At 42.6% G+C, this 135,892-nt stretch overlaps 1 protein-coding gene across 9 annotated transcripts; it reads right to left on the bottom strand.

Annotated features, from left to right (window-relative positions):
* Positions 1 to 19,459: 19,459 nt before the first annotated feature.
* On the bottom strand, positions 19,460 to 132,649 carry LOC145357510 (septin-5-like). Of its 9 annotated transcripts, none has more exons than XM_080210923.1 (14): positions 132,492 to 132,649; positions 104,717 to 104,767; positions 87,521 to 87,679; positions 83,680 to 84,006; positions 78,885 to 78,981; positions 78,074 to 78,160; positions 76,666 to 76,789; positions 75,582 to 75,716; positions 60,322 to 60,439; positions 55,025 to 55,126; positions 50,648 to 50,744; positions 46,281 to 46,443; positions 22,443 to 22,542; positions 19,460 to 21,121 (listed from the first exon to the last, which is right to left on the bottom strand). In XM_080210923.1, exons 2-14 carry the CDS (start codon positions 104,750 to 104,752, stop codon positions 21,050 to 21,052), a joined length of 1,617 nt encoding a protein of 538 aa, XP_080067049.1. In that variant the 5' UTR covers positions 104,753 to 104,767; positions 132,492 to 132,649; the 3' UTR covers positions 19,460 to 21,049. The 9 variants fall into 9 exon arrangements, with proteins under 9 accessions (XP_080067049.1, XP_080067048.1, XP_080067052.1 ...); XM_080210922.1 differs by lacking the exon at positions 104,717 to 104,767 and adding an exon at positions 94,697 to 94,903 and having other exon boundaries at positions 87,521 to 87,672; XM_080210926.1 differs by lacking the exon at positions 104,717 to 104,767.
* Between the last annotated feature and the right edge of the window lie 3,243 nt (positions 132,650 to 135,892).

Genomic DNA, 135,892 nt, shown 5'->3' with positions numbered 1-135,892 from the left:
CAGATAGAATAGACAGTGAGAAACTGTTCCCAGTGGTAGACTTGAGAACAAAGATATCAGGTGAACAGCAAAAGAAGCTGCAGCAACCTACAGAAAAGCATTGCTGTGTAGCGAGTTGTTAGGATCTTGAATGCGCTGCTGATGGAGGCAGACTCACTCATCGTGTTCAATAAATAATTGGATCAACACCTGAAGAGAAAAGAATTGGAGGGTGACAGGGAAAGGACTAGCAGCGAGTCTAGTTGTTTAGATCTTATGGAGACCAGCATGGATACAGTGAAACAAATGGTCTCCTTCTGTGCAGTCACTTTTCTTTAACGAAACCTGGGGATTTGTCTTAGGTTGAGACACTTTGCATCTGTGAAAAATTGAAAAGAGAATTCCTCCAGAAATGTAAATAAATTAAGGTGAGGTATGAGTAAATTCTTTAGATCAGTTAATTGTTTTTACAATTTCCCACGAATTTCTCATTTTATTCTCAGGAAAGTGAACAGCAAATTGTTTGATTTCCAACACGTGAATGAAATTATTTTCAGAGCTTGTTTGCAATATTTCCTTGAAGTCTCTGTAGATTGCAGTTTATATGAGCAAAAAATGAAAAAAATTCCAACATATTCAAATTTGATATATGATATGCTCCTGGGGTTTACTTTTAAATTAGTTTTGATTTATGGAGGAACTCTTAAATATTCAATTTGCCTTTGAACTTTTTAAACTTTTTAAAAAGGGAACATTATTTACAGAGTGATTGTATGAGGAAATATCATCTTGTTTGACAGCCCCCCAGATGTTAGATGGAGATTCCCTTCTAGCCAATAGGAAAGTCAGATTTTCTCACTCATGTTGTATGATGCTGAGACTGGGAGTTTGTGCAGTTACACAAAGCTTGCTGAACAATTTGCATCAATGTATGGCAGGCTTTTCCCCATAGGTTCTAAACTCTTCCTGCAGACTCAAATGTGCTGCAGAGTGCAGGTAACAGTCACCTAGTGTTATTTTGCTCTGGGGCTGCCAGTTAATGGCCAGAGGGTGAGTTTGTGGTCCAAATAATTGGCCTCCCAGCTTAAAAGTAGCACCAGGATATCAGGATAGGTCAGGGAAGGAGAATTCAAAAGGTACAAACTCACTGACATTTAAAAATTTAAAATAAAAGGTGGCCTTTGCATCAAGGCCACCATTGTAGGATGATTGGGTGGAGTGGTGGGGGGGCAGTGGTCAGGAGGATAGGGTGGGGGCGTGGAATTTTGGAAGGTGGGTTGGTTGAGGAGTCCCTCTACAGGGCAGCCTGTGGTGACATCCAGGCTTCCCTAGAGTAATGGTTCCCTGCTTTGCCATCAGGTGCTTGTCTCCAATCAGAGAAACTGTTCCCTGCAACCTCTGGGAAACTGGAGGCTGACTGAAAAATCCCAGTCGGCCTCCACCGATAGGCCCTAATAAACTTAATCGATTTAATCCGATGGCCACCATTTGCAGGTGGGTAGCTGCCACTCCCCATCCAGCTTCCTGGAAAATGGTCCAGGAACAGGATAGAACTGGGGAACTAGCACACAGGACACAGCAACTTTCATTATGCCTCTGCCCCCCACCACTGACTAACCCCCAACATCCCCTCCTGACTCCACTTATGGCCCCACCCAGGACTGAAAGCTATTCTCCATCATTCACAGTGTGATGTTGCAAGGTGCTTCACTCTTCAAATCAAGGGAAGTTGCCTGGAGTCGGTGAGGGAAAAAGACAAGTTTTAAAAGGGTTCAGGAAGGTGTGGAGTGATGCAGCACCAAGAACTCACATTTCTACAGCACTTTTACATCCCAAAGTGCTTTGCAGGAAAGGAATCGGATGAGATTACTTGGGTGGCACAGTGGTTAGAACTGCTCCCTCACAGTGCCAGGAACCTGGGTTTGATTTCAGGGTATGGTAACTGTCCTTGCAGAGTTTGCATGATCTTCCTGTGTCTGCTTGGGTTTCATCCAGGTGCTCCGGTTTTCTCCCACACTCCAAAGATGTGCAGGTTAGGTGGATTGACCATGTGTTCCAAGATGTGTAGGTTAGTGGAATTAACAGTTAATGTGTGGAGATATGAGGATGAGCTTGGGTAGGATGGTCCTTCGGAGAGTCGGTGCAGATGCAATGGGTGGAAAAGCCTTCTCGCACTGTAAATCATACGAAGAGTTCTCAGGTCAGGTGACCAGATGCTTGCTCGAAGACTGGGTACAAAGGAGTTAGACAGGTGTTGAGATTTAGAGAGGGAATTTCAGAACATAGTATTTAGTCAGCTGAAGACACAACTACCAAGTATGGAGCAAAGGAAGAGGCTATTTAGAAGAGAACAGAATTTGCAGATGGCTGTAGAGCTGGAGGAGTTAACAGATATAATCTGTTATTAATAATAGAATCATAGAATCCCTACGGTATAGAAGGAGACTATTTGGCCCGTTGAGTCTTTACCAACCACAATCCCACGCAGGCCCTATTCCTGTAATGCTACACATTTGCCCTAGCTAATCCCCTGACACTAAGGGGAAATTTAACATGGTGAATCCACCTAACCCGCACATCTCTGAACTGTGGGAGGAAACCGGAGCATTCAGAGGAAACCCACGCAGACACAGGGAGAACATGTTGTTTCGTTAATGAAGAATGGACTGGATTTCTGTTGCTCCTGTCAAGATATTTGGAAGGCTGAGCATGGTTCTTATAACTTGGATCTTTTAATCTTAATTAAGACCCTTATTGTGAATGCACAGTTATGTCTGAGGGGATTTCTCAACCAAGCTGTCACCCTGCAAGGAGTGTGCTTAGTAAGTGACGTGCAGACTAAGGGAAAGCCAAGGGCTAAAGACTGCATTCCTGCCTTGTACGTGGAGGGAGACGATTCAATGGGAATTACCATTGATTGCTCAATTGTACACATTCACGGATACAAGGAGGAGTGGAGAATACAGCTGTAGGAAATGCTGCCTTTTTGATAGCTTTGATTAGAATGAGGAGAAGAAGGGCTCATTGCCAATTGGCACAGCTCAGCTAAGACCATTGCCCTGAGGAACAAGAGCAGATGCAATCCCAGGAAGAGACAGATGCCAATGAACAGGGGCCAAATCCACCAAGATGTTTGGCATGACCAAGGGTCTGCAGAAGCTTACATGAATGTCTGTGCCACAGCTGCCTTTACTTGTCTCTGGATGTGCTAGCTCACATTTTCCGTCTTCTCCCTGAGGAACCCATGTTGCAGAGACTTGGAGGGCATCCAGTACTGGTTGCTCTGAATGTGGCCACAGCACTGAAATTGTTTGTCTGTGGATTCTCCATCTGGGAACCTTTGTAGAATCTCACAATGTGTGGCAAACAAATGCATAAGGAAGGTGGCAGATGATTTTTTGAGTAAAGCTCACCCATATGTGCAGTTCTGCTTGTATGAAGCAAACCAGGCTGCTAGAACAATGAAATTTGTGTTGATCTCAGGCTATCCACAAGTGCAATGCACCATTGACTGCAAACAGGTGGCCTTGAGATCTCCCTGGTAGCACCCTGTGAGATACATTAATGAGAGAGGATTTCACTCTCTGAATGACCAACTAATTTGTGATCAAAGAAAGCAGATTGTGTGCATTTGTGCCAGGCACTCAGGGAGCTCATAAGACTTGCACATTTTGAGTCAGACTCCCAGGTACAGGAGACATTTGAAGGAATTGGGACTTTGAGGGTTGGCTTCTCAGTGGTAAGGGTTACTCCCTGGAAGACATGGCTAATGACACCTGTTAATTGTCCACAGATTACATCCAAAGAGATCCAGTACAGCACATTCAGCCATAAAGTCCTTAATAAAGCAGACTATCGGCTTCTGAAAGATGTGTTTCAGATGTTTGAATCGATCCAATACTCATGATAGACAGTATCCCACATCATCATTGTTTGCTGCACCCTGCACAACCTAGGGCTGTAAATAAAGGAGGACATGTGTTGCCACAGGGAGACATGGCAGAACTAGATGTCTCCTCGGATGAGGAGGACGTTGAAGGGGTGAATTTGAAGGGGGTGAGGATTCAGACATGAAGAAGTTATTACATGGACTTGATGTAGCATACATGTCCGTGACAAACTCAAAGTTACAAGATTCCAGGAAGAATAAGGTGAAGACAAGTTGTTATGAGTGCAGTTCTTTTCACACTTGGATACAAGGGAGGACAACAACACTTTATTGTCATCTTCAGTATACCACGAAAGGTCGTTATGTCACAGAAGCGTCAATCTGAACCCTAATGATGGGCTCACCGTCAGAAGACACAGTACCTAGGGAGAATGTGGCCACTGTGAAATGGAAAAAGTACACCACTATCGCACATCCTTTAGCAACTATACATAGTGCAGTCCTTTCAAGCAGTGGCCATGACATCCTTCAAGAGGCTGAAACACTATTGTACACATGGGTGCACTTGTGCCAGTGTGACAACAGTTTATCAAGATAGCTCTAACAGGAAAAGCCTGTGTCAATGCTTATCACTTGACAGCCTGAAGATGGTGTTACATCTGGATAGCACTATCTCTCCAAATATCAACTATCATATATGATTAACACAGAGGTCACATCTTAACACTGAGCCCCAAGATGCAATCAGACATCAGGATGCAGTGGTCTGATACAAGACAGCATACTGTTATGTTAACATTGTCCTCACAGAGTTGTTCAGCAAGAACATTAAAGGTGTGATTAATGACAAACACGCATAACCCTGCGTTTTCCAGAAGTTTACCAAGTTTATATGCTGCATTGCTTTGTCTTTGGGAGTTATGTGGCCCAGTCAGGTGTCATTATTTATAATTTATTCCCCTCATGGATGCTACTTAACACCCAGAAGGTGTGTTAAAGCATTGCTTACAAACCATTACATCCTCAACATTGTCCCAAAGGATGGTCCCCTTTCTATGAACCCTCAATCAATGTGCACAGTCATGCAATTAATTCCATATCGATTTGTCTCCTCTGACTTCATAGACACTACTGGACAGCTGTTCAGGAGCAAAGTGAAATTCTCACAAAAGGAGACAGATTCATCAGGATGAGCAGAACCCACTGACAACACACACTCATTCCTGCCTAGCAGAAATTTCAGATGAGTGGAATCAACTTCCATCGGTTAGTGTCATGCAGGTGGAGAATGGAAACAAATAAAGAAATATTGGTCAACTTTAAACATGGAGACAAAGTAACACTGCAGGGGGCCCTGAAATGCTACGGTGTTCCATGATGAATAATACTTTTGCCAAAGTATCCCAGTTACTAAATAAATGCCATTGCAAAGTGCAGTTGGGTGAAAAGACTCCGACATTGGCGGTGACAAAGACTTATAAATCACAAACTACAGACTGAATCAGGATAAGCACTAAGCTGAATGGATAATTCATAACGTGGTGGAAGTGTATTGTCCAGCTGTGATTTTCATACAGGAAGTTCATTTCACTGATATGGGACTAAAGGCTAATCACTGTGATGAGGTTGGGTGACACTAAATGGAACTGAGGGACAAGATGGGCGATACTTGTGGGTGGGGCTCCGGGGGGGAGGGGAGCAAGGGTGCAGGGGTTGTGTCATTTTGGACTCTTGAATGAATGTGGGATTTTGTGTCACATCGATTAGCCATTGAATACCTGAGACTTGGAGAAGGATGTGAAATATATTTACAATAGTGCAGATTAAATATAGTGCATGCAAAACTTCTTAATTTTCCTAACTCCTACATCTACATGTGACTCACATCCACAGTAAAAGTGATGCAGCCTGCTGACTGCCATGTCCTGGTGTCAGGGATCACTTTGGAAGCCCAGGATGGCCCCACCTTGCTAAGGGTCTCCCTCTCTGGGACGGGTGCACCCTCCTCGGCCTGATTTGCTGGAGTCACAGCCAGAGGGGATTTGGAAGCACATGGCACACTTGGAATGCCCTGTTGGGTGCGCTGAGGGTATGTGGCAGTGATCCCTCCTGCTTTGAGTGCCCCAGAGTCCGTCCTGGTCTTTGGAGGAAGAGGGTACCATCCCCCTCCTCGCCACTGCTGGGACGTACGAGAGCGATCGTGTATGGGTCTAAGCACAGATCCGGCAGAAACTGCAGGACCAAAAGAGACCGCCACCCTTTCCTTGGAGACATGTAGGAGCCACAACAGCAGCCAGAAGATGGATGGACTCCCATCTCCTCTGGTTCAGTGTTGGTGACAGCTCTGCCTGATGTTCCCCTTGCCTCTCCAACATTCCTCACAGGGCTGATTGCAGAGGCTGACCATCAGAGTTGGACTCTGCAGGAACCTGGTGTCCAGCAGTCACAGACCTCGGCTATCACTGCCTCTGCCTCCCATGGACACCAGATAGTGACCCCGAGTCAACTCTACCACCATGACCCACTGAGCAGCACTGGTGGAGGCTGCAGGTGAATGCAGTGATGGAGCTTCTGTCTCCTCTGCAGTGCTTTTGGAGGCTGGGCTTCCCTGGTATCTTTCTCCACCCTTTCTTGCTGGTGGCTGCAATAGAGAGAGACAGCAGCTAATTTGTGATTGATTAGGCAGCATCCTTCACAATAGGCCACTGACATTCATTGCCCCCATTTAGGCAATGCACACTGGATAGACCCTCACTAGCTTGTTGGGGAAGGCTGATCTTGCCTTGGATACAGGGTGATCCCTGTCCTCACCAGAAACCTCAGCCACATGCTCCTCATTGGAGGAGAGTGTCTGAAGCTCAGGTGTACTGCCTCTGGCCTTCGCGCACTCTTGTTGATTGTGGGAGCACTTGTCCTGAATACAAAGAACAATACAGCACAGGAATAGGCCCTTCGGCCCTCCAAGCCTGCACCAATCATGTGTTCCTAACCAGACCATCCGTTTGTATCCCTCTATTCCCAGTCTGTTCATGGGGCTATCTAAATTAGTCTTAAATGATCCTAACGTGTCTGCCTCAACCACCTTGCATTCCAGGCCCCCACCACCCTCTGTGTAAAACATGTCCCCCACATATCTGTATTGAACATGGCACCTCCCCCCCCCCCTCACCTTGAACATGTGTTTGTCATTTCTGACCTGGGAAAAAGCTTCCAACTGTTCACCCTATCTATGCCCTTCATAATTTTATAAACCTCTATTAGGTCGCCCTCTGTCTTTCCAGGGAGAACAACCCTAGTTTACTCAATCTCACCTCATAGCTAATACCTTCCATACCACGTAACATCCTGGTAAACCTTTTCTGCACTCTCTCCAAAGCCTCCACATCCTTCTGGTAGTATGGCAACCAGAACTGGACACAGAATTCCAAATGTGCCTAACCAACATTTTATATAACTGCAACATCATATGCCAACTTTTATACTCTATGCCCTGTCCAATAAAGGCAAGCATGCCATATGCCTTCTTCACCACTTTTTCCATCTGTGCTGCCACCCAGATCCCTCTGTGTGTCTAAACTTCTGATGGTTCAGCCATTTATTGTATAGCTCCCCCTGCATTAGATCTACCAAAATGCTTCACTTTGCATTTATCTGGATTAAATTCCATCTGCCATTGCTCCGCCCAATTTTCCAGCCTATCTATATCCTGCTGTAATTTCTGACAATGTTCATCACTATCCGCAACTCCAGCAATCTTTGTGTTGTCCACAAACTTACTAATCAGACCAGCTCCATTTTCTTCCAAATCATTTATATATATCACAGACAGCAGAGGTCCCAGTGCACAGCCCTGTGAAACACCACTAGTCACAGACCTCCAATCAGAAAAAGACCTGCTACCCTCTGTTCTATGGCCAAGCCAGTTCTGTACCCATCTAGCCAGTTCACCTTTGATCCAGGGAGATTTAACCCTTTGCACCAGCCTGCCATGAGGGACCTTGTCAAACGCTTTACTAACATCCATATACATGACATCCATGGCCCTTCCCTCATCAACCATTTTTGTTACCTCCTCAAAAAACTCAACCAAATTTGTGAGGCATGACCTCCCTCGTACAAAACCATCTTGTCTACCGGTAATGAGACTATTCAGTTCTAAATGTGTATAGATCCTATCTCTAAGAATCTTCTCCAACAATTTCCCTACCATGGACGTCAAACTCACTGGCCTATAATTACTTGGGTTAGCTTTGCTACCCTTCTTAAATAACAGGACCACCTTTGCTATCCTCCAATCCTCTGGAAGCTCACTTGTGTCCAATGAAGAAACAAAGATTTCTGTTAGACGCCCAACACCTTCATCTCTTGTCTCTCTCTCAGTAATCTAGGACAGATGCCATCTAGTCCTTGGGATTTGTCTACCTTAATGCTTCCTAAAACACCTAACACTTCCTCCCTTGTAATTGCGATTTGTTTTAACGGGTCTACACATCCCTCTGAGACACTACCAATCAACGTATCCCTCTCCTTTGTGAATACAGATACAAAGTATTCATTTAGGACCTCACCTACTTCCTTGGGTTCTGAGTGTAATTCCTCTCCTTTGTTCTTGAGAGGTCCGACTCTTTCTCTGATAATCCTCTTGTTCCTAATGTATGTATAAAATGCCTTGGGATTTTCCTTAATCCTGTCTGCCAAGGACATTCCGTGACCCCTTTTTGCCCCTCTAACTCCCTGTTTGAGTTCTTTTCTACTTTCTCTGTATTCCTCCAGTGCTTCATCTGTTATTAGCTGCCTGGACCTTATGTATGTCCCTTTTTTCTTTTTGATTAGACCCCCAATTTCTCTGGTTATCCATGGCTCTCGAATCCTACCTTTCCTGGGCTTCCTTTTCACAGGCACATGCCTGTCCTGCACCCCTTTCAGCTGCTCCTTAAAAGACTCCCACATGCCAGATGTGGATTTACCCTCAAACAGCTTCTCCCAATCAACAGCCACCAAATCCTGCCTAATCCGGCTGTAGTTAGCCTTTCTCCAATTCAGCACCTTACCCAAAGGACAACACTCATCCTGTATCATGACTATCTGAAAGTTTACAGAATTGTGGTCACTGCTTGTCACATGTTTCCCCACTGTAACTTTGACGACCTGACCAGGCTCATTCCCCAGTCTAGTCCCAGTATAGACAGATGGATTGACTGTGAGCATGATGGATGAACACATGCAGGATCTTACGTGAAATGGTGATTTTGAAGTGGCTGACAATCCTTCAGTGCTGTTGTCCCATCCACTGGTCAGATTCTAATGCTTAGACTGCCTGATGCCTTTACAAGAGTGTAAGTTTGGAGTGAGTCGAAGTTTCATTTAACCAGGCAGATCAAGTGGATCAGGTCCGGCATTAGTTTGGTCTTTTTAATGTATTCCACGGATGCTAACTCCCTGCGACCTCCCAGCAGGCCGTATGGTCAGATGGGAGGATCTCTTACTACCCCCCCCCTGCTGAGGAAAGAGCCTTTCCTGAATGGTCAGGAGGAGAATCCACAGGGATGGCTCGGTGAACTGTGGAGCCCAGTGTTTGGTTGCTATGGTGATGCAGACATTCCCAGCGTCTCTTTGTGAGTAAATCTCTGTGTGGGTGCCATTTTAAAATGTTGCCAGGACCTTTGACCTCATGAGGTAACGGTGGGTCTGGTGAATCCCTGACCACCCCATCATGAGATTCAGTGAGCTCCTAGTTGATGCATAATGAATAAGCTGAAAATCTGCCTCACTGCCCAACGTGAACCACACCTGATTTCCTGCCTACTACCAGAATGGAAAATTCCGGAACTTAGCAGGTTTGGCAACATGTATAGAGAGAGAAACAGAGTTCTGGATAGCTGCCATTCCCTGTTAGATAGCTGTCTGTCACCCAACCCCACTCTTACATAACTGCATGTCACCCCCTATTAGATAGCTGCCTATCCCTTCCTGTTAGATAGTTTCAGTCCTAGAGTTGGGGCAATACATTGAGATAGTGTTATTTTTTCACTGCAAACGAATGGCTTACATTCTGCTGCTGGTAAAATGCAGCTGAGAATTCTGAGTAGAAAATAAAATGATGTGGAGATGCTGGCATTGGACTGGGGTAAACACAGTAAGAAGTCTCACAACACCAGGTTAAAGTCCAACCAATTTATTCTCTAGTAAACCCACAAGTTTTTGGAAACGCTGTTCCTTCACACACCTGACGAAGGAGCAGCATTTCCAAAAGCTTGTGGGTTTACTAGAGAATAAAATGTCATTATTACACTCAGCCACCAGAGAGCAGTGTTGCACTGTATAAGACTGTGCAGTACTCCGTGTAATCAAGAAAAGGCAATATTAATGAACCGTCTAAGCTCATCTTCAAACTGTCTCAAAATATTTCACATCCAATGAATTATATTTTAAAGCGAAACTATTAATCTTTCTCGTGTATGTCTGAAGATGTGTTTGGGTTTAATTTTTAAAAATTCCTTCATGGGATGTGGGCATCGCTGGCAAAGCCAGCAATTGCTGCGCATCGCAATTGCCCTTGAACTGGTGGCATCATCAGGGCTGTAACTCAGCAGTTGGGGTCAGAGCATTGTTGGGAGTGGACCTATGTCGTTGTACTGTTTAAAGCCTGGGTTGGAAATATTTCTTTGTATGGAATAAGTCTTCAAGTTTGTTAATTGCCACATTGAGTCACCTGGAGTTATTATTGTAAACCAGTTAGTTTTGTGCTTTCTGTGCCTCCCATCTCCCATCTCTACCAGTTAAAATCTTCTCGGGAGTTAAAATTTACCTCTTGGTTTCTCCATATGCCTGTCTATGTTTTAAAGTGGATAATCTGTAGCTACACTTCACACCGTAAAAACCATAAAAAATACCCCTCTACTTGAACAGAACGAGTTGAGATGATGATCAAGACCAATGTTCTAACTTGGCAAATGGCTAGGCCATTTCAGGGGGGCAGTTAAGAGCCAAGCACTTTTGCTGCAGCTCTGGAGGCAGATGTAGGCCAGACTGGGTAAGGGTGGCAGCTTTCCTTCCCTAAAGGGTATTAATGAACCAGATGGGTTTTACAACAATTGGCAATGGTTTCATGGTCACCATTACTGAGGCTAGCTTTCAATTCCAGATTTTATTATAAAAGTAAAATACTACAGATGCTGGAAATCTGAAATAAAAAGAGAACAAAAAACAAAGAAAATTACAGCACAGGAACAGACCCTTCAGCCCTCCAAGCCTGCAGCGACCATGCTGCCCGACTGAACTAAAACCCTTATCCTTCTGGGGACCATATCCCTCTATTCTCATTCTGTTTATCTATTTGTCAAGATGCCCCTAAAAAGTCACTATCATATCTGCTTCCACTACCTCCCTCAGCAGCGAGTTCCAGGCACCTAGCACCCTCTGTGTAAAAAAACTTACCTCACACATCTCCTTTAAACCTTGTCCCTCATATCTTAAACCTGTGCCCCCTAGTAATGGACTCTTCCACCCTGGGAAAAATCTTGTGACTATCCACTCTGTCCATGCCCCTCATAATCTTGTAGACGTCTATCAGGTTGCCTCTCAACCTCCGTTGTTCCAGTGAGAACAAACCAAGTTTCTCCAACCTTTCCTCATAGCTAATGCCATCCATGTCAGGCAACATCCTGGTAAAGCTTTCGTACCTTCTCCAAAGCCTCCATATCCTTCTGGTAGTGTGACGACTAGAATTGAAGACTATATTTCAAGTGCAGCCTAGGGTTCTATAAAGCTGCAACATGACTTGTCAATTTTTAAACTCAATGTCCTGGCCAATGAAGGCAAGCATGCCTTATGCCTTCTTGACTATCTTCTTCACTTGTGTTGCTGCTTTCAGTGACCCGTGTACCTGTACACCCAGATCCCTTTGGCTATCGATACTCTTAAGGGTTCTGCTATTTACTGTAGATTTCCTTTCTGTATTAGACCTTCCAAAATGCATTACCTCAAATTTGTGTGGGATAAACTCCATCTGCCATCTCTCCACCCAAGTCTCCAACCTATCTGTATCCTGCTGTATCCTCTGATGGTCCTCCTCACTATCATCAAATCCACCAATCTTTGTGTCATCCACAAACTTACTAATCAAACCAGTTACATTTTCCTCCAAATCATTTACATAGATATATGTATTACAAACAGAAAAGGTCCCAGCACTGATCCCTGAGGAATGCCACTTGTCACAGCCCTCCATTCAGAAACACAGCCTTCCACTGCTACCTTCTGTCTTCTACAACCGAGCCAGTTCTGTATCCACCTTGTCAGCTCACCTCTGATCCTATGTGACTTCACCTTCTGCACCAGTCTGCCATGAGGAACCTTGTCAAAGGCCTTACTGAAGTCCATGTAGACAACATCCGCTGCCCTACCCTCATCAATAATCTTTGTCACTTCCTCAAAAAACTCGACCAAGTTAGTGAGACACGATTTCCCCTTCACCAAACCATGTTGCCCCTCGCTGATATGTCCACTTATTTCCAAGTGGGAGTAAATCCTGTCTTGAAGAATCCTCTCCAATAATTTCCCTACCACTGATGTAAGGCCTGTAATTGCCTGGATTATTCTTGCTACTTTCTTAAACAAAGGAACAACATTGGCTATTCCCCAATCCTCTGGGACCTCCCCTGTAGCCAGTGAGGATACAAAGATTCCTCTCAAGGCTCCAACAATTTCTTCCCTTGCCTCTCTCAGTATTCTGCGGTATATCCCATCAGGTCCTGGAAACTTGTCTATCTTAATGTTTCTCAAGAACCCCAATACCTCCTCCATTTTGATTTCAACATGACTCAAACTATCTACACACCCTTTCCCAGACTCATCATCCAATAAGTCCTTCTCTTTGATGAATACTGAAGCAAAATACTCATTTAATACCTCACCCACTTCCTATGACTCCATGCGTAAATTCCCTCCCCTATCCTTGAGTGGGCCAACCCTCTTCCTGGCTACCCTTTTGCTCTTCATATTTTTATAGAAAACCATGGGATTTTCCTTAGTCCTGCTGGCCAATGACATTTCATGGCCCCTTTTAGCCCTCCTTACTCTTTGCTTAAGTTTCTTTCTCACTTTCCTTATATTCCACAGTTGCTTCGTGTGTTCCCAGCCTCCTAGCTTTGACAAACGCTTCCCTTTTCTCTTTGACTGGGCTCACAATATTCCTCGTTATCCAAGGTTCCCAAAACTTGCCATACTTATCCTTCACCTTTACAGGCATGTGCTGGTCCTGAATCCCTATCAACTTACACTTGAAAACCTCCCAAATGCCAGGTGTTGATTTGCCCTCAAACATCTGCCCCAATCTACATTCTTCAGTTCCTTCCTAATATTGTTGTAATTAACCTTCCCCCAGTTTAGAACCTTAACTTGAGGACTACACTTATCTTTACGCATCAGTATCATAAAGCTACCTGAATTGTGGTCACTGTTCCTGACATGCTCCCCTATGGAAACATTGACCACCTGGCCAGGCTCATTCCCCAGTACCAGATCCAGTACGGCCCCTTCCCTAGTTGGACTATCTACGTATTGTTTCAGGAAGCCCTCCTGGATGCTCCTTACAAAATCTACCCGTCCACGCCCCTAGCACTGAATAAGTCCCAGTCAATAAAGGGGAAGTTAAAATCTCTCACCATAACAACCATGTTACTTTTACACCTTGCCAAGATCTGTCTACATATTTGTTCCTTGATCTCCGCTGGTTGTTGGCCACCTATAGTAAACCCCCAACATTATGATTACTCCCTTCCTATCCCTGGGCTCTACCCATATTGCCTCGCTGTGTGAGCCCTCTGAGGTGTCCTCCCACAGTACAGCTGTGACATACTCTTAGACAGTAGTGCACTTCCCCACCCCTTTTACATCCCCCTCTATCCCACCTGAAACACTGTATCTTGGAACATTAAACTGCCAATCCTGTCCTTCACTTAACCAAGTCTGTATAATGGCAACAACATCATAGTTCCAAGTACTAATCCAAGCTCTCAGTTCATCTGCCTTACCTGTTACACTTTTCGCATTGAAACAAATGCACTTCAGTCCACCAGGCCCTCTTTGATCAGCAACCATATCCTACCTGCTCTTTCTGAGTTCTCACTGGCCCAACTCTCTGGTTCCCCTTCAGTTAATTCACCTTTGCTTTGGTTCCCACCCCTCTGCCAAATTAGTTTAAATCCTTCCATGTGAGCTAGCAAACCTCCCGGCCAGAATATTTATGCCCTGTCAGTTTAGATGAAACCTGTTCTCTTTGAACAAGTTCCACCTGCCCTGAAAGAGATTCCAATGGTCCAGATATCAGAAACCCTCCCTCCTAAACCAGCTGTTTAGTCATGTGTTGAGCTGCACTATCTCCCTATTTCTCGCCTCACTGACACATGGCACAGGGAGCAATCCTGAGATCACAACCCTGTTTTTTTAACTTGCTACCTAACTGCCTAAACTGCTGCTGTAGGACCTCCTCACTCTTCCTACCTATGTCGATAGTACCAATATGTACCACAATCTCTATCTGCTCATCCTCTCCCTTCAGAATGCTTTCTTCCTGTTCAGAGACATCGTGGACCCTGGCATCAGGGATGCAACATAATATCCTGGAGTCTCTTTCACATCTACAGAAGCCCCTAACTATAGAGTCCCTTATAACTTTTGCTCTCGTGTTCTTTGTCCTTCCTTGCTTAACAACAGAGCCAACCTTGGTGCCACTGCTCTGGCTGCAGCTGTTGTTATCCTTTGATAGGCCATCTCCCCCAATAGTATCCAAAAAGGTATACTTGTTAGAGTGACAACCACAGGGGATTCCTGCACTGTCTACCTACCCCTCCTAGTGGTCATCCATCTATCTGCCTGTGTGACCACATCTCTAAAGCTCCTGTCTATGCTGTTTTCCATCTCCTTCATGCTCCTAAATGCATCTGACTGCTCCTCCAACCTATCCATGCAATCTGTAAGGAGCTGCAATTAGGTGCATTTCTTGCAGATGTCGTCGTCCAAGATGCTGGCAGTATCACGGGTCTCCCACATCTCACAAGTGCAGCACTTAACCCCACTGACTGACATTTCGAGCACCAATTAAATTATTTAAGAAAATGTATAAAAACCCTTACCTTCACTTTTACCTTCTCACAGTGGCCCTTTTTAATGCTTGAAAACCCCAGTAGGTCTGGCATCAGAAGAACAGTTAACTAAACCTCAAAGATTAACTTTGTTTTCCTCTCTGCACAGGCTCCTTAACACACTGAGTTTTTTCCAACATTTTCTCTTTCAAATCCACATGTTATTGATTGAATTTAAATTCCACCTGCTGCCATGGTGAGATTTGAACCCATTTCCTGAAGGTATTAATCTGGGTCTCTGGATTACCGGGCCAGTGGCAGTACCATTACATAACCATCTCCCCCATGTTATGGCAGGAGTATTCCAGCCCTTCACCCCCGCGGAATCTTCCTGTCCCACTGATGTGAACGGAGATTTCATGGCTCATTGGCTCCATCATGGGGGTGGGTGGGGGGGAGGGGGCTGGAAAATTCTGATCTAGGTATGTATTCGAGATATAAACAAATATATTTGTATATATGAATATTAGTATGTACATATGTATTTAAGTATGTATCTGTACATGATGTATACGTTCACATGCCTATTGAAGTATAGGCATGAACATATTTCTCGTGCATTTGTTTTTATATACAGTGAAAACACCAAAGGGATTTATAGCCTTCTTTCTTCTGCAGGCGTTCTTGTTGACAGGTTGGTCATTCCATGAACCATAAAATATACCCCTCTACTTGAATAGAACTGGTTGAGATTATGATTAAGACCTATGTTCTAACTTAGCAAATGCCCTTGACAGGCCTCACACTTATTGATGATGATTTTGATGTCATTGTTCATAGTTGGCCAATAGGCTGTCTGTCTTTTGGCCTTCTCTTCTGATCCAAGTCCATGAGAGAGTGATGAAGTTGTGGTTCAGCTTGCAAAGATTCTGCTACAATAACCTGCCTGCCTTTAAAAATGACTCCCTGGGAGATGCCAAGCTCATCCTGATCAGGCCAAAATGATCTCATGTGCTTGTGGACATGTTGAATTGAATCAGATCATCCTTTGATGGTTTCCACAGTTTCTGTAGTGTAGGATCTTCCATTATTGATCCAGCCCATTCCCTGGGCACTCGCCTTTCCCGACTGAGTAAACCTGACTCTATTTGGAAATCATTTAAAATTAAGATAAGAATTGGAAGGGAGAATTAGGAAATAAAAATTTAGTTGGAAAAATGTGTAAGTCAACAGAATAGTTGCAGATGCCATTTCAGGAGCAGAACTTTATATAGTTCTCCTGGAATAGTGTTAGAATAGCTTAATGCGAAGTTAAAAAATACTTTGTTTTAGATCCAAAACTCCAGGCTGAAAAATAACCAACTGTGGAAGTTAGGTTACAACAATTATGAAAATTAGAGTTCCATAATCATAAAAAAAACTGCTGTCAAGTAATGCAAAATGATAATTAGCTAAACATGGCCTTCAGTAAGGTCAATACTGACGTACACAAGATAAGCGAGTATGTCTAAAACCTTGTTCCATAAACACTGCATTCCAGATTAGGACAGCAGGATGAAAACAAAGAACAAATCACCATGGCGATTACCAAATAGCAAGATATGGGGACATATTATGCTAATAAAGGATTGGTTTTCTATTGGATAAGAAAGAGCAAAACACTATGATTGGTGGATATGTATGTCAGTGAAAGATGTGAAAAATCTCTTGCTCCTGATTTGCTGTAATTGACTGTAACTGCTAAACTGCTTCTCAGAACTGCTCCGGTCATCCTGTGTTGGCCGTGGAGAGTTCTCCTTGTGCACAAGTAATTAAAGACCTTGTATTGGATGCATGTGTCCAGTGCTGTTTGTAAAGAGTCGACAGAGGGCCTTTAGGTTGCTGTTACTCAAGAGAACTCAAACAGTTTGTGGAAGATCCACCGAGATTGCAAACCCTCGGAGTGTCTACATGGGAAGGAAGCGTGGTGCCTCACTGACCAAGGGCTCGGGACTGTGGTGCCTGATTTTTGGGCATTGAGCCAACTTGACCAGGGGAATACACACACTATCCTGTGCGGACATGACCAGGGGAAGCAGATCAGAGGCAAGGGTTCAAATCTCTTGAGAGTACAGCAGAGGGTTAGGGGTTGGATCCCCTGTATAGGCATTTTTTGATGTGGAGATGCTGGCATTGGACTGGGGTAAACACAGTAAGAAGTCTCACAACACCAGGTTAAAGTTCAACAGGTTTATTTGGTAGCAAAAGCCATTAGCTTTTGAAGCGCTGGCTGCCCCTTTGTCAGGTGAGTGGGAGTTCTAATTTCCAGGGTTCAAGTCCCCAGAAACCCGTGCTCCCAATTTGATTGATTACTTAATTCCAAATTGACTCCGATCTTTTTGTTGTTTTGTTTTCTGCCACATGATGGCGGTCTAAGCCAGATGACATAGCTCTGCTAGAATTGTGTGTTTTAACCCTTTTTCATTAGACTCGACTTTTTTTTGTGCATCGGTTTTTGTCTGTCTGTGCGTAACTGTGTCTCATGCTGGCCAGCAGGATAGAACAGATCCCCTCTTTGATCATGGGAAATTCATTAGGGAAGGCAGATGAGCCTCCTCCCATGGGAATACCAAATGTATACATGTATGTGCACTGTGGGCAAGAAGGTGTGAGCCATGTTTCAAAATGAGTGAAGAAGAAAAGTAAGAGAGACATAGGGAAGTCTGCATATTTCCAGGGGTGAATGGAGATGCAGAAGTGGTCGGATGAGTCCAGGAAAAGGGGTTTACAGAATGCTGGGAGGTCTGAGAAACTAAAGAATTGTAAGGGAGATATTAAAGCCAAGACCTTGGTTGTGCAGCATCCTCACAAACAAAAAAAATCACTTCCTGCTGAGCAGGATAACGAGGGGGAAGATTGGTCACCCCCGTATCCTTCATTGGATTCACAGTCACGTCCAGCCGAGGCCATACAAAGCCCCCCACCTCCATATGGGTTGATCCTCTTCCCTGATTCCTATCTGCGAGGAACTCCCCCCCCCCCCCCCCCCCCCCAGCAGCTGCAGGCCCCTCTGGATTCATAGCAGCTGCATCCCCAAGAACCCTCACCTCACGCTGACCAGATCCCAGGCAACACCACCTCCAACACCCCCCCCCCCCCCCCCCCCCACCCACCGCACTGGTGCAACAATTGCCCCTCCGTGCCTTTCCCGGACCCTGGAGAACACCATTAGTTCCCTTAGGTTTTTTCTTTCTAGGCATATTTTAATAGCCTGGACTCTAAATGTACATTGGCATAGGATACATAGCATGGTACAGGAACCTAATAAGGATATATTGTGTAGAAAATTTTCGCTTGGTGTTCATGAATTGTTTGAGTATATCTCAAAATGCTGGAAAGTCAGTGCTTGTAAACATTCTTGTATTGGGGTTGCATCTGATCTGAAGAAAATATTTGCAATGACTTGTGTTGAGTGGGAGGGAAGACAAGACCTACCCAAGCTTGTTCGAGTCCTCCAGCACGGGGAACACCAGCTCCAATACCAGAAGCCAAAATCAAGAAATTATAGATAATGTATTACATGCCGGCCAGTTAGGGCAGAGGTAGAGGATGCAGGCTGTGGGTAAGGCAATCTGCTGGCCGAGACAGCGACACAAGTACCTGTTTCACCTGCATTCTCCAGGGACACTGGTCCCAGAACTGTATCCGGAGACCTTCAGCCATTGCACTCCTACCTCCCCCACCACCTACATCCCCAACAATCATGTTGCGGCTATATAAAACCTTGGTTATGCTGCATTTGGAGTTCTGGTCACCACACTACAGAAGGATGTGGAAGCTTTGGAGAGCGTGCAAAAAAAAGGCTCATCAAGATATTGCCTCGTCTTGAGGGCGTTGACTATGAGGAGAGGTTGAATAAACTAGGATTGTTTTCACTGGAAAGACAGCGGCTGAGAGGAAACCTGATAGCAATCTATAAACTTATGAGACATAGACAGGGTGGATAGCCAGAGGCTTGTTCCCAAGATGGAAGTGTCAATTACAAAGGGACAGAGGTTCAATGTGAGAGAGAGAAAGTTTAATGGAAATGTGTGGGGGAAGTTTTTCATGCAGAGAGTGGTGGGTGCCTGGAATGCACTGTCAGATGATGTATTGGAAGCAGGTCACATTAACAACCCAGCATCTGGATGGGTACACGAATAGGGAGGGAATAGAGGGACACGGACCGAGTAAGGGCAGGTTTTTTTTTAAGTTTAGTTAGGGCATCGTGATGAGCACTGACTTGGAGGGTTGAAGGGCCACTTCCTGTGCTGTACTTCTCTTTGTTCTTTGGACCTGATGGTCTTTCAATCTTACACCAGCCAGAGGTTTTTATCATCAATTTTCTCTTCTTGTACGAGAATAATTGGCAAATGTGAGGGTGATGTAGCTGTACCTGATTTATCTAAATATAAGTTGATGATTGAAGTTAAATTACCAAGAGTAGTTCATAAGTCACATTCAACAAAGAACAGATATGAACAGTGCATCCTTTTTAATTGTAGAATTTATTCAAAATGTTACCCGAGAAGATGAGTGTCATTAGATCGGCAAGTCACTACTTAATTGCACCCATGGAGCTAAAGCTTGGTTAGTGCTTGGCTGGGAAGCTGTCTGCTCCAGACAACCATCTCCTTCAAGAAGCTTTTTCAGCAGTAGATTTGATTTTGGAAATGTTACTTCATGCTCATCTGTTCTTTGGAAGGTGTTAATGTATATCGTCCAATTCCACAGGTACTGACTGCTCTCCAATACCAAACACAAATAGGAATTCTTCACAGCCATTGGGAGGGTATTCAATTAAGCTGACCCTGACGTAAACTTTGCCCTCAGCCAGTGCCCAGGACGAGATGCTAGGAAATGACGTGGACTCAATTTGTCATTCCCTAGTCCAATGATACTAAGGACCATTGCAGGTCCTCATAGCCCTGACTGGGATCAGTAAATGTTGTAGACTAGGCATTGAACCTGGGACCAATCTGGCTAGGAATCACACCAAATGATGCATTCACTCACTGAGCCACCAGTCACCCTTGTCAGATATTTTTGAAATTGTTTTACTTAAAAAGAGTATTTTTGAGGCTGTTGCCAGGAGAGTCTATCATCTCTTTGAAAGACCTAGTTCAAACCGGGAACACTTGTGTCTAATTTGCAATTTCAACTCAATGATGAAGATAATGGGTTTGAAAATTTAAGTGAATATTAGTGTATACTTACAATATTTCATAAAAACACAGTATATTTTGAGCAGATGTTTTAAGATTTTCTTGGCCTCAATTTGAATAGCTTTACTACAGTCCCTAATATTAATAATCTTCCTAATTTCCAGCTTTTCCTACTGGCAGCACTTTCACAAATAATTTGACTGTGCTTTTCTCCAGATCTTGCTGTCCTCCCCATTTCTATTTTCAGGCCATTCTCAATCTCATTAAATCTGTAGTTCTCCTGGTGCTTCAGATCTTTCAATAAAGTTAAAATCCACAAACCCTGAAAAAGATGTGAAGATAAGATTGGTGTTTACTGGTGTGATGCTACTTTAAGACTAAGTTGAAATTTGAAAGCAACATGTAGAAAACTTGTGCTGTCAAAATGTTTGGGAATCTCTGTGGCTCCATCGACATTACAAACATTGACTACAAATGTCTTGACTCCTGCCATTTATCATCTAACTACAACTGGGAAACTCTAGCAATGTAACAAGAGATGGAGCTCTTAATCCAACAGGACAGATAATAGCAACATAAATCTGGGAAAAGAAACAGAGATTAAGTCCAGTCACAGCAAAGCAAATGGGATTCTTAAATCTGGTGTAAAATAATTCCAATTTCTGGACAACATTTATTGCAGTTATGAATTCTAGGTTTGGTTCCTACTATTTGAAGTGCTTAAAGTTAGTGTGACTAATCAAATGGATGCTTTTATTCCCAGTGAAAAGTGAGATGTTGAATTCTGAAGTTGATTCAGAGGGGCTGAGTTTCAAGCGCCAGTGTTTGTGACTACGAACCGCCTCCATGCTCCCAGCCAGGGGAAAAGACTGTAAACATCTCCAATCCCTGAAGACCATGGAGAGTACCAAGGGTTACAATCCTTCCAAGTTCTGGCCGTGCATTTGTTCCTTAATCTTCTGCAGCATCTCTTGCATCCGCCGCAACTAGGACACAACACAGGCAACAAAACTCAATTGTTTCACAGTAGAAAAGACCTCCGCCTAGCCTCCCCCTCTTCCCCACAGGGTTGTTACTGGGACTGCTTCTGGACACTGATAACCCTCTCCTACATCACCCAAAGGATAACACAGGGAATTATGGCCAGGTTTGACCCTTTCCTGACTTCATGCATTTTCCAGTCAGGGTCATTTAATTGAAATCAGTGTCAGGACTTTGAGCATTCTCCTGCTATACCCCACTCCACCCCCTCACTTGCTGTCTCTATGACCACTGTAACAACCCACTAATAAAAAAAAGAAAGATCTTGCGTCTGTATAGCACCTTTCCTCTCTCTGCATTGCCAATTGAAGGATAGAAGGAAATGGGTAGTCTAGGTCAATGAAAGGCAGCATGAACAACATTCCAGGTGATTTGACCACCTCTCCTTTTTCCAAATCCCTCAATCTGACTGTTCTTTTCTCACTGGATTCATTTCAAATTGTAAGTCTGATGCTTAAGGTGCAGCCCTACGATGCATTTGTAATTTCCATGTTTAAACATGGCTCAGAAAAACGAGTAAGTCAAGACTTGACTAAACAAATTGATAGGATTAAGCCTCAGGACCAAGTTGTGCATGAAACTGGAGAGAACATGACTAATTAATCCCCATCAATCCACTTGCTTGATTAAGACCAATTCCTTTGATTTGGAGAGCTTATATATTGACTCTGACCTGTCAAGGCACTTTCCATCAAATCACACCTTGAAAGAGGTTGGAGGCAGATTTGTGGCAAGGTGACATGACAATATAAAAGGGCTCCTTAATAGCATGTGGCTTATAGCCATTGTGAAACAGTCCTACACTGCAAGGGATGGGTGAAGATGACAGGGCAAAGTCTCCCTGTGGTTAAACCTTGAGGTAATGACCACTTTTGTTTCATTGTGTTGGGCTCCCAATGAGAAGTGGTGATAGCCCTCAGCATTTGTCTTATTTCTTAACTGATCCTGGCCCAGGGAACCAAGATGCAATCGAAGTGGGATTGTTGAGCACATGAAATTCCTGCTCCAGTTGTGACTGCAATTTTGCCTTCAAGTAAGATCCCACTAAATAGCTTTGTGTCATAGCAGTAGGTGTATCCTGTTGAAGAATTGGGTTGAGCCAGCACTCGGGATTAAGTTAAATTTTACCTTTACCACACTGACACTGACTTAATCCCTGCAATCTCTAAAACACTCAGTACATTTTTAATTTTCCTCGCAATCCTACAGGTTTCAGGGCAGCCAAACACAAAGAAAGAGTTAACTAAATTAAAGCTTTTTTTTTACCTCCTCATCCTTCTCCCGGATTATTTTCTCCGCCTCATTATCCGTCAATCCTGATATAATGGGAATTGGAAAATCTGTGCCACTCTCCCTTGTTAGTTTGCTGAAAAAAGATTGGAGGGACATTTAAGTAAACTTTTCACAGAATGTGCATTGTGTATGTTGTATGTTATGGGAATTGGCAACTTAATAACACAATAGATAAATTGGTCACAGACTTCAAAGGGCATTTCTACATCGCCAGCGAACAAAGGCAGAGTACAACATTTAATTCCATCTCGGTGAAATCCTCACTTCTCTTTACTTACCTGAAGTACCTTGAAATAATGTTCTCTGTCCATCTATTTAGGAATCAAAAATTGGGAAGTAAAACAGTATTTGACAAAAAGTGGGTGGGTTGGGTACATTATAGATATTTCTACATGTGGGGACAGCAGGGGTATCAAAACTAGAGCTTTATAGATGACAAAAGTTAGAGATTAAAAATGAGGCAGAAAAACAGTGCAGGCAAAATTCAGAAGAGAATCAAAATAAATGTAAAAAGAACAGAGGAGATCCAAGGACAAAGGGAAATTAAAAAGACAAAGAGATTGTATCCAAATAGATTAGCAGTGAAATAAAGGGGAATGCAAAAATATTTTATAAACACAAAAAAAATGTAGTCAAAGGATGGATGGGGCCAAAAAGGAGATTGTGAGGGATGAGGCAGCAAATGAGAACTTTGCTCTGACTTCACTGAGAAGCAGATTGCTGCCAATGTAGTTGTCAGGGAGGAGGCAATGATGATATTGGATAGGATAAAAATAAAGAAGTGCTACTTAAACGGTTGGCAGTTCTTAAGATTTGAAACATCACCGAGACCCGATGGGATGATGCATCCTAGATTCTTGATGGAAACTGTGGGAAGTCTGAGCACAATCTTCCAATCCTCTTTAGATACAGGGCTGGAGCCAGAGCATTGGATGCTTGCAAAAGTTATGCTAATGTCTAAAAAAGGCAAGAAGGATACATGCCAAATCTACTTAATGCAGGTGTGAGGAAACATTTAGATAAAATAATCTAGCCTAAGATTAGTTGGCATTAGGAAAATATGGACTAATATTGCACAGATGTGTGCAAAGCAAAGGATGTCAGACTAAATTGATTGAATTCTTTAGTGAAGTAACAATTGATGAGGAAAGTGAGGATGACAGTGTGGATATGAACTTTCAAAAAGCATTTGACAAAGTACCACATAATAGATAGTTTGCAAAATTGAAGTCCATGGATATAAATCTGGCGAAGGGATAGGAAGCAGGGAGTAAAGAGAAATTTTATTTGATTTGGCACACTCACTGAATTCTTCTGAGGCGGCATTAGTTGTGATCGAAGATCACAGAACAGGGTGAGCTGCAAGAAAACTGTCCAGCCTGAAGGGGCCGGACCACCGCTCTTTTCAATCTATATATTAACGACCCAGACTTGGCTCTACAGGCTATCAATTCAAAGGCTGAAGATGATATAAAATTTGGAAATGCGTTTAACAGTGAGATGGATAGTAACAGATATCAGGAGGGTACGGATCAGTGAACTCAGGATCATGCCTAAAAAGTTTGTTGTTTCAACTCCACTTTCCTATCTGCCCCCCATAACCTTTGTCAGTTAAAAATCTATCCAACTCATGAAGCCACATGAAATTTAGCACAGAGGAATGTGAAATGATACACTTTGGTGAGAATGAGAAGAGAAAATACAAATTAAATGATATGATTTTAAAAGGGGCATAAGAAAAGAAAGGTATGAGGATATAGAACATAGAAAAATTACAGCACAAACAGGCCCTTTGGCCCACAAGATGCACTGATCATATCCCTACCTAAAACCCTCAATCCCATTAAATCCCATGTACTCATCCAGAAGTCTCTTAAAAGACCCCAATGAGTTCGCCTCCACCACCCTGACGGCAGCTGATTCCACTCACCCACCACCCTCTGAGTGAAAAACCTACCCCTGACATCTCCTCTGTACCTACTCCCCAGCACCTTAAACCTGTGTCCTCTTGTAGCGACCATTTCAGCCCTGGGAAATAGCCTCTGAGAATCCACCCGATCTATACCTCTCAACATCTTATAAACCTCTATCAGGGCACCTCTCATCCTTCATCTCTCCAGGGAGAAAAGACCGAGCTCCCTCAACCTATCCTCATAAGGCATGCCACCCAATCCAGGCAACATCCTTGTAAATCTCCTCTGCACCCTTTCAATAGCTTCCACATCCTTCCTGTAATGAGGTGACCAGAACTACACACAGCACTCCAAGTGGGGTCTGACTAGGGTCTTATAAAGCTGCAGCATTATCTCCTGACTCCTGAACTCAATCCCTTGATTGATGAAGGCAAAAAGGAAACATTTTGCTTACCGCATATCAGTAACAAATCTTTGAAGCATGGCCAAAATGTAAAATTTAGGGCACAGAAGGAGACTATTCATCCCATCATGTCTATGCTAGTCAAAAAAAGGGCTGTACAGCCAAATCTCACTTTCTACCTCTTGGTTTCTGGACTATAGCACTTCAAGTTTTCCTCATCCTCCTCTGATCCAAAGAAAGTGACCCCAGTCAATCCAACTCCTCACACCTCTCCAGTGCTGGAAATATCTTTATAAATCTTCTCTGTAACTGGCTAGTGTGATCACCCAGGCTTCTTAGGCAGCATCTTCCAAACCCATGACCACTACCATGTGGAAGGACACGGGCAGTAGACAACTGGGAATGCCACCACTTGGAAGTTTCCCTCCAAGTCACTCACTATGCTGACCTGGCGTTCCTTCAGACTCACTGGATTAAAGTCTTGGAATTCACTCCCTAACAGCAATATGGATGTACCTACACCATATGAACTGCAGTGCTTCGAGAAAGCAGTTCACCAGCACCTTCTCAAGTATAATTAGGGATGAGTAAGAAATACTGGCCTAGCCAGCAATGCCCAAATCCCTTGAGTGAATATTTAAAAAAAAAACACACGTCTTCTATGATGCCACGATCAGAACTTTTTGCCACACCCAACTGCAGCCCAACTAGTTCTAGAATAACCTCCCTGATCCTATATGTGGAACCCGCTAGAAATAAACTCCAAGTCAAAATAATACCCTTTGACCCTCACTCTTTGCCTGTTATCACTGAGCCAATATCTCTCACACCCTTTGGTCCAATGCACTCTCCGGATTGCCATGCAGCCTTGCTAAAATCCAAGCAGGATTAAACGTGAAATGTTGCCACTTTTCGGTGACATTTCATTTCTGATGGGAAAAGCAGAGGATAAGCCTGCCAGCGGCACTGGCTGATTTTTTCCACTGTATTTTAAACTGATAGAGGTAAGGATCGGGTCCCACGACGTAATGCTGGTGGGGGCTGCTCTTGAACTTGCGCCACCAGTTACTGCAGTTCTTAATAGATCGAAGCACCCTTTTTAATGGGTGCCCTGATGCAAAAGAATATAAACAGAAACCTGCCATCATGGAACTTCCCCTTCCCCCTACCATGGGTAGTGCCAGGGGGCAGTGTTTGGGAAATGCCCGGGCAGTGCCACAGTACAACCCAGGGATGACCCTCTGGGGGTTCTAGTCACCAGGTGTACATCATGGGGGACCTGTTGTGATTCACTTCAGTGTCAGGGAAAATGGACATTTTAAAGTGAGAGGACCATCAGGCATAAACAGGACGGAAAATCCCAGCTATCAACTTTCTATGTCACCGCTTCATAAAACTCAGTCAAGTTGGTCAGAGACAACTTTCCCTGACAAATCCATTCTGTACAGCTATAATACTGGCATCTATCTACTCGGCCATGTGGAAAATTGCTCAGATATATCCTGTCCACAAAAAGCAGAACAAATCTAACCCAATCACCTCGCCATCGGTCTCCTTTCAATTATCAGCAAAGTGATGTAAGGTGCTGTTGACAGTACGTAAGTACAAATTAGAACAGGAATAGGCCATTCAATAATATCGTGGCTGATCTAATTGTAACCTCAACTCCACATTCCTGCCTACCCCGATAACTTCCATCCTCTTGTTTTTCAAGAATCTATCTAACTCTGCCTTAAAAAATATTCAAAGATTCTGCTTCTGCTGGCTTTTCAGGAAGAGTTCCAAAGACTCATGACCCACAGAATTCTCATCTCTGTCTTATATGAGCGACCCCTTATTTTTAAACCGTCATCCCTTGTTCTAGATTCTCTCCCAAGAGGAAACACCCTATCAACACCTCTCAGGTTCTTAAAGGAACAAGGAAATGGCAGATATTTTGCATCAGTCTTTACGGTGGAAGATACTTTGAACATCCTGTTAATATTAAAGAATCTGGGGGCAGAATTAAGTACTATCACAATCACTAGAGAAGTACTATTAGACAAACTAATGGGCCAAAGGTAGATAAGTCCCCTGTCCCTGATGGCTTGCACCCTAGAATCCTAAAATAAGTAGCTACAAAGATACTAGATGCATTGATTGTAATCTAAGAATCCTTGGATTCTGGAGAAATACGGGAGGGTTGGAAAACTGCCAATGTGACACCCCTATTCAAAATGGGAGGGAGGCAAAACGTGGGTAGCTATAGGCCAATTAGCCTAACATCTGTTGTTGGAAAAATGTTGTAATCAATTATCAAGAAAGTAATAATGACACATTTGGAAAATCATAATCTAATCAAGCAGAGTCAGCATGGCTTCATGAAAGGGAAATTGTATCTGACTATTTTATTAGAAATTTTTTGAGGAAGTCTCAACCAAACTGGATAGAGGGGAACCAGTAGATGTGTTGTTTTTGGACTTCCAAAAGGCATTCAACAAGGTACGTCACAAAAACATGAAGTCATAAGATAAGAGCCCATGTTGCTGTAGGTAGTATAATTGGCTATGGATTGATTATGAGCAGGAAACAGCGAGTGGGGATAAGGGGTTCTTTTTCAGGTTGGTGACCTGCAACCAGTGGGGTTCCACAGAGATCAGCTCTGGGACTGCACTGTTTACAATATATATTGACTTGGAGGAAGAAAGTGAATGTACTATTGCCAAATTTGCAGGTGTAAAGGCAAGTTGGTGAGGGACACAAACTGTTTACAAAGAGATACTGATAGGTTACATAAGTGGACAAAACGTTTGCAAATAGAGTAACATTGAAAAGTGTGAAGCTCTTCATTTTAGAAGAACAAAAGAACAGTATTATTTAAATGGAGAAAAACCTGCAGAAAGCCGCAGTACAAACGGATTTGGGGGTACTTATGCATGAAACACAGAAAGCAAACACACAGGGCAGTAAGTAATCAGGAAGGCTGGTGGAATGTTGGCACTTACTTCAAGAGGGTTAGAGTATAACAGTAGGGAAATCTTACTGCAACTTTACAAAATACTGCTGAGACCACATCTGGCGTATTTTGAGCAGTTTTGGTCCCCTCAATTAAGGAAAAATATTTCATTGGAAGCAGTCCAGGGAAGGTTCACTAGGATGATCCCCGGTATAGAGGGATTGTCTTATGAGAAAAGATTAAACAGATTGAGATTCTACCCATTGGAATTTAGAATAATGAGAGCTGACCTCATTGAAACATATAGGATTGTAAAGGGGCTGACAGGAAGATTTCCACCCCCCCCCCCCCCCAACCCCATGGGCAAGTCTAGGGGTAGAGGACATAGTGCCCCTTTTATTCTGAGACTAATTTCAGACTGAGATGAGGTGAAATCGCTTCTCTTCGAGGGTTGGGAGACTTTGGAACACCTTGCCAAAAATATGTGGGGATAGAGGCTTTGTAAATACTTAAGGCGGAGATTGATCAATTCTTGATCAGTGAGAGCAGTACAGTGGCACAGTGGTTAGCACAGCTGCCTCACAGCTTCAGGGACCCAGGTTCAATGCTGGCCTTGGGTGATCGTCTGTGCAGAGTTTGCACATTACTCCTGTGCATTTTCTCTGGGTGCTTTGGTTTCTTCCCACAGTCCCAAGATGTGGAGATTAAATGGATTAGACATGGGAAATGTGTGGGGTTATGGGGATAGGGCGGGGGTAGAGGGCCTGGGTAAGATACTCTGCTGAATGGCCTCTTCTGCACTGTAGGGATTCTATGAGTCCAAGAATTAAGGGTGATGGAGAAAGTGGATGTGAGGAATGTTGGATCAGCCTAGATCCTATTAAGTAACAGAACAGGTTTGAGGGACTGAATGGCCTATTTCTACTCCTATTTCTTATAGTTCCAAAAAAGTCACATCTTACTCTTTTAAACTATAGTGGATGCAAGCCTGGCTTGTCCAATCTTCCCTCATAAGACAATCCATCCATTCCTGATATCAGTCGAGAACACAGAAAATTACAGCACAGGAAAGGCCCTTCAGCCCTCCGAGCCTGCAACGACCATGCTGCCTGACTCTCTAGTAAATTTTCCCTGAAATGATTCTAATGCATTTACAAGTTTCCTTAAGGAAGGATTCCAATACCTCAGATGTGGTCTCCCCAGTGCATAACCTCCCTTCTTTTGTAATCAATTCCCCTTTCAATAAATGACAATATTCTATTACCTTCCCTAATTACTTGCTGTATCTGTATTGTAGACTTTTATGATTCTTACATCCAAATCCCTCTCTACCTCAGAGCTCTGCAATATCTCTCACCATTTAGAAAATAAGCTTCTTCTTTATTCTTCATGTCAAAGTGGACAATTTTATATTTTCCCACATACTATATTCTGCCAGATCTTTGCCCACTCTCTTAACTATCCATATCCCTTTGCAGACTCCTTATGACCACTTCTCAAACTTATTTTGCTACCTGTCTTTGTGTCATCAGCAAAGTTCCTTCATCCAAGTCATTTATGTAAATTGTAAAAAGTTGAGGCCCTAGCTCTAATCCCTGTGACACACTATCCATCACATCCTGCCAATCAGAATCATAGAAGAAACCCTACAGTACAGAAAGATGCCATTCGGCCCATCAAGTCTGCACCAACCACAATCCCATCCAGGCCCTATCCCCATATCCCTACATATTTTACCCACTAATCCCTATGACCTATGCATCCCAGGACGCTAAGGGGCAATTTAGCACGGTCAATTAACCTAACCCACACATCTTTGGACCGTGGGAGGAAACTGGAGTACCCGGAGGAAACTCACACAGACACGAGGAGAATGTGCAAACTCCACACAGACAGTGACCCAAGCCGGGAATTGAACCCAGGTCCCTGGAACTGTGAAGCAGCAGTGCTAACCACTGTGCTACGTGCCGCCCCACACCAACTCTCTCTTTCCTGTTAGTTAACCAATCTATAATCCATGTCAAATGTCTTATAACAGACCTAAACCATGAGCTTTTATTTTCTGCAGTAACCTTTGATGTGGCAACTTATTAAATGCTTTCTGGAAATTTAAGTACAATGTTATCAAGTGGCACATAGAAATAACCTGCTCACTGACACTCAGTCTGGGTCCTACCAGGTTCACTTAACTCCTAACCTTATTACAACCTCTTTTCAAACACGGACAAAAAGAACTGGACTCCAGAGGTGAGGACAGAGTGATTGCCTTTGACATCAAGGACACATTTGACTGAGTGTGGCATTAAGAAATCCAAGAAAACTCAAGTAATTGGGAAATGGGGAAAACTCTCCAATACTTGGAGTTATGCCTGGCATAAAAGAAGATGGTTGCAGTGATTGGAGGTCAATCATCTCAGTCTCAGGACATCACTGTATGGGTTCCTCAGGGCAGTGACCATCTTCAGCTGTTTCATCAATGATCATCCCTCCATCATAAAGTTAGATATGGGGATATTCATAATGTTCAGCACTATTCATGACTGCCCAGATACTGAAGCATGTTCAAATGTAGCAAGTCCCAGACAATTTTCAGAATTGGACTGCCAAGTGTTAAGTAACATTTGCGTCACACAAGTGCCAGACAATGACCATCTCCACCAAGGGAGAATCTAACCATCTCCCCTTAACATTCAATGGCATTTTCATCGCTGAATCCCCACTATCAGCAACTTGGGGTTACCATTGACAAGAAACTGAACTGGATTAACCATATAAACACAGTGGCTACAAGAGCTGTCAGAAGCTGGAAATTTTGCCCAAAGCCTGATCATCATCCATAAAGTGCAGTCAGAAATGTGGCGGAATTCTTTCCACTTGACTGGATGTGTGCAGCTCTATCCAGCACAAAGCAGTCCACTTGTTTGGCATCCCATTCACCATCTTCAACAATCACTCCCTCCACATCAATGCAGCAGCAGTGTATACCATCTGCAAAATACGCTGCAGCAACTCACCAAGTGTCCTTTTACAACACTTTCAAAATCCATGAACTCCATCAACTAAAAGGAAAGGGAAGAGATGCATGGGAGCACCACCACCTGAACAATCCTGTCCAACATACCGTTCTGATTTGGAGATGTAGCGCTGTCACTGGACCATATCCTGAAACTCTCCCTAATAGCACCGTGTGTGGACTGCAGCAGTTCAAGAAGACAATTTACCACGACCTTCTCACGGATTATTAGGGATGGGCAATAAATGCTGGTATAGCCAGCAACACCTACTTCTCATTAAAAAAAAACACAACAAATAAGAACCTGAAACATTCATAGGGATCGTTGTGTATTTTTTCAAGTTAATCCCTAATGATGCTGATACAGTCTTTCCACTATGTTCAAAGACAGAACAGATTGGGAGTGGTCTGTGGAATTCAGAAAGCAGTCAAACAATACCGACTAGTGGTGCTGCTTTGACCCAACATGATCCAAAAAGAAATTTGATTTTAGTGTGTGATGCCTCATCACAAAGGCTAGGTGTGATGTTATCTCATATACTGGAAGATGGTGTGGAGGAACCAGTAACATATGCTTCACATAGGTTAACATATCAGAGCAAAATTACTCAAGCTGAGAAAGAAGCATCAGCGATATATTGTGTTATTAAGTTCCACAAATACTTGTATGGCAGGATGTTAATTTTGTTAACTGACCGCTAAACCTTACAATCGTACTTGCTGAGAAGTACCACCATCCCTAGTGGTGGCATGGCTTCATAGATGGGCATTGATTTTGATGGCCACTTAGTATGATGTAAAATATAAGTCAGTAGATCATGCAAATATGGAGTTCTTTCGAGATTTCCCATGAAGACCAATTAATTTCCAACCAGAGCTACCTGTGAATTACTTTGTATAAAACAAATGATATAGCAGCTCTGCCAGTGAGATTGGTGAAGAAACTCACAAGGATGTGGTGCTCAGTAAAGTGCTCAATGACATCATGAATGACGACTAAGGAGTGTGGTGATGAAAAATTGCAGGAATATTTTACACATTGAAATGAACTGAATGTAAATCAAGGCATCGCCTAAGGAATTTGAGTCATTATTCAGCAAGGTTTAGATGGAGATTGTTGGAGGATCTTTATCAAGAACACACAGGGAAAGTCTGAGTGGAAATAGTAGCAAGAAGCAATTTTTGGTATCGAAAGGTAGGTAGATATATTGAAGAGTTGGTGAAAAGTTATGAAGTGTGTCTCAGAATGAAAAACAATCCAACCAAAGATTCATTTTGTTCCATAGTCAAACACAAGGTAAATGTGAAAATGAATGTATATCGATTTTTTTGAAGTGGAAGGGAAAGAGGACCTTGTTTTGGTTATTAGCTGTGGCAAGTGGAGAAATATTGAGTTGATGTCCAATAGCACAAGTATCAAAGCTACTGAGACTTTGAAAAGTTGATTTCCAATTAATAGATTGCCAGAGGTGTTACTGTCAGGTAATGGTCCACAGTTTATTTCAGAAGCATTTGACGTATTTCTGAGTAAGAATGAAGTCAAAAATACTCTAACAAAATCATATCAGCCAACATCAAATGATGCTGCAGAAAAAAGTGTACAGATTATGAAGAGGTCTTTGTGAGGTGAAAAACTAGGCAGTAATTTCCGTGTTTCTCTGTGACACAGGCCAGACAATTTCCTGTTCTCTAACGGAGTAACTGGGCCAGTCCACAACAGATTGCTCACCTTATGAGTTAGTGTTTAAACACACTCCAAGGACAAGGTTTAGTTTGCTTAAACCTAATGTCAATGGCAAAGCAAGAGAAAAACAAGATAAGACAATGTGAAGGGGAGTCATGATCCATCAGGGCATAAAATTTAGAGAGTTCACTGCAGGTCAGAAGGTCATAGTGAAAATTCATTGAGGTGACAAGAAGAAATGTGATTGGAGTTGTAAAGAGACTAAGTATATTACGTATTTCATGAAGATTAGTGTGAGATTCTGTTAGTATCATATGGGTCATTTGCTTGGAAGAGGAAATCTTACGAAAGAACATGATAAACCTCCTATTGTCCAAAGTTCCTACAGTCTAAACTGGAAGTCATAAAGAAACTGAAAGTTTGCTGGTATTGCAGGATCCATCAGTATAGCAATGTCAGCCAGGGAGCGAGATTCTCTGATGTCCCTGTGCAGTGTTTCTCACAGTGGGAGGTGACCTGTTGATTGCCAGCAGTGGGATTTTCTGGTCCCGGTGCCGTCAATGGGATTTCCCATTCATTCCACCTCACAGAGCTGGGAAACCTGTGGTGGGGGTGCACTGTCAGAGGGACCAGAATCTCCCGCTGGTGTGAACAGCCAGAAAGTTTTGGCCAGGGTCTTTGATTAAGACAAACCAATGTCACAATGACAGGCATTAAGTCAAAGTCAAAGTTTAGATTTGACACAGATATTGAGAGAAGCCAGTCAAACTAATAGAAATGGAAGGATGAACAGACAGAAAGGGAAAGAAGCCAGATAGCTAATTAAAAGTATTTTGGAAGGAAGAAGAAAAAGGTTGATCTTTTCATTATTTCTTGTCAAATAATGATATTTTTGTTAAATACATACTGATGTTCAGGAAAATCAATTTTTTTAAACAAGTAAATTATGTTGGCAAAAAATGGCCATATATGTGTATACACACATACACACACACACAGAAGAAACAAGCAACTGAATGTGTTAAATTAATCACTGACATCGGTTCACTTATATTGTATTCTGGGAAATGATGAGCATGTATTATTTTACATTTTAACACACAAGTTTTTTTTGAAGTGGAATGAGTGTGGTGTACTGTAAGATCTGAACATCTTGTTCTCTTGCCCTCTCTGGAGATTGTAAAGAAAGTTAGTTCAATAATAGCTGCTCACAGTTCAGCATGTGTCAGTGCAGTACACAAGCAACATGGGAGAATGCTTTTGTTAAAAACAGTGACTTCTTGTACTCTGGAATGCATTGCCTGAAAGGGCAGTGAAAGCAGATTAAAACTAATATTCAAAAAGGAATTGAAGAGTACTTGGAAGGAAATTTGCAGGATGGGGCAAGGAATGGGAAGTGGGCCTAATGAGAGAGATTTACAAAGGAGCACAAAACAGGGATAAGAGGCCCAATAACCACCTCCTGTACTGCATCATTCTATGATGCCATTTATTATTTTGTTCACCTTGATGAACCTCTCTCCAGCAATATCTGTAAACATAGTATGTAAAACATGCTGCGCTCAGTTAAATGTTCATAGGAATGTCAGACTGATGATAAAAGTTTTATTTTGAAAACTCTGATGGAAGCAAAAATGCTGCAGGAAAATATTCAGAGTTAATTTCTATTGGCTGGTCTGGTCTGTTAACTAAATCACCCTGCATACTCACTGTTCTATGTCTAACAAAATCTGATTTGTAACTGGTGGTTACAAACTGTAAGAGATCCTTACATCCCATGTTAGATGAGAACTATTGAAGCTGGGAATTCCATTTGCTGGATTGAGAGGAGGTATAGGAGTTTCAGGGTGAAATGAACTTTACCTGGGAATACTTATTAGGACAATGCAGATGTGGTTTACATCATCTAACTTGTACAATACTTGATCATGCGAGTGTCTGAAGGGAAGCAGGTATGGATTGGGCTGCCAACATCCTTAATCTCCAAATTTATTCCTGGGCACACCTTCAAATCCTCCTTCATCAAACTGGGAAGATTCCAAGCTTTGTATTCAGCTAGGCTCTCTATAAGCCTCCTTTACCTGTTTTATTTTAATCCTTATTCCTTTAATCATTTAGAGAACTCTAGTTCTGAATGCCCATTCTTGTTTCCCTATTGGAATGTCCGGTCTGTACTCAAACCATCCCCCTCGTTTCCACTCTACCCAGGACACAGCATTGTAACTTCACTGAAATGAACTCTCTTCCATTTGAGTAATCGTCGTTGAAATGAAGGGAATGCAGCAGCCGATAAAAAGATAACATAAAATAGAACACTAAACTTGCCATTGTCGAGTGGTGCCTAGATTGATGCCGGCTGTCCTCCGGTTTCATTCCTTTGAGACTTTCATGCGGTTTGACACAGCTGAGTGGTTTACTAGGCCACTTCAGAGGGCATTTAAGAGTCAGCCATTAATGTGCCAGATAATTTCCTTTGCTATCGGACACTGAGGAACCAAACAGGCTTTTATGACAATCGGCAATGGTTTCATGGTCATTATTACAGATTTTTATTGAATTCAAATTTCACCATTTGCATCCATGAGACTTAAACCTGGGTCCCTGGAGCATTATTCTGGGTCTCTGGATTACTACTTCAATGAAAATTCCATGGTGTCACTGCATCCTGGAATGTCAAATTCCTAGCCTGAGAGTAGGAGGGAAGTCTTCCTATCCTTGTATCTTGCAGCATCTTCAGAATGTTCTTAGTTCTCCTTTTCGTCTATCAGTTTCATTCATGTCTGAGGTATTGATGTTTTCGGTTGTTGTCCTATCAGGGATGAATGGCATAACTGAATTTCTTCATTGGAGTTGAAAATGGTTCATTTTCTCAAGTAAGTGCTTTCATCTCTCTCCAGTGTGCAATGCAGATGATGAAGAATACAGGGAGAATTTTAGTTTGTTGTTTTCCTTTTCCAGGGGCATTCCAATCCTGAAGATTTCTCTCTTGAATCAGTTTGTCTTTGATTGTTTTTTTTTACTGCCTGTACACCCAGGTTATTGTAACAGTCCAGTAGTCAGCAGTCGCAAAAAGCTGCTATCCCACTCCACCAACCTGCCTGCCTTATGAGGAGGAGATAACGGAACACTTAGATCTTACACATCCTCTAAGAAAGCTAAGAACATTGTTGGGGATTGATGCCTTTAGTGACAGTGATTGGTGGGGAGGTGTTGGAGTATGATGGGAGTTAACAGATAGTGGAAATGTAAAGTAAATCATTTCACAAAATAATGGAACAGTTTTGAAATTATACTTGGGGGAAGATCTAGAGTAAAGGGTTAATGGTTATGTCAATTAGACAATGAGGTTAATGATGATGTAAGTATGAGATCAGGGTCAGATGGCCAAGCGGTTCCAAGAGACCTAAACACAGAATATGGAACAATATATTTACTGAGATCTTTGTAAATATAATAAATAAATTGTCCCAAGAAAATCTTGACTATCTCCAAATCATAATAAGTGCAACCTCATTAAAACAGATAATAAAGTTATGGTTGATGGAGCTAATTCATGTGTTTAAAATGTTAAGAGTATTTTACAGTAAGAAGTCTCACAACACCAGGTTAAAGTCCAATCAGTTTATTTGATAGTAATCCCACAAGCTTTTGGAAACGGTGTTCCTTCGTCAGGTGTGTGGAAGGTTTCCGAAAACTTGTGGGATTATTATTAAATAAACCTATTGGACTTTAACCTGGTGTTGTGACACTGCTTACTGTGTTTACCCCAGTCCAATGCTGGCATCTCTACGTCAAGAGTATTTTATACAGAGAGTAGAGTGAAGCTATTAGCAAGGTAGGGGAATCCAGAACAAGGGATAAAATTATGTCACTCGACAGTGAAGTCCGGAAGCGGTTTCTCTGTCAAAGACCGGAAGAAATATTAAACTCGCTCTTGGTCAAATTAAATCATTAAGATTGAGACTGACAGGTTTTACTGGGCAAGTGTGTTGAGGGATATGGATCAACACTGGATAAATGATGTTGAGCTTCTGATCAGCTCCAGCCTATTCAAATAGTGGAGCAGGCTAGATGCCTGGCTCCTGATCCGATGGATGGATTGTCCAGGTTAAAATTAGATGAGTTACTCAACAAGGATACACACTTTCTCTCTCTTTTCTGATTTGTGTGGCTGGAGTTTTCTGGTCCCGCTGACAGTACACCCAGTGTGAAGGATGCATTCAATAGGAAACCCCGTTGGCAATGGTGGGTCCAGAAGATTCCACCGCATATGCCACTGTGAAACACGCAGTGGTTTGCACGGAAAGTCCCACCCTGTATTTTGTTTTAACATCAGATATCACAAGATCAAAAAATCTGTCAGGACTCTTTCTGGTCTGGCTGCTGCAAAATGTCTCGGTGACATCAAACCACAAGGTATTGGTCATGTTTTTGCTGAAACTATTTAGCTTTTTTTCAGGTCTGTTTTGACACAGAATAATCAGGAACAGCAATCTCATTGAAAAGCAGGGCTACCTGAATTGGACAATATGATAGAATGGGTGATTATATTTGATCTAGATCCACCTAGTATTAACCGAGGAAGTATCTATAAACAACTAAGGGACTACAAAACGCTCTTCACCGCTTTAATGGGTGTTAATTACGAGTGGTTTAAGACAGCAAGGCTGAGATGGCAAAAGATCTTCTCTGAAAGTGACTTGATTTGAAGGGAACTCAAACTATCTCAACCTGCAACAGAACCAGAAATATTTTCAATTTAATTTAAATTCTTACATAGATTTCAACAGGATTCAATTTGCTACGTCCCTGGACATTCTTTTGCATATTGCACAGTAAAACTCAGAAGCAAACTGGCCACAGTATAACTGGAACATAGTCTAAACCCAGATCTCTCCTCTTATGGAGAATTCATACATTTAGTTGTAGAAACAGAGTGGGCATTTCAGCACCTCTTTCATTCAGTGAGGTCATGACTGATCTGCATCACAACTCCATGAACTTGCCTTTGTTCCACCTCTCTCAATACCCTTAACCAACAAAAGGTATATCTGGCTCAGTCTCAAGTTTCACTGATCCAACATCCACAGTCTTCTGAGGGTTCCAGAGCATTACAATTTTTTAAGATTTGAATTAAAATACTGTTTGACTGGCTTTGCTCAATTTTTAAAGTTGTTCTGGATTCCCCTAACACAGTCAATATTTTTCTGTACTTAGACTATTAAAGCTTACATTATTTTCAAGATTTCAATTCAATGGCTCCTCAATCATAAGAGTATGTAATGGGCCCTCCTAACAACAGTATCATTCTGGAAAAATCCCCCACTCACTCTCCAGCTCTCCCAACATGGTAGGAACTTCAATGTGTTCAGCCCCAAGCCCTAACAATGGGCGGGATATTTTGCTCTTCCCACTGACAGAGTTTTCTGATCCCATGACTGGTTCCCCAGCACTGGGATAGGCGAGATGCACAAAATGCATAGATGTTGCTGTGACCGGACGATCCCACTGCGAGCTGCTTCCACCACCAGGAAACATAGCAGGGGGGTGGAAACTCCCCCTGTACTTAGAAAGGTATTAGCTTAATGATTATATTACTTTACAAGTTTACATCTATAGGCAGTAACATCACTGCAGGCAACCATCAGTGCCACTGGAGGCAGTTAAACCCTCTTTGCTTTGACAATACAGAGCAACATGCTTCTGACTAAAGGGATACTGTACACTGGGTACAAATATGACTTTTTACTTCCTGTGTTTATTCAACCTTCACTTCTGAACCAATCAGTCCAATTGTCCTGTTGTTGCCAAAACCATTCTCCAGTTTAACTGGGGGAAACAGCACAAACTCAGCGAAGGAATTCAGTAATAAACAGAATGTTGGATTCACCTCCTGACCTTATACGCTAAAATAGATCCCAAATACCCTTTCGGTTTCAAGCAGAGAGTCTCCCTTTGAACTAACTACTAAGCACAAAAACCTAGAATGTGTACAGAGGAAGAATAATTATCAAGCAACAAAAAAATTAGTTAGCCAATAATTTCTCTCACTTTCTATGAGTTGGGCCAGTCATTTTCACCCTTGTTCAATGAGTTTGAGAGAAGCCATTAATTTGCGGCAGTTAGGTTTGATTACCAATCTGATGTTACAGGTGCTTCCCAGGAGCTACTGAAACTCTTCCTTCACATAGAGTCCATGTCAATTACACTTCAACTGCTTAATTCTCTGAGAACACAAACAGTCAAATACTATAAAAGTATATCATTGGTTGTAAAACACTTTGAAAATTCCTGGTCACAAAAGACACAATATAAATTAAAGTTCTTCCTTGGCTTCTTTCTATTGTGGGACTGAATTGAGCTATAGAGAGGAGACTATGAGTTTTCAAGAGCTAATGGTCCTTGGTATAACTGGAATGGCCATGGATGGAAACTGCTTTATGGATCACTCCTCCACTGGCTCCCTATTTGCCACGTCACCTCCAGAATCTTCTTCCAAAAGCAATAAAGACAAACAATAGGCCTTGTCACATAGGCAGATGCATTTGCACTTAAGAATGTTGTCATCCGGGGTTACCTAACTGACATCCAGTGCTGCTATGACAACAGGGGAATGCATAATACTTAGATATTAAAACTTGGAAAACTGGCACAATTGGTTAGTGATTAGTTTGACGAACAAATTTTTTTTTCCAAATATAAAACATAGTTAAAGCATTTCTCCCCTTTTTGCAACTAGCTGCAGCCAATCTCCACCCACTCCCACTTGGACAATGTTGGGGAGTTGACTGGAATGCTGTAGCATGTCTGACCACAGCAGATCAGATCAGTGAGCCAGGGGTCAATGCTCCTCAGGCTAGTGTGCTGAAACACTAAATTCCAGCCTGGTCAGGGAGCTCTTGTGTGATAATAACTGATACCATTAGGTGGTGCTGCACTTCATTGATCACATTACATCTCTGCTCTCACAGCACCTTTGATAATGTACTTCAAATTTAACATTGTGTTACTTTAGTATTGTGCATTAGAAATCTTCATCTTTCTTTACATTCATGTTCATAACGTGCTCTGTTATCTCAAAGCAAATGATTAAGTGAAACATTCAAATCCACATGTTGGGTCACTGATCACTCTGCCTTATGGTCATCGTTTATCTTTCCCTTCAGCCTGCTACGTTTTAAGGACAGAATGAAAATGGAAACTCTCTAAGCCAGTACACTATTGAGAGAAGGGGCTGTGGGACTGTCACTATGCAGCCAAGTCCATCTTCAATGTTTCAATCCAAATCTTCTGGTTCCACTTTTCAGTCCTGTTGTATTATTTCCTGCACTTATTTCAACTGTTCACCTCATTTCTTGTTAGATGGCAGACAGATGTCTTGTTAAATATTCTTATTGTCTGCTGAGGTGTTATTTCTCATTGTGTAGTATCTTGTGCAGGACAAACATGATCTCTGCAATTCTTTGTTCAGGTTTTATTCAGAGTGAGGAGTAAACTGCATTCCTTGTAGTCATAGCTGTCTATTGTCTCCCTGCACTGATTTTCCAATGATCTCCACATCCTCTGAATCATCATAGAATCCCACAGTGCAGAAGGAGGCCACTCAGCCCTCCAGTCTGGACCAACCACAATCCCACCCACGCCCTATCCCCATAACTCCATGTACTTACCCTAGCTAGTTCCCCTGACACTAAGGGTCAATTTAACACGGTCAATTCACCTATCCCGCACATCTTTGGACTGTTGGAGGAAACTGGAGCACCCGGAGGAAACCTATGCCAAGATGAGAAGAACGTGCAAACTCCACACAGACAATGACCCAAGCCTGGCAATCGAACCCAGGTCCCTGAAGTTGTGAGGCAGCAGTGCTAACCACTAAGTTTACATACAGCTGCTCTGTATAAAAATATTTCCCTTCCTGTCCAAGATTTGGTCTTACCTTGTAATTTCTGAGTAACTTGATATTTGGCTGTAGCCATTGTCCCTTTGAGGGCAACATGGCAGATTACGGGTCACCTAGTCTGGGGGAACCAACTGGGACTTGGATTGAGGATTCGCCCCAGGGGCTGGAGTCCCCTTAGGGGAGCTGGTTGCAGCCATGAGGCTGTTGTCCAATTCTTATTAATAAATGTCTTTTGTGTTCATGATTGAAGTCTGTGAAAGTATCTTTACAGTGCTGGACAATATTTAAATATCATGCCCTCATGAAGCAGAATGTTGCACAAACCTGAACTGCTACGTTTTGCTTTTTTGGTTATGTTTCTGATGTGATAGTGTAATGATTCCCCTACAAACCCACTGGATTCGCTGAAGTGAGGGCCAGAGTTAGGTGTGTCTGTGCTCCACTATCCAGTATAATTGTTGGAATTATGACCGATTTAATTGTATATTGTTGTTATGGGAACAGATTTTACTCTGTGGAATCATAAATCCCTACAGTGCCGAAGAGGCCATTCGGTCCATCGAGTCTGCACCAACACTCTGAGAGAGTATCTTACCAGGCCTTTTCCCCCACCCTGTAACCCCCATACAGGGCAAAAACCCAGCCTACAGGTGGTCAGGAAGGCGAATGGGATGCTGGCCTTCATAGCGAGGGGGATTGAATGTAAAAGTAGGGAGATCTTGCTGCAACTGTACAGGGCACTGGTGAGGCTGCAGCTGGAGTACTGTGTGCAGTTTTGGTCGCCGCACTTGCTCAAGGATATTTTGGCCTTGGAGGGAGTGCAGAGGAGGTTCACTAGGCTGATACCGGAGTTGAGGGGGTTGAGCTATGAGGAGAGGCTGAATAGACTGGGCTTGTACTCAGAGTTTAGAAGGATGAGGGGGGATCTTACTGAGACGTATAAGATGATGAAAGGGATGGATAGGGTAGAGGTGGAGAGGTTCTTCCCGCTCAGAAAGGACAGCAGGACTAGAGGGCACAGCCTCAAGATAAGGAGGGGGCAGTTTAGAACAGAGTTGAGGAGGAACTTCTTCACTCAAAGGGTGGTGAATCTCTGGAATTCTCTGCCCGTTGAAGTGGTGGAAGCTACCTCGCTAAATATATTTGAGACGCGGGTAGATAGGTTTTTGGTAGGCAAGGGGATTAAGGGTTATGGGGAGAAAGCGGGAAAGTAGAACTGAGCCACTTCAGATCAGCCATGATCTTATTGAATGGCGGGGCAGGCTCGAAGGGCTAGATGGCCTACTCCTGCTCCTATTTCTTATGTTCTTATACATTTACCATGGCTAATCCATCTACCCATGTCATGAGTGTGGATCTCATTCCATGTGTTATTTGTTCTATCAGGGAAGTGATCTGTGCCTATAACCTATTCCTGTCTGTCTAAAGTAAACACATTCACCCAGGTATCAAGGTAGAGATTGTGGTTCAGAGTATTCCTCCAGTCTATACAAAGTGCGTATCATGCATGTTCACACTGTCTGCATGATGTTGTGAGTAGTTATGACCTGCAGTTTATCACACTATCAACATATTTTGATTGTAAATATCACTCATTTATCAGTTAATCTCTGAGGAAACTTTACATGGCACTGCTATTATATTCTTTGTGGATTTACTTTGTAGGAGCAGTAGCGATCACAACACTGAAAATCAGAGTGTGTGGCAGGCTGCTATTGTATCATTGTTCAAAGGTTTTAAAGTTTTTTTTATTAGTGTCACAAGTAGACTTACACTGTAGACAAGTAGATTTACACTGCAATGAAGTTACTGTGAAAATCCCCTAGTCACCACACTCCAATGCCTGTTCAGAACGCAAAGAGAATTTAGCATGGCCAATGCACCTGACCAGCATGTTTTTCAGACTGTGGGAGGAAACCAGAGCACCTAGAGGGGACCCATGCAGATACAGGGAGAACGTGCAGATGCTGCACAGTGGCCCAAGCCAGGAATTGAACTGGGTTACTGGCACTGTGAGGCAGCAGTGCTAAACACTGTGCCACCGTGCTATGTTCTTTAATCCTGACCAAATGAGAGTCTATGAAAGCAAGAATTTCTATTTGTAACACTTCCCAAGGATATTCTGAAGTTCTTTATGGCCAATTCATGCTTTTTGGTGTATTTACTGTTGTCAGAGGTGGGCAAACAAGGCAGCAAATCCATTCACAACAAGAGCTCAATAAACTTTCAGATTAATCTCTTTATGCATTGATCAAGAGAGGAACCTTACCAGAACATGAGGAAAACACTCTGCTCCCCTTTAAATATCAAATTGTTCACTGAGGAAGACAGTGCCTCCATTTCACATCTGGCAAAGTCATCTACTGGAGCAATTAAGAAGTCAGTCTATTCTAGACCCAAACTGATAGGCAAACCTTGTGTTTACTAAATGAGCTATCAGCTTTAAAATCTAATGGACTGCTTATTAGGGTATCCTTCCCATTTAAAAAAAAATCTTTGTGTTCTGAGAACATTGCAAAGTGTTTTGCAACAGATGGATTTCATTTGAAGGCAGTGAACTGTGTTAATTAGGACAATGGGATAGTCAGTTGGTGCATTACAAGATCCCACAAACAGCGTGTCAGAAAATAATCCGTGCATGGTAGTGCACTGCTCCTCTACCCCTCAGGAAAATTCCGAGTCTCTTTGCCCTTTTGCAAAGTAACAACTCGCCTTGACTGAAGGCATGTGACTTCTTTCCTTGGGCAATGTTTCAGTTGCTGTGGTATTTTGTCAGAGTTGGACTTGATGTCAGGGATGTGGCACTGTGAAGCAGCCTTGTTTCAGATATATCATGCCTAGCAAAGGAATGACAGTGGTTATCTTAATAAAGCTGAGATAGACTTCATTTGCTGAAGATATCATATGGAAGAGACTTGAGAAAGACATTGCTGGGGTAGGAGATGTTTTTCATTTTGAGAAAAGAATGCTGGAACAGGAGGTCAGTTCCATGTCTTGGATCATTCACTTTTTGGACCTAAATCAACACTTGGTCAGCAATTTGGTCACTTAATGAGAAGCAGCACTGGGCAAGATGGAGCTGGCGTTAAATATGCTAGTTGGATTGACTGAGCAGTGTGGGAGCAGAGACAAGTAGAAAATCCCTTAACCAGGAAAAACATCCTGGGGTACTTTACAGGAGGTAGCAGGGGAATAAATGGACACTTGGTCAAAGAAAGGGCTGGCCAAAGGCTATTCCAAATAAATAGCTTTCAGAGGGAGGGATGAGGTGCAGAGACAGTGGTGGATTAAAGGGGATATTTCCAGAGTTTGGGTTTAGGCATAGCCATGAACATGGGGGAAAACACAAAGGTGGAGATAGGGGAATGCACATGACATCCAAGAACAAAGCTAGAGGAACATAAATTGCAGAGACAAGGAGGGAGCAGAGGCCATGGCAGGATTTAAGCACAAAGGTAAGAATCACTGGGGGACACAAACACTGCAACAAACAGCGCAGGTGGCGGGGGGAATTAGTTGCAGAGTATGGAATAAAGTGAAGTTTATGGGGATAGAGGTTGAGAGAGCATTAGATTTTGTTTTTATTATTCATTGACAGGATGTGGGCATCACTGGCTAGACCAATATTTATTGCCCATCCTTAATTATTCTCAAGGTGGTGGTGAGCTGTCTTGTGGAAGTGCTGTAGTCCTTGTGGTGTAGGTAGACCCACAATGCTGTTATGGTGGGAGTTCTAGGATTTCTACCCAGTGGCAATATTTATGTCCAAAGATGATAAAGGCACGAGTGATGTTTTCATTGCCTGTTAAGCTGAGCTAGAGGGAGAGGTAACTAAGGTTCTCCAGATGCAGCAAACATACTGAGAAGTGGTGAGGTTGGACTTAGCTTGGGTGGAGAGGGGATGGGGTGGCTGGGGGTGGGGTCACTGTCACGGAGGTCAGCCTCAGACAGTGGCCAGGGAAGCTGGATGAGGGCAGAGAATAATTTATTTTTCCTTATTTCTTAAATCTCATCAAAGGGAAGTAGAAATGTACAGGAGATTGTATATAACCTCAATGTTTCTCTACAATAAAGGTGCAAAACAAATACAAGTTATCATCTCCACTGCTGCTTCTGCACCCACATGGGTCAGCTCATCTAGCAGCTTCAGCCCCCAACTTAATATTGACCAGTGTTCCCCTCATCAATCCACTGAAATCACTTTTGGTCTTTGTGATCAGGCTATCTTCACCCACTCTGCTCTATATAACTACTCATTCTGGGCCCAGACTCCTTCTTGATAACAGATTTCTTTTATTTCTTGTTCAAAAGAAAGTGTGCAGATTCTATTCCTTAAATATGTTAGAAAACAGATGAGGGCAGTGATTGTAGTCTGAGGGTTTGTGGGGAGTTCCAACTCAGGACTTCCCCAACAGTCTGAGCACCTACAGAGAAAACATTCCTTCTTCAGATTGCCTACATTTATTTTATATCCTCAGATGACAAAGTTTTATCATTTCTTTTTCTCATTCCTGCCATCTCAGGGGATATTTTTCACTTTTTATTGTCCCTTGATTTGGTCACATTGTTAAACATCATCTCTGTTGGTAAGTGTGATGGATTCTTCCCACTGAGCTGCCTCACATTGTTTGGGCCATTTATTCACTGGAAGGATTTGAAAAAAATTACACGCATTTAACGTTTTCTTTCACCAAAGTGCATGTTAACACGTTTAAGGAAGGGCCCTTAGGCTAAACAGAAATCATTTCACCAGTCTGAATAAAAATAAGAAATGTTCTAGCTTCAGTTCTTAAAAATATCTCAAACCCAATGCGCTGGAAACTCAATTCCTATTCATCTGTAGAAAAGAGATGGTGTGTAAGCTGGAGTGAGTGAGCGTGGAGTGAGCGAGCGTGGAGTGAGCGAGTAAAAGCTGGGCCAGATAGAGAAAGAGAGGGGAGGGGAGCGAGGGAGCAAGGGGGAGAGAGAGAGAGAAGTAGATGCAGAGAGAGAGAGAGAGACAGAGAGAGAAGTAGATGGAGGGAGAAAGAAGTAGATGAAGAGGGAGTGAGATGTAGGTGGGGGGAGAGAGAGAGTAGCTGGAGAGAGATAGAGAATTCAATTCTAACTGCACGAGTGTGATGTTTCCACTTCCCATGCCAGCTATCCTGTCACTGTCTGATTGAGCTTGGCAATTTACTCATTTCACACACCCTGGCCAGAATTCTCCAGCCATTTACGCTCTGCCGCTACAGCCAGTGAGGATGGAAAATTTAGCGCTTAGCCAAATCTTCAGTCCCGCTGCAGTGAACGGAGAATCCCACAGGTGTGAATGGCCAGAGAATTCTACCCCAGCTTTACAGACATCAGACACAGGGTTTACATTCTCAAGCACTCAGCCTGATCAGGCCCAAGGGATGATCAGTGCATTTCTAACCAATACTACAATGCTAAGGGATAAACAGTGAGTTTCTAACCTAAACACCAACCAGTCACTCTTTCATTAGCATTCTAAAAAGATGGTGACCATTATCTTGTTGTGTCATCATGGTGTCTAAACAAGGAGGTTCAGCAGCAGAAAGACAGCAATAAAAATTGAGGTATTTACGTTATGAGTTCTCGGGATATGGGGGCATTGGAAAGTCAGCCTTTATTCTTCCACACTATCAAGTGGCACCCACAAAAGTGCGGGACTGGAGTTGGTCAGACCAGGCAGGTGTGGCAGATTCTCTTTCCTGAAGGACAGTAATGAACCAATGGGCTTTTACAACAGCCAGCAGCTTGTATAGTTTTTTTCCTGATATTAGCACAGAAATAATCAGACTTATTGAACTCAATTTCACATCTTGTGGGTTTATGAATTAATTATCTCTAGATTTACCAGTTCAGTATTATAACCACTATATCATACACACACATGACTTTTGTTTCGACTACACTGTATGGACTCAGTCCAGCTAAGTAAACGTGAATGCACTTACTTCCTATTTCTCTCTTTCACCACCATCCTGGTCATGCTCTGGATGCATTGCGCTCGGTAATTCTCATAGTGCACATCGCGTGTCACATCTTTCAGGTCCTGCATGTGTGTTCGGATCAACATGTTTCGTAACCTCACAAAGTCACAGTGAGCTGGGTTCTCCACTGCAAAGAGGCAGAGGTTAGAAAAAATAAAGTCATTTCACTATTGGTTAACTCAATGCTCCAAATTACTCTGCATACTTGAATTATCTTGATGTGCACTTATGTTATGTTGGTGAATGCATTGTTATTTTGCATTCAGCAAAGCCCCACAAACAGCAATGAAACAAATGAGTGGCTAATCTGGTTTTAATGTTGTTATGGAGGGAAGAATATTGGTCAAGACACCAGGAGATGTCTCTGCTGTTCTTTGGATATTCCCACACAATCTTTAACATCCATCACAAAAACAGACAGGGAAGGCCTCAGCTTTGCATCTCATCCAAAAACTAACATTTCCAATAAAGCTGCACTCCCACAGTACTGTAATGTTATATACTCAAAACCCAGAGCTGCTCGAGTCCGCAACCTTGCCACTCAGGCAAGAACACCACTGAAGGCATTTTATAAACATTTGATATCCATCAGATCGAAGTAATAAGGAAGGCAAATGGAATTGTGGCACTCATTGCTAATGGAATAGAATATAAAATAAAATTGGGAAAGTGCAGTTGCAACTGTTTATGGTATTGGTGAGACCACATCTGCAGTACTGCACAGTTTTGGTCACCTCACTTGAGGAATGATATAAATGCATCTACAGCAGCGGTTCCCAATCCTTTAAATTTCACAGCATACCTGTCTACTATAAAACAAAATTAAGGCACACCTCCTACTTTCTCTGAACTGTCCTCTAGCAAAAAGACTTTTTTGGGGCGAATTTCAGCCTCTGTTGTCATGGGCCCACTTCACTTAAGGTCTGCTTCTCGCAGCACATTCTCTAATTGGAGACTTTCTTCTTTTCTTAATCTGATTGGTTCTTGTTTCACACCTTTGTCTTCTTCCCGTGCTGGGAACTTTTTAACTTCTCCCTGACCTCTCTCTGCTTTTTTAACCTATCTCTGTCTTTCTTGCTTCTCCTAAGGTTTTTGTCCCCTTTCTGACTTTGTGCAGGCACATGGGATCCTTGTCTTCAGCTCCAAGTCTCATTGGCCATGGATACAGGCCAGACCAATGGGCAAATTCTAAAGCATGCACGTGCAGTTCTTTCCCAGCTCTATACACACAGGAGGCCTGAGGTTCGTCATGTTTTAGAGATGCCAACAACAGAACTGAAGACAAAGATTAGTTTTAGTTTAATTATAAGTATTTTTAATTATTTTAAATCCCCCCCCCCCCCCCCCCCCCCCCCCCCCCCCCCCCCCCCCACACACACACACAGTGCACTCAGGGGGTCTTCACTGTACATCAATGTGCCACAACATACTGGTTAGGAACCAATGCACTGGAGATGATTCAGAGAAGGTTCACTAGATTATTAGAATAGACAGCATGGTGGCACAGCAATGAGCACTGCTGCCTCACAGCACCAGGGACCCGGGTTTGATTCCCAGCTTGGGTCACTGTCTGTGTGGAGTTTGTATGTTCTCCACGTATCCACATGGGTTTCCTCCCACAGTCCAAAGATATGCAGGTTAGGTTGATTGGTCATGCTAAATTGCCTTAGTGTCGGGGGATTAGCAGGTCAAATACTTGGAGATATGGGGATGGGGCTTTGGTGGGATTATTGTTGGTACAGACTCGATGGGCCAAATGGCCTTCTTCTGCACTGTGGGGATTCTATGATTTTAGTTTAATTCCAGGGATGTAGGACCTTTCTTATAAATAGAGATTGAACAGTTTAGGCCTATAATCTCTAGAGGAGATCTAATTGAGATATACAAGATGCTAAAGGGGATTGATAGGGGAGACAGAGTGGATGCTTCTCCTTGTTGGAATTCTAGAACGAGTAGCCATAGTTTTAGGTTACAAAATGATAGACTTAAAACAGAAACAAAGAGGAATTACTTCACTCAAAAGATTGTGAGTCTGTGAAATTTTGATCTCCACAGTGCAGCAGACTCCAGAACACAACAAATTTAAGGAGCAGATAGATAGGTTTATAATTTGTAGCAGATGAAGGTTTATGGGGAATGGACAGGAAAGTGGATACGAGGCCAAGATTGTTTTGAATGCAGAGCAAGGCTCGAGGGGCTGGATGACTTACTTCTAGTTCTTATGTTCTTAACCAAAATGGGCCTCTTTATCATAGAGCTAGTTTAGACAAAACTTATACGGTGGTCTTTGGCCTAGAAATGTTGCCTAGAAGGGATTAGATTTAATAAATTGGTATCTATTTGAAAACCCCTAGATTCTTGAGCTGGAGAAAAGCCCAGGTAATAACTGTGAAACCATCAGAATATGATTGTTACGGATACAAGACAATATAGAGGAAAACCAGTCTAAGGTGTGAAAGGAGACATGTAGAGAGACTGGGATCTCCAATTCACTTCACTGATTCCAGAGTTCAAATACTATCAATGTTTAAAACAACTGGGGGTAGGATTAGTAAATCTGCAGATGACACAATGATTGGATGGGTGGTTAACAGTGAGGCTGTGTGTCTTGGGCTACTGGAGGATATAGACGGAATAGATAAAATTTAACCCTGAAAAACGTGAGGTGATACACTTTGGAAGGAGCAATTTGACAAGGAAGCATTCAATGAATGGCAGGAGACAAGGAAGTTCCGTGGAACAAAGGGACCTTGGCTTGTTTGTCCATCGTTCTCTGAAGATGGTAGGGCATGTCAGTAGGGTGGTGAAAAAGACATATGGGACACTAGCCTTTGTCAATTGAGGCGCAGATTACAAAAGCAGGGAAGTCATGAAGTTGTACTGAATTTTGATGAGGCTACAGCTGGAGAACTGTGTGTAGTTCTGGTCACCACATTAGCGGAAGGATGTGATCGCACTGGAGGGGTTGCAGAGGAGATTCACCAGGATGAAGTTAAGAGAGGTTGCGTAGATTTGGATTGTTTTCATTGGAGCAAAGAAGAATGAGGGAGTGGCCTGATTGAGGTGTACAAGATTCTGAGGGACATGGACAGATTGGATAAGGAGCAGCTGTCCCCCTTAGTTGAAGGGTCAGTCATGAGGGAACACAAGTTCAAAATGAGGGGCAGGAGGTTTGGGGGGGATTGAGGAAAACCTTTTCTTACCCAGGGGGTGGTGATGGTCTGCAATGCGCTGCCTGGAAGGGGATAGTGGCGGTTTGCCTCACATCCATTAAAATTACCTGGATGAGCACTTGGCACATCATAACATTCAAGGCAATAGGCCAAGTGCTGGTAAATGGTGGGAGGCCAGGTGTTTCACACATCAGTCCAGACTTGATGGGCCGAACGGTCTCTGCTGCATTTTGTGTCTGTGAATTGCATCTTTTTTAAAATGAGGAAATCAAACTAACATTTTGAAGGAAGAATGGAGAAATGTAAAGGAAATGCTTTTGCTAAGAGCCTGAACAAATAGAGGCATGTAAAATTTCAATTCAGACTTGATAGTGGGAGGGGGGAAAGAAGCTACAACTGGATTTGTAAACCTGTGCCACACTGTGGAGATTGAGAACAGTAAGGATGTGTAGCTGGGAATCAGTGACAGATGGGGAAGAGGGTGGGACTAGTGTGTACATTTATATAAGGCCATCAATAACCCTGCAGGTAGGTATAAAATAGTTGGTGCTCAAGCATACTGTGTTATACACAAACTAAAATAAAAGTGTCCACTACTACACTCTGATGTTAATAACACAGGAGGCCATTCAGTCCATCATGTTTGTGTTGCTCTGAAAATAGCTCCCAGCTTCATTTCACTTTTCACTCTTAGTCTAAAGTCTGGTTGATTACAGCACAGCGAACACAAATCTGGTTATATTTAAATGTGATGATGGCTTCCTCATCTAACAAACCTTCAGGATGTGAATTCCAAAAACCCACCACACTCTAAGATGAAATGGTTTCCTCTCAAACCCCCTTTAATCTTTTTGCCAAATACTTTAAACTCTGCTCCTGGTTCCTGCTCTCCCTAATAAGGGGAATAATGTCCTTCCTATCCACACTATCTAGGCTCCTCATAATCAAATACACAATCTCCTATTTACTCTTTAATTTATATTTTTATGAAGCCACTATTTTTAGAAAACCAGGTATTTAATATAATTTTCACAAGCACTGTTCTGAAACTGAACTTTTGAAATGGTGCTTGACACTGAAGCTTTTCATTTAACCTGAGGAATAAGTTAAAACTTAGGTTAAGAAAACATTTTTTTGAAAAGTTGAGCTATGTGTTACCTTCTACAATACCCCAGGGATATAAACGCCCCCGAACCCTCTTTCCTTTGGCTTCGACCACGGTGTTGCTACCAATCACAGTGAATGGGATGCTGTCCTGAAAGAGAAAGTTAAAGACCATACTAAAACAAAACAGTTGAAATTAATTCACAGCATCTTCAGCATCGGATATTTAGCAACGCTCTTAGGCAGAGATTAATGAGCATTGTCCAAAGAACATTCAGAAGCTTTACCTATTACATAGTTCAATTGTGTTTTTTACATTCATTCGTGGAACGTGAGTATCACTGGCAAGATCACCATCTATTGCCCATCTCCAGTTGTCCTCGAGGGTTGGTGACAAGCAGCCTCCTTGATCTCCCACAGTCCATGCAGTGCTGCTCAAAAGGGAGTTCCAGGATTTTGACACAGTAACAGTGAAGGATGCGAGTGGCTTGGAGAACTTGCAAGAAGTGGTGTTCCCATGTGTCTGCGGCCCTTGTCCTTTTAAACATGCTGCACCCTCGCCCACACTGTACTCTCGCCTCACCTGAGTGACTGTACTTGACATCAAGGCAGCATTTGACTGAGTGTGGCATCAAGGAGCTCTAGCAGAACTGGAGTCAATGGGGGAACACATTGACTCCAATGTGTTCCAACCAGCATATGGTTGGACTCATGCCTGGCACAAAGATGGTTGTGGATGTCGAATCATCTCAGTTCCAGACATCACTTCAGGAGTCCCTGAGGGTTATGTCCTAGAGAACCAACCATCTTCAGCTTCATTAATGACCTTCCTTCCATCATAAGGTCAGAAGTGGGAATGTTAGCTGATGATTGCACAATGTTCAGCACTATTCACGATTCCTTAGATACTGAAACAGTCCATGTACAAATGTAGCAAAATGTGGACAACATCCAGGCTTGGGCTGCCAAGTGTCAAGTAACCTTCACATCACACAAGTGCTAGGTAATGACCATTTCCAACAAGACAGAATTTATCCATCGCCCCTTGACATTCAATGGCATAATTACCATCACTGAATCCCCCACTGTCAACATCCTGTGGGTTAACGTTGACCAGAAAAAGAACTGGACTAGCTGTGGCTATCAGAGCAGGTCAGAAGCTAGGAGACCAGCGGCAAGTAACTCACCTCCTGACTCCCCAAAACTTGTCCACAATCTACAACCATCGACACACGGTGACTGCAGTGTACATCATCCACCAAGGCCTCCCTCCCCAGCTTACTCCTGGCAACTGTCCAATCTTTGGAAAACAAGCTAGACAAACTTAAAGTCAGATTCACTTTTCAAAGAGAACTGAAGCATTGCTGTATGCTTTGTTTTATAGAGACCTGGCTCATCTCTGCTTCATCGGACTGTGCCCAAAAACCAGAGGGCTTCTCTCTGCTGTACGGTCCACTGAATGGACCATACAGCAGCCTCAGGCAAGGCTAAGGGAGGTGGAGTCTGCCTCCCAATCAACACCTCGTGGTGCCAAGACGTAACAAGAGTGGCGAGTTTCTGCTCCCTGGATCCAGAATACCTGGCGATAAAATGCTGCCCCTACTACCTTCCACGGGAGTTCACCTCTGTTATCCGCAGTTTACATTACACCCCACAAGGATGTGAAGATCGCGCTGGATGAAATATGCACCACTACAAATAGCCTTGAGATGAAACATCCTGAAGTTTGTTCATCATGACCGGGGACTTCAATCAGGCCAAGCTCAAGAGTATTTTAATACCAACAAACTTCCTATTCTACCAAAGGCCCAAACATCCTAGACCACTGCTACACAAACATCAAACACGCCTCCTGCTCTATTGCCCACCCACACATTGGCAAATCAGATCACAAGGCTGTGCTCCTGCTCCCAGGTTACAAGTATAAACTGAAACTGAAGATCCTGTCAATGAAAGTTGTGCAGTGTTGGTCTGAGGAATTGGATGATCTCCTACGGGGCTGCTTGGAGTCAGTGGACTGGTCAATATTTTAAAACTCTGTGACTAGCCTGGAGGAGTACGCCACTACAGTAACTGACTTCATTAATAAATGCGTAGAAGACTGTGCGCCAAAGAAACCAGAAACCATGGACGAATAGGGATATCCACTGCTTGCTGAAGTCTAGGTCTGACGTACTCATGTCAGGCAACCCTGAACTATACAAGAAAGCCAGATATGATCTAAGGAGATCGAACAAAAGTACAAAAATACAGTACCGGACCAAGCTAGAGTCCTAGGCTAGCTACATGGACCTCCGCCAACTATGGTAAGGTTTGCACAACGTAACAGGCTACAAGATGAAGACATGTAAAATCACCAGCACCAATGCACTCCTCCCCGATGAGCTCAATGCAGTCTATGCCTGTTTTCAGCAAGAGGTCAGCAAGAGCACACCCTTCACCCCAGAAGCCTTGGCTAAACCCATATCTGAGATCACCATTGCAGATGTTAGAACAATCTCCTCGAAGGTCAACCCACAAAAAGTGACTGGTCTGGATGAGTACTGAGATCTTGCGTGGATCAGCTGGGGGGAGGGAGGGAGGGTATTCACAGACATCTTCAACCTCTCTTTACAACAATCTGAGGTTCCTATTTGCTTCAAGAAGATGACCATCATCCTGGTACCAAAGAAAAGGCGGGCAGCGTGCCTTAATGACGATTGTCCGGTGGCTCTGACATCCATCATGATGAAGGACTTTGAAAGGTTAGTCATGGCACAAATCAATTCCTGCCTCCCAGACTGCCTGGCTGTACTGCAGTTCTCCTGCTGCCACAGTAGACACCATCTCACTGGCCCTGCACTCACTGGAACACCTAGATAATAAAGACACCTATGTCACACCCCTATTTATCAACTACAGCTCAGCCTTCAACACCATTATTCCTACAAATCTCATCTCCAATCACCATGGGCCGGGCCTCGGCTCCTCCCTCTGTGGCTGGATCCTGAATTTCCTAAACCACATACCACAATCAGTAAGGAGAGGCAACAACACCTCCTCCACGATCACTGTCAACACTGATGCCCCACAAAGCTGTGTCCTCAGCTCCTTACACACCTATGACTGTATGGTAAATTCCCCTCCAACCCGATTTTCAAGTTTGCTGATGACATCACCATACTGGGTTGGATCTCAAACAATGATGAGACAGAGTACAGGAATGAGATAGAGAATCTGGTGAACTGGTGCAACGATAGTTATCTCTCCCTCAATGTCAATAAAATGAAGGAGGTTATCATCGACTCCAAGAAGTGTAGAGGACAACGTGCTCTTGTCTACATCAATGGGGACAAAGTGGAAATGGTTGAAAGCTTCAAGTTTTTCAGGTGGCCAGATTACCAACAACCTGTCCTGGTCCCCCCATGCCAACACTATGGTTAAGAAAGCCCTCCAACACCTCTACTTTCTCAGAAGACTGAGAGAATTTGGCATGTCCACTGTGACTCTCACCAACTTGTACAGATGTACCATAGAAAGCATCCTTTCTGATTGATACACAGCTTGGTATGGCTCCTGCTCTGCCCAAGACCACAAGAAACTACAAAGGGTCGTGAATGAAGCCAGTTGATCACTCAAACCAGCCTCCCATTGACTCTGTCTACACTTTGCACTGCCTTGGAAAAGCAGCCAGCGTAACTAAGGACCCCACGCACCTTGGACATTCTCTCTTCCACCTGCTCCGTCAAGAAAAAGATACAAAAGTCTGTGGACACATAGCAACGGTCTCAAGAATAGCTTCTTCCTTGCTGCCATCAGACTTCTGAAAGGGCCTACCTCACATTGTTTTTTTTTTACACCCTAGATATGACTGTAACACCACATTTTGCACAATCTCCTTTCCTTCTCTACGAATGATATGCTTTGTCTGTATACCATGCAAGAAACAATATTTTTCACTGTATGCTAACACATTTGACAATAATAAAATCAAATCAAGAAGAACAGCAACAATTAACCAACACTCCTCTATAGACAGCACTTTCCAAACCCATGACCACTAGCATCTAGGAGGACAAAGGAAGCAGATACATGGGAGCACCAGCACCTGGATGCTCCCCTCCAAGTCACTCACATCCTGACTTGGAAATTAATCACCACTGCTTCACTGTCACTGAGTCAATATTCTGGACCTCCTTCCCCAACAGCACGGTGGATGAACCTACACCACATGAACTGCTGTAGTTCTGGATGGCAGCTCGTCACCATCTTCTCAAGGATATTTAGGGATGGGTAAAAATGCTGGCTTAGCCAGTGACACGCACAAAGAATAAAAAAAAATCAGACCAATGGTGGTGCAGGCTCGAGGGGCTGAGTGGCCTGCTCCTGCTTCTATTTTTTGAGTTCTTTCATGTTTGAAGGAACTCAAAATTCCCCGTAGCTCCTCCTCACCTTCAATTCCTGATCTTGCTGTTTAAATTCTTCATCCTCATCGGAGTCACAGTCTGGGAACTGATAGATTTTAATCCTGTAAAATTTAATTTCCTCACGGATCTGTGGGGGAGAAATTAAAAATGTAACCAGTAAAAACAGGCGAACATTTTAAAAGTGCAACGATGAGGCTCAAAGATAGCTGAATCATTAACACTAACTACAACTGGAGGTTATGAATTTTTGAGTCATCTATCTGGTGAGCAGGATTACAGCATTCTAGACTTAATATTAACTCCCGGATGTAACTGCATCATAATTCCATGCTAAACAGACAGTCCAGAGCAGATATAGCTCAGATAATCTACCTGAATATGGAATTAGCAATCTTCAGCCAATCCAGTAGTCTCAATAAGTCTTGATCAACCCCAAGCTTTGGGCTTAAGGATGAATGGATTTTCTTTACCATTGGTTAACAGGGTTTAGATATTTATTGACTGGGTAACAATTTATAAGCACTTCTTGTGAGCTTCAGTCTTTATACAGTGTAAAGTTATCACAGAATCCCTACAGTGCAGAAGGGGGCATTTGGCCCATCAAGCCTGCACTGACAACAATCTCACCCTGGCTCTTTCCCCGTAACCCCGTATATTGCTAATCCCCCAGCACTAAGGGGCAATTTAGCATGGCCAATCAACCTAACCCGCACATTTTTGGAATGTGGGAGGAAACCAGAACACCAAAAGAAATCCACACAGACACAGGGAGAATGTGCAAACGCCACACAGTCAGCTGAAATTGGAATTGAATCCAGGTCCCTGGTGCTGTGAAGCAGCAGTGCTAACCACTGTGCCACTCTTGATGAGTGTAAAGTTGGTGCGGGAGACATCTCTGCGATAAAGCGAAACAATTTGGCAGTGATCAATAAACTTGCTCAGTGAAACCACAGCGAGGTTGGTATGAGAAGCAGAACATTGCACTGACATAGGCTGGAGTTAGATCAGGCTGTAAGCATAGAGGGAGCTTTGTTCAGTTTCTAACCAAGCTGCTGATCTTGAAGTGCTTGGTGTTGATATTCATAGCCTACAATTGAAAGCAGTCTAGTCCTTAGCACTGTCACATTAACTCACAATAAGTACAAATATTCACGTGAGAATTGTTTTTTTGACCTAATTAGTTGTTCTATTGAGTCATATTAGGACTCAGTAGAACAACTGCAAGAAGCTTGAAGTAAATTGGAAAGCCTCAGATTGATATTCTCAATAAAGAGGATGTCACCAAAATTCTGGTATCACTATCATGCAAATATTTAACATTGGGATCACGGCTGCACTGATGATTGATGTCTGAAAATCAGTCAATGATACTACTGAGGAAATATCATTCACTCTTTATCCATTGTCTTAATGGCAATGTTAACATTATTTGAAGTCTCCCAGATAGTCATTTTGATCTTTACATGGAGTAACATTGTAAATGTGTATTGGACAATTTCTCATGACACAAAACCTCACATCATGACTGGCATTCACATCCTATCATTGCACTTTGCAGTGTCATGCTTCATATACAATGATTTACATTGAAGTACAATCGCAGTTAATATAAAGGTGAGTGTGGCAATTGATTTGGATATCGGATCCCACACACAATATCAATTTGATATGGTTATTGAGTGAGGGGTTACACCAAAAACAGTGTAGAACACCACCACGTGTCTTATTCAGGCTGTAGCAGCTCTTTCGAAGAACAATCCAGTTTGTCTCTCTCATCCATGTCCTGGGAAATTTCTCTCCTTAACCAATTTCCTTTTGAAAGCTACAGTACTTACACCCACCACCCTATCAGGTAACACCTTCCAAATCTAACCATTCATACCATAAAGAAAATTCTTCCTCATGCCACCTCTGGTTCTTTTGCCAATTACTTTAAATCTGACTTGTGATTATTAACTCTTCAGACATTAGAATCACCTCTCTTTGCTTACTCAACCTAAACCCTTTATGATTATAAACTCCTCGATTAAATCTTTGTTTAGTCAATCCTTCTCTACGGAGAAGGACTTCAGCATCTCCAGTCTATCCCTGTCAATATAACTGCTCATTCTTGTATACAATCTTCCAGAATTGGCCACAATTCTCTCGCTGGGGTCAAACTGCGGTCTTGTAAATGTTTAGCATAACTTCCTGAATTTTGTCTTTGATGTCTCCATTTATAAAACCCATCTCTTCACTCTTGATGTAGTTCTATTTGAGGCACCTGATAAGCAAGCTTATGATCGGTTAAAAAGGGTAAATACATATACCTCTCTAATCATAACCGAGGCCACTCTATGACACTAATGCAAACTCCACCGCATTTCTCAAATTATTTAAAACCCAAAGCTACTAATCTGGAACCTGAACAACACTTGTAACCATGATTTAGCATCAGTGTCAATTGAACATGGCAAGTATTTGAGGTTAGTTTGTGTTCTAGTTGCAGATAGTTAAACTACCAGACAGTTAATCTGTTCTGTGGCTGTTAGTCAGTGGGTATGAAGTCCATCAGCATTAAGACTATGGCCAGTAACATAGTGGGCTGCTGTGTGATTGGACCAATCACTTTGACACAACATGGAGAATTAACACTACTACCAAAAATAGAACAAATGTTGAAAATCTGAAAGGAAATCAGTTTGTTCTCCGTATAGTTCAGAACTGAGAGGGGATTGGATAAAAGGTTTTTAAAGTAATGAAACATTGAGATAAAGTTAATAAAGACAAATTATTTCTAATGGGAGAAGGGACAATGATCAGAGGGCACAGATCACGCAAAAGAAAATTGGACAAATACTTGAAGGCGATATAACTGCTGGAATACAAAAAGAGTAGGGGTGGGTGGGATAAATTGGATTTCTCTTCACAAGAACTGACACAAATTTAATGCACCAAATGGCTTCCTTCTGTGCTTCACTCTTCTAGCATTCTATAAAACAAAAAGTGACCAAAATCCACAAGTGAGTCACTACCTGAAAGGGAAAACAGAGTTAAAATTTGTGCAGGAACCTACCTGTAACGTATTGCCAGGCAAATTTTATAAGACTGACATATCACTGTTGTCTGAGCTCATCTTATGGTCATACCTGCCCAGTTACCTCTAGACCTAGTTATTCCAATACTCTCTTGCTCAGCATCCCACACTCTATCCTTTGTAAACCTGAGGTCCAAAATTCTGCCTCCTACTCCCTTACTTTCAGCAAGTTCCTTTCACTATCACTCCTGCCTTCACTGGCCTACATTGGCTTCTGGTCAAGCAAACCCCAATTTTACAATTATCATCTTTCAAAGCCCTCCATGACCTTGTCCCATCCCTATCCCTATAATCTCTTCCAGCCCCACAATTCGCCGAGGTATCTACCTTCACCTGACTCGGGTCTCCTGAACATCCCCAAGTTTGATTGTTCATCATCAGTGCCTGGCTGTGGAACTCAGAGTCTCTTGGATCCTCTATCTTGAGTTGTACCTCTCAAAACCCACCAAACTTTTGACCAACTGCCCTACTCTCACCTGTGGCTCGTTGTGTAATTTTGTTTCATTATGCTGCTGTGAAGCACTTTGGGATGTCAAATGCCACACGATCAACTCTCCAAGAACATGTGCAGCCACAGTTGGCAACCCTAGCCTGAACCCTATACTCTGACTACAGAATGAGAGCTCTACCAACTGAGCTGAGATGACATTTGAAAATGATATTTATGATATGCTGCTTGGTGACCAGATACATCTTCCCTCAGAACGACTAACCTGTTGTTCATATAGAAATAAGATTTGGGAGCTGAATTTGGCCCATCGAGTCTGCTCTGCCATTCAATCATGGCTGCTATGATTCTCATCCCCATTCTCTTCTTTCTTCCCCTACCATTGATCCCCTTATTGATCAAGAACCTATCTATCGCTGTCTTAATGACCTGGCCTCCACAGCCCTCTGTGGCAATGAGTTCCACAGATTCACCACCCTCTGAAGGAATTCCTGTTCATCTCAGCTTTAAAGAGGTATCCCTTCACTCTGAGGTTGTGGCTTTGAGTTCTAGTCTCTCCCACTAGTGGAAATATCCTCTCCATGTCCTCTCAATCCAGGCCCCTCAGAATTCAGATTTTCACAGTAACTTCACTGCAGTGTTAATGTAAGCCTATTTGTGACACTAATGAATAAATTTTATTCCACAAGCTTCAATGACATCCTTTGAAACTCCTTCGAGTATAGACCCAGACTCCTCAACCCCTCCTCATGACAAATCCTTCATTCCTGGGATCATTCTTGTGAATGATGAAATCTATGAAGTGTAAAATCTAGGGAGGGTGGGGGATCCAGCTTGTTTGCCGGTGGTGGGAATCCTGATTGTGTTGGGGTTTTAAAAAAAAAAATCGGGTTTCCCACCAGGCATGAAGGATTCACCTGACCCACCTTGCTGGCTTCCGATTGGGTTCCTGCCCGGAGCAGGCACCAACTTAATTAAGATGCAAATCTGCTAATTGTAATAGAATTCTCAGCATTGACGGCCATTCACTATGCCCACCCCAGTTCCTGCCATTCATCTGTCCCCCCAGCAGGAATCGCACCAGGCGGGCTTTGGTGTTGGTCATTACCAACGTGGACATGGCATGCTGAATCCTGAGGGAGAAAGGGAAATCTCAGCTCCAGAATGGAGAGCTGCAGTGTTTTAAAACCCTGCTGGGTTTCCGACCTGGCAGCAGAGCAGCAAATAGCCACTGGACCTACCACCTTAATGCCCTCTCAGGACGAGGGGACAGTGCACCCTGCCAAATGCGTGGCCTGAAGGGAGCCTGAGTGGGGGTGGCCCACCGTCATGCCAGCATGATGTGTGGGGGGAAGACGTAGCTCATTGATGAGAAGGCTGGTGGTGCCCCTTGGTCAGTAAGGAGCTGATGGTGGTCACCATTTCATCTTTTACGTTTATTTATTAGTGCCACAAGTAAGCTTACATTAACACTGCAATGAAGTTACTGTGAAAATCTCCACTCCAACATCTAAAAATCGTGGCGTTCCGATCTCGGAAAGCCAGTCTGGCCAGTAGGCTCCGTCATTAGCATCTTTTAGGTGGGTGAATCCCACCTGACAGACACTGCCAGCACCAGTGGATAACACTCCCATTTTCCAATTGACATGGGCACTTAGTCCCAGTCTGGGGGAATCACACCCCCAATATCTTCCTATTTATTCCCAGTGCAGTAAACGTTCTTCAGAAGGAAAAGCAAAGTGAGCTGTCAATGTTAACTCCATATTACTATCGTGACTGACATAAACAACCCATTTACCTTCTGTTTCATTTTGGAAACCTCTGTAGGAGTCAGTGTGTCTGCCTTGGCAAGGAGCGGTACAATGTTCACCTTTTCATGGACAGCTTTCATAAACTCCACATCCAATGGCCGTAACCTTCAAAAACAGCCACAAAACAGACTCCAGTCATGTTATTTGGCGTTTTGCAAGAGTTAGCTTAATCTACATTAGAATAGAAACCTATCACAATATTGATTAGCGTATCCAAACCTTTTGTCTCCATGGGTTTTAGGTTTGTCCCATGGAATATTAAGTGCTGTATATGAAGTTTAAATTGATTACGATGTGTACATTTTAAGCTGTTGACACCAATGTATCAGGATGCGCTGTATTAGTCATTTACCACTGATGAGGCACCTAATGCTACAGCCTTTACAGACCTCCAGGTCGACAAAATGTTATCTCATAACTACTCAATAAGATTCTATAGAAGAGATTCTTAGCAAAAGACAGAGTACATAGAATTGGATGTAACTGTATCACATTATTGGCGGGCAGCTAGGAGACAAGAGTACGGATACAATAAATGATATTCCCCCGGACTCTGTGAGGTTCAGCTTTACTCCAAATATATTGATTGCTTGGATGGAAGAATAGGTAGTTAGATTTCCAAGTTTGCAGATTGCACTGTTACCGAGAATATATCAAAATTTAAAAATATATAGTTTAGTTTGTTTAATTTAGTTTATTCATCAGTGTCACAAGGAGGCTTACGTTAACACTACAATGAGGTTACTGTGAAAAGCCCCTAGTTGCCACACTCCAACACCTGTTTGGGTACACTGAGGGAGAATTTAGCATTTTGACTGTGGGATGAAACCCACGCAGACAAGGGGAGAACGTGCAGACTCTGCACAGACAATGACCCAAGCCAGGAATCGAACCTGGGTTCCTGAAGCTGTGAGGTGGCAGTGCTAACCACTGTGCCTCCTATATATTTGCTCTGATGGGGGAAATTGGTTGTAATCTTTACATTAAAGCAAAGCCACTTTGAAGTGAAGTCAAGAAGCACTTTTTCATTCAAAGGATTCTTTAGCTATATTTTTGTTAGGGAAGAACATCAAGGGATATGGAACAAAGGCACAGTTGAGATACAGGTCAGCCATGGACTATTTGAATGGTGGAATATAGACTTGAGGAGCTGCGTGGTTACTCCAAACCCTCCCCCTCGAATGAAGAGAAATTGCAAATAGGAAACAGAAGCACAAAGAACTGGGTTGCACGGGCATTGTGCTTCATGGTCAAGGTTCAAGGGTCATAGTTCAAAGACTTCTGGGTCTGGTAATCATCTAACTGATGTAACAAGATTCTTGTTGGAGACGTGGAATGTATTTTCCAATAACGAGCTAAAGCATTACTGTTAGAACTATCATAGAATCCCTACAGTGCATTCTGCCCCTGGAGTGTGCACCGACTGTCCAACAGAACCTATCCTATCCCCATAACCTCACACAGTTACCCCGCTAATCCCACTAACCTTCACGTATTTGGACACAAAGGGGCAATTTAGCATGGCCAATGCATCTAGCCTGCACATCTTTGGACTGTGGGAGGAATCCAAGACAGATACGAGGAGGATGTGCAAACTCCACGGAGACACTCAAGGCTGGAATTGAATACGGGTCCCTGATACTGAAAGGCAGAAGTGCTAACCACTGTGCTGCCGCCAGTTAGTACAAAACGAGTGTTGCCTTTTGCAATGCTTCAGATGTGAAAAGAACAGATTATTGATATCATTGATGCAAGTCCCAGTATTCCACCGCAATGTAATATACATTAACAAGGTGAGAGAGTCATGTTTTAAACTGGACAATCCAATTTGTTGCCGATCTGTCTCCGTCTAGAACCACTCGGTTTCAAGTTTAGTATTTTGGCAGGATGTCAAATCCTATATTTTAATTAGGTTTCCAGAACTGGTACGCAGATTGTTTGTCCTAACTTTCTATCTAAAATATTGCTTTAGACACAGATAATGAGCAGGATTCACTGCACAATATTTTGCTGTGGTGGGAGGCAGCTCGCCATTAGCAGGTGGCAGGATCTTCTGTTCCTGCCGTTGCCAATAGGGTTTCTATTGAATTTACCCCTTACCACAGTGAAACCTGCTCTTATCCTTAGTAGCAAACTATGTAATAACTCACTTTTCTTGTTGTGCAAAAAGACCCTGATAACTCTCAACCCTAAACTCTGACCAAGTTATTGAGCCTGAAACCTGCACAAAGGTAAATCGTGGTGTGGGCACACGTGATCACTGGCCTACCAGACCCCACAGGCCAACCCCAATCTCACCAAACCCCCCCCCCCTCCACCGGGTCAGCCTCAATTAACACCACCCCCCCATTCCCTATTGTGGGGAGCAGTTGTAAACCCTGCTGTGGGAATCACTCCTGGAAGAGAGGCGGATGCTAGTGGGCCTGGAGAATATTGACCCAGGCCCGATAATCACATGGAAATGTAAATTACCATGACATTTCCATATGATAATCAGCTCCGTGCCGAAAATCTGATTATGTTTAAAAGAAAGCACCTGGGAGAATCACGACCAGCTGGATGCCAGTTGTGAACCTCACTAGAGGCCCCCTCTCTCCCCCTGTTGTCAGCCATTGTGTTTTAATATTGAAATTCTTGGAGGTCAGTAATAATTGAAACCTCGTGGCAGATGGGAAGATGCTGGTCAGTTTCCTGTCAGTGGCAAATCACCACAGCCAAAGATAATCATAAACCAATCCAATACATGGAATGAAGGTAAGGATGTGAATGACAAGAGGTTTAGTGTGGAACCATGAACATCTTTTACAGCAAATGTCATCCAGATTTACCAGAGATTTTGATTAATCACATACATCATTGGTTCCTGTAGTAACTGCCAAAACTAAATCTAATTTCGTATTTTGTTTACAGAATAGAATCACAGAATGTTACAGTACAGGAGGAGGCCACTTGATCTATTGTAACTTGCCAGCACTCTGCAAGAGCAACTCAAAAATTCTTCAGATAATTATCTACTTCTCTTTGAGGGCTTCAGTTGAATCTGCCTTTGTCACCCTCTCGGGCAGTGAATTCCAGAACCCAGCCAGGTGCTGGCTGGGATCATTTTTCACATTTATCCCAATCTTGCTTAGAATGGTGTCGCTTTGGTTCTTGACATTTCCATCACCAAGAATAGCCTCTCCTGATCTCCTCTGGATTTTGAGCACCTCTATTAAATCTTTTCTTCTCCAAGCAGAGTAGCCCCAGCTGCTCTAATACATTTACTGAGCTGAAGTTCCTCATTGCTAGAACTATTCTCATGAATGTTTCCTCTCTAATGCTTCCACATTCTTTCTGAAATGTGGTAGTCAGAATTAAACACAAAGAAAATTAATCCATATTAGTGGTCGCAAAGATGTAGCATCGATTTCAGGACTCTGCACTGGAAACACAGAATTCAAAAAGAGAGAAAAATAGGTTAGTATTTTAGTACAACTAGTTATTGGCTCAGGAGAAGCAGTGGAACAGGCTTACTAAGTTCAGTGTTAATGGAAATGGAGTCTGAGGATTTGAAATTGGGACAGGTCTTAGTATGTTGGGAAGCTAAGATTGTGTCTTAGGGATCTCAGTCAAATGTTTGGCATGGAATAGTCAATTGAAACAACATAGTGCAATGCAGTGTTAGTGTTCCTACCTCTGGACAAGAAGATCTTTTTTCAGGTCCTACTCTGGGATGTGTTGGCCATGGAAGGTATCCGCAGTGAAATGACTTGTTGGCCACAAAAGGAGCAGTTATGAAGAAGCTGAAAATCCTTTTCCCACTGTTCCTTAACAGAAAGAAAATGTGTGGGAAGATGCACTAGGAAAAACTATTCACTTTCCTTCTCATGAGGCAGCTGTTGTGTGATGCTGTACGGGTCTGCATACCATTGTAACAGCAGGTGCTCAGCAGAGCAATGGTTATCGTGGGCCTAAAGTATAGCACCACCACCCACAGTATGATGTATAGAGTCCCATGGTAATAGACTGGGAGAACAATTTAGAAGGAACAACATGGCAGCAATGCCATGCATGGTGGTAAATGGGATCCATACATTATTAAGGAGTACTAATAAGTGGTTCATGTTTAAACATACAAGTCTCAAGATCTCTTCAAATGAGAAGCAGACAAGCCCGTAACACAACACGGTGAACAGAGGTGGTATGTAAAGTAGCACTTAAAGCATGAACCCAGAACAGAATCCCAAGATATGAAAAACTAAAAGCAGCTCAAGTCTGATTAGAGAGATGTGCACGTAAGAAGAAAAATTGAAGAAACAGCTGAAGAAGCTTCACTACAAACTTGAAAGTTGAGGAATCCCTCAGAGTACATGGAGGCCCATTGCAAGATCCTGAGTGATGCAGACTGAAGGAATCTGGTCAGATCACAAGACTGATGAGAAAGATTACAAAAGGGAAGTTGTACTTACATTGCAGAATAGGTGGCTGTCCCAGGGGCTCAGCTGATTGCAGAAGCTGGAAGACAACTGCAAGTAAAAAAAAAGTTAAAAAGAGAGAAGTCTGCAGAGTTAAAATAAAGAGCAAGAAACCACTGCAATTTCCTAATAGTCTAAAAAAAAGGGCCCATAATCGCAGAGCGAGCATGCCGAACCCAAAAGGTACAGGAAACAACACAAAAAGAAAACTGACAGCTTGCGTTTAAAAATAACAGTTACTGCGCAGATAGCCTTCAAAAAGGGGCAATGGCACTTAAAGCAGTAAATACAAGAAAAAAATAACAGCCATTGACAGAAAATTAGTAGAACTAGACAGAGAGGGGGCAACCACAGACCCCAGAGACAAAGAAATAGAAGATCCAAGAGCAAGGGAGACAATACTGAAATAAACCATAAGATAGTTGCTGATCATATGAGTGCAATGAAATGCATGAGCCAAAGAATTTAGTGCAGGAGAAAGATAGCTGAGAAACAATCGAAAGGCTCAAAAATAGAGTAAAATGAAAATACTGAGTCACTACCCAAACTGTAATAGCAGACGGCAGCGTGGATTTGAAGTACAAGATTCAAGTTGAGTATATACCTTTGAATACACACAAACTGAAGTCTTCAATGAACCAAGCTGTTTGAGACCTGAACAAATTTCAGAGATGACATAAAGGTTTCAGGAGGAAATACCAAATTCCACAGTTGGAAGGAGTTGAAAAACTCTCAGACATGCAGCCAAGCAAAACAGCAGGCAGAAAAGACATGCAAAGACATGAAAGACTCGAAGAATCAAGATGTAACCATGGAAAAACATGAAGTGATAAAAAGGACACAATACAACTTTTTCTGAAGTATCAGTAGCAACAAAATGATGCACTGAAGCTCAGGCTGAGTTGGTAAAAGGTCATGAGGAAAATAAACAGTTGAAAGAACAACTGATTCCTTTTGCCTTTCGAGATCAAATTCAATGCATAACCATTCAGCAACGTGTATAAATGGAAATTGTCTTAAAAAACAAAATGGAAGGACAGCTGAAGAAACTGGAGGAGAATCTGCTGAATTAAAGGAAAACTCAAGTTGAAGCAATTGAGCTTCGCAAAAAGAAAACCTGTTGAGGAATCTTCACATGCTGCAAGATTCCCTCAGGCCAAAGTTTGTTCCTTTGGGAAATTACCAAGAGAAACAAAATGAACAAACTGACAAACCAGTTGGCAGAGCAGATTCAGCAAGGTTCAATAGTCCAGGAGAAATTTGCAAGAGAAAGATAATGAACTGTAGAAGCAGCTGCTTGGAAAAGAGGAGGCATTGAAAGAGAAAGCCATAGAACTTTCCAAGCTGAAAGCGGATAATGGAGCCACGGTAGCACGATTACAGAACCAATACAAATTAAGACTTTTCCAGAGGCAGACCTGACCAATAGTGAGTCCCAAATGAAGGACGCGGACAAAGTTCTGTTGCAGACAGAGAAAGGAGAGATAGAAATAAGATCAGAAAATGTAAATCCAGCACTCAAGTCCAAGGAGCTATAAGGAGGAAACACACTGGCTGTCTCAGACATACTGGGAACCACTGAGTTATTGAAAAATAAGTGCATGTTGATATTTATTAACATTGTCAACAGCCAGCCAGAATGTAGTGGACACTGAGGAAAGGAAAATTTGAGTCCCTCTGGAAATGAATGGAGTGCACATTCCCTTCAGAAGGAACAGGACAAATCCAGTGCCCAAAAAGGCAAATGAGCTGTTAATAAAAATAAGTGCAACTTGGAGGAGCACAAAAGCAAATCAGAGAAAGATAACCAAGTACCAGAAACACAGTGTACCAAATGTGACAGACCAAGATGTGGAAGAACTGTCCATCCTCAAGACCGTGTGAATTCATAAAGTCAGAAACTTGAAATAGGGGAGAGAAAGGATAACAGAAATCTGTATGTTGTTGAGGATTGCGAATAATTGGTTCATGTTTAAACACACAAATCTCAAGATCTCAACAATGAGACACCTAATCAACCCATAACATTACAGGGGTAGTCTTGTCATTTGGGTGAACCACTTTTTATGCTGTCAATGGTTCTCGCTTAGTCAAAGATAAGTAGAAGATTCTGCGCCGAGTGTAACTTTCTGATGAGTGTGTTTATCAACAAAGTTTATCAACAAAGCTGAGAGTGCAATTAGAAAGGAGGTTAAAGAAAATCAGTTGAAATCAGGTGGGTGCATCAACTGGTCACAAGTGACTTCTATTGGAATTAACAAGGTTGCTTGTTTTAACTGGATGCAAGCAAAATAACTGGAAATCAGTTGGTGCCCCTTACTCATCCAGCTGACCATTTGAATCCTACTGGAACCACTTGATGGTTCTACTCCATACAACGGAATAACTGGAGTAGCTGGCACTTACAGAAGGAAACCAATTGTAATTCCACTTTTCCTGTTGACTTCAAGTGTAATCATCTGAATTTTAATGGGACCAGTTGACAGGCAAACTGCAGCCGGTTGGAATTATATGGAGCCTGTATCAATGATTCTTTGAACTGCAAATTGTGCTAACTGAATTGACTGAAGTCAAAAGACTGCCTGAGTAAATAAGCAAAGTGTGTCAGTATGCATTTTCACTTCAAGTTTGTAATGTTTTATAAAAAGCACAATGATACGTATTTCCTCACCCTCACATATATGAATGTTACTCAGGGACAGATTTATTAATGCTGTGCTTTTCAAGGTATGGTTTCAACAGCCATACCAAAGTGTCACGTAATGGGAAAAGAAACCCTTATATTGAAAGCTTCTTAGGATAGGAAAAATAATCTAAAGAATTTTTCTCATCGAGAGGCAGAAAAAAAAGCCTTGATAGGATTAACCATTGCCATTGTAAGTGCCCTTAGTTGCTGTAGTGTCAGTCATAACCCAGCGTAGGATTCCTTACACACTCTTGAAAGTGAATAAGAAATACCTCACATTCTCTGATAAACTCCAGTTAAGAATGGAACGCTGACAAGAAAACCCTATGTGGGTAACAATGAAGAAAAAGAGCTGAAAAAAGTGGCAGATACAAATGGAGCAAAACTCAAAGAAATGAACACATAAACACAGATAAGGCAAAGGAGAATCCAAAGCGCTTCTACAAATACACAAAGAGCAAAAGAGTAACTAGGAAGAGAGCAGGGCCTCTTAAGGATCAAGGTCATCTATGTGCCGATTCACAAGAGATGGGTGAGATCCTAAACAAATATTTCTCATTAGTATTTACTGTTGAGAAAAGCATGGATGTTCGGGAACTTGAGGAAATAAATAGTAACGTCTTGAGGAATGTACATATTACAGAGGTGGTGGTGCTGGAAGTCTTAAAGCGCATCAAAATAGATAAATCCCTGGGACCTGATGAAGTGTATCTCAGGACATTGTGGGAGGCTAGGGAGCAAATTGCGGGTCCCCTAGCAGAGATGTTTGAATCATTGATAGTCACAGGTGAGGTGCCTGAAGATTGGAGGGTGGCAAATGTTGTGTCTTTGTTTAAGGAGGACTGCAGGGAAAAGGCTGGGAACTACTGGCCACTGAGCCTCACATTTGTGTTAGGTAAGTTGTTAGAAGGTATTAGGAGAGGCAGGAACTACAGACATTCAGAGAGGCAAGGACTGATTAAGGACAGTCAGCATGGCTTTGCACGTGGAAAATCATGTCTCTCAAATTTGATTGAGTTTTTTGAAGGGGTAACCAAGAAGGTAGATGAGGGCTGTGCAGTTGATGTTGTCTACATGGATTTTAGCAAGGCCTTTGACAAGATACCGCATGGTAGATTGTTGAATAAGGTTAAATGTCACGGGATCCAGGGTAAGGTGGCTAAATGGATACAAAACTTGCTTGATGATAGAAGTCAGAGGGTGGTTAGAGAATGTTGTTTTTCAGACTGGAGACCTCTGACCAGCAGCATGCCTCAGGGACCAGTGCTGGGTCCATTGTTATTTGTCATTTATATTAATGATTTGGATGAGAATATAGGAGACATATTAAGTAAGTTTGCAGATGACACCAAGATTGGTGGCATAGTGGACACTGAAGAAAGTTATCTCAGATTGCAACAGGATCTTGATCAATTGGGCCAGTGGGCTGACAAATGGCACATAGTGTTTAATTTAGATAAATGCTAGGTGATGCATTTTGGTAGATTGAACCAGGGCAGGACTTACTCAGTTAATGGTAGGGTGTTGGGAAGAGTTACAGAACAAAGAGATCTAGGGGTACTTGTTCATAGCTCCTTGAAAGTGGAGTCACAGGTGGACAGAGTGGTGAAGAAGGCACTCAGTGTGCTTTGTTTCATTGGTCAGAATATTGAATACAGGAGTTGGGACGTCTTGTTGAAGTTGTACAAGACATTGGTAAACACTTGGAATACTATGTACAGTTCTGGTCACCCTATTGTAGAAAGGATGTTATTAAACTAGAAAGAGTGCAGAACAGATTTACTAGGACAGTTGGATAATAAGGAGAGGCTGGATAGACTGGGACTTTTTTCTCTGCAGTGTAGAAGGCTGAGGAGTGATCTTTTGGATGTCTATAAAACAATGAGGGCCACAGATCAGCTAGATAGTCAATATCTTTTCCCAAAGGTAGGGGAGTCTAAAACTAGAGGGCATAGGTGTAAGGTGAGAGGGGAGAGATACAAAAGTGTTCAGAGGGGAAATTTTTTCACACGAGGGTGGTGAGTGTCTAGAACTGGCTACCAGAGGTAGTAATAGAGGAGGGTACACTTTTGTCTTTTAGGAATATTTAGATAGTTACACATGGGTAAGATGGGTAGAGAGGGATATGGGCCAAATGTGGGCAATTGGATTGAACTTAAGGGTTTAAAGAAAAAAAGGGCAGCATGGACAAGTTGGGCTGAAGGGCCTGGTCCCCAAGCTGTAAACCTCTATGACAAGAAATAAACATATAAATTAACAATATTACAATGGAGGGGGAAGAGACCCCTGTATTGCCCAAATTCCTTTTTGTCATGAGAACATGTGAAATAGGAACAGGGAGTATGCCATGTAGCCCCTTGAGCCTGCCCTGCCAGATTCAGAAACTGTTTCACTTATCTGCCTGCTCCCCATAATCCTTAATTCCCTTATTGGTCAAAAATTTATCTACCTGTGACTTAAACACATTTAATGAGGTAGCCTCCACTGCTTCAATGGGCAGAGAATTCCAAAGATTCACTACACTCTGGGAGAAGTTGTTCCTCCTCAACTCTGTTCTAAATTGACTCCCTCTTATTTTGAGGCTGTGCCCTCTAGTTCTTGTTTCCTTTCTAAGTGGAAATAATCTCTCTGCTTCTACCCTGTCTAGCCCCTTCATTATCTTATATGTCTCTATAAGATCCCCCGTCAGCCTTCTAAACTCCAATGAGTACAGGCCCAGTCTAATCAGTCTCTCCTTATAAGCTAACCCCCTCATCTCCGGAATCAATCCGGTGAACCTTCTCTGCACTCCCTCCAAAGCAAAATATATCCTTTTGCAAATAAGGGGACCAAAATTGCACACAGTATTCAAGTTGTGGCCTCACCAGTACCTTGTACAATTGCAGCAAGACCTCCCTGCTTTTATATTCTAACCCCCTCGCGATAAAGGCCAACCTGAGTTTTTGCGATTCATACACAAGGACCCCCAGGTCCCTCTGCACAGTAGCATGCTGCAATTTTTCACCATTTAAGTAACAGTTAATTTTACTATTATTCCTTCCGAAGTGGATAACCTCACACTTGCCAACGTTATACTCCATCTGCCAGGTTCTTGCCGACTCGCTTGGCCTATCCAAATCTCTCTGCAGACTTTCTGTGTCCTCCATAAAATTTTCTTTCCCACTCATCTTTGTGTCACCTGCAAACTTTGTTACCCAACACTCGGTCCTCTCCTCCAGATTGTCTATGTATATGGTAACCTCTGGATTACTAACTGAGCCACGAGCGAATTGACTCAGTGAATTCCCAGGGCCATCCTTACTGCTCCTGCTCCACCCCCCCCCCCAAACACTGCCCAGCAATGGCCGCCTCCTCACCACACTGCCCAGCAATGGCCGCCTCCTCACCACACTGCCCAGCAATGGCTGCCTCCTCACCACACTGCCCAGCAATGGCCGCCTCCTCACCACACTGCCCAGCAATGGCCGCCTCCTCACCACACTGCCCAGCAATGGCCGCCTCCTCACCACACTGCCCAGCAATGGCCGCCTCCTCACCACACTGCCCGCCTCCTCACCACACTGCCCAGCAATGGCCGCCTCCTCACCACACTGCCCAGCAATGGCCGCCTCCTCACCACACTGCCCAGCAATGGCCGCCTCCTCACCACACTGCCCAGCAATGGCCGCCTCCTCACCACACTGCCCAGCAATGGCCGCCTCCCCACCACACTGCCCAGCAATGGCCGCCTCCCCACCACACTGCCCAGCAATGGCCGCCTCCCCACCACACTGCCCAGCAATGGCCGCCTCCTGCCTCCCCCCACCGCTGCCTGATAATGGCTGCCTCCCCACCACCATTCCCCAATCCCCCCAGCTGCACAGTAATGGCTGCCTCCCCACCGCTGCCCAGCAATGGCTGCCTCCCCATCACTGCCCAGTAATGGCTGCCTCCCTGCCCAATTATAGCCGCCTCCCTGCTGACCAATAATGCCTGCCTCTCACCGCCTCCCCGCTGCCCAATAATTGCTGCGTCTCACCGCCTCCCCACTGCCCAATAATGGCTGCCTGACCCCCCTCCCACTGGCCAGCAGGACTGTCCCCTCTCCTGGTACTCAGCATCTCCTTTCTGCTGCTTTGTGACCTCCTTCCGACTGATGAACCCTTTCCGACCACATCTCTCACAAGCAGTTCAATCACAGCAAGGCCTTGGGCACAGAAGGATGGTCAATAAAGCAATGTGGGTGATTCAGGGGAGGTCGAGGCAGAGAAAGGGAATATTTGGGTACCAAGCAGAGTGAGGTGAGACTGCAAACCCCCTAAATGGAAGGCAAACAGGCTGGAGAGCAGTTCTACACTGCAATTGATGGCAAGGTAATGATTCTTAGAATTAATTTTCAAAACATGACCAATATTGGTTTCAGTAAAAAGTGATAGATCGTTACAAGAGTAGGTGCAATGTCAAACTTGCTTCCATTATTAATGGCCTGTCATTGAGTAAGACTGACCTGTTGAATAACCTCACATCAAATGTAGTTAATCTGAGTCTATTCTAATTTCCAATGTTCCACTTCAGATACAGAGTATATCTCTGATTTTACTTCCAGGTAAAACAGGTCAGTAATATTGAGATACCAGAGGGATTGTAAGGCTAAAGGATGAATCCATGATTTGTCAAGTCTTTGGCTGTTGGCATTTGTGGGTCTGGTGAATTGAAGGGCAGATTAATTTATTGCTTTCTCCTGCTTTATTTCACCCACCCAGCCTGCCCCCTCTCCAGTACCATGGAGGTACTATAGAAAAAAATCCAGCAAACCATTCAACATTTAAATGTAAATAATGCTTTATTTCTGGATTTTGATTCATGGCTGCAATTTCCATGCAATATTTCTGCACTTTAACTGTGTTTAATTTTGAATTGGTTCCTATCTGGATTTTAAACAGTTTTAACAGTTTTGGTTTCTACAATTTACATGTTCATTGACTATTTTTCGGTTTAGGTGTTTAATTGCCTTTTATTTCTTTTGTTGCAGGAATATTAGCACCTGGAGAAACTCAGGAGATGAACCATCTTGCCTCAACAACATAAATAGCGTTCAAGTTCTCTTTATTGTAGTTAAAATATAAAAACGTTAAGTTATAAAAAGTTATTTTTGGTTACTGCACTGCTTCTTTCGTTTTTGCGTCACGTGTTTTTATGTATCACAAAATGTGAAAGATTTACTAGGATGATATCAAGGCTTGATGGTCTGAGTTATAAGGAAAGGCTGACTAGACTGGGACATTTTCTCTGGAGTGTAGAAGGCTTAGGAGTAACCTTATAGAGGTCTATAAAATAATGAGGGGCATAGAAATGATAGATAGTCAACATTTTTTCCCAAAGGTAGAGGAGTCTAAAACTAGAGGGCATACGTTTAACTTGAGAGGGGAGAGATACAAAAGGATCAGGGGGGCAACACTCAACGGTGGTGAATGTCTGGAATGAGCTGCCAGAGGTGGGTACAATTTTGTCTTTTAAAAGCATTTGGACAGTTACATGGATGAGATGGCTAGAGAGGGATAAGGACCAAACGCAGGCAATTGGGACTAGTTTAATGATTAAAAACTGGATGGCATGGAAAAGTTGGGCCAAAGGGCCTGTTCCCATGCTGTAAACCACTATGACGCTATGAAACTTGAAGTGCAGTCCTGTCAAGTTCACTGACCCACGGCACATGTGAACATATTATCTTTTTTTCATTAATTAATGGTATTTATGTGAATGGAACAGGTGAATTTTCAAGATTTTCCCTTTCACAAATTTTGAATACTAACCGACGGTGACCTCTATATTCTAAGTAATTGTCTGTTGTTGACTGTCCCTTTTTGTCCTGTATTTTATCCTGTACCTTGGATTCTCTAAGGTGAGTTTGAGTGATTCAAGTAGGACCTAGAAGTAAGGGAGTTGACTGGAGTGGGGAGGGGGTTGATCACGGGGTGTTCTTCTGCTGTGGGCCACAGTTTTCTTAAAAGGGCCTCACAGGAGGGAAAAGAAGCCTGGGGTAGGGAGGCCGGGGGCAATGCTGAGGTTGGTTGGGAGTCATCACAAACTGGCGGTTTCACCCAAACAGGGGTGAGCGGGGACCCTGTGGAGGTAGCATCTTTCCCAGGAAAAGGCCAATTTAAAAATTTAGTATTGATTACATTGGCAGATCAGGACCAGTAAGATCATGAGGGGCGAGAAACTGGGCACGAACCCGGTTTTTTGCCTCTCTTGCAATCTTACTAGCTACTGGTGTGATGCGCCAGAACTATTACCTCCCCCAATCTTTTATTACAACTGTCATTCATGCTTTAATGAATAGAAAACTGAAACCCATTTGCACTTGAAACTAAGCCTAACAAAGGGGAGGCGATGGCTTTGTGGTATTACCATTAGACTATTAATAGAACATAGAACACTACAGCGCAAACAGGCCCTTCGGCCCACAAGTTGCGCTGATCACATCAATACCTACCAATCCATAGACCTATCTATAACCCCCAATCCCATTAAATCCCATATACTCATCCAGAAGTCTTTTAAAAGACCCCAGCGAGTTCGCCTCCACCACCACTGACGGCAGCCGATTCCATTCACTCACCACCCTCTGAGGGAAAAACTTACCCCTAACATCACCTCTGTACTTGCTTCCCTGCACCTTAAATCTGTGTCCTCTCGTAGCGACCATTTCAACCCGGGGAAATAGCCTCTGAGAATCCACCCTATCTATTCCTCTCAACATTTTATAAACCTCTATCAGGTCGCCTCTGAACCTACGCCTCTCCAGGGAGAAGAGTCCCAGCTCCCTCAACCTAATCCAAAATTTTCTGGGAACTTGGGTTCAAATTCTACCACAGCAAATGATAGAATTTGAATTCAGTAAAAAAGTCTGGAATTAAGACTCTACTAATGACCATGAAACCATTGATGATTGTTGGAAAAACCCATCTGGTTCACTAATGTCCTTTAGGGAAGTAAATATGCTGCTCTTACCTGGTCTGGCTTACATGTGACCACAGAGTTACAGTAATGTGGTAGACTCTCAACTGCCCTTGGACAATTAGGAATGAGCAATGCTGGTCAACCAGCGATGACCATGTCTTGTGAATGAATAAACAATGACCACAGCTGTCCATACAAAACTCTCCAAAATCAAAAGAACGGAAGATACTCATTATCAATTTTATGCCTGTCGATTCATCGACAGGAACAGGTAGTTAGATTTTTTTCAAGTGTTAAAAGCAATCTTTCTTTTAGATAAGCTAGAGCAATCACTCCAATCACTGACTGACATTTTGTGACTTTTTTCACTGCATTATGATACTTTCTCCAATGGAGAAGTACTACAATGCTTGTGAACAATTACACAATACTGAACAACATAAGCTCTGTTCGCCTTTGCAGGACCTATCCCTATGGTGAATCGTTACATCAAAAAACTCATCAACATTACAAGACAGCACCAAAATGTGCGATTTAAAAGGTGTGAAAGCATTTTGCACTTACCTTTCAGAATTTTTCCCTGACTCCTCAGCAAGCTTTCCATTTTTTTCATGAACTCTCAACCCTGGAGTGCTTTAACTAGGCTTCCAGATTCAAATACTGTCAGGAGGAAATTTGGTTTTCAACCTCCTCTAAAATGGAGAACCCTAAAATGAGGAATATATGTGCATTCCTGACCTACAAAAAGGCCAATGAAAAATGGTGTGGAGTCAGGAATGTGAAGAAAATCGGCTTTCCTCCAACAGAAAATTGAATTGCAGCCATTCTTACACCAAAGCACATCTCCACACCCAGATGAAAATTTAGCCCAAGTTGCTTTTTAAGATATATACAAGGCAAATTAGGACACTTCAAATCAGTCACCATGCCCTCTGTGCTTGATTGGTATTTAGGGGAGATGGGGGTGGCGCAGGGGCACATAGACTCAGAAAATTCATCCTTGGGTTTCTGAAACAGGAAAGTAATTTATTTTACAAAACTGATATACCTCAGTATGCAGGGTACAACATCTACAGGTTCCCAAATGCTGAGCATCCCAATCAGAGTGAATTGTGGAGCTGAGTAACTGAACCAGAGCAGCAGCTGTGAAAACCTTTCTGCTTACCCATGTCCAAAAGGAGAAATAAAGTAAAGGCAGCAGTGAATTCGGTTGTCTGCAATGTTTTTCCTGTTCAGACCACTCTCGTCACGGAAGTACTGCTCAAACTGCTGGTCTATGTAATCTGCAACCTGTTTCCAACTGAGAAAAGAAGCACAAACAAAATTCACAAGATGTTCTTCACTGGAAAATCCCACACATACCCTTCAGTAACATGGAGTGGGGGGGAAAGAAAAACAACTATTTTTCTCCCATGATGCAGAGTTGAGTTAGCAGCACCACGCTTTTGAAGAAGTCTGACATGCCACTGTTCCATAGAGAAAGGGCAATGACAGTCAATTTGCTGGCAATGGGATAGAATATTAACAGCACTGTAAGACTGAGGATGGTGAAGGTCATTGTGGCAGGGAGACACAAAGCAATAAATGCCAACATCCCATTTGCCTTTTTTATTACGTACTGTACCTGCATACTGACTTTCTGTAATTCATATGAATATGAACAACAAGGCAGGATAGGGCAAGGGACAGGTGGATAGGGGTACGGGGTTAGAGTAATGAGAATATTATTAATCTACAGTAACATTACAAAGAGAACACAGGAAATAGGAGGAGCAGGCCATTTGGCAGCTCTTGCCTGCCTCTGCCATTCAATTAGATAATGCCTGATCTTTTACCTCAGTACCATTTTCTTGCAATATCCCCACATCTCATCAATATCTTTAATATCTAGAAACCCATCAATCTCTATCTTGAATATACTCAATGACTGAGCCTTCATAGCCCACTGGGGTAGAGAATTCCAAACATTCACTAACCCCCCCAGCCCCGCCACCCCTGCCCCCACCGAGAGATAAAACTCCTCCTTATCTCAGCCTTAAATAAGAGACCAGCCACAGTACCCGCGATCTCTGTCCCAGGTGTGATCAGTTAACTTAGAACAAGCCAGGAAGGGAGCTTCTAGTTTGATATAGTCACCAGGCTAACCACTGGGGAATTTGCAATCACTGAACACTCAAATCAGCATTTATTCCACCGAGCCTGGACATTGTATTAAAGCTTCTATCCTGAACAGCTAGTTCTTTGTATACCATTCTTGGTTATTAACAGCATCACCAAATCCTGGCGTGTCCACAATTGTGAGCCGAAGTCGAACTCCTTTCTCCTCAATTTCCACCGAATGTTTGGTGATATCAACAGTCTGAGTGATCCTCTCTGGACAGAAAGTGAAGGTGGCTTCAGTTCAATTGTATTCATTCAATGAAGAGGACAAGCTTTAATTCATGGAATGTAATATCCTTATTTTCTGAAAAGCAATCTCACACAATTGATTTGAAGAATTGTCCCTTAATTCCATATTAGATGTAATTCAGTGAAACAGAGACACATGGGGACTGAGGAGGTTAAATTTTCCTTTTCCTGTTGTCTGTAAACACTGCTCACCTCCCAACCCTACCCCTTACCCCACTGCCCCGCCCCCGCGCCCTGCCCCCGCACTGCCCGCACCCCACCTGCCTCCGCTCTGCCCGCACCCCACCCGCCCCCGCTCTGCCCGCACCCCACCCGCCTTCGCTCTGCCCGCACCCCACCCGCCTTCGCTCTGCCCGCACCCCACCCACCCCCGCTCTGCCCGCATCCCACCCGCCTCCGCTCTGCCCGCACCCCCCAAACCCACCTGCTTCTGTGCTGCCCCCTACTCCACATCCCACCCCACCACCCCTCAGCATATGAATTGAACTTGAGACTTATCCATTCAATTTCTGAATATTTGAACCAGTGCACTAGACTAACATTAATTCACTGGCAATCTTAGTCTGTGGTTACACAATAGTTGCTCTGGGAAATGGGACGGGAGAGTCTGATGCAATATCAGGACCACTTCTGAGCTTTGCACAGAGACATGTTATTGGCGAAGTGGGCACTGCTTTATTCTGCATCTATTGCACTGCGATCCACCAGTGAAAGTTTGATGCTGATATTGTGTGCTCAAAATAGACTCATTTTCTATGATTGCTCCTCACTTTCCTCTGCACTAAATCCATCCACGTGTATTTTGTGGGTGTAAAATATAGTGCTCCTGTTTCAGATTGTAGAAACAAACAATTTTGAATGTCCAGTTTCAACACTTCCAGTCCATTTGTTCTGAAGATCCAAATGGACAGAGATGTCACATGACACTACTCTGATTTTTTACTGAATCATTGTGGCAATGTTAGAGGAACAGCTTCCACTGCCAGCACACTGAGTATTATTGACATCCTCTTAGAACTTGGCCAGGACTCAGGGGCAGTGTGAAGGACAGCAGAAAAGGTAATTAGTGTTATTTTGGCACAGCTAGTGATCAGACTGTTCCCAAAGAATAATACCCTAAGAGTATGAGAGATAGGATCTATGATATTTTTGTTTCCAATATTTACTGATCTTATCAAACGCTGACTCGCCTATTCCCAGTGAAGCTCAATCAGACCAGTTCAGCAAAACAACCGCCCTGAATCTGACCTTCTGTATTGAGGAACCTCTTGTCCTTGTACAGGTCTGTGAGGAAAAGGCTGTTAACTAGAGTTGATTTCCCGAGGCCCGATTCTCCTGAAAGGAAGCAACAGTAAAAATAGGTCAGATTTTAGCAGCTAAATGTTTAGGACCTTTCAGCTAGATCCAGTTTGTATAGGGCCAAACGTACATGTACAGTGTTATTATATAGCTCCAGTCTTACTGATTTGGACTAGGGCTTACTGTCTACAATGCATTATTGATTGAATTTCAAGCAGCTGAACCTTGACTCAAGGAGACAGTTTTACCTTCAAAGCGGTTTGAAAACTGGGATTTATGACTTTTTTTTTTAACCTGCTTCTTATGGTTAGAAAGGCACATGCCTTGTATTTGGGAAACTCTTCTTACCCTGTATGCCTGCTGTGAGGTACTCAGTCTGCCCATAGTCAGACTACACTAGTACTGTACTTTTACTATGGGAGGCATCATTTAATTTGTGGCACTGCAACCCTTTCTGGGGTGCAGGTGGAAATCTCCACTCTGGATCCCAGTGTAAAACTGGTATTGCGAGTTGATGCTATTTGGCTAGCTGTGCAGTGTCACTGTTCTTGGTTACGGATATGCACAGACTGACATGTCTGCAATTACAATGATGGTATTTCTGGTATTACCAGAATAGAATGCATGGTCTTATTAGAGATGATGAATCTGGTACTGCCAAAATAGGATATATGGTATTGTCAGTTTTACCACTGTGCTGGATTTGACTGAAGTATAATGCTATGGCAATGATCAAAATCTCAGTAACAAATTGTTTTACCTGCCACCAGCAGTGTGAAATCAAATCCTTTCTTGACTGACTTGCGATGAACTTGGCTGGGTAATGTTGCAAATCCAACATACTCTTTCTCCTGGTCCTGAGGATTGAACACAGATATGTGATTATAAACATGGAGGAATTAGAGTATTATCACCAATTCCTCGAAAATTCACTGAAAACCATAGATATTAGTCACACCCGTTGACACTCCAAAATATACTCTCCACTTTCAATTTCTCCATTTCTTTACAGCACATTCCTTGTTCTCCTTTTTACACCATCTCACTTTCTTTACTTTCCATTCTATGTGCTGGTGATTCAACTCTGGCTTTACCTTACTACATCAATGTTATCATTTTCACCTCATACACTCTTGAGGACCTTGTGCTTTAATTTCCTTGACAACCAAATTGTTTCTGCCCTCTATCCATTCTCCCTGCATGCTTTCTGGGTTCTATCTTTCAATACTCTTTTGTCTCCCTCTTTCATTCTGCATTTCCCTTTTCCTATGTTGCAAATTCCCTGGTGCACTTTACCCAGTCAAAACATCTTCCTGGTCCTTCTGCACACCCTATTTCTTCTGTTCTTCTTTGGATCTTTCCTTCCTTACTATTTCTTACTCTGTCTTTTTTCTTCTGTACACTGTGTAACCAGTTCTTGCTCCTTAACATCCTCTATAAATGAATTGATTTAAAACTTTGCTGCAAAAGATCTGTTCAGCGATTGTCTGTGTGCTCACTTACTTCCATTGGCTCCCAAAGCCTTGATTTTAAAATGCACCCCTGTATCAGATTCCAATAACTGGTGATGAGGGACGAACAACAATATATGTTTACTAACAGTAATGAAGCAGCCCTTACATGCTGTATCTCTCTGCCTGTATTCTGGGAGAATGCTCATACTCCTGACACATGATCCTTTTTCTACCTGGGTCAGCCCAACGTCCATGTGACCACCTGATCTACAACAGCCTTGTTCACAACTCCATCCTTCAGCATGCCCCTTCCTCTATCAGTCAGCTCCTCCAGTCCTATAACCTCTGAGATTGTGATCTTTTATGAATTCCCTATTTTAATAGTCATAAAACTAAGAGCTGCGCTTGCAAATAGCTGGCCATAAAATTCTGGAATTTCCTACCTATGGTGCTCCATCTTAGAGTATGAAGAATCATTTCCAGCACAGGAGCTCTAAATGTTTATTCTTAAGGAGCTCAGCCAATTTCTTTTTGACATCATTGATATATTGTTCAAGTTTTTGACTCCCTGTCCTAATGTCATCTTATGTAGCTTGGTGTCTAATAATGTTCCTGTGAAGTGGTTGGGAAATCTTAATATGTTAGTGATGTTAAATAAAAACAAGGTGTGGTTGTTGCTATGCCATTCCCATTTTCTTCTCACTTTAATATCCTTTTTGCAACATTCCCTTTCTGTTATAATGTGTTTTTCACTCTTCTTTTATTGTAATTTATTAACAACTTTATTCCCTCATTATTTGGCTCACCAAATCACAGTCTACATGTCTACAAAGAGGGGAGCTGGTGCAGTGAGGAGGTGGGTTTATTTATCCAGAGATGGATTTTTACAGACAGCAGGAGAATGAATGGAGAAGATCTGGTGAAAAAGCTTTATCTTCCCACTTCTAGTGTCAAATATTGAAACTATATCCTCTCATTCCCAGTGTCACAGATTGATGTTTCACCTTCTGCTCCAGCGCAGGACTGAGGGAGTGCAATTTTACCAGATAATACACTACACTATACACAATTACTGAAGCAAAGATTTGCTCAATTCTTATTATTCAGGACTGCATCAAATCTACTTACAGCAACTCACCAACTCCTTCTACTGCGCCTTTCTAGCCCATGATCTCTGCCATCTAGAAGGACAAGGGCAGCAGATGCAGGGAAACACCACCATCTGCAAGTTACCCTCCAAGCCACGCACCATCCTGACTTGGAATACATCGCCATTCCTTTACTGTCTCTGGGTCAAAATCCTGGAACTCTAACAGCACTGTGAGAGGACCTACACCAAAGGGACTGCAGCGGTACAAGAAAGCAGTTCACCACCACCATCTCAAAGGCAATTAGGGATGGCAATAAATGCTGGTCTAGCCCGTGATGTTCGCATCCCATGAGTGAATAAAACAAAGCCTTCCACAAGTTTTCTATGAAGCACAACAAAACTTTTTCCTGATAGAAAGCAGATTGTCCTCCCAGGAAACCAAAATAATTAAAAAAGCACATCTTCTATTTGATAATGGTCTTGAGGGAAAGTTCATTGACTGAACTTGTAATAGTGAATTTTCCACTGCGCTCAGTAACCTGCAGCCACATTCCATCCAGATTTTGTCATTTACATTCTAATAGCACTTTACCCCCTGTACTAGCAGAGATGGTAATTCTTATACTGATGCCTATGTTTGCACTCAGTAATTATAATCAATACTTGTTGGCACCACAAGTCCTTGTGTTAAATGCCTCTTAGTACCAAGTCCTTATGTTAATGTCTGTTAGTACTTAATCCTTACACTGATGTTTATATTGGCACTGGGTCTTCCTGCTGTCCTATTTATTACCCACTTGCCTGTGAAAACGTTGTTATAACATCTTTGCCCATCTCCAGTGGGAATATAGAAAGATACCCTCTCTCTACATTGAATGGTGAATTGGGGGCTGTTCTGCATCCAGCCCTGTGGATGTACATTACTGTAACTTTACTAGAAGACAGGAAAACTAAATCCACTGAGAGCTCAACAAGGGTATCAGATATATTCTCTCAGGTGAGCACTGCTAAATGGCCATGGTACTTTTTTGGAGATAAGGGTATTATCCCCAGTGTCCTTACCAACATTCATCCCTCAATCACATAAACCGACCATCTGCTCATTGTCACACTGCTCTCTGTGGCAGCTTGCTGTGTACAATTTAGTTGCTGAGTTTCCTGCATTCCTACAGTTCAGCAATGATCACATTCAAAAAATTGACCTACAATCAGCCAAGTGACCTCCATTTGTGCTGCATAATATTCCACCATAAACAAAATAGCCACTCTGATCTAATAACAGTTTTTAAAGAAATGAACAAAGTATTTGTTTCAATTAGAAAACTGCCACCTCTCTGCTGCAGTCTGAGGAAAGTGTGTCTCATTAGGCAGTGAAATGGAGGAGACAGCAGGGGAAGGGAGGCTACAGTAAAGATTAATAAACAACCCAGGAAACAACACTTCCAGCCAGGCACCTAACAACAATTCGAGAATATGCATTAAAAAGGCAACATCTCCAATTGGCAGAAAAATACAAAGCTTGTATTTTGCACAGGTTCCCCTGAGATTCTGCATGATTTTCAATATTGCCAGCAATCCAAAGTCATTGAGCTATTTTAAGAAACTGGAGAAATTACTCTTGGGAGGTAACAATTAATTTCTGGAAAATGACGCCTTAAAAAAAACCTTGCATTTGAATAGCACCTGCTAATCAGGCACTTACCTTTCTCTGATATGTCAGTGAAGTCTTCCAGCAGAGCAAACCTCGTAGGGGACCACAGAGAATTTGTGCAGAAACCATGCCCTTGTTATACAATACTAGCTGCCATATTCCATTAAGTAAAGAATTTAAATGTCCCAAAGTTGCCTGGAAAACATCTATGGAGAACAGTTAAGTGTGTAAGGTAAGGAAGTAGGGTGGGTAAGAGGGAGGTGGGTAGGGTGGGTGAGTGGGAAAGTAGCATGAGGGGTAGTCCCTGCCTGGTGTTGTGATATCACAGCATCACGGAGTAGGGGAATTTCCCATTGGAAGTTCAGTCCTCCTGGCAATATGTATGGAATCCATCCATTAGGACATCCAAGGCATCCTGTAATGCATCTTCCAGGGTAGGTCCAGTCTCTGACTGTTGGAGACCGGAAGATCTGGGCCACCTTACTGCGTGCCTCAGCTCCAACCTCAGACGTGTTTCTATTACAACAGTGCAGATTGTGTGTGTACTCTCTGGATGAAATGGCCAACTTACTGCCAAATTTCAGACCGAGTTGGAGCTGGATTGTGCCTACCTAGAATTATTTTTATTCAAATATTTCATTTTCCAAAAGCATTAAATTCCTTGTTATCTGTTACCGTTCTCCAGATAAATGGGATTGGGTATTGATCTAATAGGAATCCTCTCAGTTCTGTCCTGCAGCAAGGGAAATGACACTGACCAGGGGTGTCCAAATTTCTGTGTCTTTAAGTGTCACATAGATGTGTAGAATGGAGTCACAGGACCACATATAAGTCTAAATGCATGTTTTCATTTATATGCATGTTAAAATAAAATACACATTGACATTAACGTGCATGTTGCGTTTAGAATGCAGTTTCTATTTTCATTAACATACACAGGTCCATTAATTTGTATGCACTTCACATTATTGAAATGGACAAATTTAGGAACTTGGACTTATTCACCAAGGAGATATTAGAACTTGGAAGTGCCTTTTCCTAAATTTCCGTAAAATTCAGGAATGAATGAGGAAGTATAAAGGATCGAATACAACCAAGGTCCTGGACCTCAGGGGTGTGATTGCCAGGACTGAGGTTGGCCACACCTACCATAGACAACAAAGCAAAATACTACAGATATTGGCGATCTGAAATGAAAACAGAAAATGCTGGCACAACTCAGCAAGTCTAACAATCGTTTCTCTCATCACATATATCTATGTTACAAGTTGTCAATTTTGATCAATCATTAACTCGATTTCTCCCACTTTGGACTAACTTATTTAACCACTGCTAAAAGTTCTAGATCTTCTAACATTACCTCAGATGAATCGTACGGGTCCAGTTTCCCCCACGGACTCCTTGCCCTGGGCAGACAGTTAGGTGACATTGGCTCAGCCACGAGAAGACTATCGCCCTGCTGCCCTTTGAGCTTCCAGTTCTGCTCTTTCACTACATCTGACGTTCCTGCTGAACTCAACTGTTCTGGTATTGCCAACGCAGTTCTGCACTCTATCTTTTCACAGCATGTTATATTTGCTGGAGAACTCTCCTGGACAGGATGTAAAGGATATTTCTCACTGGCAGACTCTTTCATTATCCATTCTACTTCAGAATCATCCGAGTCTTCCTTCAAAAAGTGAGCAAGCTAGTAGGGAAAATGGAAGCAAACATGGGAGGGTTATAATGATGACCAGAGGTTATAAAAGATCCCAGATACAGGGAGAGAAATAAGAGAAAGGCAGTGGGAGAAAGAGAACATACTGGAAAGGGTGAAAGAAAATCAAAAGATACACACAACTAAAATCATGAACAAACACATTATGAGAAGTGAAGGTTTCCACTTTACAAAAAGCAACTTGCTTTAATTTTAACCAAAATAATGATTTGCTATGAAACTTAGTTAATGCTAAGTAACCAAATCTATCACACTCTTATAACACAATGACTATCACTGTTGACAAAGTCCACCCCCAAGGCAACCAAGTTTAACACCAAACTATACTAAAGTGACACCAGGCAGGTTACTGGAGTAGCTCTCTAATAAATAAAGCTGTTCATAAATGCAAGACTGTAAGTAAGGTTCATAATATCATATACGCATATCTTATGATGCTGATCAGCTTCACTAAACTCTAAAAATTAACATATACCATGTTTCATACTTAGAACCATAGAAAATTATAGCTCAGAAACAGGCCTTTTGACCCTTCTTGTCTGTGCCAAACCACTTTTTGCCTAGTCCCACTGACCTGCACTTGAACCATATTCCTTCACACCCCTCTCATCCATGAACCTGTTCAAGTTTTTCTTAAATGTTAAAAGTGACCCCGCATTTACCACTTTATCCGACAGCTCCCACCACTCTCTGCGTGAGGAAGCCTCTGCTAATATTCCCTTTAAACTTTTCTCCTTTCACCCTTAACCCATGCCCTCTGGTTTTTTTCTCCCCTAGCCTCAGTGGAAAAAGCCTGCTTGCATTCACTCTATCTATACCCATCAAAATCTTATACACCTCTATCAAATCTCCCCTCATTCTTCTACGCTCCAGGGAATAAAGTCCCTCTCTAACTCAGTTCTCAAGTCCCGGCAACATCCTCGTGAACCTTCTCTGCACTCTTTCAACCTTATTTACATCCTTCCAGTAACTAGGTGACCAAAACTGTACACAATACTCTAAATTCGGCCTCACCAATGCCTTATATAACCTTACCATAACACTCCAACTTTTATACTCAATACTTTGATTTATAAAGGTCAATGTACCAAAAACATTCTTTATGACCCTATCCACCTGTGACGTCACTTTTAGGGAATTCTGTACCTGTGTTCCCAGATCCCTCTGTTCAACTGCACTCTGCAGAGTCCTATCATTTAGCCTATACGTTCTACTTTGGTTTGTCCTTCCAAAGTGCAATATCTCACACTTGTCTGCATTAAATTCCATTTGCCATTTTTTCAGCCCCTTTTATCACTTCTAGTGATGCCATAATATGAATCACTTAGATAGCTCCTTGAGTGATTGGTGGTAAACATGCTGCTAATGAAGTGTTTACCAATACAAAATGACCATTCTTTTCTCAATTCCTAAATTCCCCTTATCTCATACAGCTGTTGAGAGTCTTACAATTGAGTTCAGTAAAATGAGGGGAAGCTTACATCTGCTTGCTTTCAATATACCTGGCGAGAATATTGGGAAATCCTTCTGCACATAAATGATAATCAAATGGCAGCAAGATGGCATAGTGGTTAGCATCGCTGTCTCACAGCTCCAGAAATCTGGATTTGATTCCTGCCTCAGGTCACTGGAGGTTGCACATTCTCTCCCTGTCTGCATGGGTTTCCTCCAGGTGCTCAGGTTTCCTTCCTCAGTCCAAAGACGTGCTGGTTAGGTGGATTGGCCATGCTAAACTGCCCCTTAGTGTTCCAAACTGAGTAGGTTAAATGAATTGGTCATGGGAAATGTGCAGGGTTATGGGAAAAGGCAGGAGATAGGACCTGGTAAGATACTCCATTAAAAAGTCAGTGCAGACCTGATGGATCAAATGTCTTTTTCTGCATGATAGGGAATCTATTGTATTCTCTATGAAACAACAGATTAATGGACACAAAATCTTTGGAACTGCTTAGAAATCAACAGAATGGTGGAAAGGGAGGATTTTAGAGATGAATTCAGACGAATCAAGCAATCTTGCTCAGCTGCAATTATTTTCTGAAATTGTTGGGAAGTATACATTTGGAATGGGTGTAGTTTTGATTTTACCAAAGTAAATGGGTTTTGAGTGAGTTAAAATCTTGCCCAAAAGAGTCAGAGTTATTTACATAACAAAAGAAAGCCATTTGGCCCATTGAGTCTCTGCCAGCAGTTTGATTGCCTGCTAAAATGCACTTGTCTCCTTCATACAAAAAGAAAGCCCCACTTAGCTGAAGTATCAAAAGGACATCATCAGGAAAAAGGACTAAACTGGAAAAAAGTGCTATTAATTTTCCATCGTACATCAATTATGTATCAGAATGAGCACCAATATAGCTGTCATAAACCAGGGTTATACCTCAATGTACATATGATATATATAAGAAATCGTGACAGATCTAACTCCAGTAACTGTAAATCTTAGACTCCCAGCTAAAAACCAGTAACAAGCGTTTGGACTTCCTGTTTTAAATGTAGAAATCAGGTTTCAGTCTGCAGAAAGGGCATTTCACTTGGGTATGTTAAGGATGAGTTTATCAGTTATGTGTAGAATAACTGCGGGAAGCTGAGAGTTTGTGGATGGTGGGGGCAGCTGAGGAAAGGTTAAGGGTGAGGGGGTGGGTGTCGTGGAATTTTTCCTACAATTCCAAAAATCATTATCTAGGTAATGAGCAGCATCCAGATGTGCACTGCTGTCACCAGCATATAGCATGCTTCATACTTCTAGTGATAAAAGCCCATTTCAAGATGCCATATATGAATCACTTCAGTAGCTCCTTGAGTGATTGGATGTAAACAGGCTGCTAATGAATCATTTACCAACACACAATGACCATTCTTTTCTCAATTCCTAAATTCCCCTCATCTCATACAGCTGTTGAAAGTCTTACAGTTGAACTCAGTAAAGTCAGGGGAAATTTTCCTGCTTCTAATTGCTTTCAATATACCTGACATCTCTCTCAGCAAGGAGAGAAGAGTAAACAGTTAAACATTTAAAATGTTAGAACTAGATAAAAATTTGGATAACAAGCATATTTCCCAGTTATAACTGAGAATGAAGAGTAACAGCCTATAAAATGGAAGAGAAATAAACTAGCAAAGCAGCAAGGTGATCATAATCCAATGAGGAAACTTTATTATTTGATAGCAAACAACAAAGATTTTACCATCCAATATAGACTAAACAACGAGGAAGCATTATTATCCAACAGTATATACATTAAAGATTTTAATATTAAACAATGAGGACAAGATATTATCTGAGTAAAAACTGCGAGACTTTACTCACAGTAAATTATGAGGAAGCATTATTATTGGATAATAAACAATGAATAGACGTTACTAACTGATAGTAATCACAAAGCAGGGTGGGAATCACTATTTTCAGAACTATATGGAGACAGTGAAGGAGTTACTGACCAGTGTCTAGACATTAAATGACTAATATTACAATCTACGTAATTGTTACCTGTTTCTGATCCACAGAGCTGTGTGGGAAATGTGTCCTTCTGGTATAGTGCTCACTGTGAGATTGAAATATCTCATTGCAGTTGGGATCCTCTGTATAGAAATGCACAGAGTGCTGATCATCTTCAGATTGGCCCTGAGGCATGTCACATTCTGCCATCTCAGTACAGGAAAGGAATGACAGAGTGGGCAGAGCAGAAAGAGTAAGTGTAGAATAGGGAAAGTGGGGAGAAAGGAGCATGCCAAAGGAAAGGTTTACGCAAAAAAGAAAAATGAAATGTGATCTGGTTAAAAATAAAGGAAGCAAGATGTGTAAAAGTATCAGCAAAATTAATCTGCAACAATTCAGGTTCACAATGGTTCACACAGCATCTCTGCTATATTAAACTCAGCTGGTCAAGGCAGGAAGAGTGTTCTTTAATCATATTATGTAATAGTGATGCAATGTACCTGGACACAGCATTCTGGCCTAACTAGTTTCTATACAGTGTTAGTAAAACTTCCCTGCTCTGATGTTCTGTGCATCAGTCAATAAAAAGACCATCCTGTATGCTTACTTAAGCACCTTGTGTACATGCCCTGCTACCTTGAGAATTTGTGAACATACAAGGTCCCTCTTTCTCGACTTTTCTCAGTATCCTATCATTATTGTGCATCTCTCACCTTGTTACCCCTCTGCAGATGCATTTCCTCACAATTTTCCAGATTGCACTCCAGTTGCCATTTTTCTGTTTACCTGACCAATCCATGATATTTTCCTGCTGTTTCTTTCTCACCATCATTCACATAGTCAATTTTTATAGCATCTGCAAATTTCTTAAACATGTTCTTTGCCTTTCGTGGGATGTATCAATTATTTGAACTGAAATGTAAAGGACCTGGTATTGAAACCTGTGGAACCCCACTGGAAGCAGTTTTCCAGTCACAAAACACTTTGGCCAACTACTCAGCCAACTCTGGATCCAACGTGCCACTTGTCCTTTGATCTCATGGGTTCTTGCTATTCTGACCAATCTGTCACTTGGGAGCTCGTCAAAAGCCTTGCAAAAATCCATGTAGTCTACACCAGACATGTTACCCTTATCGTCCTTCCTTGTTCGCTCCTCAATAAACTTAATGAAGTTAATTAGAGATCACTTTTCTTTAATAAATCCATGCTGAATGTGCTGACTGGCCTGTAATCATTTGGTCTTTCATTCTATTTAAGAGTGAATATTTTCAGTCCTGCAGCAACATATCTGCAGCGAGTGGGGATTGGAAAATGATGGCCAGAGCCTCAACCCTTGATTCTCTTCACAGCTGGAGATACACAGCACATGGGCCAGGTAATTTCCCCACTTTAAAAGATGCTAAATCATTTAATATCACTATCAACATAATATCCAATATATCATCCTCCTCCTCCTCAACTATAGGACTGCATTGTCCCCCTCTTTAGTGAAGACAGATGGAAAATATTCACTAAGAACATGCTCCTGCCTTCCGCCTCCACACACAAGTTATCTTTTTGGTCTCTGATTGGACCTATTCTTTCCTCAGCTTTCCTCTTTCTCCTTTTTTTTTGAAAACATCTATAGGTTTTTCTTGATTTTTTCATATCCTCTTTTGCTTTCCAAATCTCCTTTATAATTTCACCCTGCATTTGCTCTCAGCTTTCTGCAGAATTGAGCTCTTAGTTTCTGACGTGGAATCATAGAACAGTACAGTACAGCAGGAAGAGGCCATTCACCCCAATGTGTCTGCTGCGCTGGCCCTTCCAAAGAGCAATCCATTACGCCCCACTTCCTCGTTCTTTCCCCATTTCTCTGCAATGTTTTCTCCTTCAATTATTTATCCAATTTCCTTCAAAAGCTTCTGTGGAATTTGTACCTAGCCTATTAAATAAGTGCATTCCAAATAGTAACCACTTGTTGTCTGTAAACAATTTTCCTAATGTCACCTGTGATCCTTTTGCCAATCATATTAGCCAGAGGAGATAGATTTACCGATACTTCAGCCTGTTTATTTACTCTATTAATAATTTTAAACATTTCTATTAAATCTCCTCTTTGCCTCATAAATAACAGCAAATTACTGCAGATGCTGTAATCTGAAACCAAAAGAAAACACGCTGGAGAATTTCAGCAGGTCTGGCAGCATCTGCCAGGAGAGAAAAGAGCTGATGTTTTGAGTCCAGATGACCCTCTGTCAATGCTCCACAAAGCTTTGACAAAGGGTCATCTGGACTTGAAATGTCAGCTCTTTCCTTTCCTTATAGATGCTGCCAGATTTGCTGAGATTTTCCAGCATTTTCTCTCTTGGCTCCGATTTGCCTCTCTGCCCCAAGAACAACACCAGCTTCTCCAGGCTATCCACACATCTATAATCCTGGGAACCATTCAAGTAAATTCTTTCCAAACACTCTGCATACCTCTCCTAGGACATTTTGTCTAGAATTGGGCACAATGTTTCTTAAGCTTTCTTTTTTTGCCTTGCTGCAAGCAGGGCCAACAGTGCCATATGAAAACAATCCATTTCAAGGATCAATTATCATGCAGAGAAATGGAAAATTGGCACAAGTAGCAATTAATAATAGTTTAGATCTTTTGCCATTTTGGCCAGAACAGCTGCCCCATGCTCTAGATGGAGCAACAATGTACTGCTGTGGAACTACACGAGGCCATTGGCCAGCACACATCTGCTCCTACTACAGAAACAATGAACAGACAGATTAGGTGGACGACAATGCCATCCAGCCATAGCTCTTGGCTTCAAATTGTCCAGTCTTTCTTTATACCGCAGGCTTCTGACTTTCGGGATCAGTGTTGTGACTCTTTGCTGCATTGCTACCAGAACCTGAATGTCAACTTTTACTTTAGAATTAGAACAAGATAAAATACTCAAACTACAATCTGAGCACCTTGAGTACACCTTCGTCTACAGATTTCTATTTTCTCTTTAATTGACATAATTTATTAAATTGTATTTGCTGTCCAAGGTGCACAGTCTCTTCTACACTGGGGAGACCAAACACAGTTCGGCAATTGCTTCGGTGAACACCCCGAAAACTCAATGGAAGCTTTTGATTAAACACTTTGCAGCTTCTGGTCTCAATATCATGTTCAACAATTTTGGTTAACAACCTAAGTTTACTTTCTCCCTGTTGTAAAGATTCTACTTTTGGTTTAATCTCTCCTGCATTCCATCCCGTTCAAAGAATCAGTGCAGACTCAATGGGCTGGATGGCTTATTTCTGAACTGTACAGATTCTATGATCCTCCTCGTATCAATGCTATCAAGTGCTCAAGAGTTTATATATTTCAGTAAGACTGCGCTGTCAAATATTTATTCCCTGCACTTTGTTCATATTACAGGTTTCCAGCATGCGCAGAATTTTGCCTTTCCCAATTCCTCTCTTTCATTCTTAGATATTTATAACTATACACGTATGTACCTGCACCACATCTCTCGATAAACATATTTAAATAACACATTAGACTGAAGGGTGGCTACATCCCACACTGGATAAACACAATCAAGAAAGAAAAAGAAACAACATAACTGCAGATACCTGTGTATCATATAAACACACTTACATATGACTGTTATGTACACACATAAACAATGCATGTATACACTAATACCTATAACTAAACTTATGGAAGCATATACACATGTGGGTGTAGCTCTATAGATTCATCATGTAAACACATGTGATATTGCAATGTAATATGCTTGTAAGATCTCTCCCAACTCACCAGTCTTGCCATCTTGAAAAATGTTACAGCTGCTGCTTTTTTCCTCACCCTGGATCAGAATTTAGCTTGTGGAGGCTGCCTGCGCAAAATGGACTAGATGTCCTTCACTCATATTGATTTTGAAACCCCAGGGGCTACAATTAATCAAATGAGGACAATTCTAAATTCTGACCACTGGATATAAAACTCTCTCTACTTTCCATATCCAGGGCCTACCCCGAGTAGGACTCTAACCATCAGGCAGAACATCTCAGCGGATAAGTGAGTACGATCATCAAGGGGAAAGGTAAACCAGGGCTGGCACAGTAGCACAGTGGTTAACACTGCTGCCTTACAGTGCCAAGGACCCAGATTCGATTCCCGGCTTGGGAAAATATCTATGTGGAATCTGCTCATTCTTCCTGCATCTGCGTGGGTTTTCTCCTGGTGCTGTGTTTCCTCCCACACTCTGAAAGACGTGCAAGTTAGGTGCATTGGCAATGCTAAATTCTCCCTCAGTGTACCCAAACAGGCACCAGAGTGTGGTGACTAGGTGACTTTCATAGTAACTTCATTTCAGTGTGAATGTAAATCTACTTGTGACAATAAACAAACTTTAAACAAAATAACCAAGTTTACCATCTGACCCTCAAATTAAGAAATCAGCAATAAGATTACATTTTCATAATTTTTACTTTAACATGAATCAAAACAATGAAAATTAAACACAAATTACAAGCAAATGGTTGTTCAAATAAAAACGTAAACTTCACTTTAAATTGTTGATACAAAAGACAGATGTCTTATACAACCATAGGCACCCACATCACTCCACTTATAAATGTGCCACCATTGTCACATTTTCAAATCAATCAATTTGGCCTTCAAGGTATATTCATTGATACAAACTCTCATCTCTTTCACATGCCTGAGCGATGGCCATTACATTTTAGGATTCAGTCGTTTTTTTGGGGTTGCTCATACATTGCCTTCCCAAGAGCTTCTGGAACTCTATTTCTCTTACTGTCAAACTGAAAACTTTTTCAGAGAGCTTTGCTTGCTTCTCCTCATGTATATTGTGTTCTCCACTGTCTGCTTTCTCTTAATGTTTACACCTGTGTACTGATCACCTTCACCCTCCAGTTCTCCTGCTTTTAGCTCTCCTTGTATCTATCTGGCCACATGGTTTTAGTCTTAACCTCCTTCCTGTTGACATTGTTTCCGGTTCAAGGCTCATCAGATCACATGTATCAGAATTTCCTATTAACCAAGAAAATTACAACTGATGCAAACTCTTAAAAATCCTTTTCAAACATTCAGACAAAAAGCAACACCTGATTCCACAGAAATTTTCCTCACTGGACTGTCCCCAGGTCAAAGGTTGTCATAAAGGTATAAACAGGGAACGAGAGAAGAAAGACAATACATCAGGAAAGGGGATGTTACATAATTTTGGGACTAGGAAGGATGCAGAAGCACTGATTAGAATTTAGAATTTACAGTGAGAGGAACTGAGTGCCATCTTATCCTGGAAGAGAAAGGGAGTTAAATTCTGGATGATGAGTGTGTCATGGTTGAATAACCGGGCTATGTGCAACTTCAGATTAGTCTGTGAAAACAAGAAGGAGAGAAGAAAGATATAGGATTGAATGGGGAAATAAGCAAGGGTGAGAGTGACAAACAGAATGAATAAAATTGAAAGGCGCAGTGGCATAGTGGTTAACACTGCTGTCTCACAGCGCCAGGGACTTGGGTTTGATTCCTAGTTTGGGTCACTGTCTGTGGAGTGTTTGTACATTCTCCCCAGGTGTGCGTGGGTTTCCTCCAGGTGCTCCAGTTTCCTCCCACAGTTCAAAACGTGGAAGTTAGGTGCATTGTCCATAACAAATTCTCCCTCAGTGTATCTGAACAGGTGCTGGAACGTGGCGACTGGGGGATTTTCACAGGAACTTCATTGCAGTATTAATCCAAGACTACTTGTGACTAAAAAACAAACTTTAAACTTTTTAAAAAAAACTTTAGGGCCAAATGGAAAGAGAATGGCCAAGACAGTGAGGGATTTGATGCATCACGTATTGAACTTTTGCAACCTGTGGACAAAAGATTGTTTGTGAACAGATTGTGGAGCTGGTTAGAACCAGTTCAAGCTACAACCTAGAGAACAATGGAAAGGTACTTAGTGAGAGGGATTGCTTAAGTTGTAAAAACTGTTCAGCAAGAGGGAGAGTATAAAAAGAGGAACACAGTCCAGCCATATAGTGTCTTTGCTATGACACTATACGGCTGGACTGAACACCATGGGCCTTTGAAATAAAAGTTCGTAACCAAAAACCTATGCCTCATCACTGAAAGGACCAGGATTTGAAGCTGAAATCTAACAGTTTGAAGCCAGAATCCAACAACAGAGAGGGAGCGAGCATTACAAGAGAGAGTGGAAAGATAATCAGAGGATAAGATAAGTGAGATGGAAAACGATAACTACAGACAGAAATAGGCAAGTAAAAGACAGAAAATAGAAGTGGAAACAGAAAAATGAAATGAGTGAAGAAATGAAATGTAAACAATTAAACAAGAAAAAACAGGCGAGGGAAAAGGGAGATCAGGAAAAGACAGTGAAAGTGGAAAGAGGGACACACAGCAGCAGCAAGATATTTTAGACTGGAGACATGGTGAGGGAAGCTGAATTGAATAAGGCCCAGGGGTACAGGTGCGGGATTCTCAATGTGAGGACACTGTGCAGTTCAGTCACCATGCCAACATTGTGCTGTCTTCATGTTTGAATGATCTCAGTTTTCAGCCAGTGCCAGTTATGTTGTTCATTGGCTAGATGCTTCAGGAATAGTGTGTGTGGCTAGTGCCATTTAAAGCTAGCCTGTACCATAGAGATGGAACAGGTGCTGGGAGCTGTGCTTGAAGAAAATCTGATCCGAGAGAGTGGCAAATGATACAACATGAGAGAGAGCAGGCTCTGAACTGATGCTGCACTGGATGTCTTATGGTTGGAGGGGGGAGGTAGGAGAGGAGAATTTTCCTACATTCACAAGAGGAAGAGAGGCTGTTCCCTCTCTCAGGGGCAGAAAGTTGAGAAATCATACAACTATGGAAGACAATGTAAGGATTCAAGCCCCAAGGATCCAGATGCAGCTATCAATCACCCAATGAACGGTAATGGTCAGTGAACGTACGTTAAATATATTATCCTGCCAACTATACCTGTGATAACTCAAACCACCACGTCCCTATTAATCAGGGCTCGTACCTAAAACTCAGATACATCATCTCACCCTCATACATTTAGCATGGCCAAAAACCTCAGATACACATCTCAGATTGCACATACTGTCAACTATTCAACATGAAAGCCTCAATTTTTAGGATGCATATCTCTCCCAGGAAAAGGTGGCACACAACTGGAGAGGGCAGGTAAGCCCGCCTATCCAAATTCCCATGAAGGCAGTCACCTTGGTCAGCATTGGGACATTCACTGTTGAGGGGCCACAACTGGACAGGCACCATGAATGGTGACAATATCCTCACACCCAATCCTCCCCATCACATCCCGCATTCGCTTTTGGTTTACAAGCTGTAGATGCTGTAAGTATCCACCCTTCGCTACAGCCTTCTCCCTGTGCCTTGCTGCCTTCAGACACACGCGATCTGCAGCCTGCCTGAGGAAGGAAGGAATAAAAAAGAGAACCTGGTGAAGAATTCAGAGCACTTTCACAATTTCACATTTGCAACTGCCAGCTCAGGTACTGATATTCTGTGTCTTGATGATCACCAAGGGGCAGGAGCTGGCCAGCCAGGGCACAGGGAAATGATGGCACAGGTGCCAGCTTGCCAGAGGTTAAGGTTGCAGATGGTTTCTGCTGCAGTGGATTGGAAGCTGCAGCTTTTCACTGATGGGAATGTATAAGAAAATCCTTGGTGCATTGAGAACCCCGCTGGAAAATCTGCAGTCAAACAGAAGGAGCCTGGCAACAACTTGGCACAAGGTTTGTACAAAGCTTAAAAACATCCTAAGATGACAGTGACGAACTGGGTTCACAGGCTTGTGGACACAATCATGATGCAATGTCTGGCCAGGTTGTCAGCACTGTCCATTGCAGCAGAAGCAGCAACCATTCAACATCTGAATACTGCACTGGAAGCTCAGGCTGCTGCCATCAGCTTTTGGGATTTCAATGTGCAAAGGGGCTTACAGCAGGCCAACAATCTGTCCTCAAACATATTACAAGGACTGCTGAGGTACTATACTGTGCGAGGGGCAGTGGCTCCATTGAGCACAAACCTGCCATCCTCCCACCACTGCCACTCCAGCAGTGCCTTTGCTGTTACATGTTAAACAGCTAGCCCTGATTACTGCTACCTAATCAATGGCTGGATCTTTCCGGCCCAGGGCTGCTCAAGGACATTGTCCAAAGGAAGGCACAGCCCTATCGATAATATGGATGTGAGTTAAAAAGTACAGATGCTATCGGCACAACCACATCAGTTCAATTTATCACAGAAAGCAGTCAAACAAAACCAAGTCACCTTGAGCTTCCTAACTCCATCCACACAGCTCAATGCTCAGCACTGTATGGCAGCGGCTCAATATAAACTTTGCCGCATTCTATGGGAATTACAATCTAATCAGAGGACATCTACCTAGGAACCTGCAGTTTTGGATAATAATCATCAGGAACATAGAATTTTATAGAGAATATACAGCAGAGGTTCACAAACAGTCACCACCCAGAAACACTCTGGTATTAACCCTTACCGCCTATATTCAGTAAACTCTGTCCAAAATACACTGTACCCGACAACATCCTTTCAAATTCAGCTCACCCAGATTCATTTGTGAATGGTGGCTACTTTAACAAGTAATGTTCTCCTGTGATACAGCCACTGATCATTAATATTCATTATATGATATCTTCACCACCATAGATCGGAACGGATAATATTCTTTAGTATGACAAACACTGATGTATCATCAGCATTACCACAGACAGTCTTGGTAAACTCATCCACAATAGGCAGAGAGAGGGTACAAATCATTGTCCACCCACATATCCCAGTGACAGTGAAGGACACCATAATGTAAATGGCAACAAAAGAATGTGCAATCCAATTTCTGTTCATTTGGATTTTAGATAGACTCCAATGAAAATGTGCACTGAATTTTATAAGGTTAACTGATTTTCACAAGTTCACATAAACAGGCTAGAATCTTCCGTTCTGAAGTCTAGGTTGAGTGGTGGACGTGGAAATGGCAGTGATTTCCACTGGAGGGCGGGATGGCAGACCACACGTAATCTTGCACTGGTCAGCTCATTACATATGTATCAGCAAAGGGCTGACTAAATCTCAATGTGGGGCGACCCTGCTGTTTACCTCACAGGGTTGAGTGTCCAGGTGCCATATTTAAAGGGCACACAGACAGCCGTTCACTCACTGCAGGCCAGGAGCTCCAGGTTCTGCCAGGACCAGGATGTCACGGAGTCGATAAAGTGTGTTCCCCATGGTTCAGCAAATCCTTCCTGGAGATTCTTCTCCAAGCCAAGCAGGAATGGTGGGAGCTGCCGTTTCCCAGCGATTACAGCAGGAGGCCTTCTTTCTGATCACAGTGGCCTGGGTGGAGGTCACAGCAGAGGTTAGCACCCACAAAATCTTCCAAAGAACTGCACAGCAGTGCAGGAAGAGGATGGGCAATTTACAGCATTACACCAGGGCAAGTGACTGTCTACTCATTGCAAAGTGACACTCCTAAGGGCATCAGGCAATGGGAGTGTGAATGTGCACAGGGATATCAGACAAGAGTTTGGGTTACAGGACTCAGCAGCAGATTGGCCATGTGCATTGAACGTGTGCCAGCCACTTCATCCCCCCACTGTTCTCTCAGTTGCAGAACATTCTGCTTGTTAATCACTTACTGGGAAGGGCTCAGGAGTTGCCATTGTCATGCATACTCCTGCACTGCTCATGCACCTACTGGGATGACAATCAATTCTTCTGTCTGTCTGCAAGACAAGAACACAGTTAGTACAAGAACACAGATGAGAGAGGGAGCCAAGGCTGGAGACAGCATTTTGGACATTCGAGTCCTCGCCTCTTTCAAGGAAGGGCCAGTGAGCTAGCCAGGGAGGAGCAGGACCGTGCCTGTGCTGAAGGTGAGATAAGTCTACCCCAGGAAGCCAGTGAGGAAGATGCCAATCTGCATATAATCAAGTAGCAGGAGTAGCCTGCTTCGCATTTACTGAAAGTCCCCTGGTCGCCACACTGTAACCCAAACTCTTGTCTGATATCCCTGTGCACACTCACACTCCCACTGCCTGATGCCCTTAGGAGTGTCACTTTGCAATGAGTAGACAGTCACTTCCCATGGTGTAATGCTGTTCGGATACATTAAGGGAGAATTTAACATGGCCAATGGCTAACTTGCACACCTTTGGACTGTGGGAGGAAACCTACAGAGACACGGGGAGAATGTGCAAACACCACACATTGTGCCACCCCATTTAATATCATGGCTGATCTGATAGTAACCTTAAATCTGTACGCTGTCTACTCCCGATAACCTATCACCGCCTTGTTTACAAAGGATCTATCTAGCTTTGCTTTAAAAATGTTCAAAGTCTCTGCTTCCATCACATTTTCAGGAAGAGTGTTCCAAAGACTCACTTCGGTCTTAAATGGACAACCCCTTATTTTAAAACAGTTCATTTTAATTAATTTGTCACTGGCTGGACGTAAAGGGAACCAAGACAAAGTAGTAAACTATTCTTACCAGTCTGTTACAGACACATCTACTCACAGCACTGATAGGAGTGGCCACCCTTCAGTTCACATGAAGAGAAATTCTTGTATTTTGTGAAGAAATCATCCACCATAGCATTTATGTAACAGCCCAAAACTGGGAATCCATGGGGCTCTGTGGGCCATCAGTATACGCTGCATTCCACCACAATCTAACGACATGGCCAGACACATCTCTCATTCCATTATCACTAAAGGCAGAACAACAACCCTGGTTCAATGTGGCAGGGTAGGGACTACAACATGCACAACTTAGAATGAGATGCCAGTTATAGCACACGGCTGCCTATATCAAACTGACCCCAATACTGCAGGATCAGACCAAAACTCAGTTACCTTATCACGTTCAGACAAGGATAGTGGTGAACCATCAGGCAATGAATTGGAGAAGATGCCATAAACATAACCAATCTCAATCCTGGTGGAGCTCAGGACCTTATTATTCATTCTATAATGTGAGGTGTGCGTTGCTGTCAGATCAGCATTTATTGCCCATCTCTAATTGCCCTCGAGAAGGTGGTGATGAGCCACCTTCTCGAGCCATTGCAGTCCATGGGGTAAAGGTACATCTACAGTGCTGCTAGGAAAGGAGTTAAGAACAAGAGTCAGCCATTTGGCCCTTCTGGCCTACTTTGCCATTCAAAAGATCATGACTGATCACTTAACTTCCACAGCCTCCAGGGTAGAGAATTCCAACAATTCACCACCCTCTGACTGAAGAAATTCCTCTCGCCTCAGTTTGAAATGGCCACTTATTCGGAGACTGTTTCCCCTGCAAGTGTCAGGGAAAACATCCAATCTGCACATAAGTTTCAATGAGATCACCTGTCATTCTTTGAGACTGTAGAGAATACAATCTCTCCTTATAAAACCAACTCAGCGATTAATCTGGTGAATCTCTGTTGCATTCCCCTATATTTAGTATGATGTGGACTGGGGTAGACACAGTAAGAAGTCTCACAACACCAGATTAAAGTGCAACAGTTTTATTTGGAATTATGAGATTTTGGAGTGCACAGCATATATAGAAAGGACACAAACGTAAGATAATGTTATCTTGCAATTGTGTCTCTGTCTATATATGCTGTGTTTGTGAACCCATCTCTCCACTCATTTAAATGAAGGAGCAGCACTCCAAAAGGTCATGATTCCAAATAAACCTGGTGTTGTGAGACTTCTTACTATATTAAGTATATCCTTCCTTAGGTAAGGAGACTAAACTGTACACAATACTCCAGGTTTAGTGTGACCAAAGCCTTATACAATCGCATCAAGACATATTTAATTCTGTATTCAAATCCCTTTGCAATGATTGTCAACATACCATTTGTCTTCCTCATTAACTGCTGCACCACATGCCAGCTTTTAGGGACTTTTGAACAAAGACACCTTGGTCCCTTTGGACATTAACACTTACCAACCTCTCACCATTTAAGATTTATTTTGCCTTTCCATTTTTCTGCCAAAGTAGCGAACTTCATACTTATCCACATCACATTCCATCTATCATGTTCTTGCCCATTCAATTAGCTTGTCCAAATCTCCTTGCATTCTTCTCTCAACTCACATTCCCACCTAGTTTTGTCACTAACAAATTTGGGAATATTACACTTGGTCTCCACATCCAAATCATTTATATAAATCATGAACAGCTGTGGCTCCAGCACTGATCCTTGCCACTAGTAACAGCCTGCCATCCTGAGAATGACTTTTTTATTCCTATTCTTGGCTTTCTATCTATTAACCAATTCTCAAACCATACTGGCAGATGTGCCCTTTGAGCTTCCATGTCTTCTAATTTTGTTCACTAACCTCTTGCATGGGACCTTATCACAGGTCTTTTGAACATCCAAATACACCACATGCACTGGTTTTCCTTTATCTACGTTCCAAGTAACATCCTTAAAAAACTCCAATAGCTTTGTCAAACATGATTTCTCTTTCATAAATCCATGTTGGCTCAGTCCAATTATATCATTATTTTCTTAATGTTCATTAATCACATCCTTTATAATAATCCTAACCTTTTCCTTACTACTGACATTTTCCCTTTCTCTCTCCCAACCTTCTTAAATAGTGGAATTATGTTTGTTACTTTCCAGCCTGCAAGAACATTTCAAGAATCTATAGAATTTTGAAAGATAGCCACCAATGTGTCCATTATCTCAATAGCTATTTCCTGCAGCACTGCAAACTATACTGGTCCAAGGGATTTATTAACCTTCATTCCAATTAATTTTTCGATTATTAATACCAATCTCTTTCAGGTTCTCATTTTCACTAGTCCCTTGGTTCCCTAGTATTTCTGGGAGATTTTTTATATCTTCCTCTATGAAGGCAGACTAAATAATTGTTCAGTTGCTTCACTATTTCCCCATTCTCCATTATGAATTCTCCTGTCTCTACCTGTAACTGACCCACATTTGTCCTTGCTAATCCTTTCCTTCATACATATCTGTTACTCTCTTACTTTCATTCATATTCTCTTTTCCCTTCCTTTATCAGTTTCTTATCCTTCTTTGCTGGATTCTAAATTGCTTTCAATCCTTGGGCTCACCATTTGTTCTGGCAACCTTACAAGCCATTTCCTTTCACCTCATGCTATTTTTAACTTTTTTTGTTAGCTACAGTTGATTCACTTTTCCTATCGGGTCTTTGTGTCTCAGAGGAATGTATATTTTGGAATCACAGTATTGTTACAGTGTAGAAGGAGGCCATTTGGCCCATCATGTCTGCACTGTCTCTCCAAATGAGCATTATGACTTAGTACCATTCCCCTGCACATTGTTTCTATTCAAGTAATCGTCTAATGCTCTCTTAAATGCCTTGATTGAATCTGCCTCCACCACACTTCCAGACAGAGCATTCTGGACCTGAATATCGCTGTGTGAAAAAGCTTCTTCTCACATCACATTTGCTTCTTTTGCAAGTCACTTTAAATCTGTGCCCTCTCGTTCTCGCTCCTTTTATAAGGGGGACAGTTGTTTCCCTTGCTGTAGGCCATGTAAAACTTCTTCAACTACTAGCCATTGCCTATCTCCCAACAAATCATTTAATGTGTTTTCCCAGTCCACCATAGCCAAATTGCCCCTTACCCCTTCATAGTTTCCAGTGTTCAGATTTAAGGCCCTAGTTTCAGAATGAATTATCTCACTTTCAAATTTAATTTAAAATTTTTTCATATTACGGTCACTATTTCCTAATGGCTTCTTGTCAGCAGGCTATTAATTAGTCCTTTCTCATTAGACAGTACTAAATCTAAAATAGCCCAATCTGTTAATGTTAATGCTGAGATACAGTACATGCTTTTGGTAATTCAGAGCAGCTGTCCCTATCTGGAAAAGGATTAGAGATTAATTCTTTCCACAATATACAATCAGTGGAATTAACACAATCCTTAGTTGGTTCCTCATAATCAGAAACCCATCTGGTACACACTCCAGGAAATCATCCTCCACAGCATTTGTGCTAATTAGGTTTACCCAGTTTACAAATATACTGAAATCGCCCATTATTTACCAATTTTATATGCAGCTCAAATTTCCTGAATTACATTGTGCCCAATATTACAACTGCAATTTGGTATTCTGTAAACAACTCCCACCAACGTTTGCTGCCCCTTGCTGGGTTTTAACTACACCCACTTTTTCCATAGTGGTTTGTTCATTCACTTTGCAGCTTCTTAGATATTCTAATTGAGGGTTTGTAAGGCTTGTTCTAAATTCAACCTGAACTAGCTATTGTGAACCAGTTCAGTGAACTCCTGGCCCTCACATGACTGCTAAACCCGGAATAGTCCCTTAACTGAGGAGTTAGAACGAAGTGAGGAGATTAAGCATTTGTCTGGTTCATTGACATGCAATTGTAAAGCCGTGTAAAGTGTTCTTCCTATTGTGACAATGATATGTCTTACCAGCAAAATGCAATGCAACTTCCTTTGATAGAAGCTCTCAACTCTTTTGACCTCCGCACTGGACATACTGCTGAAGACAAGAGTAACAACTGCACTGAAACACTGGCGCACAGCATCCTGACCTGGGTCTTCATTGTTTCTACTAAAGTAACCTGGAATTCTCTACTTCACGGTGTTAACACGTGGATTTTAACAGTTCAAGAAAGTGGCCCACCAGCATCATTTCATGGCAACTAGGAGCAAGCAATACCAATATCCCACTTCAGGTGTCACTGACTTGCTACCATATTTTGGTTTAAAAAATTACATTTCATGATGGGCCCTTCTGATCCAGAGCCAGAAATATCACAAGCAGCTCCAGCTGTCTGGCTTCGTCTATTATACTATTTCTCCATAGGGATTATGAGTAATAACCTTAAAAGAATACATCTAGTTAGCGGCTAAATATCAAAATATCACAATTCTGCAGACTACCCATGAGCTAAAAGGGATTTTCACTAGTTTATGCAAAAGATTTGATCCTAGCCAAAGCCCAGATGTTACATCTTGTTCAGTTCTGGAGGTACTGCAGTTGTGGGATCTTAAATATACCTCAATAAGGAGAGGGAAAATCAACTATTTTCTACATTTTTCTGAGTTTGAGAGATATTGTTGAAATGACAAATGTGAAAAAGAGAAAAGGATGACCTACTTTCCCTGATCACAAGATGTCTCAAAGTGCCTGGCCGCCAACAAGGCACTTTTGAAATGAAGTGCAATCTTTATTATTGGGCAAGATTCTCCAGCGGGATTCTCTGGCCCCGCTGCACTGAACGAAGATTTGGCTGAGCGCCAAATTCTCTGTTCTCATTTACAGCAAGTTCCTTTATTGATGCTCACGGAGGCATAAATATTGCCTCATCCACTGGAGATAATGCTCCAGATCTTCTTTGAAATGATATCATGGGATCGTTTACATCCACTCAAGAGGGCAGATGGGCTACAGTTTAATATCTCATCCAAACGACAGCATCTCTGACAATGCAGCACTCCTTCAGTACTACAGTGGAGTGTCAGCTTTGGTCTTTGTGCTCAGAGCCCAAGAATGGGACTTGAATACAGAACCTTGAGACTCAAGGGCATGACAGTGCTACCAGCTGAGCCAAAGCTGATGGCAAATGGAAGGAAGGGCAACTGGTAATCTCAAGAAATGCCCAATAGCAACAATAATTATCCTCTAATGACCTCAGGATCTTGTTACATGACAGAAGAACCTCAGTTAGTTTAGCAACAAATATTACAGCCGGCAGCTCCCTGCAGTGGGCTAGGTGGTGGGATGGGCAGATCTGCATAATTGCAGGGGAGGCTGTGCGGCCCATTTCCGCTAGTGGGAAAACAAACTCAGTTTAGTCAGTAGCGGATGCTTGAATCAATATCTCTGTCAATGGTCTCCATACTTCAAATCCTCTGCACGTTTCACCCTCCTGCCTATTTCTCTCCATCACTGTATGTCATTTTGTGGCTCAGAGGTGCACCAACTAAATATTGGAAATCCACATTCCAATTTCAAAGAGATCCTATTCTAGATTCATACACCAGATCTCCAGAGGTCCACTAATCCATCAAAATGCTTCCTTCACAGAAGAAAAGGAATTCTTTTATTGCATCAGACAACACTTAATCTCAAATACTTCCAGGCACAAGTGAAACACACACTCTAAAAATATTTTCCAGTCTCTGCCACATCTCTCTCAGACACATCACCTTATAGTGTGGTATGTTTGTTAAGAAACAATTGCCTTTCAACACATCATCCAAGGAGAATCGTAGAATCCCTGCAGTGCAGGAGGCATTTGGCCCATTGAGTCTGCACTGACCACAATCCTTCCTAGGCCCTATTCCCGTATCCCCACTCTGCTAATCCCCCTGACACTAAGGTCAATTTAGCATGGCCAATTAAACTAACTGGCATATCTTTGGGCTGTGGGAGGAAACCAGAGCACCCAGAGGAAACCCACCCAGACATGGGGAGAATATGCAAACTCCACACAGTGATCGGAGGCCGGAATTGAACCAGAGTCCCTGGTGTTGAGAGACAGTATTGCTAACCACCATGCCACGGGGCCTCCCAAGTGAGTGGTCATTTTGCATGAGTCTTAGATAGGTCGTGTGAACAGCCTACTCACCCGTTGGAAGCATTCACATCTCAGCAGAGTTTAATTCTGTTTACACACAAAGTTCATATGTGTAACTTTCCAGCAATAACATCAATCAGCAATGGAAACCCTGGCATAACAGCTAGCCAAATCAGCCAGCTGAATGCACAGCAGGGCTCTGTGATGTCTCAGCGAAGCAGCTTCTGTTACAGTACCTGATCAATATGTAAGTAGTGGTATGAGGTGCATGCCAATGAGTGCAATACCTGACAGGCACTGTGAAGTGTGGATGTTCTGTATTGTCTGTTTATCATATAGTGCATACAACTGTAAGAAAAACACAGCTAGAATGCTCACATTACATTAACAAAGTCACAATTGAAACTTTTAAACTGGGAACCCAGTCAAAATCCATTATTAATACCTGCAGTTTTATGTATTAGATTTTATTAATAGTTAGAGCCCCATGGAAGAGAATTAACGACTAAGAATAAGGATAAATACTCCAAGGTTTATCAGGAAGATGGCCTGGGTTAGTTCATCCTGGTGAAAGGAAGTGCCGATGCCCTCGTATTTATTAAGTAAATGTGCTGATACTGGGGGAGAGAATTCACAACACTGCCACATACCTCGACAACTCCAGGCATCTCTGTGTAACAAGCCATATTCCAAGTCAGTCTCTGCAATAAATCAATGGACAGTCTGAGGAGACAGTGCCTGCTGGTTCCCTAGCACCGCAATGAGTCACAGCTCTCCAAACAGATGGAACTACACAATCTCATTGACATATTCCCACCCACTATCAGTGATGACAGTGACAGGGCACAGACAGCAGGGACACTGTTCAAATCTGAGTGGGAAAAGGTGCAATAGGAATATTGTACATATCCAGATACTTTTAACCGCTATTGTAGAAGAAACAACTTGCATTTTTTAAATTTGTAACCTCTTAACTGCCAAGCTATATTTCACACAGTCTCTCAAAAGCTTCTTGCGATTAAAAACAGATTCTGAGAAAAAAAAAGTTGATTGGAAAGGCAGTTTACTGTAACAAAATATTCCTAATGCAAAATAAAATGCTTGCAGTCCAACAGGCTGAGGGATGTCCCTGTTGCAGAGATCACACGAAAAATACGTCGTGCCCAGTAAGAGATGTCACATTCCTAACTTTCAAAAAACAGACTTTATCCAAGGTAAACTTGAATTTAAAAAGTGGACACGGTGCTCTCTCAAAATGGTTGCAGAAAATCAGTTGGCTTGTGTGTGTGTTTTTTCAACTGACACAGACAACGAGCTGGATTTTCGTCTGAGGGGCAGGTAGCAGATATCTGGAAATATCCTGCCTCTGGAGAAAAGGGCAGAGTTTTTGTTCTGGGAATGCTGATGTTGGGCCTTCTGCCCACCAGAAACAGTTCCAAGGCAGTCGCAGGGGCTGCTGAGTGCCAAGGAGGGCTGGTCAAAATGTCATTAACTCCAATGCATAGCAATAGCTTTCAACCAAGCCATTCTGGTGATCAAAACTGGATGGAAAAATGAGTTTTCATCTGAAGACCCAAAAGTCCTGAGCAGACTGCAGAAAACACTAGGAGAAATCAGCCAGCTGCAGAAAAATGCTATGTCATCTTTCAGGGCCTGGAGGCCAAACATCCTTAATGAGCCTCCCAGCCTGATTCCACAACTCCAAGTCCACCTGTAAAGAAAAATAACCTCCTGACATGAAATCCACAAGCGCCTAGCTTTGTGACCAACTGAACATACATCTCTTCAACGGAATCCTGCAGCAATCCAGATACCTGACTCCAGTTATTTGACTCCATCTGAACTACAGTTCAGTGGAAAACATTTCTTTCCTTACGGGGCCCACAGTCACTTTTCTTTTATGAACCGAACGCATGAAATATGAACTGTTCTTTTAGTTTACAACTTGTAAAAGTATATTAGTTTCTTTAACTATACCTTCCTTATGCATGTGGGAGTAATTCACAAAGCGGTTAGACTTCAGGGTCAATTGTATGAATCAATAACCCATTTTATTTTAACCTACAAAGATCTGCTGCTGTTTGTTTAGATGGAACACACACTAAAGGGGGCTCAGAGACACACACGTCTATCTTTCCAGTAAAGGAAGGAGAATGGGGGTTCCACTTTACCTTTCCTGCTCTGTCCATAACAGCTGGCATGGGTGAGAGGTGCCATTGGGGTTGGGAGGAGCAGCATGAGTTCGCAGGGAAGAGGCATAAATAAGGACTTCTGAATTTCCCTTTCAAAAGCTCCCTCATCCAGACTGTGGTTCATGACATCAGAGGGCGCATAAACCGTGAGTCCTTGAAAAGACGGCCCGACTCAATCAGATGCTCTTCTCTGCAATGGCCAGGTCAGGGGCGCAGAGTGCAGGGCTCACAACCTACAACAGCCCACACACTCATCCCTACGTTGGCAAAATTTGGGGGGAGCTGGAAATCGGGGAATGGGGTCCTGCCTGCCAGTTTCAAAGGTTCACAGAGTCAAGGAGACAGCTCAATATGTTAGAGAGGATACTGGAAAATAAGAATGGGTTTTCAGGGTGTAAACTGACCACACTCACCCACTCATTGTCTGATAACTCTAAGCCAATGGTTGCCACACTTGTTGAGGCCAACAGGATTGAATATCAAATAAAGGACCAAATTCTTCCAGGGTCATCTATGGTGGGAAATGCAGTGAGAATTCCACTGGGTGAGTCAGCGTAATCCAGATTACAATTTACCCACACTTAGTCATTGATTTGGAGTTTGCGGAGATTATCACCAGCAAGTGATGCGTCGGATTGAGAGAAGCAGGCAGCACAGTAGCACCGGGCGGGGGGGGGGGGGGGGGGGGTGTGTGTGTGCATGGTAGCACAGTGGTTAGTACTGCTGCTTCACAGCTCCAGAGACCTGGGTTCTATTCCTGGCTTGGGTCACTGTCTGTGTGGAGTTTGCACATTCTCTCTGTGTCTGCATGGGTTTCCTCCCACAGTCAAAGATGTGTGGGTTAGGTTGATTGGCCATGCTAAAATTGTCCCTTAGTTTCTTGAAATGTGTAGGTTAGAGGGATTAGCAGGTAAAATGTGTAGGGATATGGGAGTTGGGCCTGGGTGGGATTGTGGTCAGTGCAGACTCAATGGGCCAAATGGCCTTTTACTGTACTGTAGGGTTTCTATGATTCTCAGCCAGAAAGACTGGCACCTCAGAGACCTTTTTAACTCTGATCTCAGAGTGAAGTTGAAGGTCTGCCTTTGACCTGGTTCAATGGAGCGTGCAAGAGGGCATGCAAGGAGCAGGACCAAGCAGACCTAAAAAAATGATATGTCAACTTAGTGAAGCTACAACACATGACTACTTACATGCTAACAGCAAAAGTAGCAACTGATAGACAGAGTTAAGCGATCCCACAACCAATAGATTAGATCTAACTTCTGCAGTCTTGTCACATCCATTCACTAATGTGGATGACATGGCGGGCAACATGGTGGTACACTGGTTAGCACTGCTGCCTTACAGCGTCAGGGACCAGAGTTCAATTCTTTTCTTGAGTGACTCTGTGTGTGGAGTTTTCATGTTCTCCCTGTGTCTGAGTGGGATTCCTCCAAGGAGCTCCGGTTTGCTCACACCATCTAAACTGTGTAGATTAGGTGGATTGGCCACACTAAATTGCCCCTTAGTGCCCAAAGATGTGTAGGGTAGATGGATTAGTGGGGTAAAGGAGATAGGGCCCACGTAAACTGCTCTGTTGGGGAGTTGATGCAGACTCAATGGGCTGAATGGCCTCCTTCTGCATTGCAGGGATTCAATGACAACTAACTGAAGGAGGAAGCTCCACAAACATCTGCATCCTGAACTGTGGGACAACCCAGCGGATCCGTGGATGATCCATCCTGGCCACCTCCACAAGTCCCCAGCATCGCAGATTACTCCACATGATATCAAGAAAAATCTGAAGATACTGCAAAGACTATGGCCCTGACAATATTCCAGCAATAGTATTGAAAACTTGTGCTCCAGAACTTGTCACACCCCAACTAGGGTAGAGATAGAGGTAGTAGTAGTAGAGGTGGGTACAATTTTGTCTTTACAACAGCATTTAGACAGTAACACGGGTAAGATGGTATAGAGGGATATAGGCCAAATGAGGGCAATTGGAACTTGCTTTGGGGTTTAAAAAAAAAGGGCGGCATGGATAAGTTGGGCCAAAGGGCCTGTTTCCATGCTGTAAACCTCTATGACTCTATAACTAAGCTGTTCTAGTATATCTACCTGACAAATGTGCAAAATTGCCCAGGTATGTACTATTGACAAAAACGAGGACAAATCCAACCCAGCCAATTATCATTAGTAAAGTGTGGAAGGGGTCATCAACAGTGCTATCAATCAGCACTTATTCAGCAATAACCTGCTCACTGATGCTCAGTTTGGGTTCCACCAGATTCACTCAGCTCCTGATCTCATTACAACTTCAAGCCAAACATGGACAAAGAGCTGAATTCCAAAACGTGAGGTGAGCGTGACTGCCTTTCACATCAGGCCAGCAATTGACTGAGTGTAGTATCAAAGAGCCCTAGCAAAACTGGATTCAATGGGAATCAGAGAGAAAACTCTCTACTAGTTGGAGTCATTCCATGCATAAAGGAAGATGGTTGTGGTGGTTGGAGGGCAATCATCTCTGTTCCAGGACATCACTGCTGGAATTCCTCAGGGTAGTGTCTAAGGCGCAGCCATCTTTAGCTGCTTCATCAATGACCTTCCTTCCATCATAAGGTCAGAAGTGGGGATGTTCTCTGACAACTGCACAATGTTCAGAACTATTCACAATTCCTCAGATACTGGAGCAGTCTGTGGCTATGTGCAGCAAGACCTGGACAATATCCAGGCTTGGACTGACAAGTGGCAAGTAACATTCATGCCAAAAAAAGGTGTCAGGCAATGAACATCTCCAATAAGAGAGAATTCAACCAACTCCCCTTGGCATTCAATGGCATTACCATTGCTGAATCCCCCACTATCACACTGGAAGTTACCATCGACCAGAAAGTGAACTGGACTCGCCATATACATACTGTGGCCACAAGAGCAGGGCCGAAGCTGGAAACTGTACAGTGAGCAAGTCACCTCCAGACTCCCCAAAGCCTGTCCACCATCTACAAGGCACAAGTCAGAAGTGTGATGGAATACCCCCCACTTGCTTGGATGGGTGCAACTCCAACAACACAAGCAACTTGACACCATCCAGGACAAAGCAGCCACTTGACTGACATCCCATCCACCACCATCAATGCACAGGAGCAGCAGTGTGCACCATCTACAATACACACTGTAGGAACTCATCAAGGCTTCTTCAACAGCATCTTCCAAGCCCATTACCACTTCCATCTAGAAGGACAAAGGCAGCAAATACATGGCAACCACCACCAAGAAGATCTGCTCCAAGTCACTCACCATCCTGAATGAGAAATATATCGCTGTTCTTTCGCTGCCACTGGGTCAAAATCCTGGAACTCCCTCCCTAACAGCACTGTGGGTATAGCTACACCACATGGAGTGCAGCGGTTCAAAAAGGCAGCTCACCACCACTGTCTCAAGGGCAAATTAAAGCTGGGCAATAAATGCTGGATAATGGAATAAATGCAAATAATGGAAAATGCCAGAAAATAGCTGAACACTGGAGGGTTTAGAAATAATTAAAGAACAATATGTCATGGATAAAGAAATAATTCTTGTATTTCACATTGTTTAATAAAGAAGGATGGTTAAAATCATTGCAGAACTTTCTAAAGTAAAACAATATATAATTGAATCAATATAGGATCATAGAAAGTCTACAGTGCAGAAAGAGGCCATTCTGCCCATTGAGTCTGCACCGACAACAATCCCACCCAGGCCCTATCCCCGTAACCCCACACATTTACTCTGCTAATCCCCCTCTCACTAAGGGGCAATTAAGCCTGGTCAATCCACCTAACCTGCACATCTTTGGAGTGGGGGAGGAAAAGGGAGCATCCAGAGGAAACCCACGCAGACACAGGGAGAACATGCAAACTACACACAGACAGTGACCTGAGGCCGGAATTGAACCCAGTCCCTGGCGCGGTGAGGCAGCAGTGCTAACCATTATGCCAGCTATTTACAATGCAGGTGACATGTAGGCACAGTGGTTAGCACTGCTGCCTCACACAGCCAGGGGCCTGGGTTCAATTTCCAGTCTGGGTCACTGTCTGTGCAAAGTCCACATGTTCTCCCCATGTCTGCGAGGATTTCCTCCGGTTTCCTCCCACAATCCAAAAGACGTGCTGGATAGGTGCATTAGCCATGCTAAATTCTCCCTCAGTGTACATGAACAGGCGCCAGAGTGTGGTGGCTGAATTTTCACAGTAACATCATCGGTGTTAATGTAATGTGATACCAATAAATAAACTTTTAAACTTTAATTTACGTTATCAAATATAAACTACAATAAGGCAGGATGGAAGTTTTCTTTATGCGTTGAAATTTTTTTCTTCCGAAACAATTGGCATACTGCCTGTATATTGAAGTTACAAAGGAAATTCCCAGTAAAGGGACTCATTATTGGAAAAAAAATCCCTCAGGATCACTCTCTAGATGCAGTAGCATATCAGCCATAGTGTAATTGGCTGCTACTCTGACAACACCACAAATCCATCAGAGGACTGGTGGGGCGGGGACTGGGGTGTGTTAGATCTAAACAGCAACAGCTAAAAGACGGGAGCATGCATCCTGCTGGTTTCTAACCAGCTTAATCACTTGGCCAGCTTGCTCCACCAACAGCACCAAAGGTGATGCAATGTCATCTTGTTGTGTGTCTCTGGCTCAGATCAAAGCCGCTAAACCCTGACAGCAGCCGCAGACATCCTATTACAGCAGCAAACATCTCTCTCACACATACACACACACATACTGCAGCCCAGAGTAGCTGCAGCAGCTGCCAGGATGATAGCTGGAGAAACAGGCCAACCTTGCTCTTTACTCAAACAATAATTGCATGCAAGAAATGCTGCAAATATCGCAGTGCAGCCTCGAGCCTACGTTACATCACCAAGACCACACCATAGATCGAGAAGCTGAACAACATAAATATCTTATAAGAACCCCACACCTAAATACAGTGCAAGAAAGCTTGATGGACAGGTGCCCTTGTCTATCTTCGTATATTCAGAGTCTGTAACAGGCAGAATTCCGTTATGCCTTAAATTCCATGTATCAGCTCCTAAAATATTAAACTAGCTCTGCTTCCCAAAGACAGATTACTTAGATAGATTTGGAATATCGCTCTGAGCACAAGTAGTCTGTAATTCCAGCAGAATGCAGCTGTGTGACGGAATACATTGTAAGTGGGATTGTTCCCTGTCCTCTCCAAATGTGCTCCACAGGGATTAAATACTTAGTTCAATAACTACACTGTCAGACAGTGCACTGCAGGAATGCTAGTGTTATATTATAGATAGAGGAGGAATGTGTGTTCACACACTAGCTCAAATAGCTCCATGCACCAGATAACAATAAAGCGACACCTGAAACCTGAATTATTAACAAACTTGCCTTTGATGCAACTTTGGGAGAAATGAAATCAGGATTTCTGTTAATTGCTGTCAGGTATGTTGGGCTGAAAAATGAATGTGAGGTTAGGGTAATCACAGGATCTACAGTGGATACAGGGGGTGATTTGGAGCCCACGTTCACCGTCTGCGTGAGTGGCGGCACGCACTCAAAATCTGGAGAGCGCGATTCATGTCAGTGAGTTTCCAAGTTCCAATCTTCCAACTCCCCTCGCCAGTGGAATGGCGTGAAATATGCTGTGGGATCACAAGAAGCTCACTTCAATACATTAGCACGTTAGTAGGGAGCATTCTCTCCAGGAACCCGCACTGGATATTGAGCAGGCCGGCCATAACTTCACACCGTGCCATTTACAACAGGGACTGATGTGGAGATGCGGCTAAAATGTCAGAGTGGAGGGTGTGAGGGATAGCACTCAGGAATTTACTGAGTGTGCTGCGATTGGGTGAATTGAGTGATGAGGGTCAGGACTCTCACAAACCCTTGCAGCTCTGTTCTTTACAGTGCATGGTCTGGAGGATCCTGTAGCCTGACCAGCTGGCTATCCTACTTATTGCCATAGAGCAGCGACAAAAACACCGACCTGTTGTAGCACCTGGCCAGGATCAGTGTCCTGTGGGAGAGGGGCTGGGCCTGTTGTTGTTCTGGGAGCAGCACTGCCGACGAGTAAATACTGGCCAAGGGTATTCATTGTTGATTATTGTACCTTCAAATCTCTGAGATTCAGCACCATAGAAGTTGCATCTGTCTCAGAAGACGGTAGACTACCTCTGACAGACCCTGCAAGAGCTGGCACCACATGGAGTGGCGGATGTCCACTGCCTGTAGCCCTTAAACTCACAGCCACTCTGAATTTCCAGGACTCATTCCAGGACAGCACAGGCAACCTGTGTAGCATCTCCCACTTGGCCACACATAAAAGGCACCCGGGAGGTCACAGTTGCCCTTTATGTGATGGCTCACACATTTATTAACTGGGACTGACTGACACCAGGTGGGCCAAGATGCTAGAGTCATGGGTTTTACGACCTAAACAGGCTTGCCCCAACTGCAAGGCTTGATTGACTGCACACGCAGCCCTGCGCGCTCCATGGCACCATACAGCGCCATTCATGAACCATATGGGATACAGCTCCCTTAATGGGCAGCTTGTCTGCAGTTACATGATGTGCTTCATGCAGGTGTGAGCCCATTTCCCAGGGAGCGTTCATGACAACTTCATCAGATCCCAGCAGTCTTTGAGGGAGAGCAACAACTGGACAAGGGTATCCATTCAAGAGGTTACTCATGATGCCTGTGCAGTGGCCACAAACACTAGCGGAGACTCGTAACAAAGAGGCTCACGCTACACCACACATGCTGGCCAAGCAGGTGATTGGCCTGAAGATGCAATTCCAGTGCCTGGTCTGGTCAGGGGGTGCCCTGCAATACAGTCCCCAGAGGGTGTCCTGCAGTGCTCTCCACAACTTGGCGCTGCAGAGGGGAGACCACCTGGCAGCATCTCGACAGCCCTTGGTCTCATGATCACTGTTTGCTTTGACGGAGATGGACTCTGGGGGCTGGTGGGGAGGGGTGGGGTCAGGACTCCAGCTGGCTGTGCTGCTGATGCCTGTTGTTTGTCCTGTAAAGAAACAGATAGGGAGAGTATCTTACCCTCACCCTATCCCCACAACCTCATGTTTTTACCCCTTTAATTCCCCGACCTATACATCCTTGCACACTAAGGAGCAATTTAACTTGGCGAATCCACCTAACCTGTACATTTTTTGACTGTGGAAGGAAACTGGAGCACCCAGAGGAAACCCATGCAGACACGGGGAAAACATACAAACTCCACACAGACAGTGACCTAAAGCTGTCATTGAACCTGGGTCCCTGGTGCTGTGAGGCAGCAGTGCTAATTACTTAGATGCCCCTGTTTTTCTTTTGGAGGGGAAGAAAAAGAAGAATAATCAAATCAGGATTAGTGAGACTGTGGATTACAGTGCAGGAACAGAATACCCAGATTAAATTTGGGTACGGGTTCTCGAATAAATTAAAAAATCTAAATGGAATAGTTGCAATGGATGCACAGTGGTGAAAAGCTGTTCTTTTGTGCAGTATTACACTTTGTATTTCTGGGTCAGGCAGTAGAATATTGACCTGTTTGACTGTAAAGCCTCTATGGGGATAGGAGCTGGCTTTTAAATTCCTCACCAGGCTTAACAGAAAAATGGACAAATCCCAAATTGCACAGATGGTGAAAGTTGACATAAGCCACCAATTGCTTCCAACACAGCACATATTCAGATTGTTTCTGTGTTTAAACACATTTTTCTTTGATGGACTGCAGCAAGAGGGCTGAAGTTAATCTTAGCTGTTAATCCAGCACTTAAAATCAGCCCAGCCACTCTCCCCTATCAGGAGTTGACCACTACCACTTTAACCCACTGGACTGAGCAAGCAGGAAGGACATGTGTCGAAAGCTGGTGGCTCCTTTTTAACCGAGGTACAGTGGGTCCCAGAGACATCATCGCGACCCGGCTGCAGTTTCTCATCAGCGGCTGGAGGAAGACGATTGCTCACTTCCTGCATTAGACCATCAGCACAACACACGCAGACAGGACTGTGCGAGAGGAATGAACAACCACTCAATTCACAAACAATTCACTCAAATACTTCCTTCAAACTATATCGTCATTTTCCTGCCTTAGTTAAAAGTTTTGTGGAGATTTGAAATTCTCTGCCCCAGAGTACAGAGACAGTGCAGGAAGATAGATGTGAAGTGGGGGATCAGCCATGATTGTATTGAATAGTGGAAAAGATTCAAATGACGATTCCTGTTCCTATTTCTTATGATAGTTGTACATGAACATGAGAACCTAAAAATAAATTCAAAAATACAAAATAAACTTTTAATGAAAAGTAGCCACTCAATAGTCAAAATATGAATCACTTGCTGGAACTGCCTGCACTTTATTTTCCAGTGTCATTCTAGCCTTCGGTCTGGGATTTTGCTTTAATCCTCTAGCTTGGAAATGCTGTCTGAGCCTCAATTGTTGCAGAGCTTAGGCTACTGTGCACTAATTCTCCGAGAGGCACAAATGTAACAACAGTCACAGTATTTACCCTGCTGTTGTCAAACAACTGTGAGAAGAGTGCTTTGGAGAGAGAACCATTAAGGTCTAAGATCTCTATTAGGCCCATTTGCAGATTTGATGGTCATGATGCACAGTTACCCTGCACTGGTCGCACTGAGCAATTTTGTGTTGCTGCTCCTCAGTCTGTCCAGCATGAACTGAGCTTCTTACAGATAACCCCCTCAACATGGAGAGCCAGCAACATGTGTGGCAGGTACGAGGTACAGACAGCCTAAACCTCTTAAAGGCAGCCTGCTCTTCTTAAAGGGGATGTGCTAGTTGGGAAACCTGCCATCTGGTTCTCTACCATGGCTCAGCACAAGCTTTCCTTCACTGGTCAATACACACAGTTCCACGCGCTGTAAGATTGGATTTACCACAACCTTATAAATAAGACCCAAGCCATTTGCTAACCATGCAAGCTTGTAATAGGGTGCATCAAAGACATCGTATGGGATAACACCTAACTGTGTCAAATCATTTGCTCTGTACATTGTGCAAACCCATGAACGAGTCTAAAGCTGTCACCTTCAGTTCTGAAAAATGCCCAGCCTACCACAGGTTACCTTGGAAGTATAAGGTATCGCAAAAATTTAAGCAACAGGTGAAGCTAGCTGTTACACGCTGTTACCATGCAGTAGCACACGTGTGGGATTCACCATTAATAGGATGTTGCTGTCAAATCAAAAAGACATCCGTCTATTACACAAATGAGTAATGTGTTATATGAATTTCAGTGCCAGTCTGATGCTACGTATGTAGGCTGTAAGTCCAAAACATTGTATCAAACAGCATGTCACAACAACTGTTCACAACAGGCAAAGTATAGATTATATTCAACCAGCCCATGCTTGCAAAAATCGCAACATTGAGTGGAATTTTACTGGCACATCCGCCGGAAGTTCATATGATCCCACCCAAGGACAACGGACAATGCCATTCTCCAAGCTTCACTGCCTCCAGAATCGGGGTGGTGGATGTGGGCCATTTGAACCAGTTTCTAGGAGTCCACTTGCCAACTAGTACCAGTGGATGTGGTTTATTTGAACTTTCAGAAGGCTTTAGAAAAGGTCTCACATAACAGGCTACTATGTAAAGTTAATGCACACGGATTACAGGTAATTGCTTGTGATGGATAGAAATCTGGTTAGCAAATAGGAAACAAAGAGTTGGCATTAATAGTCTTTCTCTGATTGGAGGTCAGTGACTCGTGGCGTTCCGCAGGGATCTGTGCTAAGTCCCCAGCTGTTCGCATTATACATTAGTGATTTGGAAGAGGGAACTGAATGTAATATCTCCAAATTTGCAGATGATACAAAGTTGGATGGGAAGGTGAGCTGTGAGGAGGATGCAGAGATATTTCAGCATGATTTAGACAGGCTGTGTGTGTGGGCATTTGCATGGTGGATGTAGTATAACTGGACAAATATGAGGTTATGCACTTCGGTAACAACAATAGGAAGACAGATTATTATTTGAATGGATGTAAATTGAGAGAGATGGATACTCAATGAGACCTTTGGTCCTCGTGCATCAGTCGCTGAAAATAAGTGTGCAGGGATTGGAGGAGTAAAGAAGGCAAATGGCACATTGGCCTTCATAATGAGAGGATTTGAGTTTAGGGATAGGGATGTTTTGCTGCAATTGTATAGGGCATTGATGAGGCCACACCTGGAGTATTGTTGCAGTTTTGGTGTCCTTATCTGAGAAAGGATGTCCTTGCTGTAGAGGGAGTACAGTGAAGGTTTACCAGGCTGATTCCTGGGACAGAAGAGACTGAATTGATTTGAATCGTATTCACTAGAGTTTAGAAGAGTGAGAGGGGATCTTAGAAACTTATAACATTCTAATAGGATGAGACAGGGCTGATTCAGAAAGAATGTTCTGGTAGGGGAATCCAGAACCATGCGTCATACTTTGAGGATAAGGGGTAAATCTTTCAAAACTAAGGTTAGGAAAAATTTCTTCACCCAGAGGTTGGTGAATTGTCTGATTTCAAGAAGAAATTAGATATAGCTCCTGTGGCTAAAGGGATCAAGGGATATGGGGAGCCAGGATATTGAATTTGATGATCAGTGATGATCAAAATGAATGGTGGAACAGGTTCAAAAAGCCAAATGACATACTCCTGCTTCTAGTTTCTCTGCTTTTGACAAGGTCCCACATAAGAAATTGGTGTGTAAAGTTAAAGCGTATGTGATTGGGATTGGTATATTGAGATGGATAGAAAACTGGTAAAGAGTAGGAATAAATGGGTAATTTTCCCAATGGCAGGCAGTGACTAGTGGGGTCCTGCAGGGATCAGTCTTTGGATGTCAACTATTCGCTATGTATATTAAGGATTTAGATGAGGGAACTAAATGTAATATCTCCACATTTGCAGATGATACAAAGCTGCGTGGGAGGGCGAACTACGAGGAGGGTACAGAAATCCTTCAGTGTGATTTGGACAAACTGAGGAAGTGGGCAAATGCATGGCAGATGTTGTATAATGTGAAATAATGTGAGGTTATCCATTTTGTTAACAAAAACAGGAAGGCAAATTATCTGAATGGCTACAAATTAAGAGAAGGCAACATGCAATGAGATTGGGTGTCCTTCTACACCAATCATTGAACGTAAAAATGCTAGTGCAGTAAGTGAAGATGATTAGAATTATATTCACTGAAGTTTAGACGAATGAGGGGGATCACATAGGATCCTATTAAATTCTAACAGGACTAGACAGAGTAGATGCAGGAATGATGTTCCCGATGGTGGGGGAATCCAGATCCAGGGGTCATAATCTAAGGATACAGGGTAAACAATTTAGGATTGAGATGAGCAGAAATTTCTTCACCTAGAGAGCGGTGAGCCTTTGGAATACTCTACCACAGAAAGTAGACGAGGTCAAAACATTATATGTATTTAAGAAGGAGTTAGATATAACTCGTGGGGCTAAAGAGATCAAATGATTTGGGGAAAAAGTGAGAATAGGTTACTGAGTTGGATGATCAGCTATGATCATAATGAATGGCTGAGCAGGCTCAAAGGACCAAATGGCCTACTCCTGCTCCTATTTTCTATGTTTCTATGAGTCCACTTGCCAATCAGCACTCCTTTCTCATGCAGTATAAAGTTGTTTCCCCTGACATTTGTTCTGATGAGTATAAGACAAAAACTTCAACAACATGTCTCTTGCTTTGTACTGCCGAACGACTATATACATTTAATATTGGAACATGTGCATTTATATATATGCACAATGTACATGCTCATATATAACAGTTAAGTATAATACATAAATGCATACAATACATAAGTAGTGGATATGATACAATAGTGGTTTCTGTTATGGGACTAGTAATCCAAAAGGTCTGGACTAATGATTCAGAGACAAGTTCAAACTCCAATGCATCTGGGGAATTTAAATTCAGTGAATTAAATAAATCTGGAATAAAAAGCTAATGTCAGTAATGGTGACCACAATTTTACTGGATTATTAGAAATCCTATGTGGTTCATTAACGTTCTTTGGGGAAGGAAATCTACCAAATTTATCCCAGGTATGAGCTATATGTGACTCCAGACCCACCGCAATATGGTTAATAGCTAAGCAAGCCACTTAGTTGTACTCAAAAATGCAGCCCACCACCTTCCCAAACGCAATACAGATGGCAATAAATGCTGGCCTTTATTTTAATACTCATATCCCATGAATTAAAAAGCCTCACATATAAAATAATGTACACTTGCTAGAAGGTACATATACTCATACACAAGGACTAAAGGAACATGTCCAGCCAACCTTTTTGACTTAAACAAAAGCAAGAGGTCAATGCTTCCAGGAACATGCCTTGACCAGAGTCTACTTGCCAATCAACCAACGCCATTGCAATGTAAATCATTGCTTGCTTTGAAATTTGGCATTCACACATATGTCCTAATGAGTGCAAGAGAGAAATTTCAACAGTGTGTCTCTTTTCAGCAATACTCATGTTCTGTACTATCAAACTGCTTACTCTCTGCGAAAGAGGTTGATTGGTCATCAGAAACAATTATCATGTTGCTAAACCAATGCTTATGCTGAGAATCATTGGACCTAACTCCCAGTAATGAGATTAATATCCAATTTATATGCAATTACAGCAACTTTATGGAAATCAGCAGGCAATTAAACACAAGATTTTTTTTTGCAAAGCTGATGGTGGAGCTTCAAATCAGCTGGCAATTTGTGACAATTCACAATTTAGTGGGTATCTCTTCCTCTGTACAAGTTACTGGTTGATTGGTGCATCAGTATGCTTTATTCAGATGCGCTAATTGTTTCAACAAAACCTGGCCCAGTATGTAACAAATATAACATATGCATGTTATAACGGACATAAATATAAAATAGACACATGTATACAACATATGCAAAAATTATAGGGCGGCATGGACAAATTGGATTGAAGTTTATATGCTCTATATAGACAAATATATTATAATGGGGAAGAAGGAACTGGCAGATACGTTAAATAAATATTTTAATTTGAAAATACAGAATAAATTCCAGAAATGATGGTGAATTGAAGATGGTGAAAATAGGAATATTGTTATTAGTTAAGAACTACTACTGGGTGAATTCATGGAATTTGAAGCTATCAAATCTGTGGTGGTTTTCACCTAAGGTTTTCATCAAGGTAGCTGCAGAGGTAATGGATGCATTGGTTTTGATCTTCCAGATTTCAGAACCATTCCCATGGAATGGATGGCAGCAAACATAACTCCACAACTTAAAAACGGAGAGAGAGGGAGAGAGAAAAAGAATGTGGGCAGGAAAGTCATGGACTCGCCATCTGCTTCATTTTATGTGCCTCCATCACCTTCATATGTGCCAGCAGGAGGCAGTACAATTCACCCCACTATCTTTACTTACAGACTTACCTATATTTTAAACCAGAGAATGAAATACAACTCTTCATATTCTTAGCCCAACCAAAGAAACACACATCCCAAATGTACTTCATGCTGTCCTTTATATGGGACGTTTAATATTCTCAGAATCGACTTGGGGGTCCCAAAATTGGGAGAGTTGTCCCACAGACCAATCTAGCAATAGCCTGACATAGTCACACTCACTGAATCATACTTTACAGACAGTGGCCCAGACACCACTATCACCATTACTACCATGACGGACACCACTTATTTTCTTTTCTGACCCTAGTAACTTGCAATCTTAGAACTGTCTTTCACAGTGAGATTTTCTTTTTCCAGGAGAGGTGGTGGCATAGGGGGAATTATTGCTGGGTGGCGAATCCAGGAACCAAGGGTAATGCTTTGGGGAGCCAGCACAGCAGATGGAGGAATTTGAATTCAACTGAAAAAAACAGTCTGGAATTCAACATCTAATGATGTCCATGAAGCCATTGTTGATTGGTATAAAAACCTATTTGATTCATTAATTTCCTTTAGGGAAGGAAGTCTGCTATCTTTACCTACGTGACTCCAGATTCAACACCCAACTGCTACTAAGTCTGCTTCTCAGCCTTTTGGCTAAAAGCAAGTGTCAGATTAAGCCCAAGATGGAATGCAATTCTTTACCTTGTCTGCTTGGATCTTGTATGTCTCTCTTGTGAAGACCATGAATTGGATTCAATTGAAATTTGATTTTGGTTTTTGAGCAAGCAAGGAATGGATTTGGGTCTGCCTGGTCCACTCTGAGCATTGACTTTGTAACACCAAGGATGGAGTAAAACATTTTTTTAAAAACAGCTACAAAGTCTACAAAAAGGAATGAAACAGGACAGATCACCTGGCATCAACCTAGATACCAGAGATGAAACCATGCAAACCCAGGCCTGTCAATCCCTCTGACTGATATCTTGGGGTTGTGCCAAAATTGAGGGAGCTGTCGCACAGACTAGTCAAGCAACAGCCTGACACAGTCATACTCACAGAATTATACCTTACAAATTATGTCCCAAACACCACCATCACCATGTCTTGGTGTGTCCTGTCCCACTGGCAGGACAGGCCCAACAGAAGTGGGAGCAGAGGGGTGTCAGGAGGTAGTTGCCCTGAGAGACATCAATATTGACTCTGGAACCCATGAAGCCTCATGGCACCAGTTCAAACATAGCTAAGGAAACCACCTGCTGATCATCACCTACTGTTCCTGTCAGCTGATGCATCAGTACTCTTCCAAGTTGAACACCAGTTGGAGGAAGCACTGAGTGGCAAAGTGACAGAATGTACTCTGGGTGGGGGATTTCAATATCCATCACCAAGAGTGGCTCAATAGCACCACCACAGATCAAGCTGCTGGGATCCTAACAGACATAGCTGCTGGAACTGCGACAAGTGATGAAGGGACCAACAAGAGAAAGCAACATACTTGTCCTCACCAACCTGCTTGCAGCAGATGCATCTGTCCATGAGAATATCAGTAGGCATGACCAGTGCACAGTGCTTGTGGAGCCAGAGAACTGTTTTTCAGATTTAGAATACTCTCCATTGTATTGTGTGGCACCACCACCGTGTTAAATGAGATAAACTTTGAACAGATCTAGCAACTCAAAACTGGGCATCTATGAAGTACTATGGGCCATCAGCAGAATTGTACTCAACCACAATCTGTAATCTCATAGCCAGCATATCAATACTCAAATACTATCACCGAGCCAGGTGATCAACTCGGGTTCAGTGAAGGGTGCAGGAGGACATGCCAGGTGCAGCACCAGGCGTACCTATAAATGAGGTGCCAACCTGTTGAGTTATAACACAGGACTACCTTAGTGCCAAAACACAAGTGATGTACATAGCTAAGCAATTCCACAAACAATGGATCAGATCTAAGTTCTGTTACATGCTGCTATAAATGGTGGTGGACAATTAAACAACTCATTGGAGGAGTCACTTCCACAAATAACCTGTCCATAACGATGGGGGAGCCCAGCACATCTGTGCAAAAGATAAGGCTGAAGCATTCACAACAATCTTCAGTCAGAAATGCTGACTGGATGATCTGAGATTCTCAGCATCACTGATATCAGTCTTCAGCCAATTCAGTTCACTACACATGAAAGCAAGGAATGTTGCAGGCACTGGATACTGACAGTATTCTGACGATAGTACTGAAAACTTATACTCCAGAACCTGTCACATCCCTAGCTGTTCCATTACAGCTACAATACTGACATCTATCCGGAAATGCGGAAAATTGTTCAGGCATGTCCTGTTCACAAAAAGCAGGACAAATCCAACCTGGCCAATTACCACCCCATCAGTCTACTCTCAATCAGTAAAGTGATGTATTTTATATGGATTTCAGCAAAATCTTTAACAAGGTCCCACATGGGAGACTTATAAATAAGGCAAAGGCACATGGAATACAGAGTAATTTGATAAACTAGATTCAAAATTGGTACAGTTGTAGGAGACAGATGATGACAAAAGGCTGCTTTAGTGAATGGAAGCGTGTCTAGTGGCATACCACAAGGATCTGTGCTGGATTCCCTATTATTTGTCATTTATTTAAGTGACATCGATGATTATGTGGGGAGTTGGATTAATACATTTGTGGTTAACAGTGAAGTTGAGTGTCTTGGGCTAGAAGAAGGTATAGATAGGATGATCAAATGGGCAGGTAAGTGGCGGATGGAACTTAACCCTGAAAAGTGTGAGGTAATGCACTTTTGTAGAACCCTACAGTGTAGAAGGTGGCCATTTGGCCCATTGGGTTTGCACCAACAATCCCTCCCAGCCCCTATCCCCGTAACCCATGTACATACTCCACCAATCCCTCTAATCTAGGCATCCTGGGACACTCAGGAGCAATTTAGCATGGCCAATCCACCTAATCCGCACATTTTTGGATACTCAGACGAAACGCATGCAGACACGGGGAGAACGTGCAAACTCCACACGGAAAGTGACTCAAGCAGGAAATTGAACCCAGGTCCCTGGAGCTATAAGGCAGCAGTGCTAACCACTGCCACCGTGCCGCCCCTTGGAAGGAGTAATTTGACAAGGAAATATTCAATGAACAGCATGACACTAGGAAATTCAGTGGGACAAGGGATCTTGGCATGTTTGTCCATCGATCTCTGAAGACAGAAAAGCATGTTAGTCAGGTGGTGAAAAAGGCATATGACACACTTGCCTTTATCAATTGGGGCATAGATTGCAAAAGCAGGGAAGACATGTCAGAATTGTATAGAGCTTTGGTCAGGCCACAGCTAGAGTACTGTGTGCAGTTCTGGTCACCTCATTATGGGAAGGATGCATTTGCACTAGAGGATGTGCTGAGAAGATTCACCAGGGTGTTGTCTGGGATGGAACATTTAAGTTATGAAGAAAGTTTGGATAGGTTCGGGTTGTTTTCATTGAAGCAGAGAAGACTGAGAGGCAACCTGATCGATGTGCATAAGATTATGAGGCACGTAGATGGAGTGAATAAGGAGTAGCTGTTCCCTTTAGTTGAAAGATCAGTCACAAGGGGATACAAGTTCAAGGTGAGGGGGAGAATGTTTAGGAGGGATATGAGGAAAGTCTTTTACTCAGAAGGTGGCGAGGGTCTGGAATGCACTGCCTCAGAGAGTTGTAGAGGCGGGTTGCCTCATATCCTTTAAAATGTACCTAGATGAGCACTTGGCATGTCAATAACATTCAAGTTTACGGGCCAAGTGCTGGTAAATGGGATCAGGTGGGTGGGAGTTCAGGCGTTTCTCACATATCAGTGTAGACTCAATGGGCCAAAAGGGCCTCTCCTGCACTATATGATTGTATACCAAATGGCGGAGCATGTTTGAAGGCCAAATGGCTGACCCTGCTTCTATTTATGTTCTTATACAATATTCACATATACATATAATATATTTACATATGCATTTGTATTACTAGTTAGCTACCACTTTGGTGAATTTCTTAAAGAAAGATATGGGTCACAAGCTACAAACATTTTTTTGGTTTGATTTATTATTGTCAAATGTACTAACATGCAGTGAAAAGAATTTTTTCTTGCAGGCTAAAGAGACAAAGCATACCATTCATAGAGAAAGAAACAAGAGTGCAGAATGTAGTATTATAGTCATAGCTAGGATGTAGAGAAAGATCCACGAGATAAGTCCATTCAAAAGTCTGACAGCAGCAGGGAAGAAGCCATTCTTGAATCCGTTGGTACATGATCTCAGACTTGTGTATTCGTTTCCTGACAGAAGGTGGAAGAGAGAATGACCAGGGTCCGGGCGAGAAGTGTCGTTAATTAAACTGGCTGCTTTGCTGAGGGAGCAGGAAGTGTAGACAGAGTCAATGGATGGGAGGCTGGTTATGTGATAGATTGGGCTACATTCATGATCTTTTGTAGTTTCTTGCGGTCTTGGGCAGAGCAGAAGCCATACCAAGCTGGGATACAACCAGAAAGAATGCTTTCTATGGTGCATCTGTAAAAGTTGGTGAAAGTCATAGCTGACATGCCAAATTTCCTTAGTCTTCTGAGAAAATAGAGGCATTGATGGGCTTCCTTAACTATAGTGTTGGTATGTGGGGAATCAGGACAGGTTGATGATGATCTATACACCTAAAAACTTGAAGCTCTTGACCCTTTCTACTTCATCCCCATTGATGTAGACAGGGACGTGTTCTCCTTTACACTTCCTGAAGTTGATGACAGTCTTCTTTGTTTTATTGACATTGAGGGAGAGATTATTGTCGCTGTACCAGCTCACCTGATTCTGTATCTCATTCCTGTACTCATTGTAGTGGGTCAGATCTCAAACAGTGGTGTTGTCAGCAAACTTGAAAATTGAATTGGAAAGGAACTGGAGGCCACACGGTCATAGGTGTATAAGGAGTATACTTGGGGGTTGAGAACAGCCCTGTAGGGCACCTATTGAGGGTGATCGTGGAGGTGGTGTTGTTACCTATCCTTACTGATAGTGGTCTGTGAGTTAGGAAGTTCAGAATCCAGTTGGAGAGGGAGGTGCCAAGGCCCAGGCCACAGAATTTGGAGATGAGATTCATAGGAATAATGCTGTTGAAGGCTGAGCTATGGATATGTAGAAACATATAGATGAAGCTAACGGGGGATGATCTTACCTGCTCCTTACACCAGTCAAATTAGCATGCCAAACTGGTAAGATTATGAGAGACAAAAAAAAAAAATCGATTTTGTACAAGGCTTCTCGCCTCTCACAATGATATCGGCACTGAATTTCTGGCGTAACCAGCCTCGCACCCGGAAAGGGCACGAGACTGATTATAATATCCATAAGCTATTTTAACATGATTACTGAGCCTGGAACACTATCGCCCAGGCTCATTTGCCTTAATGGCCTTGCTGGTGGAGGTCCTCACCGACGAGGTTCACTTCCAGCCACCATCGACATGTGATGGCCTTGCCAGTGGAACGGGAGGCATTAAAACCACCTCCCCTCCCAGAGAGGTCAGGGGCAGTGCCCCTTGGGCAGTACCAGCCTGAGACCCTGGCAGTGACTCCCTATTATGTTGGCACTACCTACCAAGCACTGGGCAATGCCAAGGGCCAAACCTGCGCATTCTGCAATCACTGGGGCAGTGATCAACTGGGCAGGGGGTGAACAGGAGAGCGATGATTGGCTAGAGACAAGGCACAATTGGGGGCAGCAATCTCCCAATGCACTATGTACTATTGCAAGTGCAGTGGGAGATCAGGTGCACGCACAATAGTGCATTCTAGCTGTCATCAGTCAAATTCCCAAAGCAAATAGACTCCATTTACTCCCCCCTACTGGTGAGAATCACACTTTGCCTTTTTTTCCTAAGTGTGATAAAATTAGACTTTTTCCTTTGCTAAATAACTAGCTGCAATTCACTCCCATTTTCACTCATTTGGCACTTACCAAAAAGATTCAAAGATCACCCCCTAAATCTTTAAGTGCAAGTAATACACATAATACTTTGATCTTATACCATATACACAAAGGCTAATCTTGCAAAAGATGCTCTTTTCTGGTAGTATTACTAAAGAAAGAAAATTTAGAGAAAGTGATATATTTTCCTTGATGTTTCTACAGATGTAAACAAAGAACTGGAAGGCTTGCCTTTGATTATCCAATAAACACTTCCTGTGGGTGGTATTTTCTCAGAAGGAATCAGTTATGTGCTTCCTTCAGTCAATGTTGCTGTATATAAGTGATGGACAAACCAGTGTTATGTTTAAGCTGCAGCAGGGCCATAGGAAATCTCAGGAACTGTCCCCATGGTGTAGGCTCCCTTGCTACTAATGTTTCCTCAGAACAATGCAATATCGTTCAGTAAGTGTGGAGCATGAGGTGGGCTCAGGTTACAGCATTTGTAATGCATCATTATTAATTACACTGCAATGAATAACATTTATAAACAACCATCTTATGTTGAATATTCTGTCGTATTCTTGTAAGTTTGGGAGTTTTGTAGTGATGCTCTCACAGTTGAATAGTTATCATTCACACATGGAGAATCACAACTTGATTGATATAAAAGTTTTACCCCAGCGTAAATCAACGGCATCAAAGGAGAGGAGGAGGAGGACTAGAAAGTAAGAGGACTGTTAGGAGTCCCAAATACAATGATTTTGAACAGTTACAATTGAGATCTGTGTGGGTATAGATCCACAGTACAAAACCATCTCTAATTTGGCACTACATCGGCAATTTCAAAGAACCAACAGGTTGGCTGACATGAAAGCACATCATACTGGTATATAGTAGGACTTGACCTGAGATTTGAGTTACGTTTTTGGATAAGTGGTATTGCTATACCTAGCCTGGGGAGTACTTGATACTAAAAGTGTTTCAGTCCCAGGCATTCATCTTAATGGGATGTGTTGAAGTTTTAAGGCTATTGCAATCTTTTACTGGAGTGTTAGACCTCAGCTGAAAATACAGTCTGTCAGCTGTTTAAAGCCCTCTTTTTAATAACTGGAAACTGACAAATTCCAATAGAAATCTTTCATATTTTATCCGATGTTTTAGGAGCTCAGGATTTGAATGATTCTCCTGGTCACTATGGTTTAAGAAGTTTAATCCAGTCAAACAGCATTAAGGCCATGTGCAAGGTATACAGGCAGAGCAGAATGAATGATATTTTGATGCTTTGTGATGACAAACCCAGTCAATGCCTATGAGCTGTTTACTTTCCACACCCAAATCCTGCTGACCACAGCCGTCAAAGAGACACTGAATCAGCAATAATCAATGCTTCCTTACAAGAGAGTTTTCACAAACAGCCATCACGCTAACGAAAGAGAGAGAGATTAACTCACCTACACTCATCACTCCAATGCTCTTACATTTATTCACTGACTAATGGAATAGAGGTGACTGCTGTGTTTACATTCTGAAACATGCTGGTTTAATAAGGTTTCAGTAGCAACATGAACCTGACAGAATCCTATTAAAGTTGGACAAAGTACAGCTGCTGAACATGCAGCCCGCTCCTGCGTAATATGAAAGGCCTGACTTACCATGTCTGTATCCTCTGGGGCTGTCGCTGCTCTCTATTGCCGCTGGACCTCCAGACTCTGATTTATATGATGATGATGTTGCTGGGGTTAAATGGGAACTCTCCTTTGCTGAGGTGCTGAACACAAACTGCAGTGCTAACCCTCTCCAAACACACACACAGGAAATAGACCATAAAAACCAGCTGACACAGCTGTGATTGGAGAACTCCTAGACCATGTGACAGTGCCTGGTGTGCCAAGGGGGAGCGATATAAATAGTCAGTGATATGTAGAGGGACGGTTAGGGAACGTAAGCATTCTGGAGTTGCACTTCACCTGCTGAAAACACTACTGAAGTCGGACTGAATGACAGATGCATTACAAGCAGGGAGAGGCTCCCTCCTCACTTTTAAATCACGCAAGAAAGGTACTGGCACACACTTTCCCTGGACCAGTGGGAATCTCTAATACATCGCACAGGACAGGTGAGAACATCCTGCTCTGTGTCAAACAGGTCAGGATCCTGCTTACATTCTCTGTGAACTAATACTAGCTGCTCTACTGCCTTTCTCCAGTCAGGCGAGGGGCTCCGTGCCGCCTCGCACAGCCCAGGCGAGGGGCTCCGTGCCGCCTCGCACAGCCCAGGCGAGGGGCTCCGTGCCGCCTCGCACAGCCCAGGCGAGGGCTGCCTGACAGAAGTCAAAAACAAAGGTCCTGTACCATTCACTGAACACATCATTATTCAGGAGAGAAAATAACTTTACTTAATTAGACTGAGACTCATTACTGCACTAGTAAAAAGTTTAAAACTGCAGTAAGTGGTACATTCTCTCTTTAGTGTCTAAATGCTATGTGCCCAGGATATTCTTGGGATCAGATACATACAATGTAGGAGCCAATGGGCGAAACCTAACTAATGGAGCTGGCTCATCAGTAAACCTCTTAGTCATGTAAACAATACTCAGTATATTAATCCAGTGTGATATACATTAGTTGATGCACTGTTGGAGTGAGTTGGCCAGTTGAAATATCTATTTCACCAATTCTGAGACACGGAATATGTGGTGAGTGAGGGGAAATGGAGAATTGCTGCTACATTCAAACCCACTTTAACACAGCACATCATAGAATCCCTACAGTGCAGGAGGAGGCCATTTGGCCCATTGAGCCTGCACCAACAACAATTCCACTCAGGCCTAACTCCTTAACCCCATCTATTTACCCTGCTAATCCCCCAATACTCAGGGGCAAGTTAGCATGGCTAAGCCAACTAACTCACGCAACTTTGGAGTGTGGGAGGAAACAAACACCTAGAGGAAACCCATACAGACACAGGGAGAATGTGCAAACACTATTCAGACAATAACCCAAGGCTAGAATTGAATCCGGGTCCCTGGTGCTGTGAGGCAACAGCACTAATCACTGTGCCACCGTGCTGCCCACTGGCAGATATGAAAGCCAATGTCAAGAACCTCATCACTTTGAAAGGATGCTCAGTAAAAGGTGTTTCAATTTAAAGCATTGTGCCTCAGTAAACAATGAGAATGACTGTCAACTGTCACAAAGGTGGCAAGTTATTGTTGCTGCCACATATAGATATCTATTCACCTACAATGCCAAATATTGGTTCAAGTGCCAATTATTTTATATACATAATGTCTACTTAATGGGGTGAGTGTCAAGTTTGCCTCTATAATTTTGCAGCAGAATATTGTTAAAATTAAATCTGCTGAATATGAAATGAGATATTTCTGAATTAATACAGCAGGCTACTAATGACTGCTTCTAGTAACTAAGGTTATACACCATCTTTCTAGATGCAAAACACAACTTACTAAACCAAAAGACAGTTCCAAAAACTGCTAACAAGGTACTTTCTATTTCATTCTACACCAGGTTGTTCGCTATAAGTGGAAGGTGTGCAGAAAGAACAGGAGAGGAAGCACAAGTTAAAGGCCAAGGGCCCTATTTTAGTATTGCGTTGTGCCTATTTTCAGGTGAAAACTTGGTAAAGTTGGGCATGAGGTAAGTCTTGTGATCCGCGCCTACCTCCTCGCTGGTTACCCCTTTACCAAGGCCTGAAAATGGCCACAATCAGGATCACACCCAAAATGGGCGCAACAGTCATTTAAATGCATTTGCATGCATTTAAAATGGCTTAATGGGCTGCGCACCCACCCTTACCGGCACTTCCCCCTTTACCACTGCATTCGCCCAGATCCAGCGCATTAAATACCTGGTCAAGTGACTATCCCCAATTCTAGTAGCACCACATTAGTTACAGTCTGGAGAAAGGATAATTGGAATAGAAGAATTTACAACATCAGAGACCATCCAGCCCAATACACTTTTACTTCCTTGCCATTTCCCCAAATTCACTTATTTCTTCCTTTTTAAATCTTTGTTCAATTCCCTGCTAAATAAAGTTGTTGCCTCATAAGAACATAAGAAATAGGAGCAGGAGTAGGCCATCTAGCCCTTCCAGCCCACCCCGCCATTCAGTAAGATCATGGCTGATCTGAAGTGGATCAGTTCCACTTTCCCGCTTTCTCCCCATAACCCTTAATTCCCCTGTCTATCAAAAACCTATCTACCCGTGACTTAAATATATTTAGCGAGGTAGTCTCCATCACTTCAACAGGCAGAGAATTCCAGAGATTCACCACCCTTTCAGTGAAAAAGTTCCTCCTCAACTCTGATCTAAACTGCCCCCCTCTTATCTTGAGGCTGTGTCCTCTAGTCCTGCTGTCCTTTCTACGCAAGTCTCTCTACCTCTACCCTAACCATCCCTTTCATTATCTTATACGTCTCTATAAGATCCCCCCTCATCCTTCTAAACTCTAATGAGTATAGACCCAGTCTATTTAGTCTCTCTTCATAGGCTAACCCCCTCATCTCCGGTATCAGCCTAGTGAACCTCCTCTGCACTCCCTCCAAGGCCAATATATCCTTGCACAAGTGCGGCGACCAAAACTGCGCACAGTACTCCAGCTGCGGCCTCACCAGTACCCTGTACAGTTGCAGCAAGATCTCCCTACTTTTATATTCTGTCCCCCTCGTTATAAATGCCAGCATTCCATTCGCCTTCTTGATCACCTGCTGCACCTGCAGACTGGGTTTTTGCGACTCGTACACAAGGACCCCCAGGTCCCTCTGCACCGTAGCATGCTGCAGCTTTTCACCCTTTAAATAGTAATCCCTTCTACTATTATTTCTGCCAAAGTGGATAACCTCACACTTGCTAACATTATACTCTATCTGCCAGGTCCTCGCCCACTCGCTCAGCCTTTCTAGATCCCTCTGCAGACTGTCCACACTCTCCACACAATTTGCTTTTCCACTTATCTTTGTGTCATCAGCAAATTTCGTCACCCTACACTCAGCCTCCTCCTCCAGATCATCTATATAAATGGTAAATAGCTGAGGCCCCAGCACCGATACCTGCAGCACTCCACCAGTCACCAACCGCCAATCAGAATAGCATCCATTGATACCAACTCTCTGCTTCCTATTAGACAACCAATCCTCTATCCACGCTAACACCTTACCCCCAACTCCGTGCACCTTCTGTAGCAGCCTTTTATGAGGCACCTTATCAAACGCCTTTTGAAAATCTAAAAACACCACATCCACCGGTTCCCCTCTGTCTACCGCACTAGTCATATCCTCATAGAAATCCAATAAATTCGTCAAACACGACTTCCCCTTAACGAATCCGTGCTGCGTCTGCTCGATCAAACCATTCTTTTCTAGGCGCCTCGCTATTTCTTCTTTGATGACGGATTCAAGCATTTTTCCAACTACAGATGTTAAACTAACCGGCCTATAATTCCCTGCCTTTTGCCTGCTACCTTTTTTAAACAGCAGCGTAACATTAGCCGTTTTCCAGTCTTCCGGCATTTCCCCAGAATTTTGGTAAATAATTACTAAGGCATCCACTATCACCTCTGTCATTTCCTTCAGAACACTGGGATGCATTCCATCCGGCCTCACAATTATTGTAAAGCATTCCACATCCTAATTACCCCCATGTGAAAAAACAATTCTTCTGACCTACCCTTTATTCTTCTAATTATGGGAACTAAAACATATTCAGCAAAGGGAAGACAATCCCTATTGTAAAACTACATGTCTGCGTAACTTGCGTGTACAATAAATTAGACAGTATTGCAGAAGGTAGGGAAGAGGTCTTATGATGCAGTGAGCCGGATCCCTGAACCTAAGCCATAAACTCCGGGTTTGAATCCCACCCCAGGATTTGATGGCCCAGGAAGGTGCATGGGTAACATGGTCACTCAGCTCCTGACCTTGGTTTAAACAACATGTTCAAAAGAGCTGAATTCCAGAGGTGAGGCGAGACTGATTGCCCTTAATACCAAGGCAGCATTTGACCAATGTGGCATCAAGGAGCCCTAGCAAAATTGGAGTCAATGTGAATCAGTTGCGGGGGGGGAAGAACCCTCTGCTTTGAAGTCATAATTAGCACAAAGGAAAGTGATTGTGGTTTTTGGAAGTGAATCATCTCAGTTCAAATACATCATTCCAGGAGTTCTAAGCTTCTTAGGCCCAACCATCTTCATCTGTTTCAACGACCTTCCTTATGTTACAAGATCAGAAGTGGGGTTTATTAGAACGTAACCAGTGACAACTTTGTATTGGATATAATGTGACCAATGGGAGCATGATGTAAGGGTCAGTGATGGCAGTGGGGGACTGAGGGAAGGGATGGTATCAGGCAGCTGGCAGTATACATGCACCAGTCTACCAAAAATGGGCAGAAAAATCTCCCATTTTCCCACCTATTGGGCACTTTGTTTCTTTTTGGGAAAATTGACCCCCAAGTCTTCAGCTAAGTAAATTCACCTGCTGTTTAATGGTCCAACCTCTTCTAACTGTTAACCCATTATGTTATTATGGCCCCAAACCTTTGAGCGTAAGAGACTCCAAACGACTTTAGTTGCATTTAATCCCATTTTTTACAGTTAAACTTTAATCTTCCCAGAACTAAAAATGACATGTAAAATATCAACATAAACCATGTACTAGATATATGCAACACATGGAGAATGCCCATCAAATTGGATGAATAGGATGATTCTGATATTCCAACTGCTCCGTCTGAACGCCAGCAACAAGAAGTATTAGTAGAGAATTAACCAAAAGTAAGGAGAAATGCAGGATACTCATAAGGAGAAACAACTTAAATGTGTCCAGTGTACGTTTAGGTATACAGGATACAATCTTAAGTAGGCACAAAAGATTCAACTTACTCAGTGTCTCTTGCAAATCGGAATCTCATATGCTGTTGTTAGAATTTCACATTTACTTTACAGGCAATATAAAAGCCAAATAAAACAAGTACCATCTGTCACTTCAGCAGCTGCTCTCTAACCCAGAACAGGCAATCCACATCCAGGATCAAGATGACCTTGACACACTCATCAACTAATTAATCGAATTAAATCTGCACTAAGGCATCAACAGATGGTGGAGGAAAGCAGCTCACAGACCTCCCTCTGCTGGAACACCTTTGCTATTGGACTAAACCCATTGCATACAATCCAGGAAGTGACATCTCCAGCTCCAGCCAATAAAATCCAAAGAGACAGCCAGTTAGCACCCTATCACAGCCTACTGTCCTGAGCACAGGAAGCTGATTGGAGTAAATGCAGTACTGGATCTCAGTATGTTCTTATTGCTGGTGTTCTACAGCCTCATTAACAGATTGAAACTCTGTAGGAAGGCATTACAATCAGTTTTCATGTTGGTAACTGAACTTAGTACTACCTGCACCTGAATGAAGGAATCACAAAGAATAGAGGATGAGCTAGCAGGAACAGTCACACTCTTAGAAATCAGCAAAAAATAGTGTTGAGCAGAAGAGTTTATTTAAGCAGAGAAGTTAATGTGGATGGAAATCTAAACCTTCAATTTAGGGAAGTTACCCGAAATGTTTCAAAATAGAAAACAAAGTTATTGTTGGATAAGTCTCAGTTGGTGCGGAGATGTCAGCAAGGAAGGTTCTGATGAATTTTAATCAAAAGTACAAAGGAGAATCTTATAAATTCACATTTCAAGCGTGAAGTTTCTCCTGTCACCCTCCCATCAGGACAGTACATTGGGAATTCAGATGTAGAGGTCTTTGTTTTTGAATGGAAAATCCTGTTGGCACCGTGGCCAGAAACGCACCTCCTCACATATGATATTCCACATTAGGAGCACAGATTCACAAACTATACTCTCATTTCCACCATATACCCAGTTTTGGACCTGCTTCTCCTGGCTGCATTCAGATATCTTTAGAGTTCCTCTTTCTATCTAATGAGTGTAGAAATCTAATTCAAAATAATGCACAATTTCAAGTATTACATGATTGGACGATGAGATGTAATCTGAAGTGAGGTTGCTTGAAAGAGGTATTTTATAAGATTAAAAGAGGTAATCTTTTAATCTTATCCTAATGGAATGCAAACAGAATCGCACCCGGACCTAATCTACATAACTGTGGTATTAGTTGCCCATTTGTATTATCTTATCGCATCCTTTCTTATTGAAGAAAGAAAATAAAGGTTTGTGAAAGAGCTTCGGAGTTGAGAACGCTGTAGAGAGAGAATGGCAAAATGAGAATGGGAGGTGTTCAAGACAACAGAGGGAAAAGAAACCAGGGGTATGAATGGAGAAAGGAATTATGGATACAAAATACAGAATGAAAGAGATAATGTCTATGAATGTACATGTGCATTGTAATTCCTGTCGACAAACAGAAAAGCATCAGGAAAAATGGTGCATGCATCCTCAGCTTGCCCTGAAGCCACCAAAATGACGGCTATCTGTCATGATTTTCCGACCACGCTCGCCCTGAGGTTGGAAAATCCCACCTGAGGTCAATGAACCCTCACACAGTCCGTATCCCTCACCTGTTACAATTCGTGTGGCAGGCAGGATGGGAAAAATTCCACCCTATATGTCAATTTGCTCTCAGTCCAGTAGTGCAAAAGGGGCACTGCAGATATAACCACTAAACAATATTTTTCTTTTGACTTATTGGAACAAGTTGGAAAGGTTTTGTGCTGGGATCTCCCTTTGGGCAAGTGATGTGCTATCAATTCCTATTTTGATCCCAGTTCTTAATTTTGTTTTAAGTGTATCTTCACATGCACACTTGTATCCCCTTTGGGAATAGTGGGGAAGTATCTCAGGGTCTGTTGGACTGTCTAATGAATGCAACTTCCTTGGCCAATAAGTCCTAGCGTTGGAGTTGAACCCAGGGCTTCTGGTCCAGAGTTGGGACGCTACTCCTGTGCCACAAGGCCTCATTCCTACAGTCTGGTTCGTTCAGATGGCAGATGAAGAGGCTTTTAATTCAGAGTCACGGTTTTGAACCCCTCATTCGGTGATAATTCTTTTAAATATTTTATTCAAAATACTTTTTTAATTGAGTTTTAATGGAAAGTGAAACTTCTCAGTGTACAGTATTTTGGTTTCTAAGTCTGCCTCTCACCCAAACTAATTGATTGCTGAGGGAAAAGAATCTATTTTACCCATTACATGAACCTGACTATTTGAACAGTTGCTCTCTGAGTAGTTGCAATTTTCCCCATTAAATGATTTTGTTGTAAAGGAGACCATTCTAAGACACCAGCTTGCAAAAAAAAAAGTATCATTCAGCTATGGAAAGCAGAGCTGTACTTAAAAGTATCTCTCACTCAAAACAGCCTGACAATGACCCTGCACCTACATATGTACATGAAGTGCCCTCCTTACTTCTGTGGCTGCAGACTGAGCTACAAACCACTAGGGGTCATTCCACTGTAAATTATGGAAGACATGTCTGCTAAAGGTATATTTGTACAGAACAGCAGCACCCAAACAATGCAAAACAAAATCTTTGCAACCGGTGAAATTAAGTCTGAAAATGCTGGCAGAATCTATAGAGGGAGAAACACAATTAACATTTCAGCAATTTGTGTCACTGGGTATTTCCAGCATTTTCTGTGGTTATTTCAGATTTCCAGCATTTCGCAATTGTGGCGCTGTAAACTTGTTTTGATCTTTATGCTTATAAGGAAATGCAGCTCTGAGACATTCCCTCACTTGACAGAATTCTAGGTTGGAATTGAGATAGTTCAATGACAGACATCATTAAAGATGAGGTTTCTGGAATATAAACACTGCTCTGGGGAATTTCATCATTAATATATATGGAGCACATGCTGTCAAGTTTAATTGTTTGCTAAATCATCTGCTTCCTACATCGTCTGGTACATTTATCAACAATGGATAATGGGGGTACCATTAATTATAATTAAATATTATAATATGTATTCTACATAATCTGTGAGTTTACAGATATGTTTGAGGGTACTATATAAGACAAATAATGAGGGTATTGATTAGACAGGCATATTGTTTATGTAACTTGTGTATAGTGATATCAATTACAGATACAAGTTTGCGACATGATATCGTTCTATTGGGGTATTAGGACCAATTACGCATCCATGTCTTTGGATACAGACATTCCAATTTCAGACCAGTATGAACTATTCAGAGTTCTGTGGACATGTTGAGAGATTAAAACTGATCTACAGCTTATAGTGTGGTATGATCTCAATAGGCACTGTTAATTTTAAAAAAGAAATTCAAATTTCCAATTAATAGCCAAAAATTT

Source organism: Carcharhinus amblyrhynchos, chromosome 23, assembly GCF_965287045.1.
Source record: "Carcharhinus amblyrhynchos chromosome 23, sCarAmb.v2.hapA, whole genome shotgun sequence".
Lineage (NCBI taxonomy): Eukaryota > Metazoa > Chordata > Chondrichthyes > Carcharhiniformes > Carcharhinidae > Carcharhinus > Carcharhinus amblyrhynchos.
The sequence above is the reverse complement of the archived record's forward strand: the minus strand, read 5'-3'. Positions and strand labels throughout refer to the sequence as shown.

Coding starts and splice junctions, on each gene's coding strand:
- LOC145357510 (XM_080210922.1), bottom strand. CDS start 94,751: ATGGTGCCTGTCCAGTTGTGGCCCCTCAACAGTGAATGTCCCAATGCT. Junction 60,440..75,581: donor ATTTCTCCTTTTGGACATGG/GTAAGCAGAAAG, acceptor CTGTTTTTGAAG/GTTACGGCCATTGGATGTGG. Junction 50,745..55,024: donor AGCAAGATCAGGAATTGAAG/GTGAGGAGGAGC, acceptor TTTCTCTTTCAG/GACAGCATCCCATTCACTGT.